This window comes from Chlamydotis macqueenii, chromosome 1 (assembly GCF_036417535.1).
Source record: "Chlamydotis macqueenii isolate bChlMac1 chromosome 1, bChlMac1.mat, whole genome shotgun sequence".
NCBI classification, from domain to species: Eukaryota; Metazoa; Chordata; class Aves; order Otidiformes; family Otididae; genus Chlamydotis; species Chlamydotis macqueenii.
Window position 1 is genome coordinate 92,619,083 of NC_141556.1, and position 121,896 is coordinate 92,740,978.

General features: G+C 41.3%; 3 protein-coding genes and 1 long non-coding RNA gene across 5 annotated transcripts; 2 read left to right on the forward strand and 2 right to left on the reverse strand.

Annotated features, from left to right (window-relative positions):
- Positions 1 to 30,460: 30,460 nt before the first annotated feature.
- On the reverse strand, positions 30,461 to 40,380 carry LOC147602204 (uncharacterized). Its single transcript, XR_015260416.1, has 2 exons — positions 40,178 to 40,380; positions 30,461 to 30,666 (listed from the first exon to the last, which is right to left on the reverse strand). It is a non-coding gene; the product is annotated as an uncharacterized LOC147602204 (long non-coding RNA).
- A 20,975-nt stretch (positions 40,381 to 61,355) lies between these two features.
- CCDC80 (coiled-coil domain containing 80) lies at positions 61,356 to 85,807 on the forward strand. Its single transcript, XM_010118079.2, has 8 exons — positions 61,356 to 61,958; positions 62,327 to 64,233; positions 67,917 to 68,073; positions 71,750 to 71,886; positions 72,521 to 72,669; positions 75,909 to 76,012; positions 77,582 to 77,662; positions 80,426 to 85,807. The coding sequence occupies exons 2-8, from the start codon at positions 62,338 to 62,340 to the stop codon at positions 80,770 to 80,772; spliced, it is 2,871 nt and encodes a 956-aa protein (XP_010116381.2). The 5' UTR covers positions 61,356 to 61,958; positions 62,327 to 62,337; the 3' UTR covers positions 80,773 to 85,807.
- A 173-nt stretch (positions 85,808 to 85,980) lies between these two features.
- Positions 85,981 to 97,829, reverse strand: SLC35A5 (solute carrier family 35 member A5). 2 transcript variants are annotated; one of them, XM_086761445.1, is made up of 7 exons: positions 97,767 to 97,829; positions 96,246 to 96,398; positions 95,333 to 95,431; positions 93,563 to 93,696; positions 90,354 to 90,421; positions 88,237 to 89,032; positions 85,981 to 87,051 (listed from the first exon to the last, which is right to left on the reverse strand). In XM_086761445.1, exons 2-7 carry the CDS (start codon positions 96,373 to 96,375, stop codon positions 86,983 to 86,985), a joined length of 1,296 nt encoding a protein of 431 aa, XP_086617571.1. In that variant the 5' UTR covers positions 96,376 to 96,398; positions 97,767 to 97,829; the 3' UTR covers positions 85,981 to 86,982. The 2 variants fall into 2 exon arrangements, with proteins under 2 accessions (XP_086617571.1, XP_010116382.1); XM_010118080.2 differs by lacking the exon at positions 97,767 to 97,829 and having other exon boundaries at positions 96,246 to 96,482.
- A 155-nt stretch (positions 97,830 to 97,984) lies between these two features.
- On the forward strand, positions 97,985 to 121,038 carry ATG3 (autophagy related 3). The gene is made up of 12 exons (XM_086761467.1): positions 97,985 to 98,154; positions 101,233 to 101,274; positions 104,492 to 104,541; positions 105,789 to 105,859; positions 107,649 to 107,756; positions 109,760 to 109,809; positions 111,314 to 111,395; positions 111,900 to 111,934; positions 112,699 to 112,854; positions 113,535 to 113,662; positions 119,027 to 119,095; positions 120,758 to 121,038. Exons 1-12 carry the CDS (start codon positions 98,083 to 98,085, stop codon positions 120,837 to 120,839), a joined length of 945 nt encoding a protein of 314 aa, XP_086617593.1. The 5' UTR covers positions 97,985 to 98,082; the 3' UTR covers positions 120,840 to 121,038.
- Positions 121,039 to 121,896: the final 858 nt, after the last annotated feature.

Below are 121,896 nucleotides of genomic sequence, written 5' to 3' on the forward strand. Positions count from 1 at the left end.
TTCTCCAAACTTAAGGTTAACGCCCGCTGAGTTCATAGAAATGTCTATCAAATAATCTATTTTAAGTCTACTTCTGCTTTGGAAATGGCAAGCAGTGAACTGTGATAGAGCCTGACCGTACGAGAGCTGAAGACACTGGATAGGCACTTCTGAATGCGTCTTATTCAGAGAAAGCTCAGAGAGCATCTGAGCACTTAGAAGCTGTTGGGAATCTCTGCATAGTCTGAGGTCTGCCCAGCCCTAGTCAGAGCCTTAGAGTTTGCTTTAATTATGACCTTCCTTGCATGGGTACTGGGGCCCTGATGGACTAATGCTATTGCAAGCAGGTGCGTCATGCTCTGCTGAAAATGGCTTCATCCTTAGGCCCCTGCCTATTACAAGCTGGTTTGTTTTTTTTTTTTTTAACTGATGGTTGTAAAACTTACTGTGTTATTTAATTTGCAAACTCCTTTTGAGATGCACGAAAGGAATGAGGTAAAAGGATTGAAAGCGTACATCTGCCATGAAGACTTGAAGCAATTTTCTTCCACACTGTGTCTATTTTGGCTATTCAGATTGTAAACTCTACAAGGAAGAGGCTTTTATCCCTGGTTCTCACTAGGATCTCTACATTTGCCAGCAATGCAATTAAATAATACTAATGTTACGTACATACATTTATAAATGCATACAGTATATATACAGCACAAATCTATTTAAAAAGGGGAACAAGGAAGACCCGGGCAACTACAGGCCGGTCAGCCTCACCTCTGTGCCTGGCAAGGTCGTGGAGCAGATTCTCCTGGAAACTATGCTAAGGCACATGGAGAGCACGGAGGTGGTTGGTGACAGCCAACATGGCTTCACAAAGGGCAGATGGTGCCTGACCAATCTGGTGGCCTTCTGTGACAGGGTGACAGCATCAGTGGACAAGGGATGAGCAACGGATATCATCTACCTGGACTTGCGCAAAGCTTTTGACACTGTCCCACAGGACATTCTTCTCTCTAAACTAGAGAGGCATGGGTTTGATGGACGGCCCAGTCAGTGGATAAGGAGTTGGCTGGATGTCCGCACTTAGAGAGTGGTGGTCAATGTCCAAGTGGAGACCGGTCACAAGTGGCATACCTGAGGGGTCCATGTTGGGCCTGGCCCTGTTCAACATCTTTGTCGGTGACATGGACAGTGGGATGGAGTGCACCCTCAGCAAGTTCGCCAGTGACACCAAGCTGTGTGGTGCCGTTGACACGCTGGAAGGGAGGGATGCCATCCAGAGGGACCTTGACAGTCTGGAGAGGTGTGCCCATGCCAACCTGATGAAGTTCAACCAGGCCAAGTGCAAGGTCCTGCACCTGGGTCGTGGCAATCCCAGGCACAAATACAGGCTGGGCGGGGAATGAATTGAGAGCAGCCCTGAGGAGAAGGACTTGGGAGTGCTGGTGGATGAGAAGCTTAACATGAGCAGGCAATGCGCCCTTGCGGCCCAGAAGGCCAACCGCATCCTGGGCTGCATCAAGAGGAGAGTGGCCAGCAGGTCGAGGGAGGTGATTCTGCCCCTTTACTCTGCCCTGGTGAGACAACACCTGGAGTACTGTGTCCATTTCTGGAGCCCCCAACATAAGAAGGACATGGACCAGCTGGAGAGGGTCCAGAGGAGGACCACAAAGATGATCAGAGGGCTGGAGCACCTTTCCTATGAGGACAGGCTGAGAGAGTTGGGGCTGTTCAGCCTGGAGAAGAGGAGGCTCCAGGGAGACCTGATAGCGGTCTTCCAGTACCTCAAGGGGGCCTACAAGAAAGATGGAGAGAGGCTGTTCAGTAGGGCCTGTTGTGATAGAATGAGGGGTAATGGTTTTAAAATAGAGGGAGGTAGATTTAGATTAGATATTAGGAAAAATTTTTTTACAATGTGAGCTGTAGAGCACTGGCACAGGTTGCCCAGAGAGGTGCTGGATGCCCCATCCCTGGAAACGTTCAAGGCCAGGTTGGATGAGGCTCTGAGCAACCTGATCTAGTTGGGGATGTCCCTTCTCCTTGCAAGGGGGTTGGACTAGATGACCTTTGAAGGTCCCTTCCAACTCTAACCATTCTATGATTCTAACTTAATCAGCCCTTGCCTGATGCAGAGAAATTTTAGTAAGGGGATAGATATTAAGAGACAGCAGCTGTCTGAGTCCACAAAGCTCTGCTGGCAAACAGTAACTGCAGTCTCTTGGTGTGGTGATTTCTCTAGTATGACAAGAACCATTCTCTAGATAGCTTATTGCACTACTTGACATCAACAGATCCCTGGTAACAATCCATGCAACCGCGTTGGTACAAATAAACAAAGCTAAATGGGGTTTAAGGTCATGTAATTAAACTCCCTCTCCCAGTGATATCAGCACAGATAGAACAGAATTAGCTTCAGCCACATGAAAATAAATCACTGAAGAGAATGGTCAACTTCTCTGGTCATACAGTCAGTGAAAAAGCAGCATGTCTCAAAAGGATAGCTTAGAACAAGTGAAATGCCACAGTGATCTCCATCCCACCCCGTCAAGCTCCTCTCCTACAGGTTTGATGTTCACTTATAGCCATTAAGGCTTTTATTCCTATTACAGTTGGGTCAGAGCAAAACAATTCAGATTACTGAATTTCAACCTTTTCCTCTAAACTCTGGGATGTGAAGACACGGGTCCCGTACATTTCTAATCAGTAACAATAAAGTCAGGCCTTGGGGATCATCAGGAAAGCATCTAGTGTTCTGACAGAGAAGAGTTTTTTACCGTGCAGCTACCAAAGGCAGTGAGGCCAGATGCCCTAGTCTCATTCCCTCTGCCTGAATGTGTGGTGGTCCTAATCCACCGCTGGTTCTTCTAGAGATGGCACCTGGGTGCTGTGTTTCAATAGGAGTGCCCAGCTCACACCTATGCGGTTCAACTGGTTACAGAGAAAGTGCCAGGGGATAAACTTTCAAATTCACTTCCTACTTCTATACCTACTTCAGAGCCCTGCAAATCTTGGAATTACTAGTTTAGGGGATAATTTGTTTCGCTCACAGCTCACAGTGCAACAGCCTCTCAAGGCAATCCAGAGAGACAGTAAAAGAAAGAGTTGGAGCTATGTAGCAAGAGTTGAGGCCCCAGCAAGCCCCCAAGTTCAAGGCGTGTGGAAAGTCTGCTTGGTACTTGCAATTCTGAAAGCTGGAATTCAACAGGGGCAATTGGAAGCTAATCATGAGCTCCTCGGACAAGAATCCGCCTTATTTTTACTCTATAAGGTACAGAGCATACTTATACATCGAGAGTATAAGTATTTTACTTACTATGACAATAAACCCTTCAGAATCTGCTATTAAGTACTCTGATTTTCACAGACGATGGATGAATGAAGTTATAGTGTCTGCAGAGTTCCTGCACTAAGCATCCATGGCAAAATGCATACAAACATTTCACATCCGTCGAAGAAAATAACCTGAATTTCCTCAGCACCTCCCTTCATCCTCCACATCACAGTATTCGCAATTTCTGCTTGTCTAGTAAGATCATTTGGAGTGGCTAAATCTGCATTTCATAGGATCAGCTGATTTTTTCCACCAGCAGCTAGAAAGGATTTACGTCATTAACAACGAGCTGGTTGAATGTCAGGTTTCTAATAGATCTATCTGACTTGCAGTGAAGCCAGGTTCTGATTTGGCCCAAGCTGTAAGCAGAGCAGTGCATATTTAGTACAAAAGAGAACAGGTAAGTCTGGTGGGCATGTCAGTTGTGCAGTCGTGGTTCACATGCTCACAGAGAAACTGACTGGGAGAAAAGGGAAGGAATTTTTCTCCAAGTCAGGTTCACATAGGCACTGGAGGTACTCTGTTTTCTTTCCCATAGACTCATACATGCTTATTTGCCAGGGCTGACTGCATTCACCAGCAGCTGTCTACTGCAAGAGCGTCCAGCAGTAGGATCATTTTAGTCCTCCTATTTACTGACTGCAATTAAAGGACAACTAAACTTTCCAAATATACCAATTCCAGCATAATTGTCCTGAATCTGTTTTTATACTGGCAATTCATCACAATGGGTTTCATTGTGATACATAAAAGATGAAGCATTTTTTATGGACTTACAATTGCAGAGTAACAAGCAGCGACTTTGCTACAAAGACTAGCACTGGTCTCTGTAGATCAAAGAGGAAAGGTCACTTGTGCTCAGTGACATTAAAAAGCCTAAGAGGAGAAGAAACACCAGGAGCTACTCCAGAAACCAGAGCTTCCACCCAAATATGTGCCAACTGTAACCTCTAAGGCTGTAAAAAGCATCCTAAAATCTAACCTCTGCCAGTGAGGAAATTTCTTTCCAACTGTAACAATGGATTCATTATAGTAATTTGCTTCATTAAATGCCATGCAGTAGGTGGAAATAGGTCAAGACTCAGAGGAAAAGCTCTCAGTAAATAATCAAAGTATTTTTAAGTGAAAAAGCCCACAGTGAGTTGTTTTCTCTCCTCCCTCCTCAAATCCTGTTTGTCAAGATTTGGGCTCCAAGGTCATCACCCAAAAAAGACTTGAAAAGACCTTTCACCATGATCTCTTCTCAAAAGACAGTGAATTCCCTCACCATAATGCCTGGTGGTGGTTTTTTTTTTCATTTCTTGCTACATAAAAAGAATTTTGGAACTGGAGGGTAGCTTGCTTTATTTCTACATAACTGAGAAGTTGAGATTTATTTGATGTGATCTCCAAGTGAAGTGTAGAGGGAAAACAGGATACTGTATCTGGCAGCAAATATGTGGCAATCACGCAAAGTAAACTCTTTATATGTCTGTAATCTCTTTGTTGGCTTATCCCTGATTCAATTTAAGGCTCTGGAAAAAGCCACCAAACCTCTTTGTGTGAAGTGTGAGATGGAACTTGTTAGTCATGGCAATTTTCTTCTCATGGGATGACGGCAGTCAGAGAGCACGGTGTACTGAAAGAAACAAACCTAGAGGTGCAAGTCCTCCTTAAAGTTACCAGTGAGAAGAGAGGTTTAGGTAGTTTAACACACAAAAGTTAGGCATATGAAGAAAAACCCAAGGGAAAGTTTGACTTCTAAACTTTTGGGTTTTGGCTTTTGACAAACTTTTTGGTTTTTTACACTCTTTTTGTCTTTTGTTTTCTTCAGCCCTTAGTTCGCAATCAAACACATTTGCCTTAAACGCATTAAATCAGAAGGATGAGACGGGTGGTTACAGATTGTTAAAGGGATGTAATCCTGAAAGTGTACAGCTAGAACATCAGAGGTATTTCCAATCTCTCCCCCAGGCGCCATTTTTCTTGCCCTTTTTTTGTTATTTTTTTTTTAGTTCTCAGGTGACAAGACACTATTCATTGAGAAAAATGCACTCATCTATGCCTATTTTTATTTTAAAAAATCACATGTTGTCCACTCTGTTCCTCCTGCCTCATTCTAGATGGGTGAAAAAAAACCCCCTTATTTCAGGCAGACACGACACAGGCAACAGGTACTCCAAATACTTACACATCCCATTAGTCTTTGGTGGAGGTGACATGAGAGTAGGATATTTGTCAGACATCTCAAAACACCACCAAGGTACAAGGGCTTGAAAAAACCATCAGGATGAACCAGGACTTCCCTCCTTACCCAAATATCCTGAGCCTAATCTTAAATCCCTTGTGAAGTGTCCATACAGCCTGGCTGTAGGGCAGCTTGGCCACCATGGATTAGCATGGACTTGCCATGACAGTGTAAAATGGGAAAAGCAAATGGGACTCTGGCTGTGTAGTGGCCTTTGGGTCCCACTCTGCTGGTTTGCTTGGGGGCAGTGGAGGGGAGTCAGCAGAGGAATTTTTGAGTAAAAGTAAGGCGGGGCGGTGAGGTGGAGGCAGAGAGGAGGAAGGAGCCCACAGCGGGAAATATTGAAATAAGTGCAAGGGAGCTGCACGGCAGCAGCTGAAACAAAAGACCGGACAGACAGACAGCACAAACTCTCTCCCACCTTCAGGAGAGCTCCAGGGAGCCATGGCCACCAGCTGTCACCTCAGCAGGGGCTGTGTGGGGTCCAGTCCCCCTCGCTGCTCCTCAGGAGCAGGTCCCCTAAGCCCTTGCCTCCCCTCACCCAGCTGCTCCCCCTTGTGCTGCCCAGGGGGGCATCCCTGCTCTCCCGGCTGCGGTGCCGGAATGTTCAGTGTCCCACTGCCAACAGCCAATGGCCAACTGCCAGCCCCTCACCTCCTCACCATGGCCCCTCTCCACTGGGGCTTTTCCAGCCGTCCCCTACCTCTTCCCCGAGGCAGGCCTTAGCTGGGCAAGCAGCAGCCTCCCAGCAGCAGGCCTGCGACACTCCAGCAACTTCTACAGCCCTTCAGGGGGTAACCCACATGGGCTGAAACCTCGTGCAGTGGCGTCATTGCCCTGGGGTAGGGCAGAACGGCCTCTTCCGCGGGGCAGGAGGGTCAAGGCAGGGTGTAGTGCAATGTGAAGTGGCGGTTTTGCAACAGAAACTCGAGAGCGCTTGGAAACGGCTCTTGTTTTCTTTGCTGCCCGGCTCAGTGCAGTGTACTGCCAGCTCTGGTGTCTGGTATACTACGAGCAACGCCGCCTTACCCAGGCTGACAAAAATAACCAAGGACAGAGCCACATTTTTCTTTTTTTTTTAACTGCTTTTTGTCTCCAATAAAATCTAGGTGAAACACTTGGTATTTCAAGGTGTCCTTTGTAGGACAAAGCAAGGTAAAATTGCTAACCATGAGGGTGAGTTATGCCGGCTTAGCTTCACACCCACCAGCGGGCCCTTTACCACGAGCCGATTTCTCAGGGTGGGCTGCCGGGCTGTACTCACACCCTTGCTCGGTGCCTCCTCCTCCGGTGCATGCAACTCACCACCTCAGGAGGCATCCATCTTACTGTGTGTCAACATATTTTAGGATGAAAAAAAGGTCAAACTAAACTTTATAGAGAGTTGTTTTTTCACGATTTCAAGGTATTTAGTGAAAAAGCAAAAACTTACAAGGTTTCGTTCGGGTTTGTTGACCACTTTTTTATCTTCCTCCCTTTTTTCTTCCTTTTTCCTTCAAAGGACAGGCAAGTATTTTTTAAAACAACAGCATGCTTAGTTGGAAAATAAAGGAAGAGGCAGTGGGAAATTTCTAGTTAAATGGAAAAAACATTTTTGGCAAATTTTAAGGAAACACTTCCAAATGTTGACCACTCTTTAAAGTGAATTCCTTTAGCTAATTTCCTTAATTCTTTTCCCAAGTTATGACACAAGCTGCAGAAACAGATGGACCGAGGATTATACTTGACTGTACCTAGAATTTCTCTGTAAATTCTTAACCCTCTGTTCCTACTCCTCCTTCCTTTTCCTCAGTTAAAACAGTGCTGAATGGGATGTCAGGCTAAATTCAGGACTCTGCTGAGAAAGTGACCACAGCCCATGCAGGAACAGTATGGTGCATAACCAGCAGCTCTCTCATGCAGTTCTTAGCCTAAGTAAGATAGGTAAGGCAAGCCAAAGTAGATTAAAGCTAGGAGACAGAGACAGTACAGATATAGTCCTTCCAAACTCCAGAGTAGTCCATAAACAGATATGTAACCTTTCTATAATCTGGACTAGCCCCTTGGGTATCCTTATATTGAGGGCCACATAAACTTCGAGGTACTTAAGTTGATGACAGAGGAATCATAGTGGCATAAATCCAGTTCTTATTCCCCTCTATCAGGCTGTTCCTTCTTTGCAGTTTTCTGGGAGGCACAGCAGAGAGCCAGCCCCAGCACTCTTATCTTCTGAAGTGACTGTAGAGATACTCCACTACCTCAGTAAGCTCTATCCACCTTAGCATTCCAAGAAAGAACAACCAAATGCTATGATGGGCTAGTGCAGGCTCACTCCAGACATCTATGTTTAATAAGGAAATAGGCTGGGTTCTCTTCTGTGACTTTCCCTGTCCCCCAGTTGTCTCATCACATTTTTGTTCTTCCTGACAGAAGAAAAAAGCTACTGACCCATCTGTCAATGCCATCTCTGCTTCAGTGAGCTGCTTTAGACGTTTGTTCACAGAGGGCTGAATAATGGACCAGTGCCAAAGTCCTAATCAAGAGAAAAGCTACTAGTAGTTACAGCTCCTCAGCATTATACATGTTTCTGAGTGAGAATGATTAAGACTGTTGTTTGGAACAGAGGAACTGTGTCAGAGGTGCCACATCCCATAAATTAGTTTAAGCTGAGGTAATGTATGTGCTGACATACAGTAATATGTCTGCTATCTCCACAAATCTGGTAAGGAGATGTCTGGGAGAAACAAGACCGTCAATGTTTTCAGGCATTTAATGCAACTAAGACAAAGTTACACAACTGAGGGGACCCTTAGAGAAGTCCCAATTTATAGACAGTTTAATAAAACACTAAAAACTGCACATTTTATTTCTTTTTTAAGGGAACAAAAAAAAATCTGAGAAAAAAATTTTGGTGTCCAGACTCAGTTTAGCTAGACAGGAAGAACGGTCTAGTTCACAAATATGACATTTGCCACTGGGGACTCCTGAGGTTTAAATCCACCCCCTCTGCAACCTCTGTAGCACTTTACAGAAAAGTCATTTAATTCTAGTCCAGACGGTGAACTTTGTGTGCTGCTGAGCAGATTAGTCATACAAGTGTGTTCCTTTCTGTGGGACTACTCATGTGAGTAAGTTATCAGTGGGGAGGGGGGAAGCAACTCTGGCCCTCTGTATGGAGTCACGCAGAGGGAGGAAAATCTACCACAAATTTTAATTGGTCTGGCCTCCTTGGAGGAAGAATTATCTACAGTGATGCTAGAAAAAATAGTAAGAAAATTAACAGACCTTCCTGATGGGCAAACCTATTAACCGGAACAGTAGTCTCTTAAGTAACAGAAGCTTTATTGACTGTTTCAAATATAATTAAACTGGACTAAAGAATCACAAATGCAGGCAATCAAATAGACCCATCTCATCAGGGACACCGAGTGAATGTGCCAATAATACTCCTCTGTTTGTAGCATACCTCACATCTTACAGCAGGAGACTAAGACACCTGAGAGAAGGGCACACTTGCTGGCAATGCAACCAGAGACATGAACCAAACCAGAAGTCACTTTGAAATGCCCTCTCTCTTTTGAACCAGAACTGGACTATTGTTTTGGAGCCTTTTGGAACCTCAACTGGAACTAGACCCCCTCAAAATTCACTTCAGTTAATTAGCAAGGGGAGGTAATATTTTCTGTGCCTCAAGCTCTGTTCCACTGGATCTTTTCCAGCAACGGACTGTTGTGAGTCACTTCCAAGTTATCAGCATGGTTAACAAACCATTAGTGGTCTGAACTGAAACTGAGCAGGAACAATTTAAGTTCCAGATAAACTTGAACTGGAACGGAGGCAACAAAAAAACAACTTGACCCCCTGATGTGACACATCCTTGCTGATGCTGCAATTACCTAATCACATGGATTTACCTGAGAGGAAATCTACTCTGAAGCAATCTTCCTTTAGAAAACCACGTTTTATTCTCCACATTACATTTCTGTTCCTGTCAGTAGATGATCTGTGTCTACCCTACTTGCCTTTCTCCCCCAGGATCCCAAAATACTAATTAAAATTCCTGAGTTCAGGGAGATATTGGCTTTTTCTTCTGTAAGAAAACTAAGATGTCTCATAAAGAATCCAAACCAGGACCGGAAACAGGATGTGGGAATCTTGGTGCCAATCCAGTTCCCTGCCCTGCTCTACCTGTGCGGTTCATTAAGGCACTGGTGCTCTAGATACTTGCGAAAGACCTGCTTTGCTCTATAAAGAGCACAACAGGCCAGTTCTGAGTAATTCAGCCCCCAAGAGCACTGTCTTGAAGAGCACATCTTCCTCAGCCAGGCAACAGCAGTATTTTGTGCCAATGATCATGTCCAAGTAAGGTTTGATTCTTTCTCTTTTTTTTTGGCCTCCAAATCCGGAAAATTACATAGATTTTCTGGATTGTGACTTACAGTAGTCTAAACCTGAGCTGAGCTGCAAAAATGCATTCAGACAGGAGAGTGTATGACTGAAACACTGCATGGCTCAGCATCCCAGTGGGAGTTACAGCTTGCATGCAACTCAGATATTACATGGTATCTCTAGGCCTTGATTATGACATTTGGATGACTAATAACCAGAATATTTTCTAAAAATCTTCTTATCACAGAGACTGGTGAGAAGAACATATGAAGGGGAACCCAGTGAATGAATAAATTGCCTTGTGCTGCAGAGAATATAGCTTTTAGCTCACTTGGAATTTGCTAAAGTTACATATACTGGAGGACATGTATCATAGTTTATTCATTCTTTCCATACCAGAGAGGCCTTCCTCTGAGCAGAGCTTAGTCCATTTTCCGTCTGGAAATATTCCCCTTTCTGTAGCCTTTGATCTGGGAGAGTGGTGGTTCTCATTTCAGGGGAAAGGAAAGAAAACCTCCATGAATTCCAAGGACTTAGTATCACTGATTGTGTTGTATTATCCAGAATCAAAGAGCTTAATCACCATTTACACTAAAGCCTTTAGCACTGCTCAGGCAGAAAATTGCACTGTCTCCTGCTCTCATATTCCTGCACTCTTACTTTGCCAAGAGCTTGAAAGGGCCTTAGTTTTCATAAAGATGAAGCTTGCAGTTTTTACAAGCGTGTGTATGAAGGAAGTCTGCAGCCCAGGTTCAGGCCTCATCTCTAGAGATTGATGTTTCCACTGTCCAGATACCAAAACTAGCTCAGAAACAGTTTAGCATGGAAATTCAGTTCAGCTAATTGACCTTGCTGAGATGAGGCTCCTTCATACACAGAACTGAGGTTCCTTAACAGCTGCCTCACATCTCTCTCTCCAACATCCTACCCTTAAGGCATGCTTGTACATTATATGGCAGAAATTATATTGCATTATCCAGTCCAAACACAGATGGGGCATGAGGGAGCTAATAGGCTGTAAATACTAAGTCACAGAAAGTTCACAGAGTCATCCAGCATATTCAGATACGCAGCACGTAATTAACAAGTTACTGGAGCCTGAGAGCTGTAACTGGAAAGGCAGCTGCTGGACAGCCTGAAGAACAGGTCTGTGCTTAACACTCAGGAGTGTTAGGCCTGCTTGGAATTTGTCGAGGGAAACAAATTAATGAAGACGGCAACAATTGTACGTTTTGTGCAGCACTTGGCTGCACTGCCAGTGAAAGGAAAAACAGACCCAACTTCATAAGCACTTCACTGATCCTTCGCTTTGTTTTCCCTTACTTCACCCTAACACCTTTCAAATTAGCTTATTAACATAAAGCACTAGGTGCATTACACAGACGTTTAGTACTTGCAGCAGTTTTAGGGAAGAGTGATAGTCACACAATGGCATCTGCAGCTGATTTACATTTATTTATCCAACAATGTTTTCAAGTCTCTTGCTCAAAATCAAAACAGCTGCCCTCACAGGGAATGCAGTGTCAAAAGAACGCACACATGCAAGGCTGTCTGAAATTTTAATTGCAGAAAGGTCAGGAAGTTCAGACTGAAGGTTCCCAGAGCAGCTCTAGCCCCTTTCTCCTGCGCGTATCACGTTGTTACAATAGGGTCTTTCATGACATAATCACGCAGCATGGGCAATTCAGCCTGCTGCTCAACATGTAAAACCATCCCATGGGCTGCAAAGGATTTCCACTCCTCTTCTGCCACCTCAGAAGAATTCTCTACTACCTCTTCAGATCCTTAGGAGCACTAACCAAGTTCTGAAAAACTCGACAGAGCTAGTTACAAGGGAGCCTGCAGGTCTAAGTAAGGACATAAATTCAATAAGGTGCTAAGTACATTCATACCATGAAGAACACTGCTGGACTCACGGATTAATGCACTCACATCAATTTAGGTACATCTTTAAACAGTGCCCAGGCGAGTTACAGTACCCTGAACATGGAGGAGGGGATTGCTTCCACATTCTCCCAAATGTTGCTGTGATATACGGAAGCCGATAAAGTAGGTTGTAGTGAATGACTTTTTGTGATGATATAAAAACCCCTAAAGATGGATGTGATGAGCTCATGAACAGTGTTAGAAAAACTAGGGGATAACAACAGCAAAAGACTAGATCTAGACAGTCTGCAAATCTTACCCAGCCCTGTGGTCTTGTTTTCCTCTACACTAATTTGGTTTACCCATCAATGACTCAGTTCCGTATCAGCAGTTTCAGTGTTTCTGCCATCTCCCAGCAATCCTGGATCAGCTGCCAGAGCTGATGCTCTGCTGGAGATTGCAAAAGCTCTCAGAAAAGATGTGAATCATTTTATGGGGAACCAACCAAGCAAGCCTCTGCCTCTACAGACAGCTTCAGTGGGTCTGGCTCCTTCACCTAGCATATATGGAATGCACAGGATGGAATGCCTGGGTGTGAAAAAGATGCTTCTTTTTTCCATATGGTTTATGTATGTGCTTATTTGGGAAAGAAGAGAATTAAGAGATTGCCCTCCTAACCAGCTCAAAATTTTCCTAAAAGGCCAGAATATAAAAGAACCCTAAACAACAAACCAACAAAAAAAAAACAATCAAAAAACACAACAAAAAAAGGGCAGATACTCTCCACATCAGTAAGCCTTTCTAAATGGTGATAATGTACAAAAGTAAAATGTGAAATGCTTTCTTTTCTTATTACAGTTATCAGTTCTATTATAGCAGGGCCTGCAAGCTGCAACTAAGCTGTCTTACCGTGCTAAATTCTCTACACAAACAAGGAAAGGGACAGTCCTTGTTAGTGATTCTAACATTACATTGGTAAGACAAATGTCAGAAGTTTTATAGATGAGAAAACAATGTGTGAGGAAGGTTAAGTGATTTCTTTCAGGTTGTACACAAAGCCTATGGCTGAGCTGGAACCAACACAGGTTTCCCAAGAGTGTACCTTTGCTGTCAGGCAACTTCCTTTCCAGACAGTCTGGGAATACTGGTCCATCCGTGCTGCATGTAAGTCAGATTACACCTCACGTTCTTTCAGGAGAGACCCCAGTGGGCCAGCCTCTTCTACAGCAGGTTAGCCTTGAGGAGTATGGCTATAAGCCACATTGCACCACTTGGACTGGGAAAGGTGCGTTTAGCAATGTAGGTGTATTGACATGACCAGGTGGAAGACTGAAAAGGCAGAAGAAAACCAAATAATTTACTTTCATGGAATTGATTAAGACTGCATGTTAAAACTAATTTTGAGCCATTGTAGGGACATGAATTGAGAGATAAGATACCTCTTCCAAATCTAGGTAAACCGTCAGCTTTGATAAAAGCAAATCTCCACTGATGCTGAGTGTGACTTACAGTCTGGATCCAGATTCAGATTTTGAACATCCTCTTCTACATACAAATGTAACAGTGCTTTGGTCAAGCATGAAGTGTAAATGCAATACAGTAGGTATGAAGGTCAGATAGGATCTAATTACAAACACCCCCACTTAATCTCCAAGCTATGGGGTATTCAGATACTAGCTTTACCTCCCCTTGTTCCCCATCTCTGAATGTTAAAATGTCTTTTCCTCAAAGACATTCGTGCACAAATGGAAATAACAGATGCTGAGTCAGAAGTAGACTTAGTCTCCTAGGGAGTGATGTGCTAATTCTACAATACACTATAGCTCAAGCACTAAAGCAGGATTAATTTATAATATCTGCCGATTAAAAGAGGGAACAAGACCAGACCTTACATTACACAAAACAAATTACTGGATACCAGCCAGATGTTTGAGCAAGTGTCTACTTAACATGTGCTGCCTCTAACTCTCCAGGAAACCTTCCCTAATGGCACTGCTGTGGCAAAACAAACGCTTAGTTTATTCAATCTTCCTGACCTTGTCACTGACACCATGCTCCCAAGAACTGTGGGGCACATCCTTTATCTTCAGAATTCCTTGCAACATTTTCAGCAGCTAAATACTGCTTCATGAAGAATTTGTATGCAGGTCTCAGGAAGATTCAAGACATGGTTTGCATGTAACAAGGTGCTTCTGCTCAAAACAGCACATGCATAATCCTAGCCCAGCAGCTTCATGAGATCTTATTACTAGAAATGAATGTTGAGGCAAATTCAAGTTAAACATAATACATAAAAAATTAATATGAGCAATGTCAACCTTTTGATGTATAATAGGCTCTCCTTCGTTTGAAGACAGACGGAAAGTCTTTTTTAAAGGTAAGTGCTAGCTGAGAGAGGTAAGGATTTGAAGAACAGATTATTGTGAAATCTTAGGCCACATAGAATGGAAGACAAGTAACGATCATAGCTTTTTCTCTCATAACATCAACTTATCTATGTAACAACTTGCTGGTCATGCAGAATCTTGGGGGATTTTGTCTATACAGGTCTACACAAATGCAGATTGTCACACAAAAATACTGTATACAGCAGTGAGACAGCTATTCAGAGAGTATTTCTGTGCAGGAGACTAGAGAAAAATTCGATCAAACATCCTTCTGACTACAGTGCTGTGATTAATTTTTACTAGTTTAATGATATTTTATTCCTTGTCTCGCTTAGGCCAACAGGCCATTTGGGCACTCCAGGAAAACCGCAATATGTGATTAGCACCTGTTCTAATAGAAACTAGCTTTCTTCTCCAGAGAAGAGGGAGAAAAAGAGAAATTCAGCGAGCACTGGTAGAACTGCCTCTTGGTTAAATTACTATCGTATGATGTAATGCACCTTGGCTCTCCCTTCCGGCTTGAGAGCGGTTCAGACTGCCGTTCCAGCCCACAAATAGTTAGAGCAGGCACCGTACAGACATACGTGAGCTCATACCCAGGGAGAGGTTGTGGCTGAGGTCAGGGCAATGTTACAGGCTCCACTGCAGTGTCTGCTTGTTAATCACGGTAAATCAGTGGTGGTGATCAGCGCTGTCGAACAGCAATCATGTCCAGATTATAATTCAGATAGGGTGCAACCTCATCTATTTCTTCCTGACTTTCCCTTCCCAAGCAATTTAAAAATGTAGATATATACCAAAAGTCAAAACTTCAGTTAAAAACCTGTCTAACAGCCACTTTGCCAGGCAGGGGTGCATATCACCTTGGCCAGGGGCCCTCTGTAACAGATCCCATGTTTATTCACATGAACCTTCCAGAGCTGTGGCTAACTCCAGAAGAATTCAGGAGGAGTTCTTCCAGTGTTTACATGAGGACAAGAATTCACACCTGAATAACTAAGTGATCAGTAAGCGCATTCCTTCAAAGTTTTGTTTAGCAGTAGTTTGACAGCTTTCCGTGTGCTTCTTTCCCATTATGAAAGCAGTACAGGAACCACGTAAATCTATCGCTGGGCTACTTTAAAAACTACCTTTAGGATTCAGCTGTCCATAGGTCGCATGGTCTGCCCTGCTGCAGAATACGCTGCTGTTGGAGCTGTTAGTGCCTGTTATTATACAACTGCCTGTTAGAATGGGAGGGAGCCCAAAACAACCAGAGAGACTAAGGACTAAGCAGGTTTTGTTTATCACATATTTGAACTACTGACTTACAGGTGAAAGGCTCCATATGTTAGTAGTAATCCCTCTCATCACTCCTTCCCTTTGACAAAACGCTCCAGTAACCTGTTTTTTCATGGTGTTTCTGAAATCAGCTGGATGGACCCCATGTGTATCGAATACAGCAGTTAAGGGATTTTGCTGTAGAAAACCTTCATAACCTTGGCCTTTGGCAAAGTGAACAGTGCTGAGAAGTCTGCTCTGGAGTTAGTTTCTTCCGACAATAAAGATAATATACTGTCAGAAACTAGAAACTCTGAATGAACAAATAAAACAGAAGCAAACCACTGAGGCTGGCTAACAGACACACTGAAAGTCCTGATGGGACTGAAGAACAGAGTGGATGAACTGCAAATGAAAAAATGGGCTTCTCTTATGTATGACAATTTCTGTGATGCATGACTAGAAGACACTAAGTGTTGTATTACCTGCTCATTTCCTAAGGCTTAAAAAAAGAGTGCTTATTATGTCAGAATGAGAAATAATGCATTTAACATTATAGAAGCGTTACATGAATCAATGGCACATGCTTGCCTTTAATATTCTCTTCACCTCCAGAAGAGCCACAGAGGACATTCCAGACAAATGTGACTGAGGCAGAAGTTTTCAATATAGAGGGAGACAGAGGCTATTGAGGACAGAATGAAGATGCTTTAAAAAAATCAGGAAATTATTCAAAACCATTGTACCATTACTGAATATTGGATCACTGCGGTAGAGGCGGTGTAAATCCGTAGCATTGGCTTTGAGTACTGTGGACCTAAACCTATTGCTGTCACATATGTGCAATGACTTTGAGGAATGTTGAAGTGGGAGGAAATTTGGCCCAGATTAACATCAAACTGAAAGGGTAAGTAGTATTCTGAAGAGGTAAAGTCCAGTTCACATCTCAGAGAGGAGAAAAGAAGAACACAAGCAGTCATTGAGGCTGTTGCTGAGGCCAGGAATTTGGTGGCATACAGGAAGGAGTTTAAAATCTCATAGGGGGAAAAAAACTACACAGGGGCACAGATTGACAGAAAATGCTATGAAGTGTATTGTACTGGGCATAACCGATTTGTCACTAGTGGAGGGAAAGGTGGAAGAATATAGTTTCAATCAATAGCGCGTTATTTAGTATTTACTACTGAGACTATAGCAGCTTTCCTGAAGCAATTAATAGTGGTCATATATGGATAGAAACTACCAGAATAGCTTTAACTAACCCCATGTGGCAATTCTTATATTTTTGGAAATAAAAAATAGCTTACAGAAGACTAAATGAGGTATAACAAGTGATGATAGAAATGCACTTGTCAAGTGGACTGCCTATGATTTCACAGGTTATTTTGCAAGAATTAAAATAAGCTAAAATTTAAGACATGATGATAATTGCTGAAATCAGGGAAGTAAAATACTGTGCTCAGTTACACTAGTTATTATTCTATTGTTTTCTTTTTGTTGCTTTCTTCTGTGGTACAGATATGACTGAATGGAAAATAAACCCATCCAGCTAAGCTTGCGTCTTGTCACATTTCTCAGTAAATGTTTTACAAACTTTACCAGCAAAACAAAAAGGAAGAGTCACTGCAAGATGCATTTTATGAGGGAAAATAAAATCTCTTTTGGAACAGTTCACTGACAGCAGTGGAACCAGTTCAGCTGTAGTTCAAAAGGGAATTCTCATTATAAAATAAAACAGTGTTCTACTGCCCAAACGCAGCTGAAAGGAACAGTTATATAGCACATTGCATCAGTACCAGACAGCCCGTGTAACCCTATCTATAGCAACCCCTGAACACTGTGGTCCAAATTCTCCCATTTGTTACATGTGTGCAATGATTTTTAGGGCTTTAAGTTGGGGTGATTTGGCCCAAAATAAGGTAAAACTGATGGCTTGATCATTTTGCCTCCTTCTGCACAAAACAAATTTGCTCACTGCAAAGCAGCTGCCTTTCAAATGCCTCCACAGCTTAGGAGACCGTACAGTAGTCTAATTCCTCGCCAGTGAAGTCAGGCCGTAACTATGGCAGCGCGAGTGTAAATCTCCGCTGTATGAAAAGGCCCAGGCTGATAAAGCAGATTGTTGTATGGGTACATATGTGCCTGTGTCTGTGTATACATAAAGTAAGAAAGCGTACGGCTTAGGGCGGGAGTGAGGGAGAGCAGAATAGTCCACCGAAACTTTTACCAGAGCAACTCTGGGTAAGCTGTCGGCTGGATCCCAGCACAGCAGGCACCCTGGAGGACACTGCTGAGGATAGGCTTGGGGGTTTACAGGATGAGGAGGCAGACAGGATGGGAAGGGATAATCCGGTAAAGGAACTTCACTCAGTGCAGGCTGGTTCTGGCATAACACAGGGATGTTGTCCCTCAAGGGGAAAACCACTAATTCCATCCTGACCTCGGTCTAAACATGACATTTGTTGCACAGAGTCCAGAAGACAGATTTTTTGCACCAGTGACTGGAGTGACTGGGGCCCTGGAGCTGGCAGCACACTTATCTATAGAGACGGGGAAAATGGACAGTCTCCCTTTAATCATTCTAAGTCTGGCATTAGGTCAAGCTTTTCTTCATCCTTTTCCAAGGAATCTGGAGCCTTCATTCTTTCCTTTCATTAAAATAAATGAACATAAAATTGATGATCCTGGAGCCTGATATCTCCCATGTATTCAAAGATTAGCCATAGAAGTGGCTACTGCCAACACAGCACATGTTGATGTGTCGCAACCCGAATCTCCAGGCTTCTTTTTAAGGGCAAGAAACCTATTTTCATGGCCTAGTCAGCCACTGGCCCCTTCACTGCTGTGACGGCACAAGCACAGTTGGGGTCTGTGCCTACTATGAATCAGGCTGTGGCCCACCAGCTCATCACAGTGAGGCTGCTGAGTGACTAGGGAGCAACGACACAGAGATTTACACAGTGGCAGGGGCAACAAATCACAGGCAAAACTGAGGTCAAAATCAACTGAGTAATTAAAACCCTTCCTTTTACCACCCAGACACACTGGTACACTTTGAGCATGGGCAGTACCTCCAGAGATTAAGTCCATTTTGGAGAGGGTGCTGAACTGAATTCAAACAGAAAATCATTTTGAGGTTGTATTTTTCCATCTTGGACCACACAGGAGCTGTTATTATGATGATTTTGCTGAAGTTGAGCCAGGATGAGCAAACATTGATTTCTCTGGTTCAGAATAACAGATGAGGATTTGACATCTTCACCAGGGACCTTCCTGCATGGGAATGGCTTGTTTCTAGCAGGGTCTGAACCTCACAGCTTTAGCCATTCATCAGCTTTCCCATCTGTCCCAGGACATACGAGTTGCCCAAACGTGCACTGTGATACTGCTTTCCTCTGCAGACCTTTGCAGCAGGCTGTTTGCCAGAGCAACTTTTTCACCTGCCTAAATTGACACTCCTCGCCAGAGAAACTTGCCTAGTTTTTTATTCCTCTGTGTGAAATGTCCCATGAGACTCCCGAGACCCCTCTGTGTCTGTTCCTTCCAACCCAAGTGCCTGGATACACCTTTGAGTGCAGCTTAGATCCCAGCTGCACATGTGTATGTTTCTGCACTGTACAGGCAGAGGTTAATCAGGGAAGGCAAAGAAGCCTCTAGTCCTTTGCCACTGGTGAGCCTGATTTTCCCTTCCCTGCCAAAATACTGTAACTACCTACTGTTGTGCTGCAGCTTGACTCCAATTTTTCAACTCAACAAGGGAGATTTAGGGAGGTAGAGAGAAACAGTCCTACAGTAGTGCCAGAAAAGTTAGTAGTGCAGCCCTAGCAGAGAAGCAGATCAACAAATTCTTCCCTATCTTGAGGCGCAGCTTGTAAAGCCGTCCTTACTGCAACTGCTCACTGAAAGCTCCTGATAACGTCAGTGCCAGACAACATCTCTGTGAACATACTGTTCACACACTGAGAACGTACATATTTTGCCACATACTGTGCCATCCTCATCCTGAGGTCCAGAGCTGCCCCAGTGTGGCCACACACCTTCCTGGGCTTGCCTTCGTCCATCCATATAGACTTAACTTCTGATGATGAAGAGGACAGTCTAAAAACTAGAGAACCATAGTAAAGCACAGGATGGAATCCATCTAGCTGCCCCAAATCAGAATTATCCTTATATGCCTTGTTTGCTCAGACCTGTGCCTTCTGTATGGCTGGAGATGCTTCAGTGACCAGTGCGCCACCTGTAAGGTCAACAGAAACCCTGGAGTTTTACGTTGACATGAACAATAGCTCAGAGGAGTTGTAAGAGCTGAAACTTCTGGAAATGAAGTAACATATTAAATCTGAATGGCTCAGTCCCAGAGATATCTCCCAGTTAACTACTTCTGGGATATTTCCTTCCTGTTCCCCTACACACACAGGTTTTCTTTTAAGAAATCCTCCACCTCTTTGGGTCAACTTTATTTTACAACTAAAATGAAACAGGAGCACAAAGCTGGAGACTGTGTGTAGCTGGAAAGATCAAACTATGAGATTTGTTTTAAAAGTTATTTGATATATAATGAATTGCAAATTCAGTAGAGTACCAGCTGGAAACAACTAAGCCCTTTACCAGCAAGAGATGGGGAAGAACAATGACGAAATGAGTCAACAATGCAGATCTCCTGGAGAGAAGGCTTCTGACACAGTAGGGCAACACAAGCAAGCAAGCTATATATAGAACTGGTCCTTGGGTGAACATACAGATCTTAAAGATGACCCCAAACAGAACCCCAGTTCAGATACACAGAGAAATATACAGCATGGCTGTGTGGTTTGAAGCCTGGGCTGGGAGCCAGGAGTTTCCAGTTTCCCTTTTTCCCAGTTCAGTTTGTTTGCTTATACCGACGGCCCCCAGCCTTTGTTGGCACACAGGCAATGATACTGAGGAAGTCATGATCTGCAGGCAAATCGTGCACAGCTCTTTTTGTCGGTGGCCATGCCAGAGGCCCTGGGGATCCTTGTCTCAGCCTGCGTGCTCTTCACAGCAGAGGCTGTGTCTTGCTTTGGGCACATCCCCCTCAATGCAATTGGCTTTCCAAAGCATGCAGCCACTAAACATTACTGCCGTCCCCTGTAGTGTGCTCTCCTGTCCTGTCCTAAATATTCATGTACTCTCCAACAAGGATGAGTGTCAGAACTGTAAGTATTAAACTTTTAGACCGAAAAGGATGTGAAGGTTTTCTAATACCTCAGCTATAGGCCTTTAGTTATGGACCTTTTTCTATGTTTATGGCCTAAAATCTCCCCCTACATTCTGAAGTACCTTTTTGCTGTAAAAATATCAGGTGCTTATACCTACATTAGATCATAGAGGATGGAGAGAGAATATGTAGGAGTGATTTATTTCTGCAATGGGTGTTCTAACACTGACCCAAAACATTTGTTTACTTTTTTGGTAGGGAAGAAGGATTGAATTCTGTGTTTTAGAAGCAATTAATTTGCTAATGGAGGGAGATTTGAAATATGCCCCTTGACAATACGGTTGTTCCATAGAATAAAAATGCTTTTGGATTCAGTTCTGCACTTCATAAATTTCTGATTCATTCTGGGCAACAATCCTTCAAAATTATGACATGGCAACAAATTATGAATATTGGGCCAAATGCTTAGCTTCTTAAGCAATTTTTCCCACAGTCTTCCTGTAGGCTTCATTAAGAAAAAGTTAAAATGGGTCTCAGAATCTGTTATTTCTTTATAAATAATACATAGGAGTATGGACTTCAAAAAGACAGATTTACTATCATATAACATGCTTTAGCTTCAAGAATAATGGAATTTGAGAGAAGACATGCTTGCACTGGTTTATATATTTCTGTTCTTTGGATCCTGGATGTCAAATTATTTGCCATGTCTCCCTGAGAGCTGAAAGAAACTGGGTCCAACTTGCACCTTTAAAGATCCTTTCAAATGTTTTTCATCTGCTTTATTCCTTGTTCTTTCCATATGTCTAGAAAAAAAAAAAGCCAAGTTTGAGCAAAATTTAGTCTGTCAGTTCTGAGATGGAAGCACGTATCTCTCAAGACAAGGACTAGTAAATGCTATACTCTACCTTTTCTTGGGGTCAGAGGAAGGTGTTAGTATTTTTCCAAAATGGTTTGATTCCCTTTGCCCAAAAACGGTAAAAAAATAATTACTTGGTATAATGACTCTTTTCCCCTGCTTCCCCCCACTTCAGTAAAGCTCATTTCCACTCTATGAAAGGTCTTCTGTGCACACCCCTGCATAAGAGACAGCATCATTGATGAAACAAAGAGAATCTGCTTACTTTCTGTCTCTCCTTCATAAAGGCATTACTTTGGACAAAATTTGTAGGAAAATAATCATCATTAAGATTTCCATCGGGTTCAAAAGTTTACAAGGTGAAACTGAAAAACAGAGTTAGGAAAGATAGCCTAGTAACTCAGCTGAAAAAAAAAAAGCAAAAACAAACAAAAAAAAAGCCCCCAAAAAACCGCAACCAATCTCCTTTTACATCATATTAAGGAAACATTATACCAGAGAGAATTTGTCTGAGGAAATTAAAATGAGCAAGCGTAGGTTAGAAGATTAACCACAGCACACAAGTAACTTAGCCATTTTTTAAGCACAGGGAACAAGACTATGAGGGCCTGCAAGTCCCTCTGTATTATGAGTCCTTACTAGGGCCTCCAAGTCCCTCTGCAGCTCCCTGCTGTATTTCTATAATTTCTGACGTGGACAGACGTACTGCTGATATTAAGCCCAAAATCAGCATTCTTCTTCACACGCTTGTCTCATTCAGCTAAAGATTTTTAAAGGAGGTTAGCAATTTAGCTCTAAATATTTCATCCAAGGCCGAAATTCACAGCGATGGTCTCATCTTGGTGCCTTGGTGCTGTAAGTTCTTCATGATTTCAAAAGGAAATTATTTCAATTTATTTCAGTGCAAATAAAGGCAATGAACACTAAGGATGTGGCGATACCGTCTCGCATGACTCAAAACTATCTTTACTTTCTTATTCCAATTGAAACATTTCGAGCCACTGGAATGTATTGCAGTCTGATTCTTTTGTGCATTTGGGATTAAAAATAGCCAAGATATTTCATTTTTTAATAGTCTTCTATATTGTAGAGTTAATTTTTTTCCTCCAAATAAAAAGTTAATTAAAGTCTGCTCAGTACAGTTGGATTCATTTCATAACGCAGAACAGCATGTTAAACACAGTTCTACCACAAAAAAAAACCCCCTCAGTTCTCTCTGTTATTTTTTTTCTTTTGGTTTAATTTGCTTTAATGAGAGAAATTTCATCATTTGAAATGTGCAACACAATAAATTCTGTATGCAATCCTCCCCGCTCTTCCCCATCCAGCCACATTCATTTCAAATAAGTGTCCCCATTCCACAAGGATGTTCCTTTCAAGCAAGCCAAACCTTCTGCTTTGGTACAATCACACTAGAAAACTGTGTGACAAAGCCTAGAGCTGCACTCTGATCTCATACAATTTGTTGCTTTGAGATATTCAAGACGGCTGTCCTATAGTCCAAAAAAACTGACTTAGCAGAGGAGTAGGAGACATTTCATACCTCTGACACCTCCCAGGTGGATTCTCTCCTGCTGACTTGACTCACAGAAAGACTCTGCATGCAGGGAGGTGCAGCCCAAAGTCCATGCAACCTGCATGCTCTACCTGAGGGTAAACAACAACATAGCAACAAGTTTCACTGAGTGCACCAACCAAACTCTCCACTAGTATGTGCAAAAGAGCTTTTTTCTGTGTCAAATTCATCACCTAACAGTAAAAATTGAGGGGCTCCAGTGTAGAGCAGAGAGAAGTGTGTATGCGAGAGAAAGAAAATGTATGCCTTACATGACACATATTGGCATTAGTGTCGTAACTGAAGCATCACTGTAGCCCAGTCTGTTGAGTACTTACAGTATGACCTTCATTTTTTCACCCTCACATCTCAAAGCAAAGAAGAGACAGGAGAGTCTTTTTTAAGAGATCGAGATATTTTGCAGAGCAGGAAACTGATACACACTGAGATAAGGCAAACAAGGTGAGCAATTTAGGCAGCAATATAGTGGCACAGTTCTGAGCAGCTGGTGAATCTCTGGAACAGTAGCATGAGGTTCTAATTGTTTTGAAACCAGAAGGAAAACAGAAGAAAGTTCCTTTTTGATTTTATTTTTTGCCCTCAGTAAACCTGTCATAGGTCAATCTATGCTTTCAGTAACCAAAAAAAAAAAAAAAAAAAAAAAAAAAAGAGAAAGATCATCTTGTTCTTCATCAGCTGTGGAGTACGCTACCAGATCTACCAGCTACTGTCATTTCCTAACTCTTCAAAGGATTTAGTACTCTCTTATTCACCCCGTCCAAAACAGAACAATAAAGCCTGTAGAGACCAAAATCATTCAACTACATAGTACAGTTTCCTCAATAAAAAATAGCTGGTACTGCACAAAACAACAGCAGAGCCATGGACTAGCATGCTATTTGCAGTCCTGTGCTCTCGGTAGTAAGAACCGTATTGCTCTACTTAAGCAGAATGCAAATCACCATAAGCCACAAGATGAGAAAAATAGATAATTAAGATACAGTCTCCTGCAACCTTCTATATCTCTTTTGCTCTGTTTTAATTCCAGTGTGAACAGCTGCATAGATTTGATTAGAAAATGACAGAGCATTACTGTAGAGAGAGGCAGCTCAAGAAGCATTTCAGGGTGTCTTGGACAAAGGACAGTCAAAAACTCTATCATGCACCATAAATGCAAGTTTCATCATTTTTACAGAGCCAGACTTAGCATTTTATTTAATTAAATCCTGTGATATAGACATCACACTGTTTGTCCCAGTCTTAAAAATAAGCTACTAGCAAGATCTGATCAGAGCCCATTAGTCTCATGAACATCTACTGGCAAGCTATCTGACCAAATATGAAAATAAGGGTTGTCCTCTCTCACCACATTTTTCTATGAATATCACATGACAGTTTCATTTCTGCAAGAACACATGTGCTTATAGAATCACAGAATGGTTCAGGTTGGAAGGGACCTTTAAAGGTCATCTGGTCCAACCTCCCTGCAAGAAGCAGGGACATCTCCAACCAGATCAGGTTGCTCAGAGCCCGCCCCAACCTGGCCTTGAATGTTTCCAGGGATGGAGCATCCAGCACCTCTCTGGGCAACCTGCTCCAGTTTTCCACCACCCTCATTGTAAAAAAATTTTTCCTTATGTCCAGTCTGAATCTACCTTCCTCTATTTTAAATTCATTACCCCTTGTCCTATCACAACAGACCCTGCTGAAGAATTTCTCCTTGTCTTTATTAGAAGCCCCCTTTTTAGGTACTGGAAGGCCGCTATGAGGTCCCTCTGGAGCCTTCTCTTCTCCAGGCTGAACAGTCATCTATTTGTTCACATCCTCAAGTATGGTAGATGGATCAGTTGGCTAGGAGACCATAAACTAAATGATAGGTTGTGTGACCCAACTAACCTCGTATTTCTTACTTAGTCACAGAGGTATTTTCACATTTCAGCTTTAAAATAACTGTATGTTTATTGGGGGACTGGGGCAGGGTGGGGGGAAGAATGTTCCAGGTAGCTGAAGGATTAGCAGAGAGAGAGCTGAAGCATGGTGGGCTGGGAAAGGTTATCTAAACCCTGAAGAGAAACATCATTTTTAATGGAAGAATGGAAGACTAGTGGAAGCAAAGTAAACTCATCTGGAACATGGAGATGAAAAAATGGGACAACTTGAGTAAACAGTGATGTCATGAAGTCGCTGAGAGAGGTGTGCCAAGTGTCACTGTGAGGCCACAGGTGGTCATGAGATTAACAAATCCAAATAAAACCTGAAGGTCACTTATCCTTGTCTCTGCAACGAGAGAGTTAACGCAAGGAGAGAATATTACAAGAGCATTTTGTATGTGTAGCCGCTCAGCCACTAATTATGGATGAGGCTACTGCTTCCAAAACCAGCTAGCTACAGTGCCCTGCTGTGACTGGCAAAGGAGAGAGCTTGTTCTGCAGATGTAATGGTTGCAGCTTGGTATCATGATGTCAACACTTAAGGTTCCTCTGAGAAGAAAGAGAGCCTTCTGGTCATGAGAGATACTTCAGTTCTCTTTTCAGACACTACAAGAAACCACCTCTACTGTTAGGATCAGACTCTGATCTAGATGGCTGCATTCCACCTTCCATGGGTAACCTGGTGTCTGATCCCTGTTCACCCAGACCACCACACCTTGGGACTCAGATAAAAATGTTCCAGTTTATTCTTATCTCTGTATGAGAGGTAGGTTTAGTTTGGCACCACAAAACCTCACCAGTTTTGGTTTTGTTCCATTAGTTCAGACATGGGATAGCTCATACGAGTGTTCCTCTAAACCTCAGTGGATGGATGGGTAAGATGGTAAAATTCCAATTTTAGATAATTTCTGTTTATAAAACACATATGAAACTGGCAATGCACTTTTACCTTAAATAATGCTAATTTTGGCTACTAAAGTGTTAGAGCTTGTCAAAAAGAGCTTGAGGATCTCAGATTTCTGATGTTCCGAAATGGGAGCTATAGTCTCTGCTTTTTACATTAACCTTAACAGGCTTTTCAAACAGCAGAGAGTATATAATGATTGGTCTCTCTTCTTTGCTTGTATCAAAAATACTTTAGTGATGTATTCTTTGCAATTTGCTGCCATGCAGAAGATCCTGTTGCAGTCTTATCTCTGAGTAAGATCATTCAGAAGAAACTTATCAAGACTCAATTATCCATTAAAAAGCAGAAGATTTTATAATAGCAAAGGGAAGAGGCAAGGGTCAGAAGCCTTCTAAGGAAGAAGTTCAGTCTAGTCAGCAGAACTATGCCACAAAGCTGTTCACTCTTTAGAAATATTGCTTTATTCAGTAAGATGCTTCCCAGCACATCCAGTGGACAAGTTGTTTTTGATGGTTTTTAACAAGTGGAGAAGCCATCTTTCTTGTGGCAGGCCCTCAGGACTTTGGTCAGAAACAATTTTGCAACCAAAACTGTCCTATGGTCAGATGATATAAATACCAAGTTTTAAAAAAAGAAAAGCAGAGACAAGCTCTAGGAGCAGGGCTTGGCTTTTCTATAAATATTCACCTAAGAGCAGTGCAGTTATTTCTAATACAGAGAAGACAGATTTCAAGAAATATCTAAAGGAACTAGCAAATCATCAGACCAAACGTTTTTTAAAATTGTTCCTTGGCAAAATTTTTTTTTCATCGTTCCCTCTGGCTATTAAAAAAATATCTCATCTTCTTAGAGGTAATTTCTCTTCCTCCTGACAGGTTCTTTCACAACACTGTTGACTCAGGGTACCACAGAAATGTCTATAAATACTCACATGTGTTTAGCAAGTACAGATAGGTTTTCATCTGTAGGGCTCAACACGCCCAGCAAAGGAAGGAAGGAACAGATTTTCATCATCCAGACGGGGAAGATTCTTATCACACAAAAGATTTTTATGTCAAGTCAACAGCTTTTATTGCAGCTAGCTCCTGCCTCTTCTGCTGAGCAGCACCACTTACAGCAGCGGGCCTGTTTGTGTAGCAAAGCACTGTTTACCACGGGCAAGGGCACTGCAGTCAGGCTGAGTGCAACTTAGCTAAGCTGACACAAGTCTGTAGCAAAGCCCAGTGGATGAATTCTTGAGATCGGCAGCAAAAATGCCCAGAGTCTAAGAAAGATATTTAAACGAGAATTTGGTGAATATGCAGTTGGCTGTTGAACTAAGAGAGCAGTTAAATAAAAAGAACAGATTAGACTGTGATGTCCATGGTGGGAAAATGAGATCTGCCTTTCCCACTGTAACAGAGAAATTGAGTGGACTGCAGTGAATATGAAAGGCGACAGCTTAAAAACTCCTGAAATGAAATTATTTCCTCACATCTTTACTGCTTTTCTCTCTCTGCAGATACAGGTTTGGTGAACCTTTAGACCTAGTTAGTTTTCTGTTGAAGGGGTTAGGAACATAGATAAAGGCATTTTTCAGTACAACTTCTGTACTTACAGAGGTCCTGTTTAACTGAGGAGACAAACAGTGAAAACTACCAGTATGTTTCCTCCAACAGAAATATCTTCTTAATGCCTCATTTATTCAATACAAGGATGTAGCTCTATTTTGGTTTCCATCTCTGTTTAACATATCTATTTATTATACTGTTTCCGCAGCAGCAGCAGCACCGGGTTTTTCCCAGCACTGGGAAACTGAATAAGATAAATTCTTTAAGTCCACCTTGCTTCAGTGATTGACCTGGATGAATTACAGCCAAGCTGGTACCAGACAAAACCTTGGGTCATGATACAGAATTGTTCAGCTGGCATATTTTGATGAGAAGTGTGCAATCTCTATGCATCCCATCGGGTCTAGTTCACAATCTTTCTCACTTACTTTCTCTCCTACCAGTGACAGCAAGAATTACCACTTTATCTTCCCAGACTTGATATTCTTATCCACCCTCCAGGAAGACACTGTCATCGAAAAAGTGAAAACAGAACGGCGAGAAGTATTTATTAACTTCTACAGAATGCAAAGCATTGAACTGTCTAATATTGCTTTAGCTCACTGACGTTATTTATCACGAACCAAGGTCAATATTTTTTCCTGGAGTATTTGGAAAGCAGTTGTCATTCGTAAGATTAGTCATCATAAGCTACAGAGGGACTCTAGGTGATAAGCTGTGGTGATGGAATGATACTGGTTTATCCTGTTTTATCCCAACAGGCTGATAAAACAAAGTTCATTGGATAATCTAGCTTTCAGACAGTCTGGTGCTCGCTTCCCAGGTAGCAGACTCCATTTCCAGATTTTCACAATAGGAGCCTTCTTCAGATGAAGTGCAATATCCATAATGTTTGAGAGCGACTAGCTTGCTATGGTTAGAAGCTAGAACAGAGGGTGACCACACTGTGAACTGATGTGTGAGCTGAGCTGCACAGGGTACTGCTTCAGCAACACAGAATGGAGAAGTCAGATCAGCTCAGGCTACAGAGAAGGCATGTGGCCAGCAGGTCGAGGGAGGTGATTCTGCCCCTCTACTCTGCTCTGGTGAGACCCCACCTGGAGTACTCTGTCCAGCTCTGGAGTCCCCAACATAAGAAGGACATGGACCAGTTGGAGAGGGTCCAGAGGAGGGCCACAAAGATGATCAGAGGGCTGGAGCACTTTTCCTGTGAAGACAGGCTGAGCGAGTTGGGGCTGTTCAGCCTGGAGAAGAGGAGGCTCTGGGGAGACCTGATAGCAGTCTTCCAGTACCTCAAGGGGGCCTACAGGAAAGATGGGGAGAGACTGTTCAGTAGGGCCTGTTGTGAAAAGATGAGGGGTAATGGTTTTAAAATAGAGGGAGGTAGATTCAGATTAGATATTAGGAAGACATTTTTTACAATGAGGGTGGTGGAACACTGGCACAGGTTGCCCAGAGAGGTGGTGGATGCCCCATTCCTGGAAACATTCAAGGCCAGGTTGGAGGGGGCTCTGAACAACCTGATCTGTCTGGAGACGACCCTGTTCCTTGCAGAGCGGTTGGACTAGATGACGTTTGAAGGTCCTTTCCAACCCAAACCACTCTATGATTCTATGAGCCTGCCAGAATTAAAATATGCCAGTCTACTATACAGACATGGGTAGGACTCAAGGCAGACCAAATTAACGCTGAAGTGAAGGTGCCTTTTCTTCATCTGTAAAACGGATAGGACTAACACATCAGTACCTTACAGTGGGGTTACCAGAATTAATGCATTAATGTTCATAAGTGCTCAGCTGCTGCAGAAATTATGTCTTTTCTGTAGCTAAATAACAACACACAGTTAAGTGCCCTGTAAACTGACTAGCTAGTCAGTGCCAGATGCTGGAGGGGACATGAGACTGCTTCTAGAAAGGGAGGGGTTTTTTTTCTTGTATAGTAATTTATTTAGATCAATCATTTTCTTAGTCATGTCAGGCCAATTTAGACCAGTGATACATTTGAAGTTGAAAGGCTATGGCTTTTTTTTCCTCCATTGTCTCAGTTCTGGCATGTAGAGATAATGAATTTCACTGACTGACAGTTCATGTCCTCATTGGCATTGTCTGCTGCTGATCATGGCGGTCAACCTCATTTCTTTATCCTCCTTGTTTGGGAAACTTTCAAACATCGATGAGGAAAGGAAGCTGATTCTCAGTAAGCATTTTACAAATGATTCACTCCACCCCGCCTACCGCAAATAAACAGCAGAAAAATTATACTTTGCCTAAATCCTCAAGCAGCTTTGATTTTGCTCAGATGTTATGAAGGAACTTCATCATAACAGAAGTAGAATTAGTTTATTTTTTTCCTTTTTTCTAAGGCATTGAAAATATTAACACTGGCTCTGCCCAAGTAGCATTTAATGTCAGTATCTCATCATTTGAGCCAAGTGCAATGCAGACTTTAAAAGCAGGCTACAGTCTGAAAACTGAAAGGGATATTGGGGTACTTTGTGTTCATTCTTGTTCATCCCTTGCAGAAAAGATAAGGGCAGAGGTAGTTTATTATTAACTTTTTAGCTGCCAGTGTTCTGGTATTAAAAATATTGGAAATTCTACCAGAAATAAACTAGAAGAGATCAGTTGACAACCTGATGAAGAAGGCAAGTAAGTGCTAACTCAGCTTCCTGTAGCGGGAGTGGCTGGATGTCACTAAACAAAGATAAAATTCTCAGTAGCTCAGTATTCTCCTCATCATACCAAAATCTGCCAACACACAAAACAAACCCTCAAATTCCGTCAGTGCCACCTTCCCCAGTCAACTGACGTTTAAAAGGATACCTTTTAATCAGGTTTAGAAGAGCTGCTTTTCACTTTTACTCATCATGCTTTTCTTTTTGACAGAGGAAGTCAGGACAAGCAGCCTTCATTCTGCATGCTGTTTGTTACTGTATGAAAAGTAACCATGTTACTTCATACTCGTGTTAGGGTTTTATTTGACTCCACGGTTTTACTGAGAAAAAGAGAACACACAAGGCTTCAGATGAAAGGATCGCCCACTCATCACTAAACAAACTAAGAACCAATGAAAAGATACAAGGCCTTTTTTCTTTCTACCACCACCACCACCACACGCAGCCCTCCCCAGGAGAAAGCACAGCAAGCACAAATAGCCTCAGTATAAGAGGGTTCAGGTAGAGGCTTTCATGTCATCCGTTGTGAAGATGAAGGCTACTTGCAAGTACTTGAAGATGAGCTGATCGTCCTCAAAGATCATGGCCATTGCTTCCTTCTGCAGGGTAAAGTAGCAAAGTAAAAGCAAGTTAATCTGGGGGGGTACATCCTGAAATAATCTATTGGCCTAAAAAAGCACTGTTAAATATTTTTAAGCTAGCGCCAGCTAATTAAACAATTAAAGGTTGCAGAACTTGCCCTGAATATAGGGTCAGGTGCTGAAAGACTCTTTTGTAAATGAGGTAAACTGCTGTGGCTAGACAGAAAGCAAACTACATGCATGATCACAAGCCCTCAAAAACCAGTCCCACGTAAAGGACTTTTAGAAAAGTAAAAATAAACAGGGAGCCATTCAGTTTTCAAATCAGTCATGAAGAAATTCTCTTGCTTTTGAACACTTTTTTTTTCCTGCCAATAGCAACAAGATGAAAACGAAAGGGCTCTTTAAAACTTTGCAGACCCACCATCCCAGGTGAGATCAAAAGCACGACTCTGGTATTGGGTTTGCGTGGCAAGGTTTTGGTAGTGAGGGGGCTACAGAGGTGGTTTCTGTGAGAAGCTGCCAGAAGCTTTCCCTATGTCTGACAGAGCCAATGCCAGCTGCCTCCAAGATGGACCTGCTGCTGGCCAAGGTCAAACCCGTCAGCACCTCTGTGATAATACAGTTAAGAAGGGGGAAAAAAATCCTGCACAACTGCCATCAGAGGGACGATTGAGAATGTATGAGAGAAACAGCTCTGCAGACATCAAGGTCAGTGAAGAAGGAAGGGGAGGAGGTGCTCCAGATGCTGGAGCAGAGATTGCACTGCAGACCATGGTGCAAACCATGGTGAGGCTGGCTGTCTCCCTGCAGCCCATGGAGGCCCATGGAGGAGCAGAGATTCCCCTGCAGCCCATGGAGGACCCTACGTCGGGGCAGGTGGATGCCCAAAGGAGGCTGTGGTCACATGGGAAGCCTGCACTGGAGCAGGCTCCTGGCAGAATCTGTGGACCCATGGAGAGAGGAGCCCAGGCTGGAGCAGGTTTGCTGGCAGGACTTTGACCCTGTGGGGGACCCACCCTGGAGCAGTCTGTTCCTGAAGGACTGCACCCGTAGAAGGGACCCATGCTGGAGCAGTTTGTGAAGAACTGCAGCCTGTGGGAAGGAGTCACATTACAGAAGTTTGTGGAGGACTGTCTCCCATGGGAGGGACCCCACACTGGAGCAGGGGAAGAGTGTGAGGAGCCCTCCCCTGAGGAGGAAGGAGCAGCAGAGACAACATGTAATGAACAATGCAATCCCCATTCCCTGTCCCTCTGCACCACTGGGCAGGAGGAGGTAGAGAAATTGAGAATAAAGTTAAGCCCAGGAAGAAGGGAGAGATGGGGGGAAGGTGTTTTTTAAGATTTGGTTTTATTTCTCATTATCTTATTCTGGTTTCTTTGGTAATAAATTAAACTAATTTCCTCAAGTCAAATCTCTTCCGCACGTGACGGTAATTGAGTGATCTCCCTGTCCTTATCTCAATCTACAAGCCTTTCCCTATATTTTTTCTGCCATGTCCAGTTGAGGAGGGGAAGTGATAGAGTGGCTTTGGTGGGCACCTGGCATCCAGCCAGGGTCAACCCACCACAACTCCACATGATACTTCTTCCTCCAGGTGGCTGGAGAACGAGAAAACTCAAGACCAAGTTACACAACTTGGCAAAGACAACTGCAATCTTTTAAAATGACAGTCAGTAACAGCCCATTTTGTCACTTAGTTTAGATGCAAGACAGAAGAGAAAGAGAAGTCAGCATCAACCTGAACTCCTAAATGAGCAAGTCCTATTATCCATGCCTTAGTGCTCTGCTTAAACTGAAGACCTTGGAAGCAGATGACAGGAAATGTTCAACAAATGCAAGTGTTGGGTTGGGATAACTGGCCACTCTGCTAGAAAGAACAGACAAGCGAAACACACATAGGTGACAACTACAGATGCCTTAGCATCCCCTGGCAGCAGGAGCTAGGACTGTATAGGAAATGGTTTTCTTGTCCCGTGAACAACTTCAAAGTATTTCCAATCTGAATAAACTGTCAAAGGATCAAACACTATTCGTAGACCATAATTATTATTAAAACATTTTCTATCTGAATCACCAAAGCATTTCATTTTGATACCCTTTAAGTATTTTAATGAGATCTTGAGAGTGCAGTTTTTAAAAAAAAATTGTATCTTTTGTCTTTTCAAAGACAAGTCATTTTGTGTTTGAAAATAATTTTTTAGCTTTGAAAATTGCATTTTGATGCAATTGTTCCTGTAATGCGAGTCAGGATCACTTGAAAGTGATTCTTTCCAAGTTCTTATAAGAACTAAGGGGTTTTCCAGCAAATGGAAACATTTAAATCTGGCCTGCTCTGGAGAGGATGCAGTTCTGTCCCATCACCATCATCCATGTCACCCCTTTTAACAAGACCATCCTCAGAGAAAAGGATATTCTCCTTTTTATTTATGCAACATCCTATTGCATTGAAATGAAGGGTTCTATTACCAGCTGTTTCTAAAGCAGTACAGCCCTATCTACCTCTGATTTGGTTATCTAAGCACATTCTATGCTTTCTAGGACCATAACTAAGCCCCAGTAAGGTAAGGCACAGGCCTTCCTTCTGTGCAGCTGACCAAACAGAGTTCCTTCTGCAAGGTCTTTTGTGCTGGACTTTGAAATCCTGTCCACTCTGCTCAAATGCTAATAATCCCATGGTGTTTTTCAGAGTTATTGGGGTTGTCCTTAAACAAAATCTCACTTCATTTTCCCTTTTTAGGCAGAAAGCCCAGAGCTAATTGGATGCATTCTCTCTCTTCTTCAGTGACTAAATGTAATGCTGATGTGTGCATATAATGTGGGAATCACGTTAATCATAGGCACACAGATTTCAAAGCCAAGAGTGCTGGTTGTGATGACCTAGTCTGATCCGCAGTGTAACACAAGGCATAGAGTTTCTGCCAGTGATTCCTGCCTCAAGCCCATGATTTTGCACCTCAGTTCCCATCTGTAAAAATCGAGTTGCTTCCAGGCACAGGGTTTGTTATGCCTCTCTCTGCTGCATAAAGGAGTTCTTTGTTCCCAGAAACCTACCACGCTAAAGTCTTGTGGGCTCTGACCAAGCCACCTCTTCACCTTCTCTTTGCTAAAATGAATAGATTAAGCCTCTTGCATCTCTACCCTCAAGGGAAGGTTTCCAGGCTTTGAATGATGCTATAAAAAGACCACATAGTCCTACGCTGTTGGTATCTCACAAAAATCTTGAAGATATGAAGCTCCTGCAGTATGGGCTCTTCAAAGCCCACAGAGTTAGTCATTCAGAAGTTAGTCATTTCAGCCCTCCAGTTGGACCTACAGCCTTTGTTTTGTCCCAGAGCATGTGTCTTATGTTTTTAGTTCTGTCATCACTGATATTTCTCAGTTTGTTCAACAGAATATCCCTGTGCACAAAGTTTTAAATGGATATTAGCAGCTGCACATAAGCAGAGATGTGGTCCCATACCCAAAGTAAGGGCTCAGAAATTTCATACACACTCATAATGAACACAGGGCTTAAACCAAAAGCGATAATCAGTAAGAAAGATTTAAGCAATTAGGTGGGGTATCGCATGCAGTCTTGGCTGTTCTAGTTTAGACTTAGACTTTTAGTTTGGTCTGTTATTGCTGACTTGGTCCTTTAAAAAGAAAACTTGGCTGAAAGCTGCTCCCGGTACTTCCCGTTACCCTGCTTGACCTGCCGTACTTGTACACACGTTAAATGCCAGCTCACCAAATGTGTTGTTCCTGTAATTACTAGCAAAAACGCATGTAATTCATGTCAAACTAGCCCTAATTTTCATGGCAAGATTCCCAGGTTTTGCAGCAATCCGATGTGACAGAGAGATCTCAAGTAGTTCACAAATATTGAAAGGTACTAATGTTGTCAATGGATTAATCAGGAATTTAGTAAATAATGTAGAATCTTTGCTCTAGTATCTTAATATCTATCTTGGATAGATATATGCACACACCACTCCAGTTTACATAATCCTTGCACATAATTGCATTCTGAAAGTCACTGATTACAAGAGAGCAAGTAAGATTTGTAGAGTTTAACAGAGATGCTTAAGTGCATTCTAAGTCCTTTAAGATGTCTAAGAAATTAAGCAATCGATAAGAGGTGCGTGATATCACAGCAAAACCATCAACTAAACTGTTATCTAAATTGCTCTAATCAAGCTAATGAGAATTGAAAGCTCACTTTAGAGAAAAAATTCCAGGTGTTTGCTTTTCAATGTTTTTTCAGTTGTTTTTTTTTCATTTGCCAATTTCAGTCATGGTTTCCATAACATTTTTAATAAATGAAAAGGTTATTCATCCAAAACCTTTTTGCAATATGCAGCTGCTTTTACCTGTTTATATTTACCATTTTTGTATTTTTAAAAACTAGGAGCAGGAGGAGGAGGGAGGAGCTTGGCAAATAAAGCAAGTGAAACAGTACTTAAATTTTTTGCTAAAAGCTGTTTTTCAAAACCAACTTTTTCAACAAAATATATTTGTAAAAATACTGCTCTTTTTTCATTTTATCGTTGAAAATCCATCTAGTATAAACACAGCAAGTCATACATTTTGAAGCTGCTATTTTGGGCTATCTGCAGACTCTGAAAATGTTTTAAGATTATTTTTACAGACAGTAAGACCAGACATTTCTCTTTTTCTTTTCTATAAATGCTGGGAGTCTCGAGCCTCATTCAGTGGTAATAGATTGTCTAAATTTTTGACATACATTTGGCACTATTAATATCTACTCTAAGTGTAACATTACTTTTTTCTTTCGAAAGTCTGAGACACAAAATCCATTGTCAGACTCCATACTGAGTGTGAGGTAATGCATCTCTCCACTGGTCAAGAAGAAACCTAGGAACCAGAGAGCTGCTTTTTCAGCAGAGTTGAGTCAGTGTTTTCATTTTCGACATGCTTTCCACTAAACATCATTAAAGCCCTTTGACTAATTCTGACCTTGTGATTTCTGCCATTGACAAGTAGAAGCAGAACCCAGCAGAGCAAAGTGATGTAGCATTAGGGTATTGTTTCAAAAGCAACATCTAAATGTGACGGCTGCTCCATTGTCTGGCTCTTTAAACCCAGCCTAGGATTCTCCTTATGGGACAGTGCTCCAGCAAAATAAATAAAAGGGCTGTAGTCTAAACTCCAAAGCCCTCTATAAGATGTTATTGTGTTCCAGGCTCAGCAATAATAGGAGAGACATCACATTACGGCAGACGTACACTTCTGCACTTTCGGAAAGATCAAAGCTTGCCTTGTCTGCAATAACTTTGGACGGATGCAAGATGGCTTGAGCCAGCATGATCTAAAACACGGTAGGGGAAAATGTCATCAACATCCTACAGGCTAATTTAAATCCCTGTTTCTTCTTACTGTCTAACTAACTGAAAAGCCTGAAAAACCACGTACTTGCATAGCAGCTGGTAAGTACCTCAGTGGCAGGGGGAAAACTGCAAGTGGAGGAGGAAGCACCATAGAAGGGCTTATACCTCTAGAGAACTCTGGAAAATCCAGAGCAAAAAGGCCATACATTCAGGCTGAAATGCTTTTCAAAGGGTTTAATTACCAGAAGGCACATTTTCCACACATCAGCCTCAAAACCGAACACTCCACCAAATCTTGACCATTGTTCTTACAAAATGGCACAGCTCAGGCAAGAGGCAGTTCAAGCCAAGTGGAGCAGCCACCACCAGGTGCCAGATTCTCCTCCATGGAAATCTCTGTGTAGGTCACTGATCCCAACTCTCTATTACATCCAAGCAATGCTTACATAAATTGGGGTAGGGAGCCTGGTGTTTCTCACACCTTCTGCCACCAGATCTGACAGAAGTTGAGTGAGATGAAGGCTTATACTTACTTTATCCTATTCTGGGCATGAAGTCTAAGTTCTGCCTGGAGGTCCTTTCCCCCTGCCCCATACAGCAGAGAGGGCTGTGTAGTGGCTGGCAGAACCAGAAGCAGAGCTGAGCTACTGGGTTTGCCCACAGCCTCCCAGGGATGGCGCAACATGGTTGTAACAGGCTGGACACACCACTGGAGCATGCACTGGCTGAGAGTTTTAGTGCCCTTTAGAAAGTCACAATTGAGCCTTCAGAAACAACCCTTAACTTCTGAATTGTATCAGCCTGAGGATATTGGCTTTTAGCCATGGAGGTGTTTCAAAAAGAGCTCAGCACACGCACACCTCAGCGAGACAGTGCTCCCCTGAAGGGACAGTCCCAGTGCCTGCCAGGTTACATCACTCCCACGGGAGCTGCAGTCCCGGGACTGTCAGTGCCTGGGACACTGGGAGGGTCACTGCCCCAGGCTAAGGAGTGGGCTGGCTGCCTGACTGCAGGCAGGGAGTGAGGAGGTCCTGGAGGGGGTTCCTCAGGGCTGCCAGCTTCCCCACAGGAAATCTTGGCTGCATTTTCTGCTGTGCTACATGATGATGTGAGGGCTGTAAATCTGGATGTTAATGCAGGAGCAGTGTGTGCTCCTGTACAGACAGAGGAGGGACCCAGCCTTTTATTCCTCATTAGGGACAGTAATCCCTCTTGAAAGTCGAACACAGGATGATTGTGGCTTGCTCAAAGACACTGAGTAGTTAAGCAGGACACATGATACAACCCTCACTTCTGCTCTTTTTGCCTCCAGTCTGCTTTGTTCAAGGTCAGGGGCTGATCTCACATTGTTTTACAGAGTGCTGGTCCTGCCTCACTGGGCAGCTAATGCAGGTTAGCTAACACGAGGTCTGGTTGCATCATTGTCTTCAGTCAATTCCTTTCAAAACAGACTAGGCACAGTAGTTCAAAGGTGCAAAAATTAGTACGTAGCACAGTATATTCTTCCAAAGTATGAAATCCTACTGCTGACCTGCTGCTCTCTGGTGAATACATATAAAACATCAAATGTGTTCCTCATGCAGCTTTAGAGAATCAGCCATGACCCTTCAACTGAAATACACTGTACCTTCCATATTGCAGTTGTTCTGACATAGATCAGAGATAATATTTCATCCATCTCAACACATCAAACATTCCAGTCTTGCTTTAATGCTTAACTGCAGCCACAGATAGAACTGAGTTATTTGTGGAAGAGTGAGAGTAACTATTATTATAAGTACTATTTCTCCTGTAGCATCCTTTGGGTTTCCAGTGACAGAAAAATCTTGCTATGCTAGATGCCATACAAAACCAGAACTAAATGCTGAGCTTTGCTCCTCTACAAAAAAAAAAAAAAAAAAAATGTTCAAATTTTATGTAGTACAGCTACAGAAACAGGACCATTTGTGTCTACAACCACTCAGTGTTTTGATCTGGCAACATGAAATAGCTCAAGAGGATGTTACAGGACAATCCCTAAATGGCAGTGAGGGGTTGGGGGAAAACGGGAGAAGATGAAAAGACAGCTGATTGCAAGCAGCTGAAACTAGTCAAGACTAAACACAGAATTTGTATTGGTGGCGGTACGCAAAAGCAACTGTAGAAAAGTAGTGAAATTCTGGGATCCCATGTCTCCAGTTCTCACCTATCTATCTAGCCTTCTCATAAACTTCCTAAGAGCAATAATACTACAAGTCCCTAGACAGCCATTGCTCAACTATGCTTACAGCTAGAAAGAGTTTTGGGGGGTTTTCTTCCTTATTAAAGATCTAACACAAGTCTTTTTTGCTGAACTTAGACCAATTTCTTCTTGCCTCACCTCATCTTGACCTGTAGAATCGATCACTGTCCTATCTGTAACACCTTTAGAAACATCTGCGGACTATCATATTTCCCACCTTTGCTCCTGCCATGTTCTCTTTCCTAGACTAAACAAAACAGATTCTCTCAGCCTTTACGCACGGTTCATGTTTTCTAAGTCTCTCATCACTCTTACTGCTCCAATAGCGACTCTTTCATCTTCATCTATATCTTACTAACAGTGCAGTACATCCAAGAGAGACATCTGTTAGGGTACAGAGTATCCTTACTAAGAAGGGAGAACACTTGTACTGTAAGAAACACAACAAATTAAATATCAGCACTAGATTAGCAGGAGTTATTCCATACTGCCAGATTGATTAGGTGAGACCAGATGTATTGTTTCTACCTTTGGTTTCTTCTGGAGTGGAGGTAGATGGAAGAGACTGTTTCATTGACTCCTACTTTCACAAAGAAGTCATTAATAAGACAGCTCTTCCCCTGTCTCTGCAAAGCGGTCAGTGCCCTATCAGTGGGAAAACTGAAGGAGCCTGTGGCTTATAAGCTTTAGTGGCACTACAGTGCTTTTGTCTGATGCTGATGAAGCAGCAGCATGATGATATCAGACCACAGGCACACACACCCCCTGTGAAGCAAAGGTATAGCAAAAAAAAAAAAAACATGTCCATCCTGTGCAAAGGAGCATGGTGGAGAAGCCCTTCAATCTGGTATCCACTCTGCTGGCTTTGGAACAGGAGACAGTACTGTTGTATCACACAACTTTGTACTAAAAAAAAAAAGCAACCAAACAAAATTCCTCTGTCATGCCATCTTTTAGGTCCATAGAGGATGCTCCTTGTGCAGCTTTTCAGCCTCAGCTAGTGTAAGCCTGGTTTGGCTCATGTTTGTTTGCAGGTGACGGATTTGGAGGGTAAGGTGAATCAGAAAGACTTCCTGCAGGATGAAGTTTAGCATGTTTATCAGCCAATCCAAAGCCCACCAAAGTCTCCTAATTATTTCCTAGGCTCTGAGCTGAATTTTTTGTTTGGCACCGTCTCACACAGTGGTGGACCCCAGCTGCAGAAGTAGCCTACTCCCCTCCCTCATTTTTCCCCTTCCAGAAAAATCACAGGGATGCACCCAGCTCTGCCCCATTCTGCTGTGGAAGTTCACTGAGTCCCTTGCTGAAGCCATCTATCGGCATCAGCTTTCAGGAGCAAAGCCTGATAATCTTTCACAGAACAAGCTAGAAAAGGTGTGAGAAATTCAGGAGGAAGGGTAGAGGGGGGCGAGTAGCAGAAGGTGTTTTTCCTCTGAGTCCTAAAGGAAAGTTTGAGCCCACAGTTTGTTTATAATTTGATTTTATTCAGCCTTTACTATGGGAAATAAGGAAGGGGAAGGCAAAGATTGTCTGGAATAGGCTCAGATCCCAACTATGCTCCTGAGAAAAGGAAAAATAGCCAGAATAGCCACATGCACAAACAGACAGCTAATTCCGCCAATTCTTCACTTGACCACATCACTCCCCACCCTGTACACCTCAATTACTGCCTCACCCATTTCAAACTAGGGATTATGCTGTGCTGCACTCCCATGGGCTCAGAGACTGATTCTTTGCACTCCTGTGTCTTAAATAATTTACAGCAACACCAAGACTGAACAGGAAACTATCAGGTCAAGAGCCAGAGCTTCTGCTAACAGAAATCAGATAACCACCATTCGTGTTAGTGAGCAGCTGTCCCCTGCTGCACACCACTTAATGGATGAGATACAGAGAAGAGAGTCCTGCAATTCTTTTCCAAACCCACCCCAGTTTGTCTAGACACGTACTAGCACTTTTCTGAATGTCACTTCACCTTGTCTCTCAGTCCCCTTTTTCTCACTGACTCCTCTCTGCAGCTCGCCCAGCAGCATAAGAGGCCTTCTGCCCTTTCAAATCTCCACCCCACAGAAGACTCCTCCTCAATATTTCCTCTTCTGTGTGCGTGTGGCCGGGGGAGGAGGGTGCTCTTCAGGTTCTCTTCCTGCTTTGATATCACTTTGTGGGAGAATTTCAGACCTATCAGGGAGAAAAAAAAAAAAAGTTTGTGCAGCAGAAGACTGCATGGTAAGCATCCTGTTGTGGGCCAGCCTCCACTGCTAACCTAGTTCCCTTGTAAGATATTAAAAAAAAAAAATATATGGGGAGGTTAGGGGGAATTTAAATCAGAACTTAAGTAACAATACTATCACAAAATAGATAAGTCTATTCTTCTTGAATCTTTGGTCTTAAGCATTTACAGATGGCAAATATGGACATCTTTCTGCATACTATATTTCCCAGTGCATTTTACTTGGCAGCTCAAAACCTTATAGCAGGAAGATGGCTGTAGAATTTCAGGGAGCAGTTCAAAGCCTTGTGCTGTAGCAGATCATCTGGTGTTTGACCTACACGTAAACTGAAAGCCTTGGGAAGAACACCACCCCGGGATTTTAAGATCCTTTAAAATAAAAATCTGTGTAAGCACTGTGCACATACACAGTACATCTAAAATGCACACAAGAGTTCAGGTCCTAATAGGATTTAGGACCCGTGTTGATACCATCCACATGCAACAGCAGTGATAAGCTGAAGTGCCTACATGCACCCTGCTCACTAACCAAATACAAGTCTAAGTTACAGCCCAGGTTAATGACTTGATATATGTCAGGCCTTCCACTGAGGTTGGAGCTATAACCCAGTAATTACCAGGTTAGGCAGTCTGAAGCACACACAGTTCTGGCAGCTCAGATGGCGTGAGATAATCAGGTAAATGATGATAACCTCACCACCTGTCTGAGCCAGAAGGTGCCTCAGTCTCTCTCCATGGGGATGGATTGTAAGACTATGAATTTTATTTGGTCTCCCTATTCCACATAGTCCCAGCACTCCTTGCCTAGCTGGGGAACAAGTGTTTCCAAGGGCATTGTTTATGATGTGCACGTCGAGAACATCTACATCTGCATTCATAACCTCTGAGTCAACTTCAGGCGCACACAGCCCATGCGCGCACAGCCTGCCCTGCTCTCCAGGGGCCTGGGATCACACATGCAATTCAGTCAGTCAAAACACATTGTGTTTATCTGCCTACATGAGCCAGCGCTCTGCTCCTGCCAACAGCCATTCTTGTTTATTCTATAGCTGTCTGCCTTTCCTGGCACTCTGTGTTGTAGCGTCTAAGAGCCAGCAAGGCGCAAGCAGTTGGATGGATCAACTCATTTTGTTCAGGTGCCCAAACAGCCAGTGGGTGGGTAATGGCTTTTGGTCAAAAGCCATGCTAAGACAGTGTTGAAAAGGAAGGCTTGATGACAAACTACAGAACTTAAAGTGCCTAGTTGCTAATTACAATGGATTTAAACAAACTAAAAATCTTAAAAAGCAATTTTCTTCAACATCAGAGTAGTTCAGATCATGCTGGGAGTTCAGGATTCACACTGTGACTCATCCTAGGTGACACACTATTCTTTTATTCATTTACTTTCCTCAGAAACAATCACTTGATGTTTTAGGATAAACATCTGTCAGGAAACAGATCATATCCTATAGGAACAGAAGAAGGAAACTAAGCTTTGTTCATGAAATGCTAAGAATGTATTTTTAATGACAGAGGCCTGGGGCAGTTTCCCATAATTAGTTTACAGGAGTATGTCAGAAAGGCTCTGGCAGGCTGCACAGTGCTCATAAATCTGCACGATTATAAAGTGTTCCAGGGTCCCTTCAAAGGGACTGGACCAGAGGCAAAAATAGCAGGATGCCCTTCATGTGGTAATCCCAGCCTCTGTATACAGAGAGGTATTGGGAATTTTAATGAGGAATCCACTCTCTGGAGACTTTTACCTCTAGTCTAACACCAAAGAGAAGGGAGGGGAGAATAAATAAATAGAACTGCTTACTTTCTTTGACAGATCCAAAACGGACTTCCAGAGTCTTTAATGTTCCCTCTTTGCTGACCAGCCATGACCCTGTAGACGAAAGAAGTCAATATATTCTTCATTAGAAATAAGGCCAAGTTCTCAAGCAAATTTAAATGTATCTCCACTGGCATCACCTGCACTTTCTCCAAGAAAACCCTTCCAGTGCCAGCATGGTCACCCAGGCCTGTATCAGGTAATGTGGAAGGCAGGATATATTCTCTGCTAGGGTGTAGGAGAGAGTCACAGCTGGTATGTTCATGATTCAGAACGAGAGACCTCCTTCAATGGGGTAGAATCACCCTCAATCATGCTCACAGCACTTGGAAACTCTTTGAATAAGAGAGCGAGCAGCAGCTGCCTGTATGCTTGGGAGGGAGAGGCTGGCTTCACCTCCAGTAAGGTACCTCCAGGAAAGACTGTGGTTGTCCAGTGGTTTTGGTTTGTGGAAATGGTTTCTTCCCATGAAAATGCAAACATCCATATAGCAAATTTAAAATGACAAGTTTCCAATAATTTATCTCAATTTTTTTTTCCAAGCCCTGGAGGTGTTGTGCAGAGGGTTTGATTAATATCAGCACTCCACTGGTAGGTACCACAGCAGCAATGGAGAAACTTCTTTTTATTTGTTTGGATTTTTTTTTTTGCCCCTAGGGAAGAAGGGAGTGCCAGTCATTGTCATTGCTGACTATCCTTAGAGCCTCCCAATACACCTCCCTCCCCTCAACAAAACCATGGAAACATTTCCGCTTGTGGTTTCCACAGACTGAAGATAAAATCTGAGCAAATCAAGAATGAGGAAAGAATAAAATGGCAACAATAATACTAAGAGAGATAGTGGTACTTATAACCTCCTTCAAACCTTGCATTCAAGCATCTTAAGGCTTCACATAGCCCTGGTGCTGTGTGATTAAGTGCGATTGCCCTTTTCAAAGCAAGGGCCACACTGCCAGAAAGTGAAATGCAGTCTCCTGACACCCAGATCTGTGTTTTAAACCAGAAATTGATTACCACGGGAAAAGTTTTGCCTGCTCTAGTCTGCATGTTAACACTGAGATAATTAAGTGTTCCAAAACAGGGACACTTCTAGAAGAAATGTCATTTCCAAGCTATTTAACAATTATTCTCCTTAAGTTAGCTTTCACATATTTCTTAGTGTTAAAAGCAGAAAGTAGTGTTTTGTTTGTTTGTTTTTTAACTTCCAGGTAGGGTGCTGTTATTTTATTCTTAAATATGAGTTAAAACATGTATTCCATTCATCAGGTGTTATCATTCATCCATTTTTAGTCATAAGACCAGACGATTTGCTTTCTGGTTCTTGTGAGCTAGCGAAGTCCCTGTGCCTTTTGGGAACACAGTGTGACACAGGGCAATAACAGTAACTGAGATGTATTCAGTGAAATTCAAGAATGAAAAATCCTTGTTCAAACCTTCTCTTGAAATAAACAGAACAAAGCTTGCCCTTCAGCAAGCCCTTTTAGAACATATAGAACATGTGACTTTAACTGCATTCTGAAGTTCTTATTCAGATGTAATACGGCCTGAGCATCAAAGCACACTAAGGAGAGTCGAACCTCCTTTATCTTTCATTTCTACAGAAGTTGCAATAGTTCTGCCAGTGACAGACCTTGGGACCATGCCATTGATTCAGCAGACTAGAGAAGATTCACATGAAGATCTACACCAGGTTAAACAATATGATCTGCCTCTTTCTCTCTCCATTTCTGCCTTCCATAAAAGGAAAATATATCCACTTTGTACAGAGCTTTGAAAGTTACAGAAGGAAAAACAGACTGAAATCCAGTGAACCATCATGCAGATCACTTACCGTATCACTTACCAGTATCAGTTACTCAAGGATGCCAAGATCTGATGCCCAAGGCAATGCCTGCTGAAGGCATTTGTCTTTCAAATGAAGGATTTCTCTTTCAATCTTATTGAAGAAATTAATTGTCCGGTATTTTGCATTTAAACAACTAAAACCAACACTGGAACTGGCTTTAATTCTCATTATATTCAAAATTGTGGGGCCCAGCTGGGAAAGGCAATCAGCTAACTTCTCACCAGCTGGCAACAATCAAGAACTAAGTGGCAGGAGTGAGTGAGTGCTTCACTTCAGACACTTGAATGAAGTAATGTTTTACAATGCTAATGTAAATATAGTTCAATGGAGAGGATGCTGGCAGGAAGCCACAGTAAGGATATAAATTCATGGTGCTCGAAAGTCCAGCTTGGCTTGGCCTGCTGATGTGGTTCACAAAGCAGTCCAGTATCTCATATAAATAAAATTCTTACCTAGGTAGTAAACCAAGAGAAAAGCTGGATTTTCTATCAGATGTAACAGATGGTTTCATTTCCTCCACAACTCACCCTTGTCCTGAAAAAGAACAAGTAAAATGAAAGATGTTCTCAGATATGTCTGAACTACTTCAGCTAGCCAGTTCAGCTGAAGGGTTGCACTAAGCAAATGAAAAGCTACTCTCTTGCTGATTCTTACTTGCCTCACTTAAGATGTTAATTGATACTGTTCCAAACTAGGAGATTTGGGCTGTGAATATGTATCTTAACTGGCTCATCCAAAGATGAGAAGCTCTCAAAATGTTCCTCCAAAGAGGATCCACAGAATCTTCTTGGATTATTAGTTATTGGCATTCTGTAGCCTTCCCACTTGCCTTTTGCCAGCTCTTTATAAACACTAAGTCTTATTAATGTTTGGGAATCCCTCTGGCACCCAGTTTAACTGATACAGGAAGAGCACTGGAGGTGAATGATGTCTGTAGGCATTTGTTCTCGCTGGCATCTGCAAATAGTCTGATTAAAGCAGTCTCAACTCAGTGTAAACACCATAGAGAGGTTTCACTTTTTTGCTCCTGGTAAATCAAGTAGCTCTGTCTTCCATCATCAGTAATGGATTATGCCACCAATTCAGTATTGACTCAATGAAGGTCCTCAGTTTACCTCACTGCCTGCAGGCTGCTATTGAACCCTGCCAGTTTCAAGAGGTGCAGGCTTTTCATTTCTTCTTCAATACCTGCTTCCTTCCTGTGCAATGGCTGCTCACAAGGGGCTACTACATTTTTTCTCCCTCCTCTGAACAGTTCTGCTCATGCTGATATTTTGGGACATTTTTCTTATGGTTAGCTTTGTTCTCCCACAGTCTTTCCAATAAGCTGGAATCATATGTTCCTCAAACCACCCTGCCTCTAATTAGAGAATCACTATGTCTGAAGAGCTATCTGTGGCCACCAAGGCCACATATTGTAACATAATGTACCTACAAATTCTTTCTTACTGTTCAGATTTTGGGAACAAAACAAGATTCTCTCCTCTCTTAAATCATCTGAGATCACAGAGCTCCATAGGCATTGCCAACACTCATCCCAGTGTCTTACATATATCACAGCATTCCCTGGGAGAAAGTGTTCCCTTGCACAGCTGTCTGCACAATGTTCAGAAACCAAGGAAAACATAACAAGCTGTTGCTATACAGAGAACACCAGCAATGCAGCATGCCATGCCTGCTCTGTAGGGTGACACCCTACAGGTGTTTGAGCTCCAGAGGAAGGCTGTGGGCGCAGGGTCTCCGCTTACATCTGGAGTTCACGTAGTGCAGTACAAAGCCCTTGTCCTCGCCCCTGACTCTAATCCCTCTCTTGACCTATATAATTTCCATAACATCAACGCAAACTCTAAGGTGTGATTCAGTTTGACCACTTTTACCCCTAATATGATCCTTTGTCCCCAGTGTGATTTTTGAAAGGCTGCATTTGACTGAAAAAGCAGAACTGAGTTTTAGAAGGAAGAAATATTATCATGAAGGAAAAATTATAAGGAATATAATTAATTACTAGCAACTTTGAATACCTCATTAGAGATACCATCTGTGTTGGTTTTGTTTAGTGAGGGGGGGCTATGATGGCAGCTTCTGCAAGAAGCTGCTAGAAGTTTCCCCTTTGTCCGGTGTACTTGGACGGGCCTAGGGTGGGCCAAGCCAGTTGATGGCAGAATATTCCGTGATAACGCCTCTGCAATAACATATTTAAGAAGGGAAAAAATAATTAAAAAAAAGAAGTGAAGAAGCAGAAGCAGGGGCAGACAGGGGGAGGCGCTAAACTTGTGGGCCTTGCAGGCCTCACCCTCTGGCCTCCCGCCGGACAGTCGACTGGGCCCGACTCGGCCCGGCCCGGCCGAGAGAAGTGAAGAGAGGAGATGAGACGTGAAGAGATCCTGAGAGGCGTCTGCCTCAGCTGATTGTGAAGAATTTTTCTTGTGAGAGGAATGGCTTCAGATGCCAAGGTCAGTGAAGAAGGAGGGGGAGGAGTAATGCGGCTCCTGGCCAAGATTCCCCTGCAGCCTGTGGTGAAGACCATGGTGGAGCAGGTTGTCCCCCTGCAGCCCATGGAGGTCCATGGAGGAGCAGAGATTCACATGCAGCCCGTGGAGGACCCCATGCCAGGGCAGGTGGATGCCTGAAGGAGGCTGTGGCCCGTGGAGGGCCTGCTGGGGCAGCTGTTCTGGAGGGACTGCACCCCATGGAAAAACGACCCACGCCAGAGCAGTTTCATGAAGGACTGTGGCCCATGGGAAGGACCTCACGATGGAGCAGGAGAGGAATGTGAGGAGTTCTTCCCCTGAGGAGGAAGGAGCAGCAGAAAGTGACATGTGATGAACTGACCATAACCTCCACTCCCTATTCCCCCCTGTGCCACTTGAGGGAGGAAGGAGGTAGAGATAACTGAAAATAAAGTTAAGCCCGGGAAGAGGGAGGGGTGGGGGGAAATTGTTTTGTTCTCTTCCACATTATCCTGCTTTGGTTTTAATAATAAACAAATAGTTTTCCCCAGGATCTCTCCCTGTTCTTATCTAAAACCTTGAGCCTTTTTTTCTCTTATGTTATCTCTCCCTATTCCCTCAGAGGGTGGAGGGAGTGAGAGGGAGACTGCATAACTTGGTCCCGAGTGGGGCTAAACTGTGACACCATCATAAGGGGCCTGGCTTTCCAAAAAGTACTAGATTCCCAGTTTTACCAGTCAAACATCTTTGATAATCTGTTTCCTGTACAGTAAATGAGTGAGGCAAGCATACCCAAGGCATTTCTGCAATTTGCATATCTGGTCCAAACAAATGTGAGCTCTTTCTCGAGTCAATTGCCTAAGCTAGCTCTCCAACATGCTCTTTCTCCTCTTCCTTATTAGAACTTCTAATTTGCTAACAGCTGGGACTCAGACTCTGGACTTGAGGGTCAGGCTTCTCACATCTGGGACTGTCATTACCATCTCAGACATGTCATGCTGACAGTGGGTGCAGCAGGCAGCAATTTCATGTGTAGCCATTTCAGAAGTGGAACTGAAATGGGCAAGAAAAGTAATTTACTGACTAGGCATGTACAAACACACCCAAAGAAGGCTGTTTACATCCACATCTTTTCAAATAAACAAACTGCTTACTTTTCTCATTTAAAATCAAGATAGTGGACATTTAATTTTTATATATGATAAAGGTAGATGCAGCAATGCAGTCATTCATAAGCAAGTCTGAAATCCAATCTCCTAGCCAGGCGAGGTGGGGAGAGAGAGAGGGAGAAGAGGGTCATATCCCATGGAAGAAATGGATAACAGCTAACACCATAGAATTCTATAGTATGGAAAACTCCATGAATGGGAGTACTATCTTCTGTGGCTAAGGACAGGAAAGGCAGAAATACACAGATGAGGTGATAAGAGGCCCAGTGGTAGCAGCCACAGAAAAAATAAATTTCTAAAAATGAATCATACATTCCAGGTTCAAAATATGCAGTGTCCTAAGACTGGTTGCTTTTAACAAGACATTATGGGCATTTATAGGCCATGCATTTTAGAATTAAAATGACAGAACTTGCGTGTATCCTTAGGAAGCTTTTCAAGGTAATACACAAGAATGCAGGTTCATCCAAATGTTTGTTCATTTACTTTCCCACCTTTCTGCATAGTCCATTTTTCCACTGAGTAGAAGAGCTGGTAAGAGATAAACCCACTTTCAAGAACAGCAGGTCTCAGTCTGTGTCTTGTGCAGACAGAAAGAGAAAGGGAGTTGACATTGTTGAAGGCTATTCTGAACAAAAGGAGTGAAAGATCAAGCCATTGAAATTTCCCACACCTTTGTTTCCACATTTGCAAACTGTGGCTACTATAAAAGCTGTCATGAGGCATAGGCTGTATTTCAACAGTGCCTTGCAGAGGCTTGGACATTGCTAAATGTCAGCCTTCAGTTCAAGGATCTCAAATAGGAAATAATAGATATAGACAACATTATCCTCTAAGATAGGCCACAATGTGTGAAACAGGAAAAAAAAATAGCATTGCCATAACAGCTCCTTTGTGAATGGCGCGACAGGGACTGAGGCTTGTATTTATATGAGTCTGTACAGATCCACATACAAACACTGGCCTGAGATGGGTCAGTGAATGTACTAAATGAAGGCACCATGGCATTGTTCTGCATTGTCACACTTGATTCTAATAAAAACACTTAGCAATGCCTAGCCACATGTATTTCTGACCTGTTAGATAGTGTATTATTACACTTGCTTTCGGGAATAACAGAAAGGGAACTTACCTTCTACAGAAATGAATTTGTGCTCAGAGATTTTATGACTAAAGTAGGCTTATCGCACAAACAGGGCTTCCAGTTATTGTTACATCGCACCCTCACAGCTTCTGCTTAAACTACAGGCTGCCTTCTAGAGGGCACCAAGTATTTAGCACATGGGTGATGGAGAATTCCCCTGGTCTGAATGTGTTCGTTTTTTCCCCACATACACAAGGACTGAAAAGTTTTTAAGTACCATTCTTCCCCCTGCAAGTGAGTTGAGCCTGTGCTGGGTGCTGCTGAAAGAAGAATGTATCCCTTAATCACACAGTCCTCTGGCTGTAGAGTCAGCTAGAGAAGGGGATGAGAGAAGAGACGCCTGTTTCAGATTAAGGGATTGTTCCAAAACTTTGTTTGATGCAAAAAACACAACACGAAATGTTTGTGCTGTGAAATGGTGAGAACCCTTCAAAAGGGACGAGATGGGAAGAATATGGTAGTTGCAAAGTAACTTCTTGTTATGACCTGTCCAAGGATGGCAAATGGAGAACCAGAGTAGGAATGGTCATTAGAAAGGCTGGGAATTAAGTTACAAGCTTGCCGCACAATAATAAGGGCTTCACCATTCCTCAGAATTATTACATTTTTCAAACACAAGGTTTTCATTAATCTGTTGTTTTTTTTTTTTAAGTAGAGGAAAAAAAGTATCAGTTTTAAAGTTTAAAAAATCCAGCAATACTTCAACACTTTCCAAAATACTAAAGTTTGAAAAAGTACGGGGAAAAAGTTATTTGTGGCTTTCTAGACAGCTAAAGATTATAGGATGAGGTTATTGGCTTTTCTGTAACTCTGTATCACTCTTTTTCCTTCTCATTCCTCACAGATTTATAAATCTTGGAAGCTTACTATGTAGCACGCTCATCAAATGAGGAACTCATCAGTAACTTCTCAGTAAGGCTTCTATTTTAATAGGCCTCTGATTAAGGGAAAAATATTTTAATTCCCTCTTGAAGAAAAGCACCAGTATAATTTACATGCTATGTTTATTCGGGGGTTATTTTTCCATGAAACATAAATTGAAGTGATTTTTTATTCATATTAAAAGCAGAGGGAAATTTGAATACCATGAGGCCTCACACTGAGACATGAAGCTGGGGTAGGACTGTGAGTGACAACCCAACTTCAGTCCTGCCAGGAAACAGACTATTGCTCCAGTGGTCAATTTTATTTTTCATTTAGAATAAACTAACAGCTCAGATCCTATGGATCACATGCTCATATCTGGTGGCTTAATTCTCACTGCTGTTAAATGTAAACATTGCTTTTCCTTGCAAAACCATTGGTTCTTCAATTCAGTGCAATAAAATCAGATAAAAGCAAGTTTGTATAGGTTTGAGGCATCCATATATGTCACTAGATGGCGTTGCAAAACAGTTATGGTATAGTTCAGTAGCAAATCCCAAGGTGGTGCAACAGGCTGCTGTGTTATCCTGGAATGCCCCGCAGAACCTTTTTATGTATACACGGTCACTAAAACTGGCTTGGGTACCAGTTCCATCTCTTTTAAGCTTGTTCAACTCACATGTGAATAGACCGAAGGAATTAACACGTAGAAATCATCACTTTTCTTTCTCCATAATAGCCCCTACACACTGCTCCTGCCAGCGTAGCGACACACCTATTCATACCAAGCTAATCCACTGAAACCAGGAACAGTGGCAAAGTTAGAGCTGCTTCCATGCTGAATACTGCCCTGACTTGGAAAATCTGTCAAGCACATTTCTAATGTTAAGAAGATGACTCGTTCACTGCCTTCCCTTAAAGCCTGTGGTGTAGATAATTTTCTAAAAATTATATGGGGGAGGTGCTATGTCTATTATTATTTAAGATCAGCTCATTAAACTTTAAGAGTTCAAAAAGTAAAAGCTAGAAATTAGCTTGCCACACTACTAGGAGCTCTGGGAATCAAGCTGGTATCCAGTCTCACATTTTGCTTGGACCAGGGCTGTCAGCTGAGCTTAGCTCCAAATTACAGCTGCACTGCCACTTGCCTTCCAGATCTGCCTTCAGTTATGGCTGCATAGCTGCACTGGTGGAGTTAGAACTGGCAGATATGAGAGGGGAGGACAATTCAGCCATGGCTCCACAATTTAGCTTACGAGTTTGCTGATGATGTGTGAGCCTAGCAAAGCCCAGCTCCCTCGCGGAAAGCTGCGCCTGTTCTGCAGGGCCAGCAGGCTCATATTTACATAGGGTCAAGTCACTCCTGAAACTCGGATGGACACTTCCTATTTTCCTTCTTTCTGCACTGGATGCATGTGTGTATCCAATACGCTCCAGAACTGGAATGCCAGAACAAGATGGAGCAGATGCAAAAGGCCAATACAGTCATCTAGGACTTACTCCCCTGCCAGCAAGATATCCTCTAGTGCTCTGCTCAGTCCAGATTTAAGTGACTTTGGCATGATGAGCTCTTGCCATCTCTCTTGGGAAGTTATTTGGAAAGTTTTAATACATCCTCTCCTTAGCCTCAAAAGCCTCACTCTAGACTTGCCTTTGTCCAGTGATCCCATTACCCAAACCTACCCAGTAAAAAATCTCCTCCTCTCTGATTCTTCATATCATAGCCTGGTGGCTTGTCGTTTGCCCAAGCTTAATGTATCCACTTCTTTCACTATTTCCTGGTAAGTCAGTCTCTCAGTCTTTCAATCACTTGTGTTGTTCTTCTCAAAGAGAATTCAATCTCTTTCTCCATAAATAGTTCTGGTGGGTGTTCCAGTCTTTTGCTGATCTTTCCATTACCAAAACTTCTTGACATTTTATAGCCCACCATCTGCTGTGCATGATGGCATGCAGATGTTAGTCATACAGATGTCAGACATTTTTGGCTACCAACACAGCAATAAAGAAATATTTCTCTAACACAAAAACTTGAGAACTTGCCTTAAATGAACTAAGTAATGAAAGGTTAGTTCTGTACTGAGTTTCCTTTGCTTCTTGCTGTTGAATAAAATCTTATTTTGCCACTCACATGTGGGGAAAAAAAATGCTCATTCTTCTCCTTCATATTGTTCCTTAAAAAATCCCTAAAACCTTCTCTTTGCTAAGATGCCACCACACCACTGCCGATGAGTTAACTGACATAAATTTGGCCACTGGTGGGCCACCACAATGGCCTGGCACTCCTGCCTCCATTCTCTCTTTGTCCCTTGAGCTCTCACATCCATCTATCCACCTCCTGTCTTCAATAGAGGTTATCATCTCCCTGAAGAAGAGATTTCCTTGATGTTCTAGATTTTTGATTGCAGGTACAACAGCATCCTGGCCATAGCCAGGCTACTAACAGCCACCATGGATGAAACCATAAAACCTAAAATTCTTAGCAGTTAACAAGAATGAGGTTATATCAGACGTAATAGTGTATTTCCAAAAGTGAGATTAAGAGCAAATAGTCTCAGAGTGTTGGTCACAGTTTTAGCATCAGACAACTATTAGCAATAGATATTTGCAGACAGTTTTCAAGCGGGCGGGGGGGGGGCAGGAGGAGGGGGACATTAGTGGAGGTCTGGAATCAGTACATTTCAGTAGGTAGTTTTTGGTAAATTGCAATGTTGTTAGTTCATTATAGGATTGGGTTGCTTTCTCTGTTGTTGTTGGTTTTTTTTTGTGTGTGTGGTTTTTTTTTTTTCCTCTGGGATGGGTAGCAATATAATACTAGTAACACAAATGAAAACAGAGAGAGAATAGAGTGTGTGGAAAAGGAACAAAATGGATTTGGTATCTGGTCATCTGCTTTGTATCCTGCAGAAATGTTATAGATCCCAAATGGTTTTGGAGAGTACAGGTATGTCGCCTCGTGCTTTACGAGATTAGAAAATCTCCAGATTTTCACTATGGGAAGTGAAGCGAGTTGGCTACCTTATAAGCATCTGCATCAGGTGACTATTAAATATTAGCCAACTCTGTAGAAAGGACACTGAAGAGAACTAGAGGTCCAAATACAGTGGCATTTCCAACAGCAGTAGATGTGTATCAGTGTAAATTAGACTTCCTTACTCCAACAATGTGACTTTCTAAGATATCTGCAAGAAGCAAGATATCTAAATCATGTTTTACCCATGCCTACATCACTGTACATTACTTGATACTTAAGACACTCTTTTCTTGGTAGACAGCAGTTTTCTGTTCCTTGCTCCCCATTTGGAGTGCACAGATACACATATACACTCAGAAACTTTTGTATTTGACTACACAATGTCTGCTATATCTTGATTCTTCCAGTGCCGACACACATGTCTAAAGCAGCTTTAACAGTTCTGGCCATTTGCGTGTTAAATTTCCATTGCTACTGGAAAAATCCCAGGTCACCTCCCCTCAGTGGAAGCAGGAGCTTGCTATAGTAATTATGGAAAAAATAACAACATCCAGACATGAAAACTTGGACCAATTATTTCACCTGGGATCTCTTTCACAACATACTTGCTTTCTCAGTTATTTCTCTCTCCTCTTCAATTTTTGGAAGGCTACGATCTCCATTAAGTTTTCAGCTTAATTGTATGCTATAAATATGAGCAAAATCCAGAATTCTTCACTGAAGACAGGAAATTTGCCATTGATTTCAAGGCAGCTGGGTTCATATAACAGGGATGTGTGGGTTTACATACAAGGCTGCCTTTAACATGAAGATAAGAACGCAAAACCAGCGATGGAAATATCAGTCCTTACTGTGTATTTCTCTTTTGTTTTGTTCTTTTTGGGTATCACAAATTGCCAGGCAGGTTTTATCATTGATTATCATTTATCATTATCATTTATCATTTATCTCTAAGGTGAGGTGACAGGGAAATAAATGCACTTCTTTTGGTCTTCCAGGTCTGCTCAGCACAGGCTGCCTGCCACTGTTTCTCTTGTGGCTCAGTGCATTCATTGGAAAGAAATGTTGACAACATTGGACTGCTTTATTCCATGTATTTAGAGAAAAGTTGCTTGGACTGGGAAGTCATTCTCTAGTCACACAATACATACAGAAGTACCAAACTCAATGGTAAAAACTTATTGCCCTATAGTAATTCTAGTGCTTCTAGTTTACAGGCACTGAAGTGCTCCATAAACAGCCTGCAACAATGATACATCGGAGAAGGGCAGTGACAGTTTGTCTCTGAATGCTTAAAAATAGTAATATACATGGTCTCTGTATATTGTAATGGAATCAGATCCAAAAAATAAACCTTGAAATGCTATCTAACGTATAGCCTAGCAGATGTGTAATTTCAGATGTGAGCCTCTACAGGGGTATAATCCAAGAACAGCAGCAATATATTAATAAAACATGCTTCGACCACTTTTTTTTTTCTGGCAGATAGCACTTTTGCACTGTAGCCCAAAATATATAATGAAATCCAGATCTCACTAGTTGCTGGAATGTCCTTTGTCAATAACTGTGAAAAATATCTCTCACCCTGCAGTGAAAAATTGAGCTGTGGAATTTATGTGCATAAGTTCTTCCACACTTAAAAAGTATTTTTTACCCTGAATGAAAATACTGACACTGATTGTGCATGGCAGAGATTAGTCCCTACCTCTGCTATATATCCTAATCCCTTCTGCACCGATTTTGTTTGTGCAAATTTATTGCCTGTGAAGTAGACTACCTCAGCAACCTCAAAACCCTAGACTTTCTATTATTGTTTGATTAAAAATTAGTACCAGTATTATGTAACAGGAAAGAGACACATATGTACATCTCCTCAATGTGAGACACTATGTCAGGGATCAGGATCCTTTATCATTCTTTGCTTTTTCTGCTAGGGAAGTAATTCGTTAGAATTCAATCACATTGCTAGTTTTTGGCCTGGTGGAAACCTATCCACAGGGCACCAGTTCGGATTTGGTTCTGAACTGAGCTGAGATTGAGTCTCAGACCTTAAAAAAATAAACAACAAAACCCCTAGTTCCCAAACCCTTTGGACCAATGTCATGGCTCAAGACTCCTCACACCATTTTGCACCATCTGCATATGTTTTTAGTTGAAAGCACCAGAGTAATCAGCATTGTTCTGTTGCCAGCTGCTGACCACTCACCATCATCTCATGAGTTATGATTTGAGAACTAGCTGCCTACATCATTCTGCACCTCTTTCTGCTTTCAGAAGTAGCACAGGAAGGTCACTGGATTCCTGTCCCTGTAGCTTGGTGGAACAATGAGACTAACCAAATTAGTCATTCACCCACTCCCCCAGGTGAGCAGGTTCCGCCTACAGAAGGAAAAAATAATTCTGCAAGGAAACAGGAAGGATTGTATTCACCAGCCAAATAGCGTATTCAGGAGGCTGGCATGGGCCTTCCCAAAGCAAATGAAACCCCTTAAAAGAGGTTGTGGGATCTTCATCTCACTTTAAATGATTCCACAGCTTTTTACTCAATTCTCTAAATACTCCAGTTTAAGCAGAAACTTGCCCACTTCTTCTCTGTCTCCCCAGTGTCCTTCTCCAAGATTTGAGTAGTAGACACCGGTGCTGAAAACCGGTTCAAGGAAAGAACTGAAGAGCCCTGGGCTTCCAACTACTTGTACTCCTTTTTCCCATTTTTATGGCCCTACCTACAGGCCCTTGGCCTGTGGAGCACTTGACAGTCAGAGCACCCACAGCAATGGGTGTCCCGCTCTATGCCACCCACCAAGGAAAGATTCCACAAGTGCCTGGCAGAGAAGATCTAATTCATCCAAAGGAAATGGAGGAGAGCCACAGGCTACCACTGTGCGAGACACAGGAGTGCCTACTCACATGAAGGAAAGAGTGACTCCACTGAAGATTAAATACTGTAATGCGCCTGATAGCATTTAAATAAAGACAAGGGCCATGAATGCCTGCAAGTGAGCATGAACAGCCTGACAAGAAGAGTGGTACATTATCTGCACATGATAATATTTCCAGCTGTCACTTTCAGGCTTGAACTGTCTTCAGTCTGACCTGAAGCAAAGGGACATAAACACTAAATTCTCATTTTACTTGTCTCTTGCCTTGCCTTGCCTTCCCTCCACAGAGCCATGTGAGCACCAAAGTGAGGTTAAACTTCAGTATTTTCTTAAGGGCTTTGCTGACTTAAAACCTTCTCCATTGACTAGTAATGAGTGCTAGGACAAGAATGTGTGCAGCCGTGTAACTAGTAATTTTTTATATTCATCCCCAAAGCATTCTGACACGTAATCACGGAGAGTAATCACTGAGCACAGCCCTATTTTGGAAGCCTCTTTCATTGCTGAACTGTAGTACAGTATGGTTTTTAAACATGATCCTCCTCCACTCTTACCCCTTCAATTTTATAATCAAAACAAGTCTTAAAAAAAAGAACAACAAAACAAAAACCAGCCAAACAAAAAAAACACAAACGTTTTAAAAATTTAAATTATAGGGTGCAAGAAAAAGATTTGTAAGCTGGAATATTTTAAGACGGATAATAAGGCCCACAAATATGTAAGGAACAACCCCCTCTGAATCTGTGGGTTCTGTTTTCTGGCAGAATCTCATTGAAGTTCCTCTATCAGTGCAGAAGAGAGATGAGTCTTCCCTGGTAAGTGAATGAGCTGATTTGTATTGCAGGACACTTTCTACTTGATCCTTTTCCAAGTGTGCAAAGCCATAAGTGATTGCATTTGGACAAAACAGTTGTCAGAGAGATCAGACCTGGGAGCTGTGCATTAAGAATCCAAGTCCTAGTATTTGTGCAAAGAGAGAAGTTGCTTTAGCACCACCTTCCACTCTGTTTAAATCTGTTTTGTACTGTGAAGTGGGGCCGCGAGAGCCAGGAGAGAATTCCCCCCTCTATTTAGAAGGGCTTCACATCGACTGGCAATTCCCCAGACAAAGGAAGGGAGAAATACAAAGAAAGCATGCCAGAGAAAGGAGGTGGCATGGATGAGTCTTCAGACCTATGCTAGCATAAAGTCCTCTTGTGCAGAGGTGCAAAAGTGAGAGGAGAATTCGGGCCCTTGCAGCTGGCGAGTTCATTTCCATGGCCAAATTAATTTAGTTGTGTAGGCATGTGATTTGAGGGAGGTAACCAACAGCACTTCATGGGACAATCTTGAACATCAGCATCACGAGATGCCAGTAGTACAGCTTCCCTGTGGGGTTATAGCGCTGTAAGAGAGGGATGTTGGCTCCACTCATTGATGATTAGAGCTAATGAAGTCTTCTTTTCCTAATAATTGCAAGAACTATTCCTGTGACTGACTTTAACTATCCCAAGATTATTTCTGTGGTTTTCTGAATGCCACACGTCAGCAGCTCCATCATCGAGAAACCATTTGCAGCACACTGCAGTGGCTTTCTCACTCCCACCAGCTTGTGACTAGGCAGCACCATTTGCAAGGCCGGCAGATGGCAATCTTTGTATTAATTTGCCGCCATGTATAACACTTTCCTCTTAGTGTACACAACACCAGTTGCATCAGTCATCTTGGGGCAGAACTTGTGTCAGTCCTGGCCAGAAGATGTTTTGTTCTCCCCGGCTGACGTTTCCATCCCAGATGTCAACCAGATGTAGAACAAGAAGCGGGTCTATGTGAGAGCCTTCCTCTCACCAGGAAGCCCTGTAAACCAGACAAGGAGAGGTGCTAAACTCAAGGTCAGCTCGAGCACAGGCCAATAATAACACCCAGACATCAGAATTTCACCACGTCTCAAATCTAGCCTGAACCTTTGGGGCTGCAATCCTGTCAGTACCTGGGAGGCTTAGCCTCAGTTTAAAACATTGAATTTTAAAGTTCGTAATATTTATTTTTAAAGCCTGACATGTCACGTTGCATCACCAGTTTCTAAGCAACATTCCTGAGCACTCCACAGAAAAATGTATATTTAAAAGGTGAAGACTCAAATGAGGCCAACCTATTTATCAAAAGCGCCTTTCTATTTTAGGAGCTCGATCTGACTAACCGGGCACTGCTCTTTTTATTATGGGTCACTGCTTTTGCAAGCCTCCCTGTACTGACTCCTTTTCCTGCTTACATACAGGGGTCTGCAGCACAGTTCCCCTGTTTACACTATTAGTTGTTATTTCCCCAGCTGCTGGCTGGGTTATGACCTCAGTCAGATCACTAATAATAGCCTCCTCTCCTCTCAGGAAAGCTGGGAGCCAGCAGGGTTCAAGAAACCTGCCCCTTCTTAGAGCATCAACAACGTCTGGCTTCATAGGATTCAGGCTCTCGTGCTCTCTAGTCTAATAACCTCCCACCAGCATCAGGAAGAGAACCTACACCTGCTTATCTGGCTCCAGCTCCCCAGCACTGTACAAAGCAGCTGATGACAGTTTTCCCAGCCCCTTGCCTCCCTTCACCTTCCTGGTAACCAGCTTCTCCCTCATTCTCTGGAGGATTGCCTGGAAGCCTATTGAAAAAGAACGCTCTTCTCACTCGCACCTCTGGCTGTCTCCTTCTTGCTGCTCCCTTATTTCTCCAGGTTTTGTAGGACTGAGAAAGAATCCTAGTTCAGGAAATAGCTGACTTTTCATTGAATTCCTTAGCAGCTGAAATAATGTACTTGTCCACACATCCCTTGACACACTTGATATATACATTTTTAAGTCTCACACCTAAAGCAAAATATAGAAAGACTCACAGTACTGTCATCCTTAAGCAGATATATATTTTCCCTTTGTGGACATAGCATTAAATTTCAGTTCCCTGTTAAAACCACTCTGAGGGCTACAGGGTTTGTACATTGCATTTCACCTTTCTCAAATTGCTCAGGTCAGTTCGGTGAGCTAGAGAATTCACTTCCATAAGCCTGCAGAGAGCTGCACTCTTCAGAGGTGGGTGCTGTTTTGATCTCAAATTTCCCATATAGATGTGTCCATGGGGATCCTGTTCCATCCTTTTGCCATGACTTCCAGTCCAGCCAAGGTAGTGTCTTAGAGGCTTGAATTGAAAATGAAACAGCAGCAAACCATCACATTCCTGGGGAAATTATCCTAGGGGTTAACTGAGAACATTATGTAAAAATTGCAAGTAATGGCAATTACTTCAAGTCTGCATTCATCAGGATTTAATTCCTAATCATGGATATCCTTCTGCCTTCCTCTGCTGGATTAAAAAATTATTTACTTTTAGAAGTCTCTTTCCTGTGTACACATGAGAAGATCATGACCAAGGTGTGGCTGTGCCTTCCACATAGTTATCTTCCCACCATTTCCATAGGATCATATCCAAACATCAGGTCACTTTTTTAATCCTTTGCAACCCTTTTGAAAACCTTAATATGCATGGCAGTAACCACCTTATTGCTGCTACGTATGACTTCCTAACTTCTCACTGACATACTGGCAGACTTTCTCCTTGCTGCAATACCACACGAAAAGCTTATTTCCAGTGGCTTCTATACCATGACTTTTAAATCCTTTAAAGAATGGCTGCCTTCTAGGGTATTTTTCTTTATCTTATGCATGTCTTGAGCATTTTTATGCCTCTTGCTGTATGACCTTGCATTGGCCCTTTGAAATTTATGTTCATTTTACCAAAAGTGTCATGCTGGCCTGTAAAAATTATTTACTTTCTAAGAAATTCTGATGCCAAATATTTCCAGCCATCATTTCAAGATTATTCCTCACCTCAGAAAGATACTAAGAAGCATCAAGCCTTGGAAATAATCCCTGTGGCTCCATGTCTCATTGTGTGCTAGTTTCTCCCTACAGCTGCCTTACAATCTATCATCTTCACTGATCTGCCACCCTTTGATATATTTAAGACAGATTCTGTAGCGTGCTACTTTTTTAACAATGTTGGGAAAGCAAAGCAAAGTCCTCACAGAAATTCTTTAGTGTATCTATAATTGTATAGAATAGACAGCAGAGATAATAAGGAAATGTCTCTTTCCTTTGTTGTCATGTAGTGAGTGTGTTTTTCTTGGCTTCATTAGACCTATGCAGATAAATTATGTTTTGCTTCTGTGTGGTTTCAAACGATCACTAACAACAAGAAAATTGTGGTAATTTAGTTTTTTTAAAAAAACATAATTTACCCCAAATTTAAATCCTTGGTTTCAGCTTTGTAGGCTCATTTCTTTTTAAAATCTTTGCAAAAAAACTGGAGGAAACATTTTAATGAAAACTTGATTTTGAATTACATTTTCTTTAAAAGGTCACATTGAAAAGTGTACTATTTAGATACTTTTTTTCTTCTTGTCAAGATTAATAAACCAGCAAACCTGCCACTAATTTAAGTGGAAAATGTTACCTACACATGCCCCGCAGAGCTCCAGTTTAGTGGTCCTTGTAAGAGGCACAATCCCCTTACTTCCCAGCTGATGTAGGCTATGATATTCTGTGTGGGGCTGTGCATTTTTGCACTCATGTTAACATGAGCACAGGCATCTAGCATCCTCCCCTATCTCTGAGGCAAACCACTGGCCACAGCATACGAACTGTGGACACATACTAGCAAAACCACTGCTAATGTTTATCAGTGCACTGGACAACTTAAAATAAAAATGAAGCAAATAACGAAAGAAAGAAAATAAAGTTTTTTATCCTTGAAACATTAATTTCAAGAGACGTAGAAGGTACACCTTCCCCTCCCGCCCCAGGATAACCGAGGTCAAATCCAGTACGTTATCATGGAAATGGAACAGAATCTCTGTAAATAAGTGAAATCCTGGAAAAGAGTAAAAGCAGTATTAAGGACTTGGATGTTTTTAGGTGTTACCCATCAACTACAATTAAGTGGTATTTTACACTGAAGGTGCATGACACACTGAAGCCAGTGTGAATCGGCTAAAGACCAGGTGCTGGCAGCGTAGCTGTGCCAGTTTACGTCAGCTCAATAGAATGGTGTCATTTACACCGTGAAGGGAGAGCAAAGAACGTGACCCTGTCTTTACCCTTGTCCCTCTAGGTGTTTTTGCACCTTTTCTGTTTTGTTTGGTTTTTTCTTACTGCTACTGCACATTCATGAGAAATACATGCGGGTCTAACTTTAATACAATAATAAAGTAACCATCCTGATCGGTTTAAAAACTACAAATTAACAAACAGCCATGCCCATATCATGTTTGCAGAAGAAGCTATTCCAACATACATGAGGACCTGAAAGAGAAATTGGTTGAAAAGTGAAGAGAAATTGGATTTCATTCGAGAACCCCCAGAAACAAGGAAACAAACAAGGAAAAGGGGAACAGGAGGCAGAAATAATGGGGTTAAAAACCAATAAATCCTAAACACCAGAGCTGCTATTGACATCGATGGGGAAACGCACTTCTCACAGGACAATTTTTTATCCAGCCGGGGTCAGTTTAACGGGGAGAAAGAGAAAGCCGAGGCTGTCGAGCGCCGGGGAGCTGGGACGCGTGAAGGAAAGAGTTAAGGCTGGAGTCACCCTCTCTGGAGTGCTCTGTGATGCTGTGCAGTGTTTCAGCCCCCAGAGCCTTCCTCCTCCTCCTCCCTCCCCGTGTCGAGTGGGGAGGAGGCGGGTTCTGCTGAGCTGTTAAATCCTGAGTGAAGTTTTCCCCCATTTCCAGTGGCCACCGTTGTCTGAGGCTGGTTCGGAGAAGGGCTGCGGTTACCCCGACATTTCTGGGAGCACGGCCAGTCAAGAACAGAAAAAGAGGAAAAGAGGAGTCTTTTACAATTTGCTTTAGTCAAAGCCTAGAGAAAGAGGAAAGGGAAGCGTCCCCTTTTTTTTTTTCTTTTTCTTCCCAGCATCACATTCCTGTGTTTTTCTTCAGCCTGGAAAATATATTAATGCTGGTGCTTTCCTCTCTGGAAACAAAGGAGCTAAACGGGACTGAGGAAGCAAGAAGTGGGAAGGAGGCTTGGGAAGTTTTAAAAGAAAGAGACTGGGAGCAGCTGGGATTTCCCTTTCTTACATGAAATCCTTGCCTGTGCGGGTAACTGGTAGAGCAAAAAGCCAGACCTGCAGGTAGATGGAGAAGCAGAGATCCCAAAGGCAATTTCCGCTAACCTCATCCCATTTGTCAAGAAGGTGAAGAAGAAAGAAAGTTAAAAGATACAAGGGAAGACGGACAGGCTCTGCGACCTGTTGGACTGTGTAAAGATAAATCACTGAGCAGCAGCAAAGCTGCATGGCATCCGTCTCCTTTTAAAGGAAAAAGACGTGAAACCTCGTCGCTGGAAGGGGAACTTCCCGGAGAGTGTAAGTCTCGAGTCAAATTCTTGGCTTTCTGCTTTACGTACCGGACCCTTTCTCTGTGCGTGTTTGCATGCGTGTATGTGAGAGCATGAGAGAGAGAGAGACTGAGAGAAGGATGCAGATCACAGTGTCCTTTTGGACAGAGTCATGTTACAGATGGATGATCTCATTTTTGCAAAAAATGATCCATTTTGTGCTTTTCCAAAAATAACTGCAAACTGTACAAAGCCACCAGGGCAAGACTGAGGTGTAATCAGCACTCTTCAATCACAAAAGCTAGCCAGCCTGTGCTCTGCTTTTTTTATCACTTGCGCAAGATATCACCATACTGTTAGCAACTAACTTTTTCTCTTTCTTCTCCTCCCTGCAAGTGGATTGCACAATGAACTGGAGGCCAGCTCTCAACTTAGCCCTGCTGTGGGCAGCGTGGCTAGTGTGTGGCTCTGAGAAGATGGGGAGGCTAGCGGAGAGAGGGAGCCAGGGAGTTAGGAAAGTGCCCCTGGCTCACAGGGCTCCAAGCAGCTTCCTGAGAAGGTCTGGAGCATCCCTGAGGAATTCGAGCCCGAATCCCCAGCATCCCGTTACCAAGAGGGATTCTTCAGCACCTCCAAAGGCACCTGCCAATCTCCTGCAAGGGGACACTCGTTTGCAGGTCAGGGGCATGGGGACCAGAATGAGACGGGTACAGAGACTCACAGCTGCAGCCAAATTCTCCAAGTCTGAGATGATTAAGGACGAAGGGATATCCTCTGCCTCACAGTCACGAATGGTACGTTTCCCTTCGGGGTCAAGTTCTCCCAATGTCCTGGCCAGCTTTGCTGGGAAAAATCGAGTGTGGGTCATTTCTGCCCCCCATGCCTCTGAAGGCTACTACCGGCTCATGATGAGCCTGCTGAAAAATGATGTTTACTGCGAACTGGCTGAAAGGCACATCCAGCAGATTGTGTTGTTCCATGAAGAAGGAGAAGAAGGGGGAAAAGTCAGAAGGATAACCAATGAAGGAAAAATCCTGGAGCAGCCACTAGATCCTGCCCTCATACCTAAGCTCATGAGCTTTCTGAAACTGGAAAAAGGGAAATTCGGCATGGTGCTGTTGAAGAAAACTCTGCAGGTGGAGGAAAGGTATCCTTATCCAGTTAGGCTAGAGGCCATGTATGAAGTCATTGATCAGAGCCCGATCAGAAAAATTGAGAAGATGAGGCAAAAGGGCTTCATCCAGACTTGCAAAGCAGCTGGGGTGGAGGGACAAGTGGTTGAGGAAGGCAATAGTGGGGGCAGCACCCAGCCTACACCTGGTGGTGGACATGTCCAGATGTCAGCAAGGAAGGAGGAGCCAAGGAGGAGCAATAATCAGCCAACAAGGACCAAAACAGTGAGGAAACCAATGACAACCACGGTGGCCACTCCTCTGCCTACGGTAAGGACGACTACTTTTCCTCCCACCACCACAACTACCCGTGCCACCACCCGTGCAGTGACAACAGCAAGTCGGTCAACAACAACACCACCACCCCTCCCCACCACGCAGAGGACCTGGACCACAAAGTCTCATTCCACCACAGAGTACCACAGGCTGCCAGTAGCCCCTGATACCACCACGCCACGAGTCACAGCCTCTGAAGATTTTTACTCTCCTGTGTGGAAAGCAAACCGCAGGGACCGACAGCGCAGCCACCCAGAGAAACACCCGGCAGCCACACGGAAACCAAGCAAAGCTGCCCATTATGACAGTTTGACAGAAGTCCCAACAGCTCCCTCAGTGCACTACACAAAGGCAAATATGGGTAGATTTAAAGATAACCGAACAGACAGGAAGGACTATAACCATAGGGACCTGAATGTCACACCAGGGCAACACAAACCAAGTAAGACTAAACCACCAAAAAAGAAGGCCCAAGAAAAGATACTCAGCAATGAATATGAAGATAAATATGACCCAAGCAAGACTGCTGGTTCGCATTTAGAGGAAGAGATAGCAGCGGGAAATATTCCCCCAAAGAAAGGAAAAGAATCAAAGAAGCATCAGCGAATGGATAAACCTGAGAAGAAGAAGAAGAAGGACAGACCCGACAAGCTGCAGAAGAGTGAGAAGCAGTCCAAGAAGGACAAAGCTGAGAAAAAGAGCAAGCAAGACAAGGACCGTAGCAAAAAGAACAAGAAGGGCAGCAGGACTGAGAATGAGGATTTCCCCAAGCCCAACAAGAAGCCTTTCCTACAGCCTCCCAGGAAATCGGTGACTGACCTCCTGGAATATTTTGAAGGCAAAAGGCGGCTCATTGTAAGTAACCTGTTCATCTCAATCTTATTACATAAATGAAGTAATATCTCCTCCCTCTGAGTAGGAATATGGAGAGCAGAAACTTTACTGTGGTTTTCTATTGGATTGTTTGGGGTTTTTTGTGCTCTTGTTTATGAGGTAAAATTCTAGACCCAAATGATAATTTCCAACAGGGAAGGCTTCGCAGCCTCACACTGGAAATCTTACACGCAGTATGAACATCAGTCAGACAGGAATTAGGCTAAAACTTCAGTTTTAAACCCCAGTTGCTTCCATGGGCCATCATACAGCCATCAGATTATTTTGTTTCCAGTGGATATGTAGGTGTCAGGATCTGTACAGTTATGATTGATAAAATGAAGTTCCAGTGTGGATTACATTCCCTTCATCGCTTTGGGGTACTTGCCAATGTTACCACATCTCGCTGCTGAGCAAGTCCTGCCAGCTGGCACACCTGTTTTATATTGGTGCTGGTGTCCTAAAACTGGAAGCAAGCCAGGTGGCTTGGCAGTGCTAGTGCATGTCTGACCGAGGATATGCACAAAGGCGTATGATCAGATGCCCCGAGGTAGGATTGTTACATTTGCTATTCTTCCTGATGGGAATTTGGCATTCAAGTCTCCTAGACATCTTCAGAGATCCCGTGCAAACTTTATTTTGTTTTGGTTTTTTCCCCCTTTTTTCCCCCCTGTTGTTTTTATTAAACTCTAACGCTATGGTAAGTTTTCACGTCTGAGAAACTCAGCATGGTCTGGAATTACTTGTCCCAGGGTTTAATAGCGTTGTATGTTTTTCCAACTACTTATCTGAAAAAACACTTCACCTGGGACAGGAAACAGTTTTAGTTGTAGTACAAATGTTTTTTCTGGCAGATGGCGCATACCCTGAAAGGTACACTTTGAAAAACAGTTCTTTAAAAATATTATTGTGGGAGCTGGTTTCTTGCAATTATTCCACTGCAAGCTGGCCTGTTTCACAGTTGTTGTCCAATAGTCAGTGTCAAAAACATAGCTTTGACTTTCATGCCCCAGATTTTATACAAATAGCTAAGATGCCAAACTAAGATTTCAACCATTGGAATTTAATTAATAATTCTGCTGATGATTCACAGACCGGAGCAGAAGCCAAGTTGCTTCTCCCTCTCCCCTATAGCTGCAGGGCCTATGCAGAACTAGCAGACTTGCATTCCCCAACATGATGGAAACGGAGAAGATCCATATAGCTGAAAATTTTTGAACTTGATTGAATTTTGCAAATAATGCCTATTGGTTACTTGTTAACTAATAGTTAACCAAATAGAAGTTTGAGATCTTTGAAACTTGATCATGTATCTCAATGGTGTGGCTTACAAAATATGTGCAGCATCAGGACAAATAAAAACACACATGAAAAAAGAGCCAAAAGTAGAGCTCACAGATGTCAGGCTGCTAATTCATTACACCAGCACAGTCCTGGCAACTTAACGGCTGGTCTGAAATTTGAGCCTTCTGATACTAGGCCACCTCTCAGCTGGATCTCCAAGAAAAGGGTTGCACAATCGCAGGTTGTCAGGCCAAAACTCACTGAAGACAAATGATTATGCCACGCCGCACTTCACTTTTCCAGTATCTAACGCTGTCCTCAGCCTGCTTGCTCTGAATTTGCTTAGAAACCAGGTTTTATCTGGTCATTAGTAAAAGCAGTGGCTGAACTCTACTATCTCTTTGCCACACATGACACATGTGGAAAACAAAGAATTTCTCAAACTTCTTTGAATCCACACACATGCCTATTTGCATCCCTTCCTATCAAACTCATCAACTCCCTTAGGGTCAGTCCTTCCAGCTAGATGAACTCTGCTATTCATGAGCCTTCAGACTCCCTCTCTAGAGAATTTGCCCACACTGCTGCAGAAGTGGCCTCTACCCGAGTCATTCCCAACTGCTTTCCTATACTTTTGTCTTTCGGCCACTTTAACAGACTGGCTCCCAAGGACCTTGTTTCAGTCCTCTATCAAAAGTCTTTTGAGAGAGACATGGGGTTTTAAGTCGTACACATCATTAAGGATTTCAGATTGCAGATTTCAGTGTGAATTTAAAACATCCAGAATTCTGAACGCTATTTTGGGTTAGGTTCAATTAATGACAAATATAGGACCCACCTGCAGAAACTGAAAAAATGTATGGGTTTTGAGTCCTGCAGCCCCAACTCTCTACAGAGGGGCTTTTATTGTGGTCTTACTAATGTTGAGAAATCTTGGCTCAGTGAGTTTGGGTTTTTTGTTTATTTCTCTGTGGTGATGAAATGCAGACAGTTTATGTGTCACAGTTTATAGCAACATGCACGTATTCACACACGCACATACAGATGTGTGCATGCAAATGCAGAGAGATACGGTGTATATACTGCCTGGGTTAAAACAGTCCTAGCACAAAGCTTTGATCTGAAGTTTGCTTTGCCTCTTAAATCTTCCCTCCTTCGTTCTACAAGGTTTTGCTGAAGTAGATTGAATTCAGACTTGGATTTGTGTTCCTGCTTACGGCCTCTGAAACTAGGAGGACAATACAAACCAATGGTCTGGTTTGGATCCCAGTCCTCAAATCCTTTTCATAATCTTTTTTTTTTTTTTTTCATTTGAAGCATGTCTAAGCAATTTAAAAGCACATTACATGTTATGGCCCAGAAATCAAATCCTCTTTGTGTCTGACTGTCATTCACCTTCATGTCCCAATACTGTAGTCATGCCAGGGGGCCTTTGCATAAATGAGAGTCAGATCTTATAAGGCCAGAAATGCCTCTTATATTTCAGTACATCGATGAACTGAATTTATCAGGAGTATATCATAAAAATTAGCCTCCAGGCCCTACAAACTTAAGAAGGCAGCTATAAGATGATTGCACTTGTTACAGACTAAAGCGTAAGTGTGCAACTGAAGGATTCTGGTGATTATTTATGACCTTAAACCACAAAATTTGGATCTAGATTCCAACTTCCTCTGTGTCTGGGAGATCGGTGGCAGGTGCTTGATTGCAGATCACTGCTACCAGTTAGAAGGATTACATTGCTAGAGCTGCAGCACTGCTCTCCACCTTCTGCTGGAAACTGCTGCACAGGACCACTGCATGTTGTTACACACACACCTGCCCTGGAATATTTGCATCTCAGTCAATGATGAAGGATCCAAGTTGTGTGCTTTAAACTTTTTAAAAGTTAAATCTTTGCAATTGTCTGGAGGCTTTGAAACCAGTACTATAAACTGTAGACATTTTTATACTTTTATTGTTGTAATTGTTCCTCCTCCTCTTCTCCCACTGTGAGTGATTAGGGGGAATCCTAGATTCATGGCACCACTGAAGGCTGTGAGGGAGACCTGGAAGGACTGGCAGGGCAAAGGATAGTAGGAAAGTACATGGTTTTCTGTGAAATACAGTGCCATTTCTTTTCTCAGCATTGTGGAGAGGCATTGGAGCAGCTGATGTCTTCCTAAGGTTTTCCTGTGGCTGGCTGAATATCTTTGGATCCATCCTGGGCCTAAAGATGGTGCCCTCCAACCACAAATAAGTAAAATAAGGCTACAGAGCTGTCAACAGCCCTGTGGAAAGAACACCCAGTTTGCAGACAGTGACTAGTTCTCCTTCAGTAAAATACTCATCTGCTTCATTCCTTATACTAAACAAACTCTTTTGTCTCTGCCACCAACTAGCTGATCACGACCCCCAAGGCGGACAACACCATGTATGTACAGCAGAGAGACGAGTATCTGGAAAGCTTCTGCAAGATGGCAACGAGGAAGATCTCAGTCATTACAATTTTTGGCACCATGAACAACAGCAGCATGAAAATTGACCACTTCCAGCTAGGTTCTTTTTTTTTAATAATTTCTTTCCATCTAGTGGGTACAATACAGACAGCAAAGGGAGAAATCTCCCCAGCTTGGGTCAAGATCTAAGCAAGATCATCTGTTGTGGTCCAGTTGCACTTTCAAACCCATTCCTCCTCCTTCCATGCCAGCTACATCCCTTTTATATTTACATAAGTGTTTCTGGTATTTTCCATTTTTAGGCTTCCAGTGCTGTAACTCGAGCACCTTCAGCCTTCTTTGCGGGAATTCTTAAAATGAAACAGTGAAAAGCCAGAAAAATGTGATGAAGGCATGGGACAGGAAGAGGAAATTAGGCTCAGCTCCACCAATATATTGAATACGAACCTCACTGTCTAACCAAACGGCTGCCCTAATACAATGCTCCCCTGTGCCCTTGGTTTTTGCAGGACGTCAGCCATGGTTGGCTAGATACTGACTAGCATGATTTAAACACTGCTTAAAGAAACTGGCTGTTGTCAGGAAGGAGAGGAGGCTGGGGGCAGGAAATGCTGAAGGGAACTGTCTGAGATTATATTCAAAACTTGGCCTGAGTTAATCCCATTTTGAAATTCAACATCATTATCTCCTTGCTCTGCCATGTAATATTTTCTCATGCCTTTGCACTCCTCGCAAGGTCATGGAAAAAGCTTCATTTTTCAGGGGCACGCACTGGCTAAACCCAGGACAGAGAGAAGCATGCTAGTTAAACCCTTTGCTGAGAGTCCCTTTCCTTCCCAGGATCAGCTTTCCCAGCTTTAAGAGCTGATCTTGATATGCACACAAAGGGAGTATGCTCCTCCACAGTAAGGGGAAGTTTAGGTGCATTTTCCTCTCCGTACCAGTAGACAGATATTAATTTAGAAGATTCCAACCATAGCCTCTAGGTACAGACAACCTCACAAATTTGCACCAGCATACCTGATATTAAAAGGCTTACCATCTGAAGTCCTGTTGCTGTTACTCATAAAGCAAGATACCCATCAGTGTGACTGCTTATTGCTGGCTATTGTAAAGAGGTTTATCTCACTGAAGCTGGAGGTTTTGGAGGCACTATACATCAGGCTATGAAGGTCTTGAAAAATAACTCATTCAGCCATATTTAGTACCACCTTCTTTACATACAGAGTTCCCATATAGATGGGTGATACTGGGCATCCATCTCTCTTAGGCAGCTTTGAAACAACTGATATCAGTGTTCAGGTCCTGGGGAAGCACCCACTACAGCCAGTGAGAACCTTTCCTTTCATTACAGTAGGGTTTGGATAAAGACTTCAGGTCTCAGTCCAGCAAAGCACTTAAGCTTAGGCGTCTCTTGAATCATGTAAACAATCTCATTGCTGTCTGTGTCTAAAGGTTAACACCACCGTGAATGCTTCACTGGATGAAGGCAAAGAAATACTATAAACGCTGCTAGTTTTGCTTGTAGGTCCACCGCATCTTTCCTTTGGAAATTCATCTGGTTTTACCAGACCTTGGGAAGAGATGTGTGATGGAACAGAAGGCTCTGGACCACATCAGTTCCAGGGTATTTCAGGTCTAGCATACAACTGGCCAGAAGATCACGGATTTATGTCTGGCTCCCAGCTATGCCTCTACTACTCTCAGACGGAGAGGACCTAGCAGAGGACCAGGAGCCTTGTGTCCCTGAATGACAGTGAGTCACAAATCCTGCCAGACTGTCCATTTGTGCACCTCCTTGACAAATCTGGAGCACTACAGTATTTTCCACATCAGGCCAAGATTACTCAAGGTCACTTTTTGTGTACCTAAACCCATTTGCCTGTCAGTGGCCTGTTTAGGATTATATTTAGCTCCAATCTGGCTAATAAACAGACATTGACTCTGACATAGACCATACTCTTTCAGCCTGTTCCAAACTTAACCTACACCCAAACTGTTCCCCTAACCACACAAGTGTGTGTAACAGCTGCATTCTCACAGGAGGCATTAACTTGTTGAAGAAAAGCAGGAGACTTAGAAGGGTGTAAGTTAAACCTTATATGAAGTTCATCTTACATTTGTGCCCAAAACAGCAAGTCCTGAGCTTTTAAAAAATTTAAATAATACAAACATCTTTCTATTTTACCTTCCCTTCTCCTCTACCCTTCCTGTTTGCATGGCCTCTTCATGCCTTACTCTGTCAGCACCAGAGGCTGACAGAGCTCCTAAGAAACATTTTGTTCACAGGACTTATGCTGTACTGAGAAGCCTTAGCACCCAGCATGATGACGTCTACTTGTAGTGCTGCATCTTGGGACTGAAACACAAATGACAACAACAGAAAAGTCCACAGAAAAGACTTTTCCCTTGAAATTTCAAATACATTTAGAAGTAGTGAATAAAAGAGAACTCATTAACATTGTTTGGCCAAGATCAGCTCATACTGAAACCAAAGAGTGTTTCTCAGTTTCCCACTGGAATGACACAAAAGCTGAGTGTCACGGCAGAGGTCTTCTCTTCACCGTGAGTTAGCCATGTGGTCTCTTTTCCCCAACTCATGGGAACAGAGCTTCTAGCTCTTGATCGGCTGTCGTGTCTCTGTTTGACTTCAGCCAGGTCACTTAAACAATGGCTGGAATTGCTGACTGAGGATATGAACACTTGTATTCATAGTGGTGTCACAGGGCATAAACAAGTAATGTTTGCAAAGAGCTCTTTGGTGTGCAGGTGACATTTCACTTTGTGTGTGATTTAGCTTGTGTTTAGCTTTCTAGGCCCACAGTTGCCTATGGAGGCCTGCTCCAGCTGTGTCACAGTTGTATCGCGCTATGCTGGATGCTACAGCTGAGGCTGAGCTGATGACACAGAGGCTTTCAGGACTTGCCCCTAATACACCCTGGTTCCAGGGGAAGTAAGGAACCTCAGTACCTCCATAGGCTTGTCTTCTACGTGTTTCAAATCTGTGTCTTCAGAGGTCTTTCTCTCCTCAGGCATTTCTGAATGTATTCTTAGGGTAAAGCAGTGAGTAGGTACAAAATCATTCTCAAAATTGTTTTTTTCCTGTCAGGTATGGTGCTAGAATGGGAAATGAACATCAGCAAGCAGATGGCGGAGGAGTGCCACAGCAGGGTATATAGAGAGAGCTGAAAAGCTAGGACTGCAGTATTCAAGTATTTTCTTGTAGTCACTAAACCTCCCCTGTAATTTTTCAAGACTGGCAAGGTTAACCCTAGTGTCCTGACAAACCTCAAGCTGTTCTAGATATATTTTACTGACCCAAATTCTCTATGGTGTTTCATTTGGATATGGTGCTTTCCAGGTCCTGTCCTAAATCGTTGAACAGTTTCTATTTTCTGTTCCAGAAGCGGCTGCATTTCAGGAGCTGGTGAAATGATTAGTACATGCATATACATATATAAGCACACTGCAAAAAAACTCTGAAAGATCTTTCCAGGAAAGAGCAGGCAACCAAGATTTTTCAAAAGCAAGAAGAAATGCTGAATACTGAAGTGCATGTGCCCTAGGATAGACTGACTTTCAAAAAATACTGGGATTGAAAACTAGACAGTTAAAAGCCATAGTGCCATAGTGATGTTTTTTAATATCTTGCCTATGCAGCAGGAAGAGGGCTCCTGGGGAAAAATGAATTTCCCCCTTTCTTTCAGGGTGAAATTAAAGGCACAGTGTTGTGTGATTCCATGACTATTTTAATTTCTCCTTTGTCGCACATTAAGATAACGAAAAGCCCATGAAAGTGATAGAGGATGAAGATCTTGTGGACCAGCAGCTCATCAGTGAGTTGAGGAAAGAGTATGGGATGACCTACAATGATTTCTTCATGGTGCTGACGGACACTGACATGAAGGTCAAGGTGAGGGTTTCAACTCTGAAAGAAAAGGCATTGGAAAAATGTGAAAAAAAAGGTAAAAATTATAGGAAATTACACTACAGGCTTGCATGTGAGGCACACAAGAGACTGATGCAGGACCTGGTCATTGCTGGAGGACAAGAAAAAGGACAGTAAGAGAAATTTTCAGGAATTAGATAGCCATCTTCATTTTTTTTTGCAGTTAGGGGATTTTGGGAATAGTATGCTTCTGTTGGGATGGTGATCTGACACCATAGGAACAGGACTCCCCACAGGCAGGGGGTTTAATGTAGTACCTGGCATTCTAAAACACACAGTTTAGCTGCTCGACGGGATGACAGCATATAGCATATGAACAATGCTCTAGTTGAACAGTCTTTCAAAATAATGTAATGACAATTTGTTGCCTGTAATGGCCTGATCTTATAACATTGGGCAAATACCAAATATATGTCACTTCCAAAGAGCAGTCTGACTGCAAAACCAGTATTATATTCCATAGTTTCTAATCTGGTTTAGGCCTTGTTACCTATGTCTAAATAGGAACACTTGAATCTCTATATGTCCTACAGTGCTGTGACAACATGCAGAAGGACTATATGCATCCTTTTATCCATCTGTTCTTTTTTCTTAACAGCAATACTATGAAGTACCCATAGCAATGAAATCTGTGTTTGATTTGATCGACACCTTCCAGTCACGAATTAAAGACATGGAAAGACAGAAAAAAGAGGGCATTGTCTGCAAAGAAGATAAGAAGCAATCCCTTGAGAGCTTCTTATCCAGGTATTACCTTCTGTTCTTATCTGCTGCTAGTTCTAGTAATTATTGTCCTACTGAAAAAATACCCATCCCACTATTTCTGTGATTTTTTAAATATAGATTTCTCAGTATTTACAGTGTTAAGCAAATACAGAGATGTAGCCATGGCTGAATGAAGTCTTGCAGTGAGCACTGGAAGTCAGGATGCATGTTGTGTTTCTGACTGACTGCACATTATTCGGATACTAACTTTCTGTACCTCAGTTGCTCCATCATGACATGAAGATAACACTGCATTAGAAGAGCAAATAAGGATTAATTCACAGATGTTAGCTCAGTGTTTTGAATGTACAAAGCACAGTGTTTATGTGTTTCAATCATCAACCATCACAATCTCATTAATCCCATTCTAATCCCTTCCATGTAGCTCAAATCAGTAATTAATTATCTGTAACTTCCTTCCTATCCTGCATAACAGTTGGTCTTTGCCAGTATTAGTCATGCATATTATTAAAGGTTTTGCAGAAGTCTCTTGCAAAATGTCTGAAAGACCTTCTGCAGAAAGGCAGTTCTATTTATGCAATCTCTATATGCCATGTTACAGCTCTACCTGTGAGACCTAAATTCCAGGCAATAAACATGTCTGGACTGGGGGAATTCAGATCCACAGAAGAGCTGTGCAGCTCTAGCTCTCTCTGTTACAGCATAATTTACATGAAATTATGGCTACCCCATCACTCTAGGCCTTTACCTGTTACTAGTGCATCCTCCTCACCTACTATCAGAATCCATGGGAATACACTGTTAATGCCAGATAGCTATAAAAATAACTGAGGCGGTGTGATGGATTATGACTTCAGGAGGAAAGGAGCAACAGGTAAATGAATAGGCTGCTGGTTCATAAACATTTTAAAATTCGATGGTGACTTCAACAGAAAGAGAACCTTTAACAAGATTCACCCCACCCACCTCACCACCTCCTGTTTAGGTCTCAGTGATTCACCCTCAAGACCACCAAGAAGAACCACAGTTTGGAAACAGCTGACGGACACAAGAAAGAGCTTGTATGCTGGGAAATGACAGGCCCCAAATCCTTCTTTGCTTGCAAACAGCCCTAGTAATAAACACACATTAGAAAAACAGGCAGGAAAAACGCAGAATGTTACATGCATAAACAGAACTGCCGCTGCACAGAATGCATTTGTTGTCTGTGAAACAAGCACCAGGCTTTAAATATTGGGTGGACTTTACTAGCCACATTAACTGGTTAGATTCCCAGCAAGATTCATTCCAGCTTTGTCCAAGATTATCTCCCCAGCTGAACAAGAGTCCTGGCATCACCTCCCTGGTGTTGCTCATTGAGGAGGTCAGTTACAATAATGCAAATAAAGTTCTTAACAAGCCTGGCTGGCATGGAAGGAGACCACGAGAGCCAGAGCTGGCTTGAGTAATGCTTAAAAGCCACATTTATCAGGAGGAGATCCTTGAGTTTGTGGGGGGTGAGCAGCACTGGCTGCGCTGCTCTCTGGGCTCACAAACAAGAATGGGATGCAAAATCGGTAGCAGAGGAAGAAAAGATGCACATAGGGAAGGGTCTGGCAGATTTGTCAGGACAGGAGTATTGGCCTGTGGCTTCTAATGTCAGAAATAAGGCATAAATCTGTACATTAGTGTTGGTGAACTAATAGCTGTGAAGAACCAGTAAAATGTAGCCCCAGATAAGCACACCAAGTATAGAGATTGCCTGGGGGAGGGGAATAAACAGCTTGAGGGGCTTTCCACCCTTTTTCAGCTCTGTGCATCTCCAAAGGAGATACTAAAAAAAAAAAAAAAAACAGAAAGGAATTAAGAGTATCTTAAAGCAGCTCACAGATAAGATTCCATCCTGATTTATGCCCTAGACAAAATATGATCCAATGTTTATACTCACAGTCACTGTTTATAGGTAGCCAGGTGCTTTTGCTGTACAAAATAACACAAAGATTATTTTTTTCCCCATTTTCAGAATAACAACATGAAATTCCCCCCCTTTCCTTCACATCACATATGTGATTCTTAGTGCTTCTCACTCCTGGTCACATAAGTGTATACACACGGCCATGTCTCTTTGCTGTTCCTCCTGGGCAAGATTAAAATTGGGGAGCTTCGCTTTTCAAGGATTTACTTTTTGAATTATAAAAATGCATGCAGTATGAGTCAGTCCACAAGACAAAGACAACAGCATCCCCTGCATTTTCAGCAACTTCTTCTGATTTTGAGCAAGTCCCACCATATTTTCTGCTTCTCTCAAGTAGAACAGAATTGACCTGTTGCATTAGCCTTTATTTTGAGATCTTCACATGGTGCTGCAAAAAGGCAGGCTATTATTAAAAGAGCAACATCTGTATCCATTTAAAAGATCATTTCCTGTTATAAAAATATCCCTGCAGCTTTGCAAATTCCTATAAATCTGATATATTTAGGTTTAGTGGAGAAGTACCTTTATTCAAAAAAGAGGTTGTTTGTAGAGTATTAAAAACCTCTATAGTTAGCATTTTTAAAGGTTTCAAGTGTCCTTATGGCATTGCCTTTCCTTCAGAGGACAACAGAAGGTGCTCCTTGTGCAAAAGTTTGGTTAGATGGGGCATCTCATATTAAAGAAATAGCGAAGATTTATCTTACTGCCCCATGCATGCCTTATTTAGCCACAAGCTCTCACAACCACATACAAACAAGCTCAGATTTAAAGCCATGTTAAAGGTATTTTGAGCAAGTGTGGTATAGAAGAAAAAGAGGTCAGTGAGTATTTACACAGAAGTATGAGTTATGTCTGAAATGAAGATACACCCTAATTCTCAGACAGCCCTTGGACTGCAAAATAACTCTGCAGTTCCAGCAGTGGTGAATGACGTAAAAGCTAAATGTCTAGTGAGGAATTCTACAAGAATCTTTCTTTCTCTTGAATATACACTTCTGAGCACTGTTGTAACTACTGAAGGGGGCTTTGACCAAAGATAATAAGCTTTGCAGTGTTTGTTTGGCAACAAACAGCAAAGCAGCAAAACTGCAGATGGTTTTTTTTTTTGAGAGTTTTGGAGTTAGAAAATTCAAAACAGGCTTTATCCTCTCCCAGTGATGGACAGAACTGGGAAGATCTCCCATCCAGCTGTTACTTAGAAGTTGTGAGAGGTACGACATATCTCAGCCTACAGAGAACAGAAATGCTGAGAGGACTTGAGTCACATGTCATGATCATGCCTTGTCACACTCTTTTCTCTTTCCAGGTTCCGATGGAGAAGGCGTCTGGTGGTGATCTCTGCTCCCAGTGATGAGGACTGGGCTTATTCCCAGCAGCTTGCTGCTCTCAGTGGACAAGCCTGCAATTTTGGTGAGTCAAAGTATACTCTTGCTCCCCAAAACCACATCCTTCCTGGTGATGTGATGGATTCCTTTGCTCAAGTCTGAATCTAGACAGTCTGAGGAGTCTGACAACTGAAACGTTCAGTACTCCAAATCCAAATGGAAAAGATTGTGCTAAGCAGGTAGTACAGCACACCCTGACAGCTAAGACAGCTAAATGAAGTGTTCCCTGGATCACAGCACTCTGAAGCTTCTCTTCGGGCTTGTACTTCAGGAGATCAAAAGTATTCTCTTTTTCTCACTGCACAAATTAACGACATAAGTACAATGCTTTGGGAAGGGCAGATCCTCTAATACCTAGCTCAGAACTCGGCCAGGTATCAGGGAGATGCAGGGACATCAGGTTTTTTCCTTTTCCTTTCTGCTTCATTGCCAAAACCTGTAATAATATTAATGGAAGCTGCTTTAATCCAGTAAGAACCCTCCCAGCCCCCTAACTAGGTACTTAAGATCCAACTACATAGTCAGTGGAGAGAGATGGGCTCCTCCAGAAGGCAGCTAAGAGCACGACCTGGGAACATTCTTCTCTCTTTCCATTATGAAGCCCAGAGAGACTTACTCCTTAACTTAGGTTCCTAGAAATGCAAATAACTTACAGGGTTCAGACTTGACTCTTAAAGCAGAATGGAACAGGTCTCACTAAAAAGTGGCTATTTCAATACATTTCAATTATGCCTGAAGAGAGATCTGCCCAGTATTCCTGTTTATTCATAACCACCTTGCTTTCATTTGGTAACCACCAAAGTAAACTGTGACATGGACCACTGTAAAATGCTTTCTGAAGAACGGAATGTATCCAGAACAGTTAATTCTCCCCACCCTTCATTAGGGGCATCTTGAAGGAGATCCAGTGAGCTCCTAAAGCATTTGTCCTCAATAGGTGTTTTAACCAAGTTATATGTTTTAAAGCATCTTACATCCAAGTTGTAAAAAGTTACATCAAAGATTGTGTAGATCACACAGACTCATGAACGAACAGTTCCTACCACCCCTAAGGTCTTTCTTCAAAGCAGAGGCAACAGTTCAGGCCTCTGCCCAGAACAAATGAAAGGAGTGAATGCCTATCATAAGCCATTGACCACAGTCATTTGGAGTTTAACTGTGATAGGTGACACTGCCTCTAAATACTTCATACTTCATAGCTGTGTGTATGACAAGTAAGAGCTTCACTAGTGAACAAAACAATGGAAAAACCTTCTGAATTTAGGGAATGGCCTCTGCAACTTACTGGTGTGTCTGATGCTTGTATCCCTATGCTACAGAACCACAGCAAATGCTGTTGTCCTTGGCACACTACCAACAGCTTTTATGCAACTGATAGCACATTTACACGACGCACTAGCTTATCCCCATGCTTTGGGACAGGTGATGTGACTGGCAGAGACTCTGTAGAAACCGGTAACTCTTCCTCCTAGAGGGCTGGCTGAGACTGGCCCCCAATTTAGCATGCACAGACCTGGCTGATTAAATGGAAATTTGCCCAAGAATGAGCAGAAAGATCTGGTCTGACCCAAAACCTCCTTCATTTCCTCCACAGGTCTGCGCCATATAACTATCCTGAAATTGCTAGGACTTGGAGAAGATATTGGAGGCGTCTTAGAGTTGTATCCAATTAACGGTAAGTGACTGTTTCCAGTTTCTTCAGTACTGCCCAAGAAGGGCATTACATAGTGCTAAGTGTTTCTTTGCTGTAATTTCTTCAGAGGGATGGGTATAACTGTGGGGTTTTTTTCTTTTGTTTTGTTTCTTTTAAGAAACAAGATGACACAAAAGCAAACAAAAAGCTTGCTTGTTGTTCTTGTGCTAAACATCATATAGCTTCCTCAGGGCAGAAAAGCCCAAATATCATTTGGAAGTCATCTCACATCTTTATCTCCCTCTTAAACATACACTCCCAAGTACTCTCCTCTGCCTGCCTTGCTGTCAAAGACAAAGGGATATTTGTACCTTTTACATGCTCAAGAGTTTTCAGGGCTGATAGAACACAGACTCAGCAGATTCTTTTGTACGGGTCCCCCATTCACCTTCATAGAATGGTTTGGGCTGGAAAGGACCTTTTAAAGGTAATCTAGTCCAGCCCTCTGCCATGGGCAGGGCCATCTTTCACTTGATCAGGTTGCTCAAAGCCCTGTCCAGCCTGACCTTGACACTTCCAGTGACGAGGCATCCACAAATTCTCTGCACAACCTGCTCCTGAGTTGCAAAAAACTTCTTCCTTACATCTAATCTAAATCTACCCTCTTTTCGCTTAAAACCATTACCCTTTGTTCTGCCTCTATGGGCCCTAGTATAAAGTCTTTCTCCATCTTTCTTATAAGTCCCCTTTAAGTACTCCACTTGCATCCCAGCAGGCTACTTCAGATAGCTGTTCTTAGGAGATCTCAGTGTCAGGGTACATTTCAAATGCTACAGGTTCCTCTACCACCCAATCCCAACAACTGCCTCCACCAGTGGAGTAACAAAGACTGGAAGGAGCTTATCTATCCCACTGCTGTTCCTACTGCTCTGTATATAAAAGTATCCTAGTGCTTCTGTTGCACATAAACATAAGTCCATGCCTAAGAAAAAGAACAGAGGAAGCAGATGTCGTACTTCTTCCATCAGCACTCTTGCAGCTTCCACTTACTTTTCACTGAAGGACTTCATGACCTTGTTTATAGTTCCTATTTGTTAAGATCAACAGATCTCTTTTCAATTTACTCGTCTAATCTCCCTTTGAATTCACATTAACTTCTAGCATGTGTTCTCCTGGGAGAAGCTCTATAGATCTGCAAGGTACCTTTTATTTGTCCTGAACACGGATCCTTATAGCTTTGTTTGATATCCCTTGTCTCTTGTGTGGGGAAAAAGGTAAACATTTAAGCCCTATCCATCCCTGCACTGACATTCACAATCTTGTAGACCTGCCCCCAACCCATTTGTTTTACAGACTGCAGTCTTTACTTACTTGGTAATTTCTCAAACAGAGTTTATTCCAAACCTATGATCAACCTTATTGCCTTTCTGACTTTTTTTCCCCTGCAATTCTACCACATTCTTTTGAGGTTAAAGAATGAGAATTTCATGCAGTGTTCAAGATGCACACAAACAATAGGTTTCCACAGTGGTGTAATAATACTCTGTTGGTTTTTATTATTTTCCTCATGGTTTATAACATCTGTTTTGGCTTCTGACCACTAGTGAGCACTGAACTAGCCTCTCTCTTTTATAGCCCTAAGATCTCACTGCCAAGTGGTAATGGTCAGACTTCACCGTTTCTTCTGTGGAGTTACCAAAATTTTTACCATGTGCATCATCTTACTTCAATTTGAATAGAATTTCTTCCATCATTTTATTAACCAGTCACATAGTCTTACAAGGGTCTTCTGTAATGTTTCATAACCATCCCCTGACCTTACTACTCTGAGTATCTCCACACCATCAGTACACTTCCTCACCTCCACGCTCATAACTTATGTGCGTCATTTACAAATATGTTGAACAGCACCAGTCCCAGCACAAACAACTATGGAACTTCACTGGTGACCTCCCTCCACTCTAGGCACTGATCATTCACTCCCACCTCGTTTCCGCCTCTCAACAAAGCTATCAAAGTTCCATTTGAAGCCTTCTGGAAATCCACACAGCCTGAATGAGCCAGACCAGCCTTAGCCATCTGCTTGCTAACCTCCTCCAGAGAACCGCAACAAGTTTGTAACACAGGATACCACTTCATAAATAGAGTCCTGTTGCCAAGCCAACTATGTATATGTGTGTGCATATACATACATATAGGTGTCCACTGATCCTACTTGTCTTACATTTTCTACTCACTTACTCAGTACAGACTTCACACTTACAAGCCTGGAGTTCACCACATTTGCACTAGAACATTCTTTAAAGTGGACATGACATCCACCACATCCCATATCTCACATACCATGACAGTTCAAGAGTGAGGCTCTATACTGCCATTAACGACCCAGCAAATTCATCCTGAAATTCTTCACACTATCGCACTTCAATTCTTGTGATTTCTTTCACTGTAACAGTTTTTCACATATGCCTTCTGCATTATGTGAACCAGTGACCCAAGCTGCATAGAAGCCAAAGGTATGCATGTGTTGAGTGACAAAAAAGGTGTGCTACACTCTAGTAGCTTCAGCCTAGAGAATAAAGATAAGTTTACTAAACCTAAAAAACCTGTTAAAGATACACCTTTAGCTCATAGTGGAGCAACTTCATTTCAGAACCAGGAAATCCTGAGCTTGTAAATGCCAAGAATCTTACACTGCCAGCTATTGGGCTGTATCCTGTCTCATGTTGCTAACTCACCTACCTACAAACTATTCTCCTCACCTAAACAAAATATGAATCCTTGGTTTTTGTGATCACTTTCTAGGAAGCTCTACTGTAGACCGAGAAGACATCCCAGCTAATTTGGTGAAAGACATTCGAAATTATTTCCAAATTAGCCCAGAATATTTCTCCATGCTTCTAGTTGGGAAAGATGGAAACGTCAAATCCTGGTACCCTTCTCCAATGTGGTCTATGGCGATCGTGTACGATCTGATCGATTCCATGCAGCTTCGGCGACAGGAAATGACAATTCAGCAATCGCTTGGCATGCAGTGCCCAGACGATGAGTATGGTGGGTATGGTTACCATAGCTATCACCAGGGTTACCAGGAAGGTTACCAAGATGACTACCGTCACCACGGAAGTTACCACCATGGATATCCATACTGAAAAGAGCAACTTAACCTGCGACTGCCCCGTGTCTGTCTTCTAATAGCTATCCAAGCAATAGGTGGCCAGTTGCAGAAAGTCTTCCCAGGCCACCTAGATATCCATGCTTCCTTCTTCTACTGTTCAATCAAGGGACTTTGGTCATTTGCCTTCTCAAAAATGCAGAAGCCTTTACAGTGAAGCAATTCAAACCAGTAGTATTGAAGCTTTAAACAATAAAGACTCCATTATGTTTTTAAATCTTTATTAAAAAAGGGCATCAGCAGGTGCTGTTTGTATTAAAACCAAACAAAAAAACCCCACAGACCCAGTCCATGGACACTACTGTAGGGCAGGAAACAAACTGTCTAACAAATATTGCAATGCTCTTTTTACTATTTTTTTTCTAAGGAGAAGAAAATAAGTCTATTTATTGGAAAGTGAGAATTTTGCATTGTGCTCATGAAGACAAGCAAAGACTCACACTTCAGGACTTTCCCAGAAAAGGAAAATTTAAGAAAGAAGCATGGGGCAGATGCTTTAATAATAACAGCAACAATAATAATAATAATAAAAACTCTTCTACAGTGCATTAACGTTGTAATTAGCTGCCTTTAACAACGAAAATAAGAATTTATGGCTATGGCAGGATTTGTTCCAATACAATACATTACAATGTAAAGTTGTTAACTACAAAGCTTACTGAACAGCCATTTATTCTTTTAATTGGGGTCCCTGTTCTCTTAGGTCCTGCCCACCTAACAGTTAAACCCAAGTTAATGAGAACTAAGTGGAAACACCAACCATAGTTAGCATTTTCTGAAATACAGAAAACTGAAAACCATTATTTTCATCAGAAAAAAAAGGAAAAAATTCTCATTCATGTATATTTTTGATGAGTTGTAACTAGCTCTCTACAATAATGTTTTTAATTAAACTATTGCTCTAAATTCCAAATTTCCTTCTACCTCTTCTTCTCATACCCTCATCTCTAGGAAAAAAAAAAAATCTAGACTAAATGTTTATAAAACTATTTGGGAATAATTTGATCTGCTACTAAATCAGCTCTATTTCTGCCACTTTCTGAAATGGTTTTTTTCTCCCTTCTCATTGGTGTCGTCGGGCATTCAATCTGTTGTACCACTCTACTTCTGCTGAAATCGGTGGCAGGATTTGCATGCATAGCCATGCTTTCAACACCATTTGTTAGATTTCTAACCATTAAACACTCAGCAGAAAGACTGAGGAATATCCTGCAGTGAAGGTATCATGCAAGCCGTCATAGCGGTACAGTGATCACTTCTAATGTTGAAGGCATGCCAGACCAGTCACATGTCTTTTTATAACCTGTGACATGGGGGCACATGCCATGTATAGATACACGCAACAGGGCACTCTGACTAGATTTTGCCATTACAGCGGTAGCACAGGAATAGGGAGAAGCTACAGCTCTAAGCTGACCAGAGCATGCCCCACAGTTTGAGTTTTGGCATTTTCCTGATCCCCCTTTTTTTTTTTTTTTTTGGCCCAGATGAAAACAGAACTCAGTAAAGCAAGAAGTTAACTCAAAACCAGGTGCTTTCTTTAGAAACTTAGTCACAAAAGGTCAGACATTGCTTGCCCTTCTGAATGTCAGAAAGGTAGACAGATGTGGAGCAGACACAGTGCCCCGTCAGTTCTTCCTTAGTTTTACAAACTTGGTCACCCTCTGGGGCAGGCTGCCCTACATAACCCAAAGTCTAGTCAGCACAGGGTACAGCTCCTGACTTACCTCTCTCAGGCAACTGGACCTAAGTGGGAGGAACCATTTTGAGAGGGCTGTTGCCTGCAAAGAGCTTCCAAGCGTTCATTAACTTCCACAGCTGAAAGCAGTGGACAGAGAAATTAGAAAAAACAAAGAGTTATAAAGAAGAATCACAGAACTGAAAGGTTTCTAGAAGAAAATGGGAGATCCCATAGCTCAGTTTTAGAAAAAGAAGTGCTTATTGCATCAGTGTATTAAGGTGAGCTGACAAACTTTCTTTGCCTGAAGCAAAAGCAGAGGAAAGTATACCAGATGTCTAACAGTTACCTCCTGTAGACAGGAAGAGAAACACCTTTGGGGTGTTTTCTTTCAGGTGTTCATTTCAACTTTTCTGTAATCTTGTTTTTCATGTAAAGTCTTTAAACGAAAACCCTTTTAACTCACATTACAAATCATGGAAACTAAATGTTCTGTGCTGAGCAGGAGGAGGAGACAGTTAACTTACAAAAGAGAGTGCAACACCTGATCCAAATTGGCCTCCTCTTTTTTTTTTTTTCCTCCCCTTCTCCAAAATTCAAAGTTAAGTTGTGCAAGTACCAAACCCAGCCTAGGCATTCTGTGGGAGTTGCATTAAAAAGACAACTCCAAACAAGTTGTTAACTTACAAGTAAGTTTGGGATGGGCTCTGAACCAAAACTACACATTCAAATATTCATAGAATTTGAGGAAGACTCAGAATTATTCTATATTCTGCTGCCAATTTCTGCTTTCATTACAAACTGGCTCAAAATTATCAGAAGCTTTTAGCAAGCATTTAAAATCCTGATTTTGCAATCTCACCCTACAGAAAACTAAAAGCAAAGCCTGCCTGAAGGAGCATCAAGACAAAAAAAAATATTTCCACAACCACATAAAGTTATCTTGAAGACTATAAGCATTCGGGAGCTACAATACTCCAAAGTAAGACTTCATTTTGCAAAACACAAATCAAATCCAAAGCACTAGCTCTGTCCCTGCAGCTTCACTCTGAGGACAGACTCATTGAGATTAAGGTCCTATTGCTACAGCCCTTAGTGGGAAGATACCACATAATAAAGAAATTTTTTTTCTTATACACATTTACAGGATTTGATTCAGCTCCAAGATAGCTGTTTTCATCCCAAGCTGTCTTTCAAGCACCATGGCTCAGTTGCTACATTCACAAAGTAGCTGAAATTAACCAAAATAAATATTGCTTTAACCGGCTTGCTATAAACAAGAGAACCATGAACACACGTCTGTTCTGAAGAGGTTTTGTGAACGATTTCTTCAAAACTGAAGGGAGGAACATAGCATCCTCAGCAGCAATAAAGGTCAAATTTTTGTGAATCTGGCTCTAAATCATAGCTTAGAAAGAGCTTTCTACCCAATGTATTCATTAAAGACTATGCAGCAAACTAATGCTGCTCTCCAAAAATCTCCTCATAAATTTCCCTATTGTCTTTTGAGAACAAAAATAGTAAGCTTTCCAACATGGAATAGGTCAAGAACATACAGTGAAAATACTTAATCAAGTGGGATTCACATGATCTATTTGAAACCTGTAATTACAGAATAGATCCCCCTTGCTAACCAGGGTTGCTCTCCAGCTGACAATTGTTGACAGTCACTTCCTCTAACAAATCTCATGTATACACCAAATTTGACTAGTGCCATAGATAGTACAGCTGCACAGAATCGCACGGTTATACTTTCAGGTTACTTTACACACTTTTTTATTGCTAAGTTGATGCAAATGCTTACCCATTTTTAAACAGCAGTTAACATTCCTGTTGCTGCAAAGGGAATATATAGTTCTCCTCCATTATTAAAAGAAACCTGCGTGGCCAATCCAACAGAATCTCTCTGAGAGCTCCAACCTGAAGACAACATAAAGATTTCTACCTGTTAGACAGGACCAAATCTACAGCACAAATAAAGACTTGGATCAAGAGTTATACACCTGATGTCTTTGTGCAATCTAAGACTATGGCCAATAAGTCAACCATGATAGCATCAGTGAAATTTATAGAGGGAAAATCATTAAGCAGGACAAGGGTTGAAAGCAAGAACCAATAGTACTTTATAAAATCCGCAGATCAGTCATTTCTATATCTCATTTCTCTTAAGGCAGATATTTCAGGTAGGAAGGTCAAACATATGGTTTTTAAGACTTTAATCTTTGGTTTGATGCTCTGTCATTAGAGGTATGAGGCTGATTTCTATGTTCTGGCTTAATGCAAGGGAAAGCTCTCTGGAAAAGTTAATGTAAAAAGCTACTGCTCATGTAAATGCAGTGCAATTTAAAGCTAAAGGTACTTTCACTCTTCTTCAAAATACCTGCTAAAGTTGGTAGCTATGATTGAAAAACACAATGAATTCAGGCAGGTATATATTGCAAAGCTGTATGTAATGGAAAAACAAATGAAAATGTCTTATCGCAACTAAGTCTTTAACAGTTTGAGTATTTTTTTTTTTTTTTGCATTGAAGTTTCATTTCCCAAAATAGGACATCATAAACCAATGAAAACCATGTTTCTAGAATTTATATTGAGATATGCTTTCTTATTCATTCTGTACAGATGCAAACAACTAGGATTCTTTTTGTTGAAATGGCCTACTAAAGAAGCACAAAGAGATCAGCTGTAAAAATTTTTTCAACCACAACAGTAATTTTGCTTTGTACATTTGTTCTTAACATATGACAGAAAAAGTTAATACTCTCAGAAAAAGGTAAGAAATTAGAATAACAATTTTAGATTAATAGTTTATAACTTGACAGTCATTGCCCACATACGGAAACAGGCTGCTTCTGTTGATGGATCAATGACAGGAGGTGTGTTAATTAATATAGTAATGAGTCATCAATACAGTATGCATAAGTAAGCATACACAGAGCCCGGAAATAGAATGGCAGAGGGGAACAAAGGCACAACTGTCTTCAGTCCACAGAGAAATGCATCACTAACTGATTACTACACACTGTGGTATGAGGCTTTGACATTGAACTCATTGCTTATCTTCTTAAGAATTCTTTTGACAGTGCCTTTCAACTGAAGGGAGGAAATTATAAACCAAGAACTTTTCCACTGTTCTGAGAGAAGAGGCTTTAGGAACATACCAAGAATGTCTTATCTGCATCCATATTCCTTTCTCCCTTTTAAAGTTCTCTGAATTATTTGGAACCTATTTTTCTTCTCACCCAAAATACAATCCAGCAGACACTTCAAGAATGATTCTGAGATCACCGTGCCTGGCACTCTGCAGAATGATTTCTCTCTCCAAAATGAATGCAACACCAAATGATACTACCACCTGTACCCTCTTGCTCAGTTCTCCAGATGTTGAAGGGCATCACTGTAGCTGCATATTTGTTCTCGGATAGCAGCCTCAGTGCAAAGTAAGCCCCTACACATAGCCTTTCTAAATGCCAAAAAAAAAAAAAAAAAGAACTTATGATGCATTCATACTGAATAACACACTTTTGTTTTATTCAAGCTCTTTCAAAGTTAGGCCACATAAGTTGCATGTAAAATTCACCATCTACTACAAAGGCAATCCAAATTTCTGTTTCCCCAGACAGTGGGAGATAGGCACACAACAGTCTCACACTGAAAACATGAGAAGAACTAGTGGCTGAAGTCAGTGAAATCTATTCTGCTCTCAGTCACATCAGAGAAAATCAAGAAGAAAGGACTCCACAGGAGTCAGTACAGAGTTACACTGATGTAAAAACAGGAATGAAGACAGAACCAAGACCATTCAAACTCAAATCACACTCTAGAGATCTGCCTGTTTTAAAGGATCAACATAACCTTAACCCAAATTATTTTATTTATTATACATTCTCAAGAGAAAGTTTGATGAGGTTGGTTCAGACGGACTCTTCTGCTCCACTAGGGATCCGTCAATCTGAATTGCCAAAACACAATAAAACAGTCAATATGCCTCATTATTTATAACATCATAAGTCCTGAAAAGAAAACTTACTGGAGTTTTGTACATTGGAAGATGCAGCAAAAATATTAATCAATGCTCATGTCACTTCTGCAAAGTGAACAGTTTTATCTCTGCTTTTTCTAAGCAAGGAATTCATACAAGAAGTTGCAGTGACTCAGGACACTCAACCAAAGTGGTAAGACATATGGTCAGAGTCCAGGATTGCCTTCCACAATGCAGCACATGTCACCTAGACCACCAAGTCCAGGGTCCAAGCTCCTTCTTGTTTCCATCAGTTACAAATGTTGTGTCTTTCAGTGGATTTTCAACTCCTGATTTACATGGATAGGAAGAGGGAATACAAGTCTCCATAGACATGGCTTGAATGTTTTCCTTATCCACCTCTGATATCTAACCCCAAAATAGTCTTAATTGCTCTGCAAGTGGGGAAAAATGACCCTTTTCTGTACTAATAAAACATTAACATTCTCTCACTATGAGTAATAGCACTGCTCTGAGCCAGCCTCATTCTAGAGGGAATCTTCATCTGTATCGATGTCACTGCTTGGTTTGTTCAATCTCTCAAATTCTTCTCCATCCTACAGGAACCAGAAGCAAAAGAGAACAATGTGAGCAAGTTATCTTGGTATTAATAAAATTAAGGAAAAAAAAAAAAAAGAAAAGGGGAAAAAAAAGAGTAAAGTTTATTTTGAAGGCATCACTTACATAAAATCAAAACCTTGTAATTTAAATCTCTGAGCAGTGTGTTTGACTCTTGCTCTAGGATATGCATGCTCATAAAAAACATCCCCTGTATCTTTTAACACTTTTTAGTGACTAAAACAGCTTGTAACCCAGTCCTTCATGAGGAAGCCTGCTCACACAGTGCTATTTGTTTTTACCACAGCTGCTCAATTGTAAGTGCTAAAATAGATACGGCCTGGTATGCCAAAAATATATGACTACGTGTTACTTACTGCTTGTTAAACCACATCCTAAAAAGGCACCACGTGGAATTTCTGGAAAACATCGCTCCCAAATTCAATGTTTCTTCGAATTAAAGGGAGACAGCACACTCTGGTGGTTGCAACGTGTATTACAGAACGCATCTGTCCACACAGACTAAAAGCACGCTGACATTAACCCTTTCCCCTTAGACTGACTGCTCAGCTCAACTGAATGACATACCTAAGAGCAAGCCCTCCTTGCCATGCACTAGTCAACTAGATTACGCTTCAAATTCGGACAAAAAACACTACCGGGCCTGGAGGAAATGTTTCATTTAAAAAAAAAAGTGTTAAAATTCTATATTTAAACATTACATTTATCTTCAGGTATCTTTGACTGTTAAGGTAGGAAGAATCTTAACATCAAATATATTAACTTCTTCGTTACGTGGGCTCAGCTAAACAGATTTATAAGTCCTACTTAAGTACAATTATCTCCCAGGCATCAATTCCAATTTCTGGATGCCCAGGGCCAGCAAAATATTTTGGTTGTAAAAGTTTCAAGAGAGGATTTGTACAAAGCTGAAGTCACTCACAGGACTGTCTATAATCACAGTAGGAAAGTAAAGCTTACCCAGGCTTCTTGAATTGAAAAAGCAGAATATGCAAAGCAATACGCAATCAATTTAAAAGATTTTAAGAAATCCTGAGGAGTTTAGTGTTTCAGTTGAGGGATCAGTCCAGTCACATGCAAAATGAATCTTCCAAACATCCCATAACATAAATGGAGGTGATACAAAAGAGAAACGAGAAGAGACCAGTACTGAAAAGCCTTACCCCACTTGACCTCTCCCATGCATCTCCTTTGACAAGTTTGCCCCTTTCCCGCAGAGTGGCATATTCCAGGCCTCTTGGTTTACTGGCATTATAGATGAATATGGAGAGAAGCACTACAGGGGCTTCTAAAAAGAATTCTAGAGAAGGTCTGAAGTCAAAGATCATGAAAGAGACGGTGGTGATGATGACAGTGGTGATCTGAGCAGTCATAACATGGAACATATTGTCTCGAAACTTCAAGATGAAGGCTACAGACAGCCCCAGGAAAGCTGTGACAAATATGAGAGCCACTGAGAAGGTGTTGTGCCCATAAAAGAAGCCACAATTCTCTATCTGCCTCCGGTCCTTAGCCCGCAGCCCCAGCATAAGCCCATTGAACAGCACCCCAAAGGCATAGAGTTTGCTGTTCTGCGTGAAGATGCTTTCAGCAAGCTGATCCTCATCTTTCAAGATCTTTTCATTGTAGATGTTAGCCAGGGCAGAAATGAAACACTGCACTAGAATCAGCAGATGGCCCAAGCTGAGACGGAGAGGTTTCAGTGCACCTGCCATGGTACTGGTGACATTCCACTGGAAGCCGTGAAGGAAACTTGGTGCTACGCAGTTGCCCTTTTCCAGGCATGCTTCCTCTGGTCCAGTATAGAGGAGGCAGTGGTTGGATGGACTAAAAAATATATTGTGATGGAATCCATGTGCAGCCAAGTTTTGCTGATGGCCTCCAGTTCCTAGAGTCAGGGCAACGATGGACAGGAATAAAATCACCAGAGATGCCCATTGTACCCAAGACAGTTTTCGCCTAGGAGTAGACAAAAAAAGCCACCAAATTTAGAAACACAGTGGCACAAATTAAATGACAGGAGAACAAGCTCTATAAAACATAAAAGACATAATGCCACAGATAAGGATACAGACGCAAAGAAAAATCTTGGCTTTTCAGAATTGACAGTAAAATGCCAAAACACAGCGCATACTTCTGTGGCAAGGGGGGCCCGGCCTGGTGATCACAGAAATACAAAATGGAGTATTATATAGAGATAACTTAAGGGAAGTCTTTCAGGATCATGTCAGCTCTAGACACTGCCTGATAACTTAAAAGCAACTGTTGTCTCCATGGAAACACGTCTGATGAATAAAACGAAATCACAGACATTAAAACAATTACCCTCTTTATTTGGTAAACTTCCACTACATGTCACTTTTCCCCCATGATTTTGTGCCCTTTTCTAGTATTTTATGATGGTAAACCACATAAATCTATGAATGTCATTTATAAGACTGTTAGAACTATTTATACTACTTTTTTTCACTCAAGCAAAGCTTGTTTATCTTGGGGAAAATCAGAAATTTGGAAGATTACATAAACTGTGATGTCACAAGAGACATAAAACTAAACAACTCAGAAACAGCATTTCAAGTCAGACTATCAGACACTCTTTCGGTATACTAAAACCTGTAGAAAAGGCATCTCTGCTCCATGTTCAACACAAGTGACTTTTTGAGTAGACCGTGAAGTTAATATCCATTTCTCTTGTCAGTCTTTTCTGAATCTAAATCACACCATGAAGAGCACAAATCAGATGAAGTGGAACACATAGGACAGAAAGTCTGGCTTTTGTCATGTGAATAAAGAAGGGACATGTAAATACTTTTTAAAACATACTATGCAGTTGACCAGAAACACATCACAGCTGGCACAATATTAGTGAAGACACCCCTACCTTTCATTCTTACTTATCTCATCCCCTCTTGTTAGATTCCACTTACTTTTAATTAAGAATTGCAGACTGGAAAGAAGTACTGCTGATCATGAAATACAATATTTCATGCACAAACGGAAGTACCCAAACCTTAACTCTGACCATCCAACAACTATATAATAATTATTTCAGTTGTTTTCCATCACAGTTGACTGAATGTGTGGAGATATGTAGTGACTTCTAGTAAGCTATTATTTCCTACACCTTCAGATGAAGAAAACAAAGCCATCTCTCCAAGCTGGTATAGCCACAAGAAAACAGAATTACTGCTCCCATTAGACAAAGAGAAAGAATGTAACTTAACTTCTTCATCAAGGCTAGGAAGATACAAAAATTTAACTTACTTTAGTGAATACTTACTTTAGCACTATCCTGAAGAGAAGAGCTGTTGTTATAATGACAAAATTTGAGAAGAGTACAGCCATTGCCTAGAAAGAGAAGATGGGGAACAAAGTTATACTCCAGACATAGCCTGGACATCCAAAGCCCACCAACTTCAAGTGTTCACCTTTTTGCAAGGTGCCAGAGTGAAAAGCATCATCCTGGTACTGAACTTCCTTCCTTACCCAAGTGGCAGAATAACATGCCCCAAAAATGGCATTGAAGTCCTATTTCAAAATCTCAAGCAAACTACAGAGCTTAAATTCCACTGCAGTGGAGAAAGCTGTACTGAAACAAAGATGTGAGAAAAGCAATCCAGTGGAAAACTTACCTAACAAAAAAGAAAACGGTTTAGTTTTCTGTCAGATCAATTCGCCAGCCAAGCTGACCAGTCAGCTGCAAAAACAGCTCTATCAGCACAAAGGAGGAAGTTGCTTCAAAGTGAAAACTAGAAAAGAGTAAGGGAAGTTGAGGCTGCTTCTGGCTGCAGTGCTAGCTTGCAGCGTTCAAGAAATCCCAGACTTGGACAAGGCACTTGCAGCAGATAAACTTACTGCATGTCAAGTGCATCTGCTTTATGATTTATCAAAGATAAGGAGGTGCTTGGCTTTAATTTTCAAGACTGCAATTGTACTAAAAAAAAAATCACCTATTTCAAAGTACAACTGAAGACAACTCTAAAGCTCCTGTCTAATTTGGCAATAGTTGTATAACAGTGACAGTGCTTGAATCTACGGCCATGATCCCAAGCTGCAAACTCCTTGTGTCAAGGACTGTCTTTCCAGTCTCTCTATTAGACACCCTACAACGGGACCCTGGACCAAGAAGAGGCTCTTTTAAGCACTGCAATTACCATTAAAGATCAGAATCTACCAGCATCAGTGGGGAAAAAAGGTTATTTTTGGGGGGTGGGAGTTTCCCAAATTGTGTTTTATTCAGGACTGCCCTGTGTAGTCAGTAAACATACAAAATGTAGGCATCTGAACTCTTTCCTCCAATTCAGCCTTAGAGTGAGATCACTTTTTTAGACAATTTTGCAAAAATACATATATGGATTCAGAAGTGCAAAACACAGGCTTTATCTTGAACTTTCTCATCTGCATTTCCACATTCCCAATTCTGCAATAGCAGAGCATTTTTCATTTACCAGAGGAAAACACAGGCCCTTTTCCCCTTACCTTAGTTCCACTCTATTCCAACATACTATCTGCTGAATAATAAATCTCATGAAACAGCACAACACAGAGTCTCAAGTAAGCTGAGGACTGACACATAAGGCATCTGCCTAAGAAACCACAGCTCAATTTTCTGCTTTACAAGATTACAACTTAATAAATATTCATGTTATGTGAGCACTGTGGAAGGAGAAAAAATATTGAATAAACAAGTGAATCTCAAACTAGCAGAAACCACTTCGGAAAAAAAAGAGGCTTGATGTAAAATGTACAAGTGTTCCATGTATAATCTGGTTTTGCTTCACAGTCAGAGCCTCCCCACCCAACATCTCTGGTAACATAATACGATCAAAATCTATAGCAGGATAGTTACAAGGAATTAATTTTGAGTTGCTTTGTTCTCTCAGGCCTCAAGGGACCTCTGTCCTAGATGAGAAGGAATAAGAAAAAAATTTAGCAATGATCACCATGCCACTTACACACCACAAACAAGGTCTCTAAAAAATAAGTCTTATCTTTAGGAGATGTCAGACACTGAAGAGTATTCATAGTTATAGTTGAAACATCAAGCAAAAAAAAATCTCACCAAAGCAACTCTATACTTCAAGCAACTGCTCACCCAGGTACTACTTAGTCCTAAACCTAGTTAGTTTTTAAAGTCACATGAAACAAGTTCAGTGAGGTATGGCCATCTTTTCTCAAGCATCTTGCCTCCACCTATTCACTTTCACGGTCTTGTACACTGTCAAGGTATTCTATCTTACAGGTATTTAGTTATCTCTTTTAATACTTGTTTACCATGATAATGTTACAATTTCAGCTAACTCTCATAAAATATATCCAGTTAAAAGGTATAAGATGCTAAGAGTTCTAAAAAAAGATGAATCTTAGAGCACATGTTCTGAGGGGACACAGACAAGGTGGGAGGGAATAGTGTAAAACATAAAAGCTGTGCATTTTATTAAAGATTACCTTAACTGAGCCAAATAAAATTAAGAAAGCAATAGTGTTTATGTAGTCTTCTAAACATCAGGCTCTGCTATTGCAAACATTATAGCTGAATTTCCTTCCTAAAGTAAAACAAACAAACAAAAACCACAGAACCAAGCACCTCTGCATGTTATTTTACGACATCCGATTCTTTATTTTAATTAGATTTTTCTAGCCAGGTCCTATTCTAGACTCTGGTCTGTCCCTGACAGAAATGTACACCTAAAAGGGCAACATTTTAAAGATAAATTCCTAAGGAGAAGGAACAGAAACATTTACACTTATTTTTAATGTCAAACAGAGGCAACAACAGTATTTTATAGCAAGCGCTAACCATCTGTTTCCATCTAACTTCAAATACAGATTCTGAACCAAAAGTATCCTAGCACGAAAATAAAAGAAAGCACAAAAACTGTACTATTTCCTAAGCATACGTAGATTCATCTAAAAGGCTGATTGTAGCTAGAAGAAAGTACCAATTAAATGTTGTGCTTAAACATAACTAATAAACAAGTGCAAAAATTAAGAGTCAAATGGATTCCTCCCCTCCTCAGATCCTATTACACTTACTCCCTTTGTGGGATTACATTTACTCATTTCTCTTTGGAGTCAGTGAGGAAAGAAAACAAGTCATCATGTGCAATCACATACATAAAGTGGTAGAAGCTGCACAGAAAAGCGCGGCTCAAATACCAGCAAGATGAGCAAATGCATTGAAAGAGAAATACAGAGCTGAAGAAACCAAAGGAAGGAAAGCACTGAAAACCCACCTAGTACTTAAGCAATTCAGCCTATTTCCAAATCACTTTGGATGGAAAAAAATACACAGATTCCCCTCTACTGAGAGCTGTACAACACTGACCAGTGTGCAAGAGAATGGGAAGGTCTGGCTGGTCAGGCAACAGATTGTTATTTTAACTGCAAATCTTGCCTTGCCAGTGTTACAACTGCAGACAGCCTAAGGGCAATGTTACCTACCACTAAGACCTTGAAAGATACTTTATTCAGTATATGTATACTTACTGGTTGGAGGTAGGACAGTACATAGAAGACAATCAAGTTATCCAAAAAGTAAAGAAAGGCAGGAATTGACCATTTCATGGAATTACAAAAATTCCTCCAGGAAAAACATTCAAAGGGATGATCCAAACAACCCTCTGAAAGGAAAAGAAATCAGTAAGAAAGACATCTTTCTTAATATCAAAAGCCCATTCCCTTATAACAGAATCAGTACCAGTGTTCTGTTTTCAGGAACACTGTTGGACTGAAAAAACTTAGGTACCACAGACTTCTGGCAACATAGAGGACAGATCTGGAGCAGAACATGCAGTCAGAGCAGCAACTCTGTGTCTATGGACATTCATCTCCTTGCTTCAGCAGAGGAAACATCACAGAAACTTTTACTCCCGTGGAGTATTTGTCCGCTGGGAGCAAAAATTCAATTATCAACCATTCTTTGGGGGCCAAAAAGCATCCCAAAGTCCTCACACAACAGCAACATTATTACTGGGTATGATTTTCTGATGATGAGCAATCAAATCTAGAACTGAAACAATCACAGACAGTGGATCTGTTCATATGGCACCCAAAGGGCAGCCAGTAATGTCAGAGATACAAAATGAGCCAGAACTCCATATCCGTAGCACACAGCACATAATCTGGGTAAAAAGAGAACATATGGGAAGAAGGAAGAAAGAAAGACAAGGCACAAAGAATGACATTTACTTAGATATTCTAGAGTTGGTGACAGAAGTACTTTGCTAGCACAGATTTAAGACTATACAATGTTATCTAATCCTCTTCTGAACCACTGACATATTATTTCAACAAAATTCAGACATCTGGAAGAAAAAAAAAAGGAAAAAAAAAGGAGGAAAAAAAGAAAGAAAATCAGAAAACAAGTAGTCAGCAGTAGCCAATGATGGCAAACACTGACTGAATATATTTAGTATCTTAGGTATATCTGTACTAAATGGTAGACGTAAAAATTTAATCAGGTTGCCAGAGTCATGACTGCTATATGGAAAAGTGGACAAAACCAACACTTTAATTTAACATGAGTCTCCAGTGCCTGACACCCTCTTCCAGTTTAAATGTCTGTTCTCTACCACTTTGAAACACTATGAAGTTAACCTCTCCTCTGTTTTATATCAGGATAGAAAAGCCAAAGAAAAAAAAAATATAGCCTGCAATACAAAACCAGTAGCTAGTGAAGCCTGACACCACTTTTCCTGAACAGTAGCTTCAAGATTTGTCTTCACAACAAAGCCACCTTGCATTATAACATTGATATGTTGCTTCTGACTCAACTACTACTACACACACACAAAGCCCCTTCAGTAGAAGGCGGTGATGCTTTTAAAGAAAAGTGGTCAGAACAACAGAACATAAAGGCCAATCCTTGAGTTAGTGCAATTTATAAGCTTCTGTTCAGTCATGACGTCACAGTGAGGTGGCTCCTATTGTCCTAGCATGATACTGTGCTAAAATTCTGAAAATGTTACGTCATGTCTTCATAACACTTTCTAATTCAACCTGTCTCCATTTCAGCTACCATACACACAACTCAAGAACACCTGAATTTACATCACAAAATAGAGTAATAAAAGTAAAGTTTATAATTCTGCATGGAAGACACAATTCCAGCGAACCTTACTAGCAGGACCTACTCCATAATACTACATGTGAATCTATCATTTAAAAAAAAATAACCACCAGAAAATCAAAGGATTTGAAGTACAACAAATCTTAGAAAGTCAACATATTCTAGTTATTTTAAACATAGGTACGTACCTTTTTTCTTAACCCATAGTGCCAATACCACACACAGGATCAGTTTTACTACTTCAGAACATATGTTCACTGTTGTAGGAAGGTAATCATATTTGTTCTCTGTGGGATTCAGCAAATCATAGAGAGTACACAATCAGATTCTGTCTCCTGTGTTCATAATTAGAGCAAGAAACTATTTTAACACCTCCAATCAGAATTTTAGCCACTTTCCATAAACGCAAAAGGCTATATCAGCACTTTCATTATAAATACTCTATGATATACAACTTCCCGAACAGTCTCCTTTCTGAGTAGAAATCTTCCCTCATTCGGTCCCAGTTTAGAACAGAACTTTTTGCAAGAACCCAAGAATATCACTGATTTAAAAAAACATAAAAATTGGACTGTTTTCCCCAAACACCAATATGCTGTTTTTTCCCCTCACAAAAAAAAAACAGCTTCCAGGATGACGCAAGCTTCTTCTAGGACTGTATCTTTCCTTTGTTAGCATATTTTGCTAATACTTGGCAAAAGGAGAAGCAGTAATACTAGGCACTCATAGCATGCCCACTGTGATATCACTTTTTTTCCTAAGCCTATTGAGAGACAAATCTTTCAGTTAAGAGATGTACCATTGATAGTGCTTACACAACAATTTAGTCTTTGAAAATAAGCTATAAAATAATTCACTGACTCATCTATCAAGGGTGAACCTCCATGTGGATCATACACCTTGCAACCCAAGTTATCACTTTATGTTAGACCAGTGACTATGTAGAAATTTTCCAGTACAGAATACATGTCACTGTTTATATAATAGAATGTTTATGCTAAGAACTCTGCAGGTGGAGAACCAGGCTTTTGGGTTTCCATTTTACCCTAAACATCAACTATTTCTTATTTGAGGTAAATTACGTTTATTGCCCAACAGCACCTTCATTGGCAGAATACTTCATCAGGAGGATTCGACTTGAGCCCAACGCAATAAACACTCCTCCAAGCATAAAAGTGTAGATGGCTGTCTTGGAGCAAAACACAAAGCGACTACAGCACTTGATCTTCATTCTGCCGTCTTGCTGTCAATGCCCTTTGGATGACAAGATGAAAACACACTACAAATTGTACTTCCAGAAACTGGTTAAACAAGGTGAAATGTGTGTATTTTACTGCTTTGTGTTATCTTGTGCAAAGATGCTTACACAAGCCATGAACTCATTCTACAGCTTTTTCTTTTTTTTTATTAAAAAAAAATGAAATTAAGTGAGAAGGATATGCTATGAGGACCAGCAAAGGGGGATAAACAATGTATACACAGTGACTCAGTGGCACAAAGATGTCAGTTTGTCAGAAGAGTGCATCTACGGAATACTGTTTAACCAAAAGAATTAAATAAATTAACATGTTTATTTTCCTTTACTATTTTTTAAAGGTGTTCTCGTTCCTGACGCCAGCAAGGAAAAGTTTTACGGCTGTGGAGCGAGAACACCACCACAGAGATGACCTGGGGCCGGCAGCGGTACCCGTGTTCCCCATTTCCAGTGCTGCCGTTACTCGTCAGATCCGTTAACGGGCCCCCCAGGTCTGAAAAACCGGCCAGCAGACGGCCAGCACGGGCCCCTGTGCCGGGGGAGGACACGGGGAAGCCTCCTCGGGCCGTCTGCGGGCGAGACGTCCGTTCAACGGCCGCGACAACCGCTAACGGCTCGCGCCGTTCCACGCCAGCGGGGCCGGCCGGAGCGCGGCAACCCTGAAGGGGCCCTGAAGCGGCTTCAAACCAGGCCCCGAGCGTCGCCTCCGCGGGCCCCGGGGAGACACGGGCCGAACACCCACCTCACAGCTGCGGCGAGAGCGCGGCCGGTAACGTCCGCCGAGCGCTCCCCCGCGCTGACCGCCCTCTGCCACGTCACCGCCTCAGGTGGACGCGCGGCGGCAGCGAGGAGCGGGGCTGCGGCCGAGCGGGGTGAGCCGGACTCCGAGGCGGCAGCGACCGGTGCTCAGACTCCGCGGCGGAGCACACCAGACACAGGGGCTCCGGGGAGGCCGCGGCACCGCGCTCCTCTTCACTCTCGCTGCACGTCCAGAGCGCCCATCACCTGGCTCCCTGTCCCCCCCGCCACGCCCGCGGGAGCACGGCCAGGCCCTCTGCGTTCCGCACAAAGCTCCCCCACTCCCCTTGCCGCGCCACAGCCGAGGGGCACTGCCTGGCTCCCGTCCTACCGGTCTCACCTGGCGGGGCCGGACCCTCCCGCCCGGCAGCGCGCGCGGGCGCGCGGTGCCTCATTCTCTTTTGACAACCGGTCCCGCCCCTCCAGGGCCACGTGACCACGGGGAACCGGACTCCACCCCAGCGCTCGACACCTCCACCACTTCCCACACAGGGCGAAGCGCGCATGCTCAAGAACAGTCATCAGTTTCCCACCCCGCCCCTCCCTCCGCCCCTCCCCTCCCTCCGCACCTTCCCGTCATCGGCTGCGGCGCAGGCGGGCGTTGCGCTGCCGTTGGCCCGGGCCCACCCCCGCGCAGGCGCCCGGCCGGGCGCGGCGAGGCGAGGCGTTGAGAGCTACTGTGTCGTCACACGCGTGCGACCTGAGGGGGGCGGGGAAAAAGCGCTGGGAAGGGCGGGGCGGCGAGTCACGTGACCGGCGGGGAGGGGCGGTGCTGCCGGGGCGGCTGCGGCCGCAGAGATCGTTGGCAGAGGGGCGGGGGAGGCGGCTGTCTTCCTCGCGGGGCTCGCCGGCGGCGGCAGCAGCAGCAGCGGCGGCGGCGGCGGCATGCAGAACGTCATCAACACGGTGAAGGGGAAGGCCCTGGAGGTGGCCGAGTACCTCACCCCCGTGCTCAAGGTGCCGGTCCGCGCGGGAAGCCGGGGCGGGAGGGGGGGTGGGGAGTGTGAAGTGAGAGGAGGCGCGCGCTCTTGGGGGCGTTGGGACCGTTAAGGGCGGGGGAACACCCCTACCTCCCCCCTCCCATCGCGGCGGGGCGGCCGCGGAGCCCTGAGCTGCCGAGGTCGTGGGTGGCGACAGAGCGGCCCCGGCCTCCCCCCCCCCCCCCCCCCCCCCCCCGCCTCCCCGGGGTTTCACCCGCAGTGCGGCCGCTGCCTGCCCCCTGTCGACTCCTTACGGCCCCTCCCGCCTACGCGGGGATTTCCCTGCCTCCCCGGCGGGGGTACGAGGGGCGCCCGACCACCCCGGGAGTCGCTCCGCCTTCCCGGAACCCTGCCTGGCTTTACGCAACCGGCGGAGGGTCTCCCCCACGCCTCGGGGGGCGGTTGTGCTGGAGCAGCCTTGCGGCGGCAAAGCCCTCGGCCCTCAGCCTGTACCGGGGCCTGCGGGATGGAGGGAAGCTGAGCTGGAGCTCACGTCCCTTCAGGGGTGGGGGCATTCACCCCTAAGGGAGGTGCAGGCCTTCGAAGACCAGGTGTTGCTGGTCCCATTGCTCGAGGAATCACTTACACGTTGCTGTTTTCCGTCGAAGTGGCCAAACTTTAACTGATCGCATGACCAGGAGTGGAAATCAAAAGGTGCTTGCGTACTGATAGACTAAACCCTGGTTTCATGAATGCGTTGCAATGGTTATTTTGGGTAAGAGTGCAACTTCTTCAGCTGACATAAAAAAAAAAAAACAACTAGCTACATCTTGCATTTTGGGAGCAGGTATAAAGTTATGTAGCATAGTTTATTTCTGTATCAGCTATATTAATACAAGCCTCTGCACTGAAGTAACTGTAAATAGTAGAAATAGGCTGTTTGGTGAATTGTAACAGTCCGCTTGTTAAGGCAGGCAGCACATCCGTTGTAATTCCTTTTATTGCCTATTTGGGTAGAAACAAATTGTGTTTTTCTGCGGTTGTTAGACTACATCACATCTTCTGCCTCCTATTTACAAATGCTTTTTTACATAAAACCCAGCTTTGTATGTGAATGGTTGTCAGCCGTTCTTTCACTACTGATTTTCACATTTTTCCATGTTTTTGAAAAAATACTTCTACTGTAATTGTTTATGACAGCAACATGACTGCCTGTGGTTTTATGGTGTGACCTTCTATATACCTTGTAGTCTGCAGTGTAGATCTTTGGGCAGAAGACAGTGATACTCAATTATTAATTTATACATACCCTCTGTGGTATATAGTATGCTCTTGCCTGGATAGTGGACCTTTCTAGTGTTGTCCACCAACGTGAGATATATGGGCTGTGGTGAAGGTGTGGCATGGAAAGGTGAAGTGACCTGTTTCCAATAGTACAGTTGCTGTTGCACGACTGATGTAATAGTGGAGGAATTCTTGTGCTCAGATGTACTGTTGGGAGGTGGTAGGAGCAGAACCTCCCACAAATGGGAGGTTATAATATTATGTCTATATGTTCCCTTTACAAGAGGTTAAAATAAATACTCCAACTTGGTAACTTCAGAAAGAAACTAGACCTGTGTCTCTCAATTAGCTTACAGGCCATAGAATCTACAGAGATGAAGAAGTTAACTATTTACCCTCAGGGAACAGAGGATGGATATTTTAGGTATTTTCTTTATGTAATTCCAGAAATACAAGTTTCTGCATGTTGCCTACTGCTTATAGTTCATTTTGAGGTTAAATAGTAAGCTGTCTACGCTGTGCTGTTGCATAACGTGTTATCGAGAATTCTCAGTTCTACAGCAATCCAAATTGCTAAATTAGGGTTGTTTGAGTTTCTTTGATTTCTGTTAACTAGTATATAGTGATGTTATGGTGTTTGTACAACTGCTACTTTGTTTATCTTAATCTTGTTCTTAAATGTCTCTTCTTTAGAAATGAGGGAGAAAGGAAGTAATCAGTATTGTGTGAAACAGGATAGCACAGGTGATGACATGCACCAGGGTGAAGCATCAAGAATAAGTAAGTTAAGCAGTCGCTGATTTTCTTTAATGGTTTATTAATAGTCGAATAGGTTGAAGTTGTAGCCAAAAGTGAGGTACTTTTCAGTTGATGCTTTTAGTCTTGATAGAAAAAAAAAAATCGTTAGTTCTTTAGGGTAAGAAGTTATTCAGTAATTGATGGTGCAAAAACCTGAAAAGAGAGCTATGCTATTGTTGAAATTGTATTCTTCAAAAGTCATTCTTAGATAGCTCTAATGCTGGGGAACAGTAGGTTTCCTTGGTGCTTGAGACTCTTCTGAAGCAAAAAAAAAAAAAATAACAGAAAGAAGTCTGAAACAAAATACACTTACTCTAGATTTGATTATGCTAAAAATGTTGTCTCCTTAAACATCATAAATGTCATATACTTCACTTCTGCATACAGAACTAAATCATGTTGCTGCTTGCCATCTATTCTCTGCTCCATAAAAAAAAAAGTGACAATATGAGAAAATCAAAACTATTTCCATGGGATGCATAATGAAGGCACAGAAATGGGTACCAAAAAAAAGTCGATAACTAAGTCTTTCTACATAACTTTTCCTACCACAGAGAAAAGTTGGTTTGGTCATTCATTTCATGACCATTCTTAACTGCAAAGCCTCATATTGATGCATTGCAGTGCTGTTCAGTGCCGAGAACAGTCTCAGAGTCCTGACTGTGAGAAGCATTGATTCCAGCTGGTTTTCTGTCTCTTACTGGCAAATGTAATCCTGAGTGCCAGGGGTCTTTTCTTCATTGTTGATATAAGTGGCTGTAGCAAAAAAAAAAAAAACAACCTTGTATATGTGATCTTTCTTCATAATACCCCACGTTCTGCCACAAGGAATTTTGTTGGGCCTTACATTATAGGATATGGAAGTAAGCTGCCTGTCAGCCTTGGTAGAAGTTGCCTCCAAGCTGATTCACAGATCTCCGTGGACAGAGCTAGTTCTAAGACAGAAGTTGAGCAGATACTTTTCTTTACCCATCAAGTAGGATACTTTGATTCATCAGCAGAGCTCAAAATTTCTAAACTTTCTTTATTGCAGGAGTCCAAGTTTAAAGAAACGGGAGTAATTACACCTGAAGAGGTAAGTATTTAGAAACATTGAAATATATTTTGAAAGTAATGCTAAATTTTACTCAAAATTACTCTGTTCATCACAAGGAGTTCATGTCTTTGCCAACTAATTAGTGCTTCTTGAAACAATTTTCACAAAGTGGAAATTCTAAATGGCAATTTTACTCTGCAGATGAAGTAGATCAACAGCAGAATTCCTCTTGATGCTTGACATTGGAATGTAGGATGCTTTTTTCCTGTATCATGTCATGAAAAGTTTGTAAGGAAGCTCATGCTGGGTCAACAGCTCTGTTTGTCATGGGAGTTGAGAACTTTAACAGGAATATATTGATTTCAGTAGTCTTGGCTAAGCAACTCAAAGGAAAACTTATCTTGGGAACGGTCCTTGCTTACCTCGCTTGTGTTTCCTTCCAAGGCTCTGGCTAAGGTATGACATATGCTTGTCCACATCAAGCTTGTCCAACAATTTCTGCCCCCTGCCCCAGGGGGGCTCATTTTATTTTGGATTGCTGTGAAGCAGTTCTAGCTTTTTAAGGAGTCTGCTGCAAAGAGAAACAAACATAATTTTTTATTCTGGAATAGTAAAAACACTGATTATGCAGTGCTGCTTTGACTTCCCTGTTCTGCATTTTCTCATATTAAAGTGCTACTGTTCTGAAAATACATTTAGAAAGGTATAAGACTCAATGTTAAGACTTGGGTAGAATGAAAGAAAAATCAGACAGAATGCACAAAGTGAAGATGAGGTGGAAAAAGCTGGAACAAATTATGAGTGACGCAGGTAGATGATGTGAACAGAAATATTTTTCCTGATATTGGTACCTAGCATTTTGTGCTACGTTGCATGGCAAGCAAGCACTTGTGATTTCTCTGATCCAGAAGATTACCACTCAGAAAAACAGGCTTAGCAACATGGTGTTCTGCTCTTCTGATAACCATATATATGTGTGTGTGTAGAAGCGTTTATATATTACATAGTAGTATATTTATAATTAGTCTTTTATATAAAACAAATATACTGTTTACAGAGAAAGTCTAGACGAATGTTCTACTAATGCTTAAACCCTTCTTGATCTGTGGTAGAAAACTTTGCAGTAGTACTGAAAGAAAAGATACTTTCTGTAGAACATAGCAAGAACCGCACAATGTTGAACAGTTTGCAGCCTTTAAACACCAATGAGAGAATGCAAATAGTATGTGTTCTCTGTATAAAGTTACATGCTGATAGGATGAATAAATTTAACCCTTCAAAGCAATAGTCAAGAGAAACAGTTATATGGCAAGATTTAATTTTTTGTTAAATTTTGATGAGGCTGGACCATGGATCTGCTGATTGTCCCTTTAAGTCTTTCCTTTTCCCTGATGATTTCAGTCTTTGTGTGGTAATGATTGCTAAAGAAGAATTGAAGTAATCTATAATGATGCTAGGATGTTGAATGAATTTGGATTTCTTGGGTAAGGAATCTCAATTTAACTGTATTTTAGTCTGAGACGCTGACTATTTTACAGGCTTTGTGGGGTTCCTGTGGCTTGCCTCTGAAGATGAATCAATTAGTGATAAGGCTACAGATGACTCATTAATCAAACTCAACACCTACTCCCTCTTTTCTTATATCTGTGTACTTGATTTAATTTCAACAAATTCTTGCCTGTCATGAATTCTACTAGTTAATGCCTCAGAAAGATAACATCTGTTTTAATTTTATGTGTAAGTACGGGCAAATCTTAAAAGTCTTTCTTTCCAGGACTAGAAGTAAGATTTTGTCCTAAAACTGATCTCTTGCCTCTTTTGCAATATTGATTCAGGTATGAGACAGAATTAATGCTTGAGGAATAGAAAGTGAAACCAGCTAGATAATTATGCTGCCTAAGCTGAAGAAAATGCAAGTGAAATTTCAAGTATTGTTTTAGGGTTTTGCATCCGTTAGACTCATAAAGAACACTTCAATTTTTTTTCATCTTTAATAATATATATTGGCATTGGTGCCATGAACAGTGTTACTGTTCCTTGAACAGAGAATTTTAAATAATTCTGGAGTTTCATGTGTTATTATTATGTAAAGGCTAATGAGTTTTAAACTTCCATGTGTATTGGGAGGGATTGCTGTTTTCTTTAAAGTGAAGACTTCATTTTTACTAGAGACTTTTGTTGGAAAATGGGTGAAAGAAAGCACTTTTGCAGAGGTTAAATCTGTTAATCCATATGCAGAGCATGTTGGGTTGTTTTCCACTATGCTGATATGCCTCGCTTTGGAGAACATGGTGAGAAAATGGCTGACACACTGCAAGCATGTTTTGTCACTCTACACAGCGTCTGGTCAACTAGGAAGTATGTTGTTACAAACTGACATTTTAAGACAAGAAAGCAACTGTAGCAATTGATGTGCCTCTCATTTTCAAAAGTAACTGGTGCAAAGACAACACAAATCACTGTTGTTAAATGCAGGCTTGCCTTTCTCAATTTATATGTACAAAAAATAAAACCAGTGGGTTAAACTTTGCTGGGTGAATTTTGAGTTGGTACACAAGTCTAGCTAGCATGAATTTTCCAGTATCACTTTGAAATAGTAATGTGATTTTTATAAAAGCCTTTATTTCTGATACTAAGAACAACTAGAGTGAAGAATTTTAAAAGCTATTTCTTCAGAACAAGGCTATATGTAAGTTTTGTTAACATCAGTGGTGACTTATAGTGATGCTCATTACTTAAAACATGTCCTGTTTATCCCTATGTTGCAGTTTTCTCATTGGTTCAATGAATTTATGTCAGTCTCACTTTTCTTCTTGCTGCAAAGTGTTTTGAACACAGAAAGCAAATTCAGTATTTTTTTTATATTAAGTTCTTCATTGTTGTTGTAAAACTTTTCACAGTGGCAGATAAAAACAGTTTCTTCATCATAAAGTAAACAATGTTACTGGTCTAGGAAACATATTTTCTTCTTACAAGACTGGTAGGTAATATTACAGCTTTTGAAATTTTATCTGAATTTTCTATTGGGTGTAGTATGCATTTCCTTCAGGTGAAGTTGATTTAGCCTTTGAGTTTTCATGGTTAGCTGAGCAATGGAGTTAAAAGAAAGCATCAAACTGATATAAACAGTTATTACTTAAATAGTTAATCTTTCAAAGGAACGTGCAACTGAAATACTAATATTGAGGGGGGAAAAGTGAGATTGTTTTCTTGTGCTATATTTAACAGGACTTTATTTTTTTTCCTGTCTTAACAGTTTGTTGCAGCTGGAGATCACTTGGTTCACCACTGCCCTACTTGGCAATGGTAAGTAAAATCAAAAGAATTACAGAAAGCTAGCATCCCTGTCTGTGCTTTAATGTTTTTCCATTGGATGCAACTATACAGTTGTCTCGTTTCAGGATAGTACATGGACTCTTGCAGTAAAACTTCTGCTGTTTTTATGATAAAGCTATATTTAAGTCAGGCAAGACTTACTTATTGCTAAATGTAGCAGTAGTTGAGATGCGGACTTGTTTTGAGATTATTTTGTTATGTTTTCCTAAGGCTGTAGGGGAAATAAGCTGGTACTGGGAATGCTTTTGGTGCTTAGCTGCAGTAGCAGTTTGTCTCCCTGAGCTTGTCTTAGTATTGGTGATTGAAAAAGCAAAGGCCACGTCCAACTGGAATTGCTAAGAACTAGTTGTAATACTAGTGTATTTTAGGCAAGTATTTGTTAATTATATTTGTTCAAGTTGGCCCACATCAGATCACTTTGTGCAGTGCTTTGCCCTCAGGAATCCCTTCTCTTTCATGTACAATAAGGCTGAAAATAACGTGCTTTCTCATGTTTTACTGGTGTCTAGCATTACAAAACTAATCAGTTAGTGCCTAGATGGGCAGTTTCTCTGCAGTTGGTATCAGCAAGATTCTTGGCTCTGTACTGGGCCATGAAGAACTGAAGGAGAAATTATTATGCTGGAGTAGTTGTTTCTCACCTTTTTACTGTCTCCTTCAGAGAAGACATGATGTTGAGTCTGGCCTGTGTGCCAGCCAGTTTTGAACAGGCTATTTAGAATGTTACACTCTTACTGCAAACCGAAAACTACTGAAGGTGAAAGTGAATGCTTGAGTAATGTGAGCTTGGCAAAGATTACTTGAGCTCTGATGACTATGGCCATTTTTTGTATTTCTAGAGGAATATTTCTTGCTTTTTCTGAAGTAGCTTTCTATAAACATTTGGGACTGTATTGTTGCTAATCCTAGAAAATTTTATATAGACTAGATTGTTCTGTCAACCTGTCTTTGCTTGGCAATCTCAAAGTGAAAGTAGTTTTTGAAGCAGAAAATAGTTTTTATCCAAGATTCCATAGTTTAGGTGTGGCTGACCCTTTTGACCCCATACCTCTATCAAAGTCTTTGTATAGGCAAAAGTAAAGTCAATAGGAAACAGATTCTGAGAATAGATCAAGAGGCATATATAGAATGTTTCTGATATAAATTGAAAATAGAAGGGTTCTTTTGTTTGCAGATCATGAAATTCTCAACCTTTTATGGTGCACTTCATTTTACAGGGCTTCAGGAGAAGAACTAAAAGTCAAGGCTTATCTGCCAACAGACAAACAGTTTTTGGTAACTAAAAATGGTAAGGCTGAAGTTTAAATACAAGTATTCTTAGGATTGATAGCATACTTGACTGTGCTATCAACTCTACTGATTGTCTGAATTGACAGGGGAAGCAGATACCTTAGACTTTGGATGCTTTGGCTTTGCAATATTAAAAAAAGTTTTTCCTGTACATCTAAAATCTTTTCCTTAGACCAGGTGTTAGTAGGACTTTATAATACTAATGCAACTTGCCTTGCTGAAGTAGAAATAAAGCTTAAACATTATAAACCTTCTTTTCTGTCTTTCCTTTCTCTTGTCCTTAAGCTCGTGTTCAGTCTAAAAGGAAAATGTTTGTTTTCCTCTTTCTGTTGGGAAAACTTGGGCTATTGAAGTGTTCCCAAAATGTCTTTCATGGTGACACAGATACTTCCAATTCAGATATGTAACTAATGTCACTATCCCTTTCAATAACTCTTAATATACAATACAATACTAAATCAAATTTTGATCAGGTTCACAGTTGTATGTATATAATACTTGTGGTTACTACCTTTTTAATGGATAAGAAAGCTAACATCTTGGTGCAACCATAGGGAAACGATTTTTCTCAAGAGATCTTGTATGAAAATGCGTCGAATATAATGCCATTAGATAAACCTTCAGTACTAAGAACAGCCAGAGGAGATTTTTACCTGCACTGTGTTGTGTTTTATACTTTAACTTCACTTGCTGACTTCTGGAGTCTTGCAGTGCACTATCATGGAACAATACTTATAGTAGTGTTGAACAGATTTTCCTAGGATGGTCTTGGTGGCTGGATGGCTAGGTGATCTACTTGGTCTTTTCCCCCCACTTCCAAGATCCCACATTGCTCTGACCTTTTCTAGATCACATTCCAAAATAATGTGTTTCCTGCTCATGGTGAGACATTGGCCTACCACTTCCGTAAAAGTTATGGGCTATGAATGAGGCTGGGAGCCATCTTACGTGCCTCCTTTTGGAAGTCTTTGGAGAACTTCTGTTCGCTGTGATTTTCATGCCCCTCTTCTCCCTTTCTGAAAGGTTGAAGAGCAATCTACAAACTCGGCACTTCATGCAGCGATTGTTTTCTCCACATTAGTAGAAAAGGAGTATTTTTTGCTTAGTCTTTGTTTGATATTGGAAAATGTCTGTTTTGCCTTAATCATATCCACATCCTTTCTTTGACTATTTTCTGAAAACTTTGTATAAATCTGTACTTGAATGGCTCTGTAATGCATATGACTGAAGTTATTCTAAATAACACATTAATTCTAACCTCTTCTAAACTTCCAGATGCTAACTTGTAATTAAACATTCCTAATATATCACTTAAATAGCTTATGCAAACTTTTAGCATAATTTTAAAGACAAATCAGTTCAGGAAACTGATACTAACCCAGGCAAAGTTGTACTTAGACTAAAAGTTGTTTAGCAATGTGAAGAAAACTAATAGGTTGTCTCCAGTTGTTAGCAAATGGATAGGCAGTCTGAGACATGAGAAGTTAATTCTTTTCTATTCCTCAAGAGTTTAGATGAAAGTGCTCTAATGGGTAACAGAAGAATGAACTTTTAAGACCACTGCAAATGTTGTACTGTCTACATGAAATAAAATATCTGGTACAGCACATCAACATATTTTTTTTTTATGTTCCTGCTTTTGCATTTGAAATATAGCTTTAGGATTCCTTAAATAAGAATATGTGAGAGAATACCACATTTCAGAAGGCCTCACAGGATAATTTCTTGCTCAAGCCTGGTTTTATGTAGGAATGACTGCATTCATTTTGTTTTGCAATTTTTTGCAGTGCCGTGCTACAAAAGGTGTAAGCAGATGGAGTACTCAGATGAGCAGGAAGCAATTATAGAAGAAGATGATGGTGATGGGGGATGGGTAGACACTTTTCACAATGCAGGTATTCAAAGTCTTGCTGCAGACTCTGCATTTGTTAATCTGAAAGCTTTTCAGTTTCCATTCTTAGAAAGTAAAATCTTTCTTATATATCAGATACTAGCTGTGTGCTAGTATCTGATCTGGAAAAAATAAGTTACGTTGCCAGCTACCTACTTGATTGGAACGTGACTGCTCAGGTGTATGCATGTATATGCCTGAAACAGGCTACTTTTTAGAGGTGTTGACAATAAATAATTTCAATATTCTCTTACTAAAGTTCTAGGAAGTTATTTTTAAAAATCAGCTGTGTAGTGGCTCATTCCTTAGTAAGGACATCCTCTGAAGAGAATGCTGTTTAAATTGTTTGTTTGAAGAATATACAAATTTCTCTTTTTTAGTAAGATTGCATGTGAAGCATGTTGAGATCTTTATCTTAATGATGACCTCAACTGACTTAATTATTTCAGGGTTTCCTGTTGTGTTGAATTGTTGGATTGAGCTAAAAAGAGGAATCATTAGAAAATAGATATTATCTTAGTATCTGAGGTCACAGGGGGAAGTGGGGCAGGGGGAAAAGGCACTAAAAAATAAAATATTGTTAAATACAGAGATAAGAGTGGGAGATGATCCTTTTTTACACAAAGTCCTTAGATGAGCTGCTTACATGAATCTATCTCATTAGTTTTTCTAGCACAGCCTCCTATAAGTTCTTTTGTTCTTTTCTAAGAGTTGGCAGTTTTATTAGTTTTATTCTGTTTCTTGATGTTCTATCATAAGTTAATAAAATTCTGTCTTTCAATTATGTTTTCTCCACCATTTCCAAACCTAGAAGGTACTCCACTCAGTCCTTACTTTCTCTGGTGTAAATTTGTTGCTTTAATGTGGAAGAAGTTCTCTAAATAGTTCAGCTAGGGAGAAAAAGGATGGGAGAACATGCCTTTTGTTTCTGTAGATGTACATTTTTTCATCACTGGCGATTCTTAAATGTATTGCAATTCATAAGTGAACACCCAACACCAAAGAAATCGTTTGACATAGCTTTGTCATATCCTTGAATTAAGGATGCATTATCCATCCCTGCTGTGGGTAGACTCCTCTGCCAAGTTTTTCTTTTTAGGGTTGGCTGGTTTGGGCACCATGCTGTGGCAGCACAACTATAAGACTCTGACTAGACCTGGCCAGGTCTCCAAACACTGTTAAAGGAGATAAAAAAAATTGTTTCCACCCATCTGTGTAGGTGTCCTTTATAACACCACTTTTTCTGGTAGGAAGAAAGTACGTAAAAGATCACACAGCCACTAGAAATGCATTGTTTCCAAGCAGTGTTCAGCTGGCACTCCTTTTCTTTAAACATTTATTGTGATGAGCAGTTACTTGATTACAGATTAATTCTCCGTAGTGATGTAACTTATTTTCAGCTGAAGAATTAATGAGATAAATGTGCTGTGGCAAAGCAGAATATTGTCATGTGTATCCCAAAGAGTACTGGGTGAGAGCTGCAGTAAACCTAGAACGCTAATGGGGACGAACTCAAGAGTTAATGCTATTGTGATTTGGGATGATTTTTACCTTCACATCCTCTCAGCTAAAAGCATTGAGTGTTCTGCTACATTACACTTTGTCGTGAACGGCTTGCTTTCAAGGTGCTCAGAAATATTAATACATGTCTTGCTCATGAAGTTGAGTTCCATTATTCTGATGTGAATGCCTATCCTGAACTCACTTTTATGCAAAAAAAAAATCCTTAAAATAAAAATCCAAATTACTTTGCAGTGTTCCATCAACAAAACTTGTATGACATGCAAGAGCTGTGCTGTTGTGCTCCATGTTACTGACAGGGTTTGTATATGGATGTCCAGCACCAAGCACGCTACCAATACCAAATAAACAGCCCTGCAAATATCAAAATTGTTGTGAGATGTAACTTGGGAAGATCATATGCTGCTTTCTGAAATCTCTTTCTGTAATATTCTGTGGCAAAGAAACAAGCTTTTTTTTAACCCAAACTTCTTGTTCAATTAACAGGTATAGTGGGTGTAACAGAAGCAGTTAAGGAGATCACACTAGACAGTAAGGTACTTGTTTCTAAACTTTCCTCTTGCTTTATTACAGGACCTAAAGGTAATAGAAGTCTTACCTGCAGCGATCTTGTACTACCTGAGAAAGATTAAAATATACTTTGTCACTAGATGTGTTGCAGATATACATTGACCTTCAGAGCCCATGATACTAGTCAGAGCACGCGCATCTCCTTATTACTATGTGTTTACTGAGGCAATGTTCATTTTGGAAGTCTTTAGCCAGTTTACTCTTGTGCCAGGCTTCTACAAACTGAAAATGAAGGGTTTTTGACAGTGCTACTGCACCTTTGTGTCTCAAGAAACTAATGTTCGGATATCCAGCGTAAAGAAATTCTTATATGGAAAAGTAATGTAGGGATTGAAAAGATTTCTTGGTAATCTTTAACTACTACAAGCAGGGTTTTAACACATTTGGTCCTGTTTGACAGTCTCATGCTCTCAAGTTTAGAAGTAATAAAGCTGTTTAAACATATAAATCTTTAAAAGTAATCAGTTTCTGCACTTTTCCAAAAAGTTGCTATGCAGCAGGAACCAAATCTGAAACTTAAGTCCTTAGGAAACTGAGAACAGTTGGAAGTACTTGAAATGGAAAGGTGTAGGCTAACATGTTTAAGAAATGTGGAGAAAGTCAGAGACACACAAAATGCTACTGAAGATAAGTTGGTTGCTAAAGTGGAGTTCTGTCTGTGCGCTTTGAGAGTTTGTTAAAACTATCCAAGCACAAGGCTTTGGATTCTAAAATTAGGGGAGAAAAGAATGGGCTGCTCCATGCTACCGCACAATTTTAAACACCTCAAAATGCTGTTGATATGATGAACTGTGAAGTACATATATTTCAAGTGGGACTGTGCTGAACATAATAAAAATACTGCTTTTTCACAAGTTGGTAACATAATGGTGGAAAAAGCAATAAGGAATACCTAAAGGTGATCACTGTTTCTATGAAACACAATACGTGGAGAATGTTATTGTGATTTATAACTACTGTTGTGTGTTACGAATTTTATTTCACTTCTACTATATTCTATATAGAAAAACTTGCTTGTTGTACAGTCCATAATTTGTTGGACCACAGGTTCAATCCAGAATGTCAAGTCTTTTTCTGCTAATGTTCTATTTGACAAAGCACTTTACAACAATGTTTAGTCATATCTGTTTATTCATTGCCTTTTATTTGAGATAGCTGGATTTTTTTACAAGAAATTGTGGGCTGTTTAACACTGTATTTTTTCTTCTTTGCTAAGCAATTCAATCATTCCAGATTATAAAGTCTAAGAAGAACTTCTTAGCAGATTTTTAGTGTTATACTAGGGTTTTGAAACTAGCTTGGTTAATAAGCAAATATTTGAGTTCAGGATAGTTCTTCTTAATATAACGGAAATTATTTTTCTGGTTTGATGTATATATTGACTGGACTTATACCTTAAATTTGCTGGGGCTCTTAAGCTGTGTAGATGCATTAGTCTTTAAAGCGGTATTTTCAATTTAACTTCTAAAGGATAATATAAAAATACCAGAATGTTCAGCATCTTGTGAAGATGATGATGAGGAAGATGAAGGAGAAGCTGCAGACATGGAAGGTATTTCCTTGAATTAGGCGGGGTGTGCTTTATTTCAGGCCTTTAACTGCAGCAGTACATTCTAAGAAAACACTGCTCACTCCCTTTCATGGAATGCGTGCTGAAAAATTCAGCAGGCATATTCTCTTTATCATCTTTTGTATGGTCTTTGTGATGCATGTTTACTTTAACTTGTGTGCTGAAGCCTGCATGAATTTTAGTGACTGGGAAATTAATTTGGGTAGCAGAACAGATCCAAGCAAGCAAAAATTGGAGATTTAGCATGGCTTCCTTCCTGCTTCATACCTACACTTCTCAATCTGCTTACTTAAAACGACTTAAAGATTACTCATCATATACTTACTGTATCTTAGTTAAACTTGTACTTAAAAGGTATAGTCTGGTTTGGGCATTGGAAAGTCAACCTGAATAAAACATCTTTAGATACATGTACATTTGTTATGATTCTATTCTATGATAACTAGCTACAAGCTAAACGTAGAATTTTGTGGGTCTTCTTTGCAGAGTATGAAGAAAGTGGGCTACTGGAAACAGATGATGTGAGTGAACAGTTCTCTGTCTTGTCTTTTACAATGCTTATCACCTATATGAGCACAAGCAAAGTAAAAATGATAATAACAAATGGTTGACATATCAAGCTTGTTATGAGCAGTGGGATTACTGAGTGTGATTTCTTATGGATTTGTCTCTTGCCAACCTACTGCAGTAACCTTAATTCTTAAGTCCTTGAAGATTTTGATCAGGGTAATTTTGTGGTTTTTTCTGATCTCTCTCACTGTGCTTAAAGTGCTGTATTCACAAGAGATAATGAATGCATTGGTTGTTGTTGAGGCTTAGATGTGGAGAATAAGTGGCTTATAGGTTCAATAGATTACACTGATGCAGCAGACTGTCATGAGAGACAACAGAGGGGATCGTTATTTGTGGTACTCTGCTAAGGTCTTAATGAAACCTGCATGAGCTGAGACCTCTACCTTCTGGATTTAATTAGAATTGTCTATTGGATTCAAAAGTTATTGGTGAAGGAATGGAGAGGCATGTGACAATGCAGTTGCATGCCTCCTTAAGAAATAGGACCTTTTTTAAAAAATAAAAAAACCTAACAAAAAAAAAAACTTAGTGGGAGAGAAATTGATACTCCTCCTAATTTAAAGATAAAAAACAAACCCCCAAAGCCTATTTTTTTAACTGTTTACTTAAGAACATTAATTTCAGTTTTACAGCTTTATTTAACTACTTAAGATGGGAAAGGAGGGAACCCAAACAAGACTATGCTAATGTTGTCATTTTTACCTTGAACCAGGCAACGCTTGACACAAGACAGATTGTAGAAGCTAACAAAGCTAAAGTTGATGTTGGAGGGGAAGATGCTATTCTACAGACTAGAACTTACGATCTCTACATCACTTATGACAAATATTACCAAACTCCAAGGCTCTGGTTATTTGGATATGACGAGGTATATGAGCTGTGTTGGTTTTATTCCCCACTTCTGCGAAATCAGACTCACCGTGTCAAATAGCAAGGCTATTTTGTTGCTACTTACTTATTCACAATGGAAATTTAAAGGGAAAAAATTGTGAGAAAATCATTACACAGTCAGGGTTCCAGACAGGACTTACGGTACTTGCAAGAAGTAGGAATGATTTTACTGAAAATTGTACTTGGTAACCAAGCACATCTGGAAGGAAGGAACTCATGCTCTGTCATTTGAGTTTGTTAGCTCTGTAGAGCTAGTAATAACCCCAGTAAACTTGGTCAAGCAAGCAGGTATGTGTTTTCATGATCTTCAGAGGGAGAGGATTAGACAAATCGCTCTTCCCTTTAATGACTAAGTTTCTTGAGTTAAGGTTCATTGGGGCTTATGGCTCAAATACCTAGATGGGAACCTAGATACTTCTCAAATATATTGACTTTACCACTCATCTGGTATATTGAAACCAAAAATTTGTGCAGTACTATTTCTACACCATATGGATTTTAACACACGGTTCTTTCAGTGTACCTTCAGAACTGTTGTATATTATGTGCTTGTCATTTATGATGCTTCATCTGTTAATGACGATAGAATTGCTGAGAAGGAACAAAAGATTCTTTGTTAGTGATGCTTTTGTTCTCATGTTCCTTTTTCCCATATAGCAACGGCAGCCTTTAACAGTAGAGCATATGTATGAAGATATTAGTCAAGATCATGTCAAGAAAACAGTGACCATTGAAAATCATCCTCATCTTCCTCCACCTCCCATGTGCTCAGTTCATCCATGCAGGTAAGTCTTAGTTTCTGATCTGATTCAGCATGCAGACACAAGACAATTCACTGATCTACGTTCAGGTCCTCTGGACGCATTTCCACAGTTGTCTGCAATAGCAGTCTGTTAGCTTCTGAGGCAGTATGAATGGAAGATATGAGTGATTCTCTGAAGTCACTCCAGCGCTCACGGCCACAAGTGTATCTGGCAGTTAGAGCTATCTTCTCTCTGCTCACCTTGTTTTTCCTTCACTTTCCTATGAACTCCAGAAGATGGCAGACTACTAGAACTCTATAAAAGAAAGTTGTCCTATGCTTTCATTTGCAGCTTTTTTAGGAGGGTAAAGTATAATATAGATGTTGGGAGCAGAAAAAGCTATTTGAACATGAACTAACTCTTTCTTATTTTGTGATAACTACCTTCTGCTCCCCTAGAAGTCCTTGAAATTTTACACTGATAAATAGAGATTAATTGCCACACTGAAACATTTGTTGCACACAAGTGCAAAACACACTTGTATTTTTAGGGTCTTTTCTGTTGCATTTTCCACATTTCTCACCCAAGACATAGGGAGTCTATAGTTTGACTTGCTGCACAGATATTTTTTCTAGGCCTTTGAGAGGTGCCTTTTGACTTAGATGTTGGTCCTAACATCCTTTTAGATGTCTTAGTGATACAGAGCCAATACCTTAAACAGTGTAACTCCTCAGCTTTTTGATAGTATAAAATTCTTAGAGATACAAGTTTGGGCTTTTATCTCACTTTTTAAAAAAGACATGCTTTCTAGTCTTGCTTTTTATATATATATATATATATTTTTTTTTTTTAAACACCAGATTGTCGCTTTAAGTCTTGTAATTTCTTTTGACTTCAGGAAGCACATCTGGGATCCATGTCACTAGCTGAGATGTCAAATAATCAGCTTTTGTTGACCAGCTTGTGGTAGTTTTGCAGACTCAAAACATCCTTGTTTCTGGTTTAGTAATTATTTTAATAAGATTAGTCTTGGGAAGGGTACACCATTTTAGAGAGAGAGCAAAGTAGCTTTGTACCAAGTGGTTTATGGTTACTTTTGATCTCATTGTGAGGATGATGTATATTCATGGGCTTTGTAAATTTATATCTTGTGTTTCTGCCAGTTCATAGTTCTTTAACTACTGCTTTAAAACAGTCTTTGCTTTCACCAAGCAGTTAGGCTTATATCTGGACAATATTGAGCAGAGAAGCTATTGTACAACAGGAAATAGCTTTTTCGTCAGTATAGCTGTCTTGTAGAAAATGTTAAAGTGGTAAAGTTTATTGTTGGTCTTTAAATCCTCAGGCTTAAGTCTACAGTAACACAATAGACCTGTGAAAATGTCAGTCTTGGTGCTCCAGAGCAGTACAGGAAGCAGATCCTAGAGAACTGTTAGGAAAAGAATAAAGAACAGAACAGAAAACAGCATAAGGCCTCTATTAATCTGTGGGACCACCCACATGTTGAATACTGTAGTACAGCTCTGGTCATCTGTTCTGTAGTCTGTGAGATGAAGGAAGACTGAAACTGGAAAAGATATAGAGAGGCTGTCCAGGATAACTGAGGTTATGAAGCTCTTTCCCATAAGAAATCATTGAATAACCTGAGAACCTTCAGCTTTGGAAAAGGCAGCTGAATGGGGAGTTACGATTTCAGTGACCTTCATCATGAATGGTGATCTTCATCATGAAGGTGAAGTAATGGGTGTTCAGTTTTCCCTAATACTAAAACTGATGGTACTGAATGCTACTTGCTGCCAGCATGTTCAAAGCCAGAAAAAAAAGGATTAAACTCTGCACGTAGCACCTAATTAAACTAATTATTTATTTAAGCAATATGATGTTAATGAAATAAAAATTTATCAAGAGTTGCTAAAAGTGAAGTTATCAGAATGCTCCAGAATTAGAAAGTCCCTGGGTTGCATACTGCTGGAAACTAGTAGTACTTCGGGGAAAGCGTTACTAGGTGCTTGCTCTGGTCTCTTTCTTGAGCACGTACTATAAGGTAATAAGCAGGATGAGGTAGACCTTTGGTTTGATCCAATAAAGTATTCTTATACTTTATGTGAACATCTCGGTCTTAGTATGTCGACCTGTTAGTGACTTTGTCTTATTGTTTGCAGTCTGTAGGGTTTTGAACAAAAAAAATGGATGCGGCTTTTTGTGCAACTAGTGTTTTTGAAGGTGTGTCAGATGGGAGGCTTCACAGCCTGACTAGGAAGATAATTAATAGAAGAAAAGGAGGAAAAACCTGAAGCTAAGGCTTAATTCGGTGATTGCTGGAAGCCTTGCTAATAAATTGGTTGGGAAGAAGCTCCAGTTGATGTATGCAGGCTGGGAGGGCACTCTCAGAAGAAACAAAGACCACCAGATATTTGGGCTTGACAACTCTCACTGACTAGGTAGACCTGTAGGTTTCATACTGAACTATGGGTGTCATGTAATCTGCTTAATTTTGCAAACACCTTTGCAGAGTAAGAACCAATTTAATGCTGGTCTGTGAATTTGGATTGAGCGTCTTCATGGGTGAGGGCTCTGTGTGCATGTTTTCACTTCTTCCTCTGAAACCACGGAAGTGCCAGTGCTTTTGTTATGTAATCCATATCTACACTCGAAGAAATGGTTTGCATCATGGCACTTGTTCCAATTAGTCTTTTAAGTATGAAAGAGATTATTGGTATCACAGTGAGATAGATTTGTTGGTAGTCATAAATGTGGATGAAACTGTCTACTCATTCTTAAAAAGCAGTCTAGCTGACCGGCAACTGCTTAACATCCGAAAGATTTGAAAAGGTCATCTTGAGACTGGGAAGAAAGAGGCTAACAGTGTATGTAAAAATGGAGGTTTTAAGTATGCTCTCTTATTCTCTGAGGTGAGCTATTAATTTTCTTGAATTGGTAAGGTGAACAGCTAACAAGATCTGGGCTTCTGAGGTGAAAAACAGTAGCCGAGAATGTTGGTTTGTTCTTAATTTACTTAGGAAGTACCAGTGTAACAGCTAGCTCTGCTGCTGTTGCTTCCGTGCACGTTGCAAGAATTGTGTAATGTAGGGTATTTGGATGGTCCTAAACGTATTTGGCTGTTTTTTGTGACGTGTGTCTCCCGATGTCATGCGTCAGAGAAAGGAAAGAAACAGCAGTGGTGTGCCACTGTCAGCTGCTTGAAATGGCTTCTATTTTGAGTAAGTAGTTGAAACTTTTCATCTTGCAGCTCGACTGTAAGTTTTATTTCTTGTCAGCATTTTTATGGTACTAGGAGGAACATAGTCAGCTTCCTCATTAATTGCCACAAACTGGTTTAATCACAATTCCTGACTTCTTAAACGCTGGTGTTATGAAGGGACTATTAAACTAGTTAACTACTAAACACATTTACAATTAGATCTGAATTACTTGCATTAATTCCAAGGGCTTATTTTTCCTCTATTTCAGTATAAATGGTGATATGCTTCTGAGCTTTTTTTCCTTCTTATGTACTCTAAATATCTGCAGGGAAGTGACTAGAGGCATCTGCAAGGATCAGTGAACTGTAGATCTTAAGGTTAACTGACTGTTGCGGATTCTGAATGTTTCTCCTAATGACATTTGTGGGTTTTTCCATACCTGTCTTATTGTGTGTGAGCAGTTACAGACACTGAATCAAATTGATAGGTTTTGTTTTTTTTTTTCTTGAAAGTACGCTGTCCTGAAGTCTTGCATTTTACCCTCTGTTATAGAAGCTTATAGTTGTTAACTACAACTGAAAGTCTTGTGGATAGCCTTTTATCTCTATGAACCGCAAGGGACTGGGCAGGGCTGGGTACGGATATGGCATGTGTTCTGCAGGGGCATCATGAGGATCCAGAACTGGAATCAGCTGTGAGGGTTAGCTGATTTGCAAAGACCAACGGCACAGCAAATGACAAATGCTGACCTTTAGTATTTCCCCAGACTTGCATGTTCCTGTTTACAATGTGTCTTGGTAACTTTGCAACAACTTCCTTCCTTGTGTTTCCGGTTGCTGGCAGCACAAATAATTTTGGAGGTAATTACTAAATGCTGATGACTGGTCAGCTATTTAGATTTGCATAATGGTATCAAAGTATGGTCAGAAAGTTATACAAACTCCGCTTACCACCATTCCTTGTTCTCAATAGGCACACAGGTTGTTTCAGGACAAGTATTTTAAATTACTGCTCTTCAAGAGCTTGCAGTGTTGTGTAGGTGGATGTCCACAGCCCTATATGATCTCACTGATAAAGATTGCCTACAGAATAATGAATTTAAAACAAAGCTGAAGTATAGATAAAAGTAAGATGAGTTATACAACCTGGGAGTTTGTTTTAAAAATATATAAATAAAACATCAATTAACCATACAGTGGTTCTCCCTTCTGATTTGGTATGTTCTTCATCTTGTGGTTTGTGAACTGTAGGAACTATCCTGAACACAATACCATTACTTCTGAATTGTAACTCGTCATTAAAAGATTTGAAGTCTTCATTATTGGAGATATTCAAAACCAGACGGGGCAGGGTCCTGAGCAACCCGTTGTAGTTTACTGCTTATTGAGCAAGGAAGGTTGGACTAGATGACAACCAGTCTCTCTCAACCTCAGCTGTTCTCTGATTTCTTGTTATATTCCCAGGATCAGCTTTGTACACAAATGTTTGTGTGGTTCATAGTAGGTCTGGTATGCCACTGATGACTTAATGTCAAAAAACAGAGACCTGAGGAAATGCTGTCCTGGTTTACAATAACAGAGTCATGTGAGAGAAGAAGCTAGCTTAGAAACTGTTGATCTGTTGTAGAACCCAAGTTACTGCCAGAGAAAGTTTCCATACCCTAGGTACAGTTCTAAATCTATGCAGGGTTAGTTTAGCCTGCCTTTGCTAGGAAACTATGAATTGTTTAAGTGTTCGACACATCTTTAAATTCTACAAATTTAAGAGTGCAGTAGAGGCAGCTAAAATGTTGCAGCAGTTTCTAAGCATCTTCTTCAGGGGTCGTCTGGGAACTTCTGGTGGTTTGCAGCTCGTGAGGATTACCTTCTGGGGACTTGGTCGCTTCTTTCGGTACTTGGCAATTAACAGTTATAGTAGGGACAAGCAATATGTATTGACTCTCATTATGACATTCTGTCTACACTGTAGCACAGAACATTTATCACTTTCCTAATGAGTATAAGGAGCTGGCAAATGATGTTACATTTATAACTTCCAGTTACTTGTTTTTTCCATAGTAAACTGAAAGTTTCCTTTTGCTGCTTCTGAAATGAATAGTTCAAAATTATTTAATTTGCACAAAACCTAATCTTACTGAGATGAAGAGGGAGTTACTTTTTTTTTTCCTTTTAAATATTTTCACTGTTTCTGATCTGTTTTTCAGGCATGCAGAAGTCATGAAGAAAATAATCGAGACTGTTGCAGAAGGTGGGGGAGAACTTGGAGTTCACATGTATCCTTTTTTATTACTATGCTTAGAGATTTTTTGTAGTGTAAGGAGCTGTTGCCTACAGGGTCCCTAAACTGGTAGGCAACTGTGTGTGGAAGCAATAAACAACTGCTTGTGTTAACTTAACTAGAGTTCTGAGATGAACTCCTTTGTGCAAACCGACTCTGTTAAGTTGTTGCGGGGCGGGGGGGGGGGGGGGGGGGCGTGCAGAGAAGGTGGTAGGAGCAATGGGGAAAATAGGTAGTTTTGAAGGGGCAGGATTGAGCCCTTGTTTGTAGGGTTGTGAATGGAGTAGCTGTGAGTCTGAAACTGAGATCCAGTCTAGGAGGATGAGGCTGGAAGTTCATAGACTCTGGCCAGAATGTAATCACTCCTCTTGGTACAGCAGCTTCTGTGTTAGATTTGAATCTGAGATTTGTTTCTGGAAGGTGTAGAGGTCCCATTATTCTCCGCTCTGCATGTAAGCAATATCTTGGTAAAACATTCAACTGACAAAAAAGCAATGAAAAATACTGAAACCATTCTGAACATCAATATCAAATGCCTCACAATCAGAATTTTCTTTTAGCAAGGTGATAGATCTTAGGTATGCTTTGTAGTAATTGATATTATGTTTTCTGACTGAAGTAACCTCCATGTTAGAAACAAGTGTATCCTTTCAAAATAGTGTTCTTTTACTGCTATACAGCAAGCAAGGGGAGATTACCAAGCAGCTACATGCTCGGAATCAGTAAAATTCTCATTCACTGTATAAGTAGAGATAAGCAGCAAGCAAGTGAAATAGAACTGGAAAATAACTTTTCTGGCAAGGTAGTTGAAGTCTTCTACTCCTCAATAGTTAGTAGTAGTTTATTTTCAAGATTTTGAGTGCTTAACAAATTGAGGCATTTTTAACAGGCAATTTCTTACCTGAATGTCGTGTAGTTTGTGTTTGTCAAGGAATGGTCCATGAGACTGACATGCCAAAATAGTAGGGTTTACTTATATGCAGCACCAATGTAACTTACTTGTCAGTTGTAAGTAGTGATTTATTTTAATTTTTTGGTTCACTGTCTGCCTCAGTCCAAATGGACACACACTTTAGTTTATAATTATCCAATGTACTCCAGACTGCAGATTCAGGCTCAACATGCATTTGAAGGTGATATACACGAGGGAGATGAGGAAGGTCTCCTCTACAAAGGCAGACTTCTCAGCTTAGCTACTTTCCCTTATCAACAGGAAGGAGCTCTTTCAAAGGATGGTTCAGAACAGGAACCTATTTATTTTCCTGAAACACTGAGGAGCAGCCTACTTTCCCTGGAACTACAGGAAGGTAGCTAGGGATCAGCCTTACTAGGTGCAATTTACCTTGGCATTTGTTAAGAATAAATATTAAGTATGCAAATAGGATTTTTAAATGTTTGAGTGGTGTTTGTAAGATACATTAAAAATAACTCTAGTTTCCTGCTTTAACATAAACCAGGAAGGTCTGTATGTTTGGGCAAGCATCACATATCATTACCAGAGTTCTGCTGTATTAATTTCCCAGTCTCTAACTGTAGAATTACTAGGTGTTGTTTTCCTATTAGCAAGAAATACTGTTGAGCAGATCATTGAATGTGACTTCTGCTTTGTTTTACAGGATTTCTAGCTATTACACGTTTTCTTTAACACGAAACTCAGGTACCTTCTTATTTTCTTGAAATTTGTACAGGCGGTCATTCCAACGATAGAATATGACTACACGAGGCACTTTACGATGTAACTAAAATAAGATATGTCCTCCTCTAATTATCAAATCTTTTTTTAAATAACCCATCCATGTGACACAACAACATTATACACAATTTCTGTAACTAACCTTTTATCAAGTTGATGCATTAAAATAAAATGTTCCATTACCAGCCTTTTTAATAAAAATCTTTGTGTGTAATATAAATAAATCACTTTCATTCCAATACTGACACTGCACTAAGAGGTGGGATTTTTTTCTCTAATTCCTTCGGTTTCCTTCCAACAGGAGACTATTTTTATCTCTATCGGAAGCTAAAATATACTTTCCTAGTAGAAGCCTAATGGTTTTGACTTCATTGCTGATTCCTGAAAATGTAATTTTAAACTTTTTTTTTTCCTCCTATTTAAATTCACTTGAGAGTTATGTGAGCTTTTTTTTTTTTTTCCTAGTTATGAATGGTTATGTTTCCTCTAGCTGGAGGAGGATTTTGAAAGTTGAAAAAAAAGAAGCAATCATCTTGTTAGGAAAGTTTGACTGCATCTTACACTTAAATAGCTGTAACTAACCAGTCTTTGAAAGGTGATTTAGATTTACACTTGAGCAAGACTAGTGTTTTGAGATGGAATATTTTGGGAAGCAAATGAAGGATATTATTATGTAGTCTGTTCATCTTGTAATAAAGGCAAGAGCAGTCTTATTGTCAAAATTACAGCTTGGGGACACAGGGAGAGGATTGCTATGGTAGAGCCAGGTTCAATCTTGATTACTTTTCTACCTCAGCTACACTAACTGATTGTCTAATAGCATGGTTTCCTTTTGCGGTAAATATGTATGGAGTTTTCTATGATTTTAAATATTGCAGATGCATCCAGACTTTAGCAGCCACTTTCTGCCCCGTGAAATGGAAGTTTTTTCATTAATGAAAATGAGAGGAAAGGACCATCACATATGTATATGTGTGTGTGTATATATATATTTATTAGGTTCACTTAAACTATGTTTAGCTTTCAGAACAGCATCTTTGTCTCTCAGACATCCAACTTGCATTTTGCAAGGTAATCTGAAGTTGAGCATCTGCAACTGACTA

Excerpts from the sequence above, each read along its gene's own strand:
- CCDC80 (XM_010118079.2), top strand. The coding sequence starts at position 62,338 with ATGAACTGGAGGCCAGCTCTCAACTTAGCCCTGCTGTGGGCAGCGTGG. Across the intron at positions 71,887-72,520 it reads ACACTGACATGAAGGTCAAG|CAATACTATGAAGTACCCAT; the intron begins GTGAGGGTTTCA and ends TTTTCTTAACAG. Across the intron at positions 72,670-75,908 it reads CTTGAGAGCTTCTTATCCAG|GTTCCGATGGAGAAGGCGTC; the intron begins GTATTACCTTCT and ends TTCTCTTTCCAG.
- SLC35A5 (XM_086761445.1), bottom strand. The coding sequence starts at position 96,375 with ATGAAGATCAAGTGCTGTAGTCGCTTTGTGTTTTGCTCCAAGACAGCC. Across the intron at positions 93,697-95,332 it reads ACTATGGGTTAAGAAAAAAG|AGGGTTGTTTGGATCATCCC; the intron begins GTACGTACCTAT and ends TTTTCCTTTCAG. Across the intron at positions 89,033-90,353 it reads CTCTTCAGGATAGTGCTAAA|GCGAAAACTGTCTTGGGTAC; the intron begins GTAAGTATTCAC and ends GTCTACTCCTAG.
- ATG3 (XM_086761467.1), top strand. The coding sequence starts at position 98,083 with ATGCAGAACGTCATCAACACGGTGAAGGGGAAGGCCCTGGAGGTGGCC. Across the intron at positions 98,155-101,232 it reads ACCTCACCCCCGTGCTCAAG|GAGTCCAAGTTTAAAGAAAC; the intron begins GTGCCGGTCCGC and ends TCTTTATTGCAG. Across the intron at positions 112,855-113,534 it reads GGTTATTTGGATATGACGAG|CAACGGCAGCCTTTAACAGT; the intron begins GTATATGAGCTG and ends TTTCCCATATAG.